This window comes from Ascaphus truei, chromosome 8 (genome assembly GCF_040206685.1).
Source record: "Ascaphus truei isolate aAscTru1 chromosome 8, aAscTru1.hap1, whole genome shotgun sequence".
NCBI lineage: Eukaryota > Metazoa > Chordata > Amphibia > Anura > Ascaphidae > Ascaphus > Ascaphus truei.
In genome coordinates, this window is record NC_134490.1 from 40,513,732 (window position 1) to 40,657,910 (window position 144,179).

The 144,179-nt window shown below is 44.0% G+C and overlaps 3 protein-coding genes across 11 annotated transcripts in view; 1 reads left to right on the forward strand and 2 right to left on the reverse strand.

The window, feature by feature from the left end:
- The first annotated feature begins 18,113 nt into the window (after positions 1-18,113).
- Positions 18,114-94,052, forward strand: RFX2 (regulatory factor X2). Of its 3 annotated transcripts, none has more exons than XM_075611608.1 (18): positions 18,114-18,367; positions 62,019-62,131; positions 65,760-65,849; positions 69,431-69,507; positions 70,492-70,747; positions 71,470-71,544; positions 72,255-72,436; positions 73,224-73,343; positions 73,876-73,991; positions 78,568-78,686; positions 80,255-80,364; positions 81,177-81,328; positions 82,117-82,214; positions 84,080-84,229; positions 85,498-85,706; positions 87,465-87,618; positions 88,414-88,456; positions 89,711-94,052. In XM_075611608.1, the coding sequence occupies exons 2-18, from the start codon at positions 62,027-62,029 to the stop codon at positions 89,818-89,820; spliced, it is 2,166 nt and encodes a 721-aa protein (XP_075467723.1). In that variant the 5' UTR covers positions 18,114-18,367; positions 62,019-62,026; the 3' UTR covers positions 89,821-94,052. The 3 variants fall into 3 exon arrangements, with proteins under 3 accessions (XP_075467723.1, XP_075467724.1, XP_075467725.1); XM_075611609.1 differs by having other exon boundaries at positions 73,882-73,991; XM_075611610.1 differs by lacking the exon at positions 65,760-65,849 and having other exon boundaries at positions 18,115-18,367.
- Positions 94,053-110,916: 16,864 nt separating this feature from the next.
- Positions 110,917-124,863, reverse strand: LOC142500922 (uncharacterized). 3 transcript variants are annotated; one of them, XM_075610197.1, is made up of 6 exons: positions 124,375-124,863; positions 123,324-123,425; positions 122,645-122,962; positions 122,016-122,185; positions 121,767-121,873; positions 110,917-111,606 (listed from the first exon to the last, which is right to left on the reverse strand). In XM_075610197.1, the coding sequence occupies exons 1-6, from the start codon at positions 124,463-124,465 to the stop codon at positions 111,426-111,428; spliced, it is 969 nt and encodes a 322-aa protein (XP_075466312.1). In that variant the 5' UTR covers positions 124,466-124,863; the 3' UTR covers positions 110,917-111,425. The 3 variants fall into 3 exon arrangements, with proteins under 3 accessions (XP_075466312.1, XP_075466313.1, XP_075466311.1); XM_075610198.1 differs by having other exon boundaries at positions 122,016-122,167; positions 123,324-123,437; XM_075610196.1 differs by having other exon boundaries at positions 123,324-123,437.
- Positions 124,864-131,626: 6,763 nt separating this feature from the next.
- The window catches only part of LOC142501570 (excitatory amino acid transporter 1-like), a 68,874-nt gene continuing 56,321 nt past the window's right edge, over positions 131,627-144,179 (reverse strand). For all 5 annotated transcript variants that reach the window (XM_075611614.1, XM_075611611.1, XM_075611612.1 and 2 more), the window contains 5 exons: positions 144,072-144,179; positions 140,973-141,206; positions 138,303-138,497; positions 136,751-136,885; positions 131,627-134,493 (listed from right to left, as the gene is read on the reverse strand). The exon at positions 144,072-144,179 is cut by the window's right edge and continues 227 nt beyond it. In XM_075611614.1, the coding sequence (XP_075467729.1) occupies positions 134,295-134,493; positions 136,751-136,885; positions 138,303-138,497; positions 140,973-141,206; positions 144,072-144,179 (871 nt within the window). In that variant the 3' untranslated portion in view covers positions 131,627-134,294. The remainder of the gene's footprint in view (positions 134,494-136,750; positions 136,886-138,302; positions 138,498-140,972; positions 141,207-144,071) is intronic.

The following is a 144,179-nucleotide window of genomic DNA, read 5'->3' on the forward strand; positions in this document are numbered from 1 at the left end:
CAGTGGACACAGAGCATGCTGTCACTTCCTTTGCTACACCTTACACATCACAAGGGGGTTGAGGGCAAAACTCCATGATGACTTCTGGCAACCTGCCCTATTAACAGGAATTACAGCACAGAATGGGAAAGGCATGTAACCCAATTTTACACAGGGCTACATACATACATATATATATATATATATATATATATATATATTTATATACAGTATATATATATATATATATATATATATATATATATATATTTACATACAGTATATATATATATATTTGTATCAAAAGGAGTGCTACTGGGCGTGGGTAATAATTGTATAAAACAATTTTGTTTCTTGTTTTATACAATAGCCACGCGCAGTAGCACTCCTTTTGACACTTATATACATATATATTTTGTGGTAATTTTGGGGGGTTTCTGAGAGCTTGCTGGGTATCTATATGTTGGGTAAAAGTGACAAAAACCATCCACAGTAAAGCATATATCAAATGGAAATATTATCGTGTGCTCATTTGCATGTCTTAGACAGGTCTGCAATCCCTGCCTTTCACCATTATCACCCAGCATAAGCACCCAGTGCTTCCACTGAAGCAAGGGATTCTGGTGTGTATGTGTATGTATATATATATATATATATATATATATATATATATATATATATATATAAACAGAAAAATGACTGCGCTCGACAGGTACTCAGGATCTAAATGTAGTAGTATTAATAAACAATCTTGATTAGCATATATGATCGACTATACATAAATTGATAGTAATTCAATAGCTGAATTTATATTGGTACTCTCTATACAAGCTATAATAAATGGGTGTGATGGTAATTCTGTAGATAAAATATATTGCTGCCTTCGTTTTGCAAATAGCAATTAATTACAATCATGTGTTGCATTAGAAGCATTTAATTAATTGATTGACTTACATATGTATAAATAGCATGACGCACTTCCGTCATACATCCCCTGATGAAATCACCCTAAGAGTGAAGAAACGCGTAGGGAGGATTTTTTATTGGTATTCAAACCAGATTTCATTCATATACTCGTTCGCAGCCTTTTTTGCCACTTTTTTCCATTGCCTAGACTTTGTCAGGACTTTTGGGACTGTGCCGGGTTAATTATTCCAACAGCGGGGTCACACACATGTTATTCTGTATCCGGTTCGCCCAGAGGAGGCGTTTGTACTTCCGGATCAGAGCCCCAGTTGTGAACCCTACCAGACGATTGCGGGAAAGGCCGAGGCTCCATCTTCAAGGAGAAGCGGTGTACCAGCGGAGGTACAGGTACCGGGCATCCTACATATGTGGACAATTTAGGATATAGTACCTTACCGGTTTATACCGAACCACGGGGGTACATACCCACCATTCTGGCATCCGGTCCGGCCGCGTGACCTGTTGAACTTCCGGGTCAGGGTTCCAGAGGCATTTGCAGTTCCTGCACCCAGTGGAGATTGCCGGAGAAGCTGACACCTCATCTAAGGGAGAGCAGCACACCAAGGGAGCCAGAGCAGCACGTGGAGGCGAATGAGTATACTCATTACATGCTTTTATTTATTGTTTGTTTGTGAGTGCATTTTTGTTGGACCTAATCTTTTTATTAAAAGTGTATTTTTTCATGTTGCACTAGGATCGGGCGCTTTCTTTTCTTGTTGTTCGTATATATATATATATATATATATATATATATATATATATATATATAGCGTGGGACCCTCCTTCTCCTTTCCCCCTACCTCCATTGCTGACAGGGAGGTAGCGGGGGATGCTGCAGAGTGTGCGCGCTGCGGCTGTGGTGGCGGCGACAGGCTCGCCGGAGGTTACCATAGCAGGGTGCCGCCATATTGCGATTGGCCGCGCATGCACAGTATAGTTGCGCATGCGAAGTAGCTCAGGATCAGCGGTGGCCACTGGGGAACGACTCCTGCGGGGACTACAAGTCATGATGCTGAGGGACTACAGGACTACAGGAAGTCATGTGCAGCCACCAGCCAACCGGATTGCAGGATTCCCTTGCACCCAGGATTGATACATTTTGCCCGCTGGCACCACGAGTCAGTCGGTGCTGGGACAGGATAGGGGTAAGAGGTATGTGCAGGGGTCTGTGACTCCTGCACTAGGCCAGACATTACCCTAGGCCCCGACTCCTATACCAAGATTGTGGCTGCTACAGGGGCAGGCCCTAAGGTAGGGACACTGCCCCATTAGCTGCTTGAGTTTAGGGACATAGCTGCAACGCTGCGCAACCCTGAGGATTGTGATCTGGGACCAGATCACTCTGCAAGGAATAAAGACTATCCATACATGGGACACTCCAGCTGGATACCACCCACGCAGAGGCGGATGACATCGCTGGATCCCATTGGTCTCCCAGTCGGTGCGCCCGGGTGCTGGAGCACCCGGAACGTACCAACATCACTAAGTGCACCAACCAAGTAACACACACCATAGTGGCAGCGCAGACCACATATAGGGGTGGGGCTTAGACTCGTGGACACCAGGGTGGTTGGGTGCCCGAGGGCCCCGTCAGGTATTATGGACACGGTGTGGGGTAACACGGTGGTGGGAAAAGGCAGTGCGAGGCTGAATGGTTACCAGTAGTATTGTTATTATCATTGTTTGTGTTTGCATATATGCCCAACAGTAAAGTGCTATTGTTTTATTGCATCAGTGTGTGTTGTACATATATGGTCCTGCACGGGGTTATCCCGCATAGTTGGGATCCCACGCAGGTGGAGGCGCTGTCACATATCGAATCAGGTACACCCCAGGCTCCCTGCGATGGAGGTTCAGGTCTCCTCCGAGCCACAGGTAACACATACACACCGTAGACTCATCTCCCAGGGGGTGGGGGAAAGTGCGCTACATTTGGAGGCGCTGCTGAGATCTCAGACCTGGGGTGCCCAACTTAAAGTAAAAGCAGTCCGATCAGTCTAGGACCATGTCCATACCGTCCCGCAAGACCATCCATGAATGGGCCCTGCGGCACCACACCTCTCCTCGCCACGTGGTCACTGTTAGTCAAGTCCCAGTCTCCCTGCCATTACCAAGATTGCAAACCACCCTAAGACAGATACCAGGGTTCACAAAAGCCCAGGTGGTAGACGCTAAGTGGGATACCGACATCCAGTAGAGTACTCTCCTGGTTCATTGTCGCCGTGACATTATGGTGGACAATGCCCCGCAGTTCTTACAGCTCCCTGATGCCCCGCCCGGTGAGAGTCCACTTATCTACCCTAGACTGAGTACCAGAACAGAGGGCAGCCAAGCGGCCCCTAGCATAGAGGAGTGTCAGACGCCCCTAGCTGGCTCACCACCAGGGAGCGATGCCGGCAGCCACCGGTATGTACTAAGCCGCCACAGTGCCTGCATTTCAGGTGAAGCTCAGTTATTCGTTGAGGCCTTGCAAAAACTTACTGAAAAGATAGGTCAGCTGGCTCCAATCCCAGCATACCGCAAGTTGAAGGCTATCTCTGGGACGCGACCCACACCCGTGGGACAAGAGGCGTTTGAAAAATGGCAGGACCTTGCGATTCAAGTTCTGTCCAAATGGACGTGCACAGATGCAGTCAAGAGACAGAGAATTGTGGAATGTCTGCGACCACCAGCTTCCCATCTCTTATAGCTGTATCGCGATGACCTTGAAAAGGCTGAGGCTAAGGAACTGATACATTCCCTGACCAAGGCCTATGGGCAGAAGGACGACCCAAGCACATTGTTGGTGCAATTCTTTGCCCTCAAACAGAAGGAGGGAGAAGACTTATCTAACTTCCTGCGCCGGCTACAAATGATGCTGTGGACCCTGACCCGCAAGAAGGTCATCCAGAAGGCCGAACTAGACACGTATAGAACCAGACAATTATTGCGAGGAGCATCACTCACACACCCCCTTGTGGCCAGGATCTGCTGCACCATCTCCATCACTAATCCTGTCAACTTTGAGGATATAATGGACCAAATCCACGAACAAGAAATTATCCTGAGGTTCCAGACCCCCAAGGCCTCTTGAGATTCCTCCAAAGGGGAGAACAAGGAAACTCCAAGGAAAATGTACAGGATTAAAGAGAAGACCGAAGACTCTATTCATCAGTGGCAGTACCAACCCAGTTTGCCGCCGCCTAGAAGATTAGCTCTTCCCTCCATAGCTGACGAAGGTCGCTCCGACCGCTGCTACAGCTACGGCCAGAAAGGCCATTTCAAAAAGGAATGTTCAGCTCAAGAAAAAAAAACTTCCTTTGGGTGGACCCGTCCTCAATCCATGACCTGTAGAGTCCAAACCGAAGAACCCACATCCCCCCCCTCTGAAATTCCTCTCGAATCCAGCCCCAATGATACAACTCCACCCTTGGATGCTGACCTCCGGGTAGGCCCAGTCGCTATCATACGCGTCATCATGGACGTGGTCTATTCATCAGCATTGTTGGCACTGAGTCCCAAGGGACCATCATGCACAGAGGGTTCTATGACCAACACCTCAAGCACCGCCCCTAGCAGTCGGCCGAATACATGAAAGTGAGGGGGCTAAGCAATGAAGATGATCCCATTGATGGGATAGTGAAGGTTCGACAAGGGATACTCCAGCTGAACACAGGCAAGTCGCACCCTATGGATGTTGAAGCAATAGTATGCCCTGAACCCCAAGAGCAGCCCAAGTACCCAATTATCCTGGGAACTAACACCGACATAATGCGGACCATAATCAGGGCCTACCTACAAGAGACCGGTGAATTACCTCTGTCTAACCTAAAACTTCATCCTATCCTACGGGAGGAGTGTAGCAAGATATGTGCCCTAGACCGCCATGGAGATCTCAACCGCCAAGGAGGGTTGACAGAGATTCCACCAGGGGGAGTGCAACGCATGGCTGCATGGTGCTGCTACCCTGACCGAGACGAGGCCGATCAAGACAAATTTCCCTAACCAATTCCTGTCTGGGTTTCGTCCCAAACACTCCACCGTAACTACCCTGCTAAAAGTTTGCAATGAAATCCAGTGTGGAATGGAACGGGGACAACTCACTGGTGCAGTATTCCTAGATTTTGCAAAGGCTTTTGACACAGTTGATCATGTTATCCTGCTTAACAAACTCCAGAGCTCTGGAATAGGGAAACATGCTTTAAACTGGTTTCAGTCCTACCTATCAGGAAGATCCCAACATGTGTCCATCTCAGGCTCTAACTCCAACCCCCTGGATATCACCTGTGGTGTCCCGCAAGGCTCTGTTCTGGGGCCCCTACTCTTCTCAGTGTTCATTAATGATCTTCCCACAGCTTGTAAGGAAGCCTCAATACACATGTATGCAGATGACACAATCCTGTATGCACACAGCCATAGCCTCTCTGACCTTCAACACATACAACACATACTTCAGTCTGACTTTTTGAGACTCGAAAACTGGATTTCCCAAAACAAACTGTTTTTAAACACTGACAAGACTGTAACAATGGTATTTGGGACCAAGACTAAATTTGTAAAGCTTCCAGTGACTGAGCTCCTGATTAGAACCAACGCTAAAACCACCCTAACACCTGTCACTAGTTTTAAATACCTGGGCTTATGGTTTGACTCCCACTTAACATTCGGGATGCACATTGATACCCTGACAACCAAGACCTATGCCAAACTAGGGGTACTTTACAGGAACAAATCCTCCCTAAGTCTCCTGGTCAGAAAGCGTATTGCACAGCAGATGCTAATGCCAATTATTGACTATGGAGACATAGTATATGGCTCGGCTCCTCAAACCCACCTTAGCAAACTTGACACCCTCTACAATTCAATTTGTCGTTTTGTTCTCCAATGCAACTACAACACACATCACTGCGAAATGCTCAAAGAACTAGATTGGTCATCACTAAAGTCTAGGCGCAAAGTTTACTTTTCCTGTCTCACCCTCAAATACTTTCTGGGCAAGCTACCCAGCTACCTGAACAAGCTCCTCACCCCTACCACATGCAGTACCTATCACCTGAGATCAGACTCCAAAAGACTATTCATGGTCCCAAGACTCAACAAAGTATCCGGACGTTCCTCCTTCTCCTTCCGTGCACCCCAAAACTGGAACAACCTACCAGAGACTCTCATATCCACCACCAGCTTAAGTTATTTCAAATCTAAGGCTGTCTCACACTTTAATCTGGTCTGTAACTGTTTCATACGCTCATAATATATATTTTCTTTAACTGTGCATGCAATGTCTTGTATATAATGTATACCTTGTTCATTTATGTAACTGTATTTGTAACCATGTATTATTTTGTTTTACTCTGTGCCCAGGACATACTTGAAAACGAGCGGTAACTCTCAATGTATTACTTCCTGGTAAAATATTTTATAAATAAATAAATCTCTTCTCTCTGGAAAGCACAAATGCAAAACGTGATATATCAAAAGTGGCGCTCTATTATAAGCTTTAAACACGTGTTAATCCAATATTAACATATAAACCATAAATTGAATAAATATAAGTGATACAAACAAATCCTTGAATGCTGCTGTGACCCAGTGCAGGACTGCTCTCTCAATCCCAGGTGAATATGGCGACGTGGTGATCAAAGGGAAGCGCAAACATGTGGAGATATAAAAAATAAAACTGATGGTGCAGTATTGTGACAAATAAATACGTATTCTTCTTTAAGTCTGCTGTTATTTATACTCACAAATGTGAGGATGATACTGTGTACGTAAAGGTATCTTTGGGTATATGTCTGCAGTGATGATAAGCTGGCTGGAACCTCGGTGTGGGAATATATTCCTTAAATGGTTAAACACAGAAAAGCCAACATAGCGCGATCTGTTTAAAAACTGTATTCAAGTGGTTAAAAATATAACATTACACTCACATGATGTATGCTATTTAAAAGCATTTAGATACGCAATGCATCTCGCCTCCGGTATCTTGGTGCAGTTTTTCCTTCCCTCTTCTCGGCGTGCGTCTCACTCCTGCGTTCCAGCAGGGCGGATGTGACGTCAGTGAGACTTCGGGAGTTCCGGTTTGGAGGGCTGGCTGTGAATCACCTTCACTCTGGAAAGCACGCCAGAAGAAGATGCTCAGCGAGGATACAAGCTGATACCGGATGTACGGGAATGGCCTTCCGAGATTCCTGAGCAAATTAGTGTATTTGTCCAAAATATCTCTCCGTACCCCATGGCTTTCGATCCAGGGCGAAGATTGGGACGAATATATCCTGTCACCCCCGTGGAGACTGTGCCTCGTGAATACAGCTGCGGTCGCAGAGCACCCAGCAGAACTGCCTTTCAATTTCGGGGACTCAACCCTGTCGGATGAATGGACAGACCGACTGACGTCCAGATTGCAAGAACGCCGGGCTATGTTCACCACAGGTGAGATGGATGTGGGCTGCAGCCAAAGTGCCCAACACACTATTCGGCTCAGGGATGCCACCCCCTTCCGCGAACGATCTCGTCGCATCGCCCCTCGGGATGTGGACGATGTAAGGGACGTCTTACAAGAGATGGAGACAGCGGGGATTGTGACCGAATCCCGGAGTCCCTATGCCTCGCCCATCGTGGTGGTGACGAAGAAGAATGGGTCGGTCAGATTGTGTGTCGACTATCGGACACTGAATAATCGTACGATACCACACCAGTACACCCTCCCTCGCATTGAAGAGATACTCAACGCACTAACGGGAAGTCAGTGGTTCAGTGTCCTGGACTTACGGTCCGGGTACTATCAAGTACCAATGAGTGCTGAAGACCAGGAGAAGACTGCCTTCGTCTGTCCCCTGGGTTTTTATCAATTTACGCGTATGCCCCAAGGCATCTTTGGGGCTCCCGCGACCTTTCAGGACCTAATGGAGAAGACTATCGGTGACATGAATCCCCGGGAATGCTTGGTCTACCTGGACGATATCATCATTTTTGGTAAGACCTTGTAGGAACATGAAGAAAGACTATTGAAAGTACTGGTCCATTTGGGTCGAGAAGGCTTGAAGCTGTCTCTTGACAAGTGCCGGTTCTGTCACACCTCGGTGACCTATGTGGGACAGATTGTGTCTGCATATGGGATCGCCACTGCCCGGCTAAAGTCGAGGCTGTGGTAAATTGGCCGCGACCGAAGAATGTCATAGAGTTACGCTCTTTCCTCGGGTTCTGTGGTTACTATCGTCGCTTTGTAGAGGGGTATTCCAGTAAGGCCAAACCTGTAAATAATCTCCTCAAGATATAGCCCAAAGACACTGGGCGAAAGGCCGCCTGTGCTCAACGGCCGTTCGATGATAAATGGACGACTGAATGCGAACGGGCATTCCAGGATCTGAAGAGAAGCTTAACCAAGGTACCTGTGCTTGCTTATGCCGATCTGGAACAACCCTACGTCGTCCATGTGGACGCGAGTCTTAATGGCTTAGGTGCAGTCTTACACCAGAAGCACCCCGAAGGCCTCCGACCGGTAGCATACATCAGCCGCAGTTTGACCCCCAGTGAGCAGAATTATCTGATACACAAGCTGGAGTTCCTCGCCCTCAAGTGGGCCATCGTGGACAACCTCCATGACTATCTGTTTGGAGTATCTTTCGAAGTACAAACGGATAATAATCCCTCACCTACATACTGACGTCCGCTAAACTAGATGCTACCGGCCACCAATGGTTGGCAGTACTATCCAACTACCAATTCACACTGAAATACAAACCAGGGCCTCTGAATATCGGAGCAGATGCCCTATCCCGAAGACTAGGGCTGAGCCCCACTCCAGACGATGACTGTTGGGAGGAGATACCGGGCCCAGGGATGAGCGAGAAGGAAAAAATAAACTGCACTCAGTGATTGGTGATAGATTATGGAATATTACCAGTGCCTTACAAAAAAGTGAAAGGGTGATCAATCTGTAACAATATATATAAGTGATTAACTTAACCAGTGTATATGTGCTTAAACCAGAACAAAGTATTCACAATAAAACCTGTCCTGTTCGCGTGTGTGAGAATGAGGTAAACTGCAGCTGGTTCAATTATGATGGCTCCGCAACCAAAACAAAAAAACAAAAAGAACTGCGCAAAACCTCATAGTGTAGTAGATAAAATATTATTATCAATCAGCAGATGAGTATTGTACGTACATTAGAATAAAATTAACAGGCATGACATGTTAGGGACATGTTACCACAGCTGCTCGCAGTGAGAATCCACTCTAAACTCTGCTGGGCTATGGGAGTGTCCTCGTCTCTCCATGGGGATGATTGGGTTAAATTTCCCTCCAGAACGTCATCACCTCCTCACATGGGGGACTGTGGAACTCCTTTTGCGTGGTCCGCTGGATATTAGAGCTGGAACATGATTCCTCGGTTCACACTGGTGCTATCCCACAGAGATGTCTCTCGTCTGGTATAATGGGCATTGGTGCCGACGGCAAGTAGTGGATCCTACCACACACCAGTTCTCCATAACAGGCTAGATGGTGTGCACTGCCGCGCGTTACTGGCGTCACTCTGCGACAGACTGTTGGTGTGTACTGTCGCACACCAGTGACGTCACTGTGAACGTCCCGTATCATAAGAATACAATTCCACGATAGGCAATACCATGCGTTAGCAAGGGAAATAAAGGTCCAAGCAATGCTAAAACTCAGGATGTGCAAACTGGAACGCGTCCTATTCCAACGCGTTTCGTAAATGTATTACTTCGTCAGGGAAGTAATTTTGGTATTGCCTATCGCTGGCAAGTATTACTAGGGAAACCTATTCTAGTGACACATTCTGTAATTATAACGATGTAAGCACTCAAAGGAAGTAGCAGTAAGATACTTAGCTAAACACGCCGCCAGTCTGAGCCCTCAGATGTCCGTAGCAGTGACGCTGCTGTATGAGCAGTGGGTGCTTAAGGGAAATCCCTGCTTCTAACCTCACATATGAATGCTGTTAATAATAACAGCCCAGCTCTAACATCGGCGGCAAGCCAGCGATGTTAGAGCTGGGCTGTTATTATTAACAGCATTCATATGTGAGGCTAGAAGTAGGGATTTCCCTTAAGCACTCATTAACTACTTTGATACACTGCAGTTTGCTGCCTGCGTCTGTACACAGCTGCGCTGAATGTCATGGAGGGATAAGGGTTGAGACTGTTGATTTGCCTACTTACGATTGAATATAACTATTGACTTGCTCACTATCTGGAGCATTGCAGCCTATTACTTAACTTCGGTTGATAATTATATATTGCTATCATATGAGTCTCATCTGAGTGGTTAAAACTTCATGTCATTTGGGCTGTCCAATTATCACAGCTGTAAAGTATATCAATGTATCCTCAGTGTGATCAGTCAGTCAACACCACGTGGGATTTTAAAATTGTTGTTGTTTATTTTTATGTCACCTAATCACCTATGATTTTTCACGTTATATCATCACTGTAAAAATATAAACATAATATTAATGTGGTGTGCACCACAAATGTACTATCTGTGGATGATTCTGTAATAAAGATTATGTTTTAACTCATTCATTCATCTCCAGAGCGTGAACCTGAGTTCTATATTGGGTTCTATCTCTCTATTGTCCACTACTGTATCTACACCCAAAGCACCGTTCACATCCCCATCCATTTGTGGCTGTAGCAGGGGCTCCCCTATTACCTCAATTAATTTCACTATAATCAGTCTCCCTTGCATACCTCTGTGAGCGTCCGCCTACAGGCCCCGACAAACGACGCCTCCTAGGGTGGTTCCATTGTGTCAAACCCTGGACCCCAGAAGCTCATGCTTCTCTCCAAGCAGAGACTATTCAGAGGCATTATTACCCGCAATGGGAGAGGCTGAGCCTCAGGAATATACCTATTACTCCCCAGAGGGAGTAGCTGAAGAACAGCTCCGGAGGAGCCAAAGAGTTAGGTACCCTCCAAACTGGGTAACCTATGATATAATTGTGGCACCCCACTATGAGGCTCAGCATTGGTCTCGGAGCAAAATCCAATCTGTGATTGTGATGGTCACAGAATTGTGTAATAATGTTTGAAGCCGATTCAATGTGATAAGTTGAATTTTTATTTATATTGCATTTTCATGATATAAGTTATGTGTTATATAGTTGTGTTATGCTGTTCCCAAGCGGGGCCACTGGGATTTTACCAGGGGGAGAGTGTAGCGTGGTCCCCTGGGCCCCCCCTTCTCCTTTTCGCCTACCTACGTTGCTGACAGAGGTAGCGGGGGATGATGCAGAGTGTGCGTGCAGCGGCAGCAGCTGCGGTGGCGGCGACAGGCTCACCAGAGGTTCCCGGCGGTGCCCATAGCAGGGCGCCGCCATATTGCGATTGGCCACGCATGCGCAGTATAGTTGCGCATGCGCAGTAGTTAAGGAGGAGCGGCGGCCACTGGGGAACGGCTCCTGCGGGGACTACAAGTCTCATGATGCTGAGGGACTACAGGAAGTCATGTGCAGCCACCAGCCAACCGGATTGCAGGATTCCCCTGAACCCAGGATTGATACATTTTGCGCGCTGCCACCATGACTGGTGCTGGGACAGGATAGGGGTAAGAGGTATGTGCAGGGGTCTGTGACTCCTGCACCAGGCCAGACATTCTCCTAGGCCCCAACTCCTATACCAAGATTGTGGCTGCTACAGGGACAGGCCCTTAGGTAGTGACACTGCCCCATTAGCTGCTTGAGTTAAGGGACACAGCTGCAACGCTGCGCAACCCTGGGGATTGTGATCTGGGACCAGATCACTCTGCAAGGGATAAAGACTATCCATACATGGGACACTCCAGCTGGATACCACCCACGCAGAGGCGGATCCCATTGGTTTCCTAGTCAGCGCGTCCGGGTGCTGGAGCACCCGGCAAGTACCAACATCACTAAGTGCACAAACAAAGTAGCACACACCATAGTGGCAGCGCTGACCACATAGAGGGGTGAGGGTTAGACTCGTGAACACCAGGGTGGTTGGGTGGCCGAGGGCCCCGTCAGGTATTGTGGACACAATGTGGGGTAACACGGTGGTGGGAAAAGGCCGTGCGAGGCTGTATGGTTAGCTGTAACCAGTAGTATTATTATCATTGTTTGTTATTGCATATATGCCCAACAGAAAAGTGCTATTGTTTTATTGCATCAGTGTGTATTGTACATATATGATCTTGCACAAGGTTATCCCGCATAGTTGGGATCCCACGCAGGTGGAGGCGCTGTCACATATCGAATCAGGTACACCCCAGGCTCCCCGCAGCAGAGGTTCAGGTCTCCTGCCAGCCACAGGTAACGCATACACACACCGTAGACGCCTTATCTCCCAGGGGGTGGGGGAAAGTGCGCTACACACACATATATATATATATATATATATACACATGTAGAGGTATCAGTAGCGTGTTAGCCGAGCTTCAATAATCAAAAAATAAATAGATGATACCGTTCTGTGGCTAACGAAATGCATTTCGTTAGCCACAGAACGGTATCATCTATTTATTTTTTGATTATATATATATATGTAGCGGTCATGTAAAATGCCTACAGTCATCTCTCCTGCTGGCAGCAAGGCCTGGTAAGTGTGGGCATGCCAGCAGTAATCATGGAGGTTTTCCCTCACACCCTGGTGGGGTGCCCTGTGTATGGATGGGACTGGTCACATGCTCTGACTCCATGGTTAGTGATGTCAGAGGTGTGTCAGCCTCAGAAGTTACATAAGGCACAGCACTGTGTCAAAGAGTTAGTTCTGTCAGCGTTCAAGGCGAGTACAGTTGCTGGAAAGTTCTTGCAAGGTTCAGGAAGGAGTTCAAGTTCTGCAGAGTGTTAGTTATGTTCTAGTAACTCCATGGGAGACTGTGTCCAGGGACCTGGCACAGGGCAGTGATTCCTGCGGGAATAGTGAATACCTCATCTAGGTGACATACCTATCAAAGGGGAGCACGGGCGAGATGATCGGCTAAATACACCCCATTGTGGAGGGCAGCTATGCCCACCGTGACAATAAAGATGGAGCTGATCAGAGAAACCCCTGTGTGTAGAGTCCAATGATTGCACAGGAGGTTGCACCACCGAGGAGTTCCTCACCAGGATCATCCCCATGCGGACGCAGGGACCCTGATGAGGTGGAGGCGCTGCACTGGAACTAGGTGAGACTCAGCACACTACCTCAGCTGCCTGTCTGACGGGTCCTCCCCACACACCATCATGCGGGAGACTCAGGAGTCCTGTAGCCAACAGGTGCACCATCAGGCATATCTACACTGTAATGGGGGCCGGTTAGACCACAGGGGCCAATGTGAGATTGGGTGGGTCAGGCCGGGCCAGAAACACCGTTACATTTGGAGGCGAGCTGCTGAGATCAGATCTGTCATCAGGACAGGCTCTAGCTAGGCACACTGGGAAACAGGGAGAGAGTCTGCTGCCACTCTGTGCTGCGTAGGGACGGACCTAGGGGTGGTCAGGGGGCTGACGGGATATTGTCAGTTCGCAGGGACAACCTAGGGGCCTGAAAGGAGTGAGGGGTTTGGAGCCGGGCTATAGCTGACCGAGTCACCTTGAGGCAGTGCTAGTTGGTAGGATGCCAGAAGGGATAGCCTGTTAACATGGTCAGGAGTCCTGGAGAGGGTCTGCGCTAGGCTGACCAAGACAGGTAGACGCCCCAAGTACTGCATGGCAGAGCCAGAGTACCTAGCCCATTCCAGACACTCACCGTAGGAAGCACAGACTGGGAGGAAGGAGTCACAGCAGACACTGAGAGAGTGAGCCTAGCCTGAGGTAGTGCAACACTGGGTCACACCTAGATCAGGTACACATGTGGTGGTGCATCTGAAGCTAATCTTTATTGTGCCGGTGTGGTGGCTGCCCCGCAGAGTGGAGCCCCATGTATGATAACTGTTACGAGAGAGTGGAGGATCCGCGTGGGGCGGAGAACATGAAATGGCGGACAGAGGCTGATGGGGAGGGCACCCGTGGCGTGCAACCCACTGAAGAGCAGACTGTCGCCGAGTTATCATTGACCAATCTGCTCTGGAGCGGAGCGAAGGCCGTGGCTGCCCCGTTTTTATCCTGTCTGGGACAGCGAGGGGCCACCCTTGAAGAGTGTGAGGAAATTGTAATAATTGGGGGAGAACCCCGCGAGGAGAGCAAACAAATGGACTTTTTGGGCGTAAAAGTCAATCAAAATGGCGGTTCCCGCTTGCTAGGGAAACCGCATGGGCCAGTCGCAGAAAAAATGGCTGATGCAGGACTTGCAAAAAGCTGGCCGGGAATGGCGCGAACAGCAGAGCCCCGCCCTGATGGGGGGCATGGCGCGAAAGCTATGGCTGCGCCGGGATGGACAGTGACTAACTCAGCCCCTGTGCTGAGTCAACCGCTTAGTCTATGGGACCCTCCCCTGATTTCTACCAGGGGGAGTGACTTTCTACTATGGCCTATGGGAATGCACCCACTGGGCCCAGGGACTGATATCCAGACGGCGCCACTACAAAAAGTAGTTCCGGCCGTGGAAGAGCCGTGCAAAAAGGATGGTTATCTTGCACAGAGGGCGGCTGCCAGGAAAAGGCGGGAACTAGCCGCGGGAAAAGACCCCCACCCTTGTGGGGAAATTGGCGCGAAAACGCTAACCGCGCCCACCAGGACTGAGAGAGGTGCGGCCTTAATTAAGGGGCATGATGTTCCCCTGTGGGACCCGCCCATTATTGCAACCCCTGGGGGCGGGTTCCAGCTCTGTCAGAGAAGGGAGGAGCCGAAGCAGGGAGTGGCGGATCCAGCAACTTCCATCAGTCAGTTGCGAGGAACCACTGAGAAGGAGAGACCTGTACAGGAAGTGGCTCCTGTACAAAGAATGGCCTGCTCCTCCACTGTGGGCACGATGGTCTCTACACAGCCCTACTCAGTGCCCGGCGGGGTGCTAGTAGTGAGGGTGGCCAACACCGAGACGGTGGTCGGGCTCTGCCTACAATGCGGGCTGCCCGGAGGAACGGTCAATACGGCGGCACGTTGCCCTCATTGCGGGACTTTATACCTGTGGCCTATGCCCACATTTATTCCTATACAGCCTGCTGACCCCCCGGTGGACGTGACAAGGCGCTCCGTCGAGTCCCCGGGCGCGCTATGGATCAACCGCGCGAGTCCCGGAGACAAGGGACTGGAGCCGGTCAAGTCGGCTGGGTCAGTAGCGATCGAGGCGGCTGAATCAACCCCCGCGTTCGGGGAAAAGAGACTGTCACCCCGCTCGGAGACCCCTAAGTCAGGGAAAGGGGATTACTCAGACGAGGACCTCCGTGAGCTGGCGGTGGTAAAAGCGGAGTTGAAAAGGCAGACTGGGAGAACGACACCCCGTGGGGTGAGTGGCAGGACGTCCCCCGCAGATCGGCGACCCGACCGACGGAGTCCCGCCATCCCAGGACCTGGCGGAGACGGGAGAGAGACGCCTACACCCCTGCGGACGGGTAAGCCAAGCAGCCCTATTACTTACCTGGTTACAGCGGACGGCGAAGCGCTGGAGGGGCCGCGCCAGGCCCAAAGCGCACGTGGAGGGACGGCATCACTTCCGGCAACGACGGCGGAGCAACCGGATGTCGTCATAGAGGAAGAGATCCCGCATGGGGGTCCCACGCAAGATGGTGACGTTTCCGGTTCCGGGGAGGACGTCACTTCCGGTGGCGACGGCGGAACCCATGAAAAAAAAGCAGCGACGCTTCGGCGATCGGGGGAAGGTCCCCGATCACTTACAAGGCCCAGAAATTGGAGAGACGATCTCAGGACTGAGGAGGGTGAGACATCATCCTTGGACCAGTCTACGGACAGCCAGGAGCGGGTCGTAACCCCGTGGGGTCCCGTTCCGTGCCCCTATGCCCAAACCCCCGCCATAGTTAACACCCCTACCCCCATCACACGGTCACCGGGTTCACCGCCTAGCCTGGAGTACGTGGACAATTCACAAGGGAGAGAGGGAAGACGGACTGGGGAAAGGCAGCGCAGTGGCGCTACGGAGGGCGATTCAAGGGGAGGGGGAGAATTGAGAGTGGCAACTACAGCACCCCAACCCGTAGTAAAGGCCTCGGGGTCGTTTAGGTGGTCTGTACCGCGGTCTGAGCGGTCATCAGGGGTATTTTCCATGGACGATGATAGGGACTCAGGAGGGTCAAACAGATTCCGGGAGAACCGGTGGTGGGCCCCATTATTTGAAGGGTACTCGGCCTGGATGGACCGCACTCGGTTCCTCATCCGGCGAGAGGATGTAGTGGACTATTGGTGGGCGGTGGGAGAGTTTACCCCAGAACATATAGACCAGAGAGGGGATTACCCAGGCATTTCTCAGTAACAGTTCTGGATATGGGGGGTAGAGAAGTAAAGAAACCGGACCCCTATCACTATTTTTAGGTGGTACTGTGCATCACGCGGGTCTGTGGCTGCTGGTCGGGGCGGGCTTGGCGGATGACTGTATTCATGTGTACTGCATTATGAGGAAATTTGTGTGATGTTAATTATGTTTTCCGTTACAGTGCTTCCTGGAAAAAGGTATACAAATTTAGGTCCCAGCGAGGACGATGGGATTCACCAGGGGGAGAATGTAGCGGTCATGTAAAATACCTACAGTCATCTCTCCTGCTGGCAGCAAGGCCTGGTAAGTGTGGGCATGCCAGCAGTAATCATGGAGGTTTTCCCTCACACCCTGGTGGGGTGCCCTGTGTATGGATGGGACTGGTCACATGCTCTGACTCCATGGTTAGTGATGTCAGAGGTGTGTCAGCCTCAGAAGTTACATAAGGCACAGCACTGTGTCAAAGAGTTAGTTCTGTCAGCGTTCAAGGCGAGTACAGTTGCTGGAAAGTTCTTGCAAGGTTCAGGAAGGAGTTCAAGTTCTGCAGAGTGTTAGTTATGTTCTAGTAACTCCATGGGAGACTGTGTCCAGGGACCTGGCACAGGGCATTGATTCCTGCGGGAATAGTGAATCCCTCATCTAGGTGACATACCTATCAAAGGGGAGCACGGGCGAGATGATCGGCTAAATACACCCCATTGTGGAGGGCAGCTATGCCCACCGTGACAATAAAGATGGAGCTGATCAGAGAAACCCCTGTGTGTGAGAGTCCAATGATTGCACAGGAGGTTGCACCACCGAGGAGTTCCTCACCAGGATCATCCCCATGCGGACGCAGGGACCCTGATGAGGTGGAGGCGCTGCACTGGAACTAGGTGAGACTCAGCACACTACCTCAGCTGCCTGTCTGACGGGTCCTCCCCACACACCATCATGCGGGAGACTCAGGAGTCCTGTAGCCAACAGGTGCACCATCAGGCATATCTACACTGTAATGGGGGCCGGTTAGACCACAGGGGCCAATGTAAGATTGGGTGGGTCAGGCCGGGCCAGAAACACCGTTACATATATATATATATATATATATATATATATATATATATATATATATATATATATATATATATATAGTGTGTGTGTGTGTGTGTGTGTGTGTGTGTGTGTGTGTGTGTGTGTGTATGTATGTGTACGTGTGCGTAAAAACACAGGGCTTTTTTTTCAGGGGGAACGTGGTTGAACGCAGTTCTTGCACCTTTTTTCAAACATAACATGGTAAATTTTATAGCATTATTCTGATAATGTAAAAAATCTAATTTCTAAATGTTTTATAAAACAATTAGAATGCAATTATTATAATTTACAAAAATGTACACAATTTCGAAATGCCAATGTGTATACAGTACTGTCCAAAAATTATTTTCCAGAAATAGTGTATATATAATTTTAACGTGGTGTTTTTAGGTTTATACTGTTAGATTATATGCAAAACAATAAGTAGAGGAGAGTAAGAAGTCTCACCCTTCCCCCATTCTCCGTCAAGGCTCCACAACAAAAAATGGCACGGCCCCTTTAAAGAAACCCGCGCTCAAATTTACCTGGAGTTTGCCAGTTACCCAGGCAACCACCCATCCCCCACCTCTAGCCAATCACCGCCTCCCGCCATAACCGGCGCCAAATGCGATGCCCCGCCCTTTCCTTTTCCAGCTCATACACCTCCCTCCCTTCGTCCTCCGCCTGCCGGATGCCGGAGTCAAAGAAGTAGGGCGTGGCTTAACCTGTCAGCGAAACCGACCCTGGAGCGAGGTGAATGGGTGAAACTCGTGATGTCATCGAGGGGAAGCCAATGGGAGCCGCGGAGGAGGAGGTGCCAAGAGTGGAGTGGCCGTTGATGACGTATGGGGGAGAGGGTAGCAACAGTTGCCTCGAGACCCCCAGCGCCATAGTGACTGTAGTCGTGGAGACTGTTACTTACCAACGGGAGCAACACGCAGCAACAGGAGCGGCGCCGGCCTGAGGACCAGCCCGGGGACCGCGGCGACAAACAGCGGGAGCCACAGCAACCCGGGGCCGCAGCAACACACCGCCTCCTACATCTCACACAGAGCCGGGCCGAGGTGAAGCACTCAGCCACACAACGCACACACCGGGGTGGGGGGGAGATAGCAGAAGGAGCCGGGGGCAGGGAGAGATTGTACCGAGAGAATATGGTGTAAAAGATGATAGGAGCTGTAGTTAGGAAAAAGCTATAATAATATAAATGTACTATTTTAATTCGTGTGTGTATGTAATGTATGTGTATTTATATATATACATATATATAATATATATATATATATATATATATTCCTATATACATAGACATGGCAGTCTGCTATCTACTTTATTAATATGAAATTGCAATCTTATCAATTTGGGAAAGTTTTTTTTTTTCTTTACACAATGTAGTTTGCCTAATATCTTGCTTACTAGCTGTAAATATAGAACTGGTATTTCTTTAGTCTATAAAAAAATGTTATTGCTGAATATTAAATTTCAGACTTTAATTTTGTCTATTATGGTGTGATATTTATATTATACAAGTCTTATGCAAGTATGGCTATGTAGATGAGGATTTATTATCTTGATATATACACATACTTATTGAGGGAACGTTGGGAGAAAATTAACAAATACATTCCCATGAGAAATGTATAGTATACATATATACAGTAGGTTAATCTTTCAGAAAGTGTATGTCTATCTATATCTATAATATTCTCTCTATCTCACACTTTATCAAAAAAAGTGGGTATGTGTATATATACATGCTTTTATTTATTTATTTTTTTCCTATTTCCTATTGGCAAACTATTCCAGGTGGTAGATTTAAAAAAAAAAAAAAAAAATCGTGCCATAAATATATCTGCTTCCTAATTCTAGCTTTGCACCCAAATAGATTTTGCAACATGTCAAACATCAGTCTATTTTTAAACCCCCCCGATATGTTATTGCCTGACCTTCTTGTTTTTTCTTGTTTTTTTTTTTTTAATAGATTTTCAGTTTGGGAGATAAGATTATCATTGGCAAAGTAACTATTTTTCACCGTTTAATAAATAGAATCTCAACTCCCTACAAATAATAAGACTGTAGAATAATTTCTTTTATTGTGGCAGGCATGTATTTTGGCTTAGGTCTTTACGTGAATGGGCTGTAAAGGTACATTAGTGCGGTTTAATACATGACCCGTGGCTCTTTTTTTTTTCTTCCCCCCTCTGTGTTACCAACCTGTAAATCAAAATGTAGGTTCATACTTTGTGTATATGGGATAGGGAGTGGTTATGTGAGGCATTATTATGGGGAGTGTTTATTTATGTGAAATTATGGCAAAGGGTAATATGGAGTATAGGAGGGGTTAAGTGACCCATGGGTGCATCACATTTTGTGTCTCTGGTTTACAAACTGTTAAAGCAGAAAGCCACATTAATCATCATGTTTTGTGCCTTTTTTTATGTACTTTATGAGATCTCTTTTTGCCCTTTCCAATACTGATTTTGGTTTTTGTTTTACACAATTTGATGCTTTGTTCAGGAGATACAAGCGTTTGAAATATTAAGTGCATGGGAGGTAAAAATGGAGCTCTCTCTATTTTTTAAATATATATTTTTCCCTTTGTACATATTAATCTAAACAATGATCAGTATTTAGCCAAGTTGCTGATCGATCCGTTCTCCTGTGATCGTTGAAGATTTGGCTCGGGGTTCACTAAATGGCTGTCAGTGCAGCAGAAGAGACCAAAGATGCAAAGTTATGTGGAGAAGATCATGTGACCAGACAGCCCATAGATACAATTGGTGCACTGCTAGAGATAGCGGGCAAGGTCAAAGGGGTGTGCGAGAGCCTGTTTACAAAGAGGAAGGGGATGTGACTTTGTAAATGGTTGCTATAGAAACAAAAAATGCTTGTTGCATCATAATACATCAGAAATGTCATTCAGAGTTGTTTGAAAAAATACTTGTAGCATTTTTGATTTTATAGTACAGAACTGATTTTATTTAAAAAAAAACCACACACATGTAGGATATTGCTTGGTCTGCAGCTTTAAGTTACCTGACCCAAGATATTTATATGAGGAGCCACCAGTACTTCCTGGTGTAAAGGCCCGTGTTGTGTCCAATGGTAACCCGTGACTGATGAGGTTGCGTCTTACTATTGAGCCGTGAACCACAGGGCTTTCAACAACCAGGTTGTTGGTCTGGAATGGGTGTCCTCCCAAAGTTCTTACACGTGCTCTAGTACGGAGTTTCTTGGTGAGTAACGCGTTAGAAAAAAATCAGTAACAGGAAGTCCCAACTGCACTTTCCATTGTAAGTGTCTTGGGATTTGGGGGGTCATCAAAGCTAAAATGAGTGCAGTTTAGCTCTGGACACCCCCTGTTTCCAATCTATGTAAAAATAAATAATTGTGGCTTAAAAAAAAAAAAAAAAAAGTGGAACTGCTTATTTGAGCTCATAGGGGGGGGGGGTTGACTACCTAAATGGTGCTGCTTTTGGGGTGGCTTTACAGTTACATTATAAAATAAAAGTACCACTTTCTGTGTACAAACCAGTTTGCTTGTAAAATCCCTTTTAACATTTTGACCTCATGCTTGGTTGTGAAACCTTCAGTAAGTTGCTGCTTTGGAGGAAGTCTCTGCTCAGTGATTATTTCAAACCAGTTGAATATTTTTATTTTCTGGGAATTGTTCATTGTTAATTTGGATAGGATGGTGTCATCAGTCTGGCATACTGTATGATGTGAGCAACAATCACACTCCTTTTTTTTCGTGTGTGTACGTAAATGTAGAATTTTAGGGCAGAAAAGAACCACGTGGTTTACCTAGTCTGCCCATATCTGTTTTAAAACATCTGCTCCCATTTGATACTTGGCTATCTTTTTATATTTGGGATATGTCTACGCCGGGTATTAAAAAATTCCTTTCTGTATTGGCCTTTACCAACTCTGCTGGAGATTATTCCATGGATCCACCAACTTTTCTGTAAAGTACTTTCTCATGTTTTGCGGGGGACTGCCACTCAACTTCTGAGCATGTTCTTGCACCCTTTTCTCTTGTAAATATTCTTCCTTCCTTCACCTTCTTATAACACTCAATGTGTTAGAAAGATTCTATCATAATCCTTCTTTCCTCCAAGCTGTACATGTTGTCCTATTGTCTAGGACTCTAGGTGAGGTCTTACCACTCTATGGTAGATACCATTGGCCTACATGAACTGGTGGAACATAAAACTCCTAATGGTCAGTGACTGGTTTGATACAAAGGAAGAATGTAGTGGAACTTTTCCCACCTATCAAAGCTCCACCCTGGCTATTCCTACTACAAGACACTAGGGGTGGGGGGGAGGGGGAGAGATTCGTTAAAGTACTATGGTGCCAATTGGGGCACTACCACACACTTCAACTGCTGTCGGCCCTATTGCAGTTTAACGAACATTTTACTGTGTATGTTAATGAAAATAATACACTTTAGCCTTTGTCGATCCACTGCTGGATGAAGCCTCCCCAATAATCTTCCAAGTACTGCGGTTGCGTGCCTCTCCATATTGCTGCAACAATTTTTTTTTTAATCTTAATATATAAAATCGAAAGGTTAGTGCTAGCTGTGGTGAATCTGATTGGCCAGAGGCTGAGGACCAATCAGATTGGTGGGTCTGACGTCACCCAACTGCCCCTCTCTTTCCCCTCGGTCTCTCGATCTCTCGCTCTCTCTCTCTCTCTCTCTTTTTCTCTCTTTTTCTCTTTTTCTCTTTCTTCTCCCCCCCATCACACTCACCTCCCTCCCCGGCGCTCACTCACCTCCCTCCCCGGCGGGGGGACAGGCGATGGCGGCGCCCGGAAGGACCCCCTTCCTCCTGCAGCTGCCTCGCGCCTAAGATGGCGACGCCCGGAAGGACCGCTGCGAGGTGGGAGGGAAACGGAGAGTTGTGTGTGTGGGACACTGTTTGTGTGTCAGACACTGTAGGGTGGGGACCGGAGCTGCGCATGGGGGGGGGGGGGGAGGAGCAGAGAAACATACAGGGGGAGTGGAGAGGAGGGACCCGGAAATTTTAAGCAACCCCCCCCTCCTGTCCACTGTCCCACCCCCCTCCTGTCCACTGTCCCCTCTCCCCCCCCCCCGTCCACTGTCCCCTCTCCCCCCCCCTAGCGGGAAATTTAACTCACGGGCAACGCCGGGTCTCTCAGCTAGTTAAAAATAAAAATATTCATCCTAAATCTTTTTGCGTTTACACTAATTTGATCTTCAACAAACCTAATTTCATCCTCATACCTGGTTGTTTTCTTGGTCTTTTAATAACCCTTGGAAACTTGTTGAGTACCATCCACTTCCAACGATAATTTTTTTTCTTGTGATATGTCCAACTCTCTACCACTTTAGTTTCTTCACCCTTGTTCTGACACAGACTTTTGTTTGCTTCCAAACCTATTCAGTCTTTTTCCTGTCTCTTCGGGTAACACCCAACATGCATGTCACGATACTCTGAGTTGTCTGAAGCTTCTGAATGATCTTTGTATTTATGTCCAAGTTTCACATCCATATGTGAGCACAGGCAAAATACACTCAATTTTCTCCTTGAGGAGCCATGGAAAGTTCCCTTGAAAGATTCTTATTTTTTCCAAATGTGCTCCATCCCATCTTCATTCTCCTATTGATTTCATTTGAACGATTCGGATTCATTGAAACTTGTTAGCCAAGGTAGTCATAGTTTTCAACTTTTATTTCTATTCTATACATTTTGTTCTTAGTAGAGTTGACGCATTTATTGAACATCACTTGATTCTTGCAGAGAATTATATGCAGGGCCCACCTTAGGCTGAGGCCCCAGTACCTCCGCTGCACGCGCGCCCGCGAGACTGGCGGCACGTGCAGCCGATTCCCCGGTCTGCAGTGAGCTGCAGGAAGAGAGACCGGGGGGGGGGCGTGGCGGGGGAGTGACAGGGGCGCGGCCGTGACATCACCCGGCAGGTTCGCCCTCATTGGCTGAACCGCCGGGGTGTGTGGCTTAGCGCTCCGTTGCGAGTCCTGCTCTCAATTCTATTGAGAGCAGGAGCAACTCTCGCTACAGAGCTGCGGCCCCCCCTCGCAGCGGGCCTGGCGCCATTGAGGGGAGGGCTCTCGTCCCTGCAGCGTCCACCACAGCAGGCGCTGCAGTAGCCAACGGGGACCAGGCTTTAGGCTACGGTCCTGCTGCACGTCCGTCTGCCAGGCTGGCGGTACGTGCAGCAGAGTCCCCTGGTCTGCAATGATCTACGGGGGGGGGGGGGGCGTGTGACGGGCCGTGGCCGTGACGTCACCCGGCAGGTTCGCCGTCATTTGCTGAACTGCCACGGGGCGTGGTCTAGCGCTCCGTCGAGAGTCCTGATCTCAATTCTCTTTAGAGCAGGAGAACCTGGCGGCGCAGCGGCCACCCCTCGCAGCGGGCCCGGTCCCATCGTGGGGCGGCTCTTGTCCCTGCAGCGTCCGCCACAGCGGGCACTGCAGTAGCCAGCAGCGACCTGGCCTTGGGGGAATTCTCTGATTTGCAGCTGGAGATCTTCTTGTGGCAAAAATAATAATGTCCTCTGCAAATCGTAGGTGACTCGGTATGCACTGTTAATGTTTATTCTTTTTTCCCAATTCAATATTTTTTGACCAATTCTAGTGTTTCTGTGACATACTTTAGTCATCTGGTATCACCCTGTTGAACACCTGCGCTGATCCTTATTTTTCTTGTATCTTCATGTAATCTAATAGTTGATTTGGCATTCTCTTAAATGTTCTTTTTAAATGCATTAAGACTGTGTTGAAGAAAGAATACATTGATTTTTATAGCAGCTGGGGTGTATGCAGAATCAAATGTTCTTTTGTAGTCTACAAAACCTGAAGCGGAGTGGTAGATCGTATGCAATACTTCGTAAAATAACTTCTTGTACAACTTTGATGTGGTCCGTGCATAACCCCGCTTGTTCTTTAGGCTGGACAAAGACCAGGGTCTGTTTTGTAGCCAGTTTAGGAAGTATCTGCTTGAACAATCATGTGATTGAAAGACTGGACTTGAGGTGTTCTGCCTCCTTTCGTATCGAAGAGGATAACTTATGGCAATGCTCCACTGTACTGGAATTTTTCCTGTTCTTCAAGCAACATATACATTTTTTTTTAATGTTTTTTAGCTATATATATATATATATATATATATATTATACCACTTATTAAGGTTATGGTGGGTAAAAAAATTGCTATATATAATATAATTTTTTTTTTAATATCGTGTGTGTGTATATATATATATATATATATATATATATATATATATATATATATATATATATATATATATATATATATATATACATACATACATACATACATACACACACACACACACACACACACACACACACACACACACACACACGATATTAAATTTTTTTTTATATTATATATAATTTATAAATAATTAATATAAATTATATTATATATATATATATACACACCAAGGAAAAAGGCAGCGCCTCTGAATCTGGGTGATATATAAATCTCAAAGAAGTGTTACAAGTGAATATATGTTCATAAAAATAATCAAATCAAAAAAGAACATAAATAAAATTACAATCCTAATAAAAAATCAATTAATATAGTAACACCTAAAAAATCCACTCCAGCGCTCTATGATGACGTAGTGTCAATGCGTCCATCACGTTGAACACTACGTCATCATAGAGCGCTGGTGTTATAGAGGCCTGGCAATTCGGAGCTACCTTCTTAGACTCTCAAACTAACATTTTACATCTACTGGCCCTGGAAATCTGCTGAAGACTTCTGCAGGGACGTTTGCCCATCCTGCATTGAGAGCGGAGTTCACCATAAGGACAGAAACAAATAACCGGATGGTGGTGATTATATCACGCAATGCCTATTTTATTTGTACTTTTGTAAGTGCATTTTTATCCCCCCTCTCCCCCTTCCCCTCATTAAATTTACTATTTTACGCTATGGGGCGTGCGCTCTCTCCTCTCTTTTTCTCATATATATATATACATATACATATACAATATCACTTGTGAGCACATTCACATGTCTTGGACAGGTCTGCAATCCTGCCTTTCACCATTCTCACCTAGCATATAGTGCTTCCATTGCAGCAAGGGATTCTGGGAAATTACATGCAAATGAGCACACAGTGTCACAGTTTGCCTGAAATCCATTTTTACATGGAACCCTTTATAAGCAAATGCTCTGCTGTTCAGACAGCTTTTAAGCCCAGCATGGGATTGTATGCGTTTGTATATATTTGCGGGGGTGAGGATTTTTTTTTGTATGTATTTAGAGAGGTGGGATATTTTGGTACGTATTGTGAGAGGGGGATGTATTGAGTGAGTGGGGTAATTGACGGGGGAGAATGAGAGGAGCAAGGGAGGTAGAGGGGTTCAGGGGAGATAAATACATGTGAGGTGGAGGGCAGGGATTGAGTGAGCGGGGTAATTGATAGAGGGGGAGAGGTGAGATGGAGGGGAGAAAAAAACATGGCAAGAGGGAGGGGAATAGAGGGGGCTCGCGAGGTATGAAATAGGGGGACGGGGACTCGCAAGACCACTCGCAAGTTGGGGCCCCGGTCGTAACTAGTCCTGGGCCCCGGGAAATCTGTCTGCGGCCCTGCATACTGATGCTCCGTCTTTCTGCTGGGCGTCAATCTTTGTATTGAAGTCTTGAGGTGGCAGTTTACTTTAGGTTAGTTGATATCTTGGCCACTTTTATTGCCTGTGTGACTTGATAATTTTGAAACTTGTCTCCTGTCAACTGCTGATTATTGCAGGTCTTTATGATGAGCTGTCATTCACCACTATTTGTTTTTCAATGTATTGTTAATGATGAGCCTACTTCACTGATTTCTTCCATTTTATGTACCTCTGTGATACAATAGGTGTCTACTTCTGAGCTCAAAAGGGCCTTCGTTAAAAAAAAAAAACAAAGGCCAAAAAGATTCCATTAATGAGAATGTGGGTTATCGCTTTTCCGTATCCATTATACTGTACTTGGTTGTTAAGACCTTACTTGCCATGCTGGCCTCAACTGCACATTTCCTACTTTAGCTGGGTATATTGCTCACCTTTTTTAATAGCTTGGTTGAACCTACTAGCACAAGTGCCACTTGAACATCCACTGCCACCTTCCTGTCACGTGTGTGTGTGTCATACATACAAATCTATATATAATAAAAGTGAATGTTGTGAGTCTGGTACTAGATGCGGTGAATCTGATTGGTCCTCAGCCTCTGGCCAATCAGATTGGTGGCTCTATGACGTCACCCAACTGCCGCCTCACCCAACTGCCACACACACACGCGCACACACACCACCTCACACCCCTGCGCCTCCAGCCTCCCCTCCACACAGCACCACATACACCACCTCCCGCCTCCCCTCCCTCACCCCGGTGCCTCCCGCCGCAACCGGCCAAGACCAAGCAGTGGAACGGACGGGAGGGGGCAGCCCACCCCCCTCACCCGTACCACAACACCCCCCTCACCCGTAGGGTGCGGCGCCGCACGGAACTACGGGGGGCGGGGCCTGCGCCCGAGAAAGGCGCCGCATGGAACTGCGGGGGGGCGGGGCCTGCGCCCTAGAAAGGCGCCGCACGGAACTGCGGGGGGCGGGGCCTGCGCCCTAGAAAGGCGCCGCACGGAACTGCGGGGGGCGGGGCCTGCGCCCGAGAAGGGCGCCGCACGGAACTGAGACGTGTGTGTGTCACTGTCCCCCCCCCCTCCTGTCCACTGTCCCCCCTCCTTTCCACTGTCCCCCCTCCTGTCCACTCCCCCCCCCCTCCTCCTGTCCACTGTCCCCCCCCTCCTCCTGTCCACTGTCCCCCCCCCTCCTCCTTTCCACTGTCCCCTGTCCCTCCTCCTTTCCACTGTCCCCTGTCCCTCCTCCTGTCCACTGTCCCCTGTCCCTTCTCCTGTCCACTGTCCCCTGTCCCTCCTCCTGTCCCCTGTCCCCCCCCCTCCTGTCCACTGTCCCGTCCCTCCCCTCTGGGGGGGGGGGGGAGAACGGAGAAAGAGGGGGAGAGAAGGGAGTGTGAAATTTAACTCACGGGCAATGCCGGGTCTCTCAGCTAGTGCGTAAATATAATAAAATGGCTTCCTCTTTCCTGGCCCTCTCTCACCCTACCTTCTAATCTCATTACCAACTGTCCTTGCTTCTGCATATCGTATTTTGCATTAGTTATTTTCTGCATGTACAGTGTCTGACCACAACTCCTCTCCAGGAGGTCAGTGCTCAGCTGCCTTGCTTGCAGTTTACAACACTAACGATGAAACATGGTCATAAATGTTTGTTTTTTATTTTTTACAATTTTATTTATATTAAACTGATGAGAAAAAACAAACCTGTATATATGGGGGAGAGAATGAATAAGTGAAATATTTTACTTTTTACTTGGATTATTGATACATTGCTTAAAAGTGGCACTCAATCTATGGCGAAAGTGGGCAAAGGAAATATTAAATCTATTAAACCTTTTTAAAGTAATCGGCAAGTATAATTTTTATAAAAATTTTAACTTGTAATATCTCCATAGTATACAAAAGATTTTATTTGGGTTTTGATTCTTACTGTAATAAACTCTTATCAGTTCTGAAATCTACATCTAGTTTTTTCTTTGTTTATAAGGAAATTACGATCCAATTGTTAATTAAATGGATAAACATAAGTAGCTGTTATGCTTGATTTTTAGCTGTCCAAAAGAATATACATTCATGATTTCATAAGATACAGAAGTGTAAAGTTACTTGAAGAGGGATTCAATCTTTTTAAGGAAGCCAATTACACTAATAGAGCAATAATAATTTTGACCAGCTACATGGGACGTGCCTGTTACATAGAGATTTTCCCATAATTTCTTTGGTCTCTTTTTTTTTTTTCTCCTTGTTACGCAGTCTGTCTTTGAGTGAAAAGGCAGCTTGAAGACCATCCTTAGTACTGCTATACGTTACATTCTATCAATGTTCAGGGCAGCTCCTGAATGTGCTCACTAAAATGTGGGCGTATCTATTTGTGGCTTGGTAACAAAACACTGTTTAAAACGTCCCCTCTTCAGACGTCATTTATACAGGCATCCCAGGCCTATCGTAACACTACTGCCTACCCTGGCAGGGTATTTTGCTGGAAACAGCTGCGTGTGTGTGTGTCTATATCACACAAGCACAGGACTTCCATACCAAGTGACCCTTTATTAACCCCTTTATCAGTGCGGGGGGAATAAAGGATAGCAGTCTAAAAATATTTTTCTCACTTGGAATTAACTAACGTGCTAATTTCCAAAGTCCTAGGATTTAGGCAAGAAAAAGGTTTGGTATATCTTAAAGCAGCAACCTCCCCCCCCCCCAATTATTTCTACTTTGTTTTAAGAGATTTCTACATGCGTTTGCTAAGACTGCTTTTGTTTGTGTGTTTGTTTTTAATCTGATACTTTGTTCAGGAGACGGGAGTTAGAATTATTTGGTGTCCAGGAAGTAAAAAATGGACAACCGTGAACTTAGAGCAGTGGCATGTTTATCGGGTTAAATGCTGCCTGACCTAGTACTTGCTGAGCAAAAAGTCATACTGTGGTGTTGCATAACACCTTGATTATATCTAAATCACGTGGCGTGTGGCGCGGCCGAAAAACAAAGTGCATAAATACAATGAAAACACAGATACCAATGGCGACGGCAGCGCAGCGCTAAACTGCAAAGCGACGGACTGGAGAGCAGACAGGATATTTTGTGTTCCAGGAGCAACGGCCATGTCACGTGAGCGGTTCAGCCAATGAGGGCGAACCGCTCACGGCCACGCCTCCCTGTCTCCTTCGACTGCCTCCTGCCTGCAGTTTAACTTGCCGCTTTGCCGGATCGCAACGTCACCGCATCGTGCTGCCGCCCAGCTGCTCCTTCTATAATCGTAGTTTAAGGTTGCCAATTACGTCATAAGTGGGTGGGACAACTCTTCAAAAACGTGTTGCAGACCCCTCTAACAGCAAGCGGGTTAAAAACGGCTTTAACACGGCGAGCTGAGCTGTGGGCAGATATTTGTTTTGATAGAGATGCAGGCTATAAACTTCCTTCGCGACACCTGTATCATCATGCCTCCAGGCGCTATTTAAAATACGCCAGCATCACTGTGTTTTCATATTTAACTCTTGTTGCCTTGGTTCCCATCCTAAACAGAAAGGACTTCCCTGATCCTTGCTGAACAGAGACACCTACTGGTTAGTGATACACTGTTGAACCAAGTCTCCCTTTCTAAATCAGACAAATGGTATTTTGTGCCCAGGAAGCCAGTGAGAGAATATTTTAAAATTTGACGCCACATTGTCTGTTTAACCCTTTAAATGCCAGTGGAGCTGCTGCTGGTCATTCTGGCACATTGCAAACACATGACCGTTCCTCCGGTCGATCGCAGCATCACTGTTCTGAACAGAAGAGGAGTCGTCTCCTCTTCCGGTCAGATCGTGTTCATCGCTATACGAGCGCAGAATGCAATCTCTGCTAGAAAACTTGCTGGCAGCCCATGACACAGCCACAACGTCATGGGGGCACGACCCCATGAGTTCGAGGGGACAGCCCCCTAACTCAGGCCAAAATATATATATATATATATATTATATTATCTATCTAATCAACTTGTTTAGACAGTTGCTCTTAGGCTACACTTATAGTGCCGGTGACGCGACGTCGGGCTACAGTCGCTGGAAAAATCAAATTGAAATGTCTTCCATCGATCGCGACCAAGCCGTCGCATCACGCTTACTATAAGCGCACGCGACAATTGTATATATGTGTGTATTTATTTATTTATTATGGACCGTGAGGCAACTTTTGCGTTAAAGTAGAAGAAACAGGTTTTTGGGGGTGCTTAAAGGCAATTACATGGCCCAAATTATTGAGGAACCAAGCAGGAGAGGGGCAGTACTGGATTTGTTCGATATTACCAATGTAGAAGTAATAACAAATATTCAAGTTCAGTAACATTTGGGTAACAGTGATCATAACATGGTCTCACTTTAAATAAATTATCAAACAGATTACTTGGGTTCAACAGAGACCTTAAACTTTAGTCCTCAGTTTATTAAATTCTGCCTTTCTAATCTACAAGGAATACATTGGGATGATGTTTGGGCAGGGAACATTTTAGACGATAAATGGGTAGTCTTTAAAACATTGTTAGAAAAGCACACTTATCACTGTAGTAAATATAAAAGAATTGCGTCTAAACCAATGTGGCTAAATAAACAGGTAGGGGAGGGAATGGAAACAGGCAGGCGTTTAAATTCTTTAAGTCAGAAGGGACAGACGCATCAAATCAGAATTATAACAATGTAACAAAAGTGGCAAAAAAGGCAATCAAATTCGCAAAAATGGATAATTAAAAAAACATTGCAATAGAAAGTAAGATCAATCCTAAAAAGTTCTTTAAGTACCTTTTTAATAACAAAAAAATATAAAAGAAAATATAGGACCCTTTCAGTGTGAAATGGGCAGGCACATTATTGGAGATATGGAAAAAGCAGAGGTATTAAACAAATTCATTGCCTCTGTGTTTACCAGGGAAGAATCAATTTTAATAGTAGTGCTGCAGGAGGAAGCCACAACCTCTATATTAATGAACAATTGGTTAACTGAGGAAGACGTTCATAGGCAGCTTGAAAAAATTAAAGTAAATAAGGCACCTGGCCCCGATGGCATGCATCCAAGGGTTCTTAAGGAGTTAAATTCAGTAATAGCCAAACCATTACATTTAAAATTCAAGGACTCCATTTCCACAGGCTCAGTACCACAAGATTGGCGTAAAGCAGATGTGGTGCCTATATTTAAAAAGGAGCTAGATCACAGCCGGGGAATTGCAGAGCTATAAGCCTTACATCAATAGTGGGGAAGCTACTTGAAGGTTTATTACGGAATAATATTCAGGAATATCTAATGGAAAACAAAATTATTAGTAATAGTCAGCATGGATTTTATGAAGGATAGGTCATGCCAAACTAACCTTATTAGTTTCTTTGAGGAGGTAAGTAGGAATTTAGACCAGGGTAATGCAGTTGATGTGGTCTGCTTAGATTTTGCAAAGGCTTTTTATACGGTTCCACACAAGGCTAGTGTACAAAATAAAGCAAATTGGACTCAGTAAAAATATTTGCACCTGGATTGAAAACTGGTTGAAGGACAGACAACAGCGGGTTGTCATAAATGGAACTTTTGGGGCTAAAGTTGAGTGGAGTACCTCGGGGATCGGTATTGGGAACCCTGCTTTTTAACTTGTTTGCTAATTAACGTGAGGTTGGCATAGATTGTTTTGCTACACGTGCTGACACAGCGTTGCGTCCATCGAGGAGGAGACGGTGCCAAACTGGAGGCAATCTAACCCCACACCCCATTGGATACAGGGTAAGGTCTCATAGCTCGGGTTACTGTGTAGTAATAGAGCAAGTATATCTCAGTACCTGACGATCTGGTATTTAAATGCCTTAAGTGTCCTGGTTTCTCCCTTTCGGACTCATTGGGCTTGCGATTTAGCAATTGGACCTTTTTTTTTTTTAAGTACTCATGCCACTGTTTACCCGATTTTTATATGATTATTACTACAGTGGTTCACCTGGAGCTTTTACTCCGCTTTTGTTTCTTGGTAAAATCAGAGCAGGATGTAATTTCTCTCCAGAAGGACATTGATACACTGGAAACTTGGGCAGGTAAATGGCAGATGAGGTTTAATAGAGATAAATGTAAGGTTATGCATTTGGGAAACAACAATAAACAGGTGACTTACAAATGGGGATACATTAGGGGAATCTTGATGGAGAAGGATTTAGGAGTGCTTGTAGACAGCAGGCTTAGAAATGGTGCCCAAAGTCATGCAGTAGCGGCAAAGGCAAACAAGATCTTGGTTTGCATTAAACGAGCAATGGATGGAAGGGAAATAAACATAATTATGCCCTTTTACAAAGCATTAGTAAGACCACACCTTGAATATGGAGTACAATTTTGGGCACCACTCCTTCGAAACGACATTATGGAACTAGAGAGAGGGCAGAGCAAACAAATTAAAGGGGATGGATAATCTGACTTGTGAGGAAAGGCTAGCTAAATTAGATTTATTTACATTAGAAAAGAGGCGTCTAAGAGGGGATATGATAACTATATACAAAAATATTTGGGGACAGTGCAAGGAGCTTTTCAAAAAAACTATTCATCCTAAGGGCAGTACAAATGACTTTGGCATCCCTTAAGGTTGGAGGAAAGATTTCACTAGCAACAAATGAAAGGGTTCTTTACAGTAAGGGCAGTTAAATGTGGAATTCATTACCAATGTAGACTGTGATGGCAGATACAATAGATTAAAAAAATAAATGTTGGACATTGTGACAGGGTGAAGTCAAACCCTATCAATTATGCCTGGGAAACATATGTCTGAGTGCTTCATCCAGCACTCATAAGGGTTAACTCAGGTGGAAGTTAGGTAGTCAGGAAGTAAGCTGACACCTGAGAGCCAAGAAGGTAGATAAGGATCTTGTTACCAGCAGTAGCTGCCTGTGTCAGAGGAGAGCACATGGATAGATGTGCTGCTAGCCAGAAGGATACAGCACACTACTTACTGCAGCCAAAGTAAGATTTCTTTCATGTGTTTGCATGACTGCTTAAAAAGACTCTTACGGTTTGGGTATGGTTTAGCCAGCCAGCCTGCTAGCTAGGACTGCTGTTAGTCCGTTTTCTCCCAACGTGGAGCAGGATTTATTTGCTTAAAAGGGACAGTGTACCCGCATGTTATGTTGCTGTGGAGAAATAAAGCCACTGAACGTTTTCATTTATCCTGAAACTACACGTGTGGACTGTTCCCTGACCTCGGCTACAGGCCGTCCTGCCACAGGTGGTGTCAGAAGTGGGATATGGACGGGCCCTGTATCTGAAGGGCCACACACACACACACACACAGACGGGGGGGAAAAAAATGGAGACAATTTTTTCTCAGTTCCTTGAGCAACAGCTCCAGCTAGCAGAGAAGCAAGCTGAGCGACAAGCCCTGCAAGATGAGCAACAGGCCCAGCGAGAGGAAAAGCTACTCCAATTGCTGGCCGAAGGCCCAGCCCCAGGCAGACCAGGGATTCCAAATAATCCACCGGTGATGCTGCATAAAATGAAGCCAAACGAAGACCCAGAGGCATTTCTCCTCACTTTTGTAAGGGTAGCCACGGCCCACGGCTGGACAGTTGATCGCTGGGTAACGACTCTGGCTCCACTCCTCATAGGGGAAGCTCAGGCAGCCTACCAGGCTCTTCCAGCAGACGAGGCCATGGACTATCAGCAACTAAAGGCTGCTATTCTGGATCGCCTAGGCCTCACTCCAGAGACCTACTGACAGCGGTTCCGGACAGTCAAATATACAAACAGAGACAGAGGTCGTAGCCCACCGCTTAGTAAACTTATGTACCAGGTGGATACAACCGGAAAAACATGACAAGGCAGAGATCCTTGAACAGTTTGTGCTCGAGCAGTTCATACAGATACTGCCCCCCTCCTCCCGCTCCTGGGTAAAAAGACGCTGCATTTTCCCTGGATTCAGCGGTCCGCTTGGTGGAAAACTTCCTGGGCGACGACACCCAACAGGATAGCTGGGAATGGCCGGTGCAAACACCAGTTGCTTCCGGTGATACTAGAGGCAGGAGAGCAGACAATCGAGGGTTCTACAACCCGCCAGCTCGGGAGATTCAGTCAACCCGATCGGAAGACCCTTTCCCATCTCGGAGGGTTCCTGGTACAAACTCCCGCAGAGACGCCCGTCCTGGGTCCGAGGCCACTGGATCACTCAAGGGAGGCCGCCACCCACAGTATTCCCCGAGAACCTGGACTCCTGTCACCCACCCGGTGGAGAGGATAACCCCACCAAGGGAGGATCCCATCCAACAGCGGATTCAGGAGATGAGATGGACTGTTCATATGGCAGAACCACTGCCACAGCTTGTCTCCGAGGGGACCACAATCCGTCGTTAGTCCCAGCATCTCTGGAGGGGACAAAAGTAAACGCCATGCTGGACTCGGGCTCTGGAAAAACCCTGATCCTAGAGGGCCTAATTCCAAGCAATAGACTATCTTATGACTCTCCTTGGAATATCGAGTGTATCCATGGGGATACAAAGAGATACCCGACGGCGAACGTTCTACTGCGTATCCAGGATCAAGAGGCTAGCCTACTAGTGGGAGTTGCTCCCTGGCTACCTGCTCCTGTTCTACTTGGCCGAGACTGGCCCTACCTCGAAACATTGTTGGCCCCTACTTCTACGGAGCCTACTTCTCTGGTACCGGAGAAGCCCGGAGACTTGTTCCCTTTTTCCCCAGAGATTTTTCCCCGTAGACACCATGTCCCAAAGACACGTAAACAGAGACGTGCGGAAAAAGAGGACTGGTTAAGAAAGGCTGGGACTCTTGGTAACATTAGTCAGCCCAAAGGACTGCAGCTCATGGCCGGGGATGACCAGGGTGGGGAACAGATAGATACGGGAATTTTGCCAGACCTGGATCTTCCTGACTTCCGTCAGAGGCAGAGGGAGGACCCAGCTCTGGCTAGACAATATGAGAAGGTGGTACAGGTCAACAACAAGATAATGGATGAACAGGGTGTAAAAGTGTTTACACATTTTGAACTGTTGAATGACATTCTATATCGTGTGAATAAGGTTACACAAACAGGGGAGGTCATTCGACAGATGCTAGTCCCTAAAGGGTTGATTAAAACGGTGTTCACCCTAGCCCATACTCTCCCATGGGGTGGTCATTTGGGCAGAGATAAAACCACGGACCGCATCTCGTCCCGGTTTTACTGGCCAGGCATACATGGTGACATCATGAAACTATGTGAGACATGTCCTGAATGCCAGTTAACTAGCCAAAAAGGACAGAAGCCGGCTCCCTTGGTACCTCTGCCCTTGGTAGTCGTCCCATTCGAGAGAATTGGGGTAGATCTGGTCGGACCTTTAGAACCCTCTGAGAAGGGACATAAATTTATACTCGTTGTGGTAGATTATGCCACCAGATATCCTGAAGCCTTCCCTCTGAGATCAGCCACTGCTAAACAGGTTGCTCACAGGCTGTTAGAACTGTTCTCTAGGGTAGGACTTCCCCAAGTAATGTTAACTGACCAGGGAACAAATTTCATGGCAAAGTTAATGCAGGATGTCCTAAAGTTATTGGAGGTAAAATCCGTCCGGTCCTCAGTCTACCATCCTCAGACTGATGGATTGGTAGAGAGGTTTAACCGTACTTTAAAAACCATGCTTAGGAAGTTTGTGGACACTGAAAAGCGAGCTTGGGATGAACTTCTCCCTTTCCTGTTGTTTGCGGTACGAGAAGTTCCCCAATCATCTACAGGCTTCTCCCCGTTTGAGCTCCTATATGGACGCCAACCTCGGGGTATTCTCGACCTACTGAAGGAATCCTGGGAGGCGGAGCCCTCCCCCTCCAAGAATACCCTTCAGTATGTCATTGACCTTAGAAATCGCCTAGACATGATAGGTCGGTTTGCTAAGGAAAACCTCAAATCTGCTCAAGAACGTCAAGAAAGGCAGTATAACCAAAATGCTCGCTTGAGGGTCTTCCAACCTGGGGACCAAGTGATGCTACTACTACCGACATCAGAGAGTAAACTCCTTGCAAAGTGGCAGGGTCCTTTCCAAGTTCTCCGCCGCACCGGGGAGGTGAACTATGAGATCTCTCAACCAGGGTCCAGGAAAGGTAAACAAATCTACCACGTGATCCTCCTGAAACCCTGAAAAACGATGAGATCACTGTTCATCCACCCTCGGGAAGGAGAGACGGATTTGGGTCCGCAGCTTCCAAAGGGTAGTACGTACAATGACCATCAGGTTCCCATGGGAGGGCAGTTAACAACGGAACAAAGGTCAGACCTACTAGAATTATGTGACCAGTTCCCAGATGTTTTTTCGGAGCTGCCAGGGCAGACTAATTTAGTGTCCCATAGGATTGAGACAGAACCTGGCGTAAAAGTACGGTCCCGTCCCTATAGATTGCCAGAGGGCCGAAAAGACCTGGTCGAGAGGGAGATAATAGACATGTTGGAATTGGGCGTGATCGAGGAGTCCCACAGCGAATGGTGTAGCCCTATCGTGTTGGTCCCTAAACCAGATGGGAAGGTGAGGTTTTGCGTGGATCTGCGAAAGGTAAATGCTGTATCCAGATTTGATGCATATCCAATGCCTAGGGTGGATGAATTGCTTGACTCGCTTGGGAAAGCAGAGTATATCTCTACCCTATATCTCACGAAAGGATATTGGCAGATACCTCTAGCGGAAGAATCCAAATGCAAAACTACCTTCGCCACCCCTCTCGGGTTATACCAATTCGTCACTATGCCATTTGGGTTACATGGGGCTCCAGCCACGTTCCAAAGGTTAATGGACAAGGTACTACGACCCCATAGGGCATATGCCACGGCCTACTTGGATGACATTGTCATCTATAGCAGACACTGGCAGTCTCATATAAAAAGGTCAAGGGCAGTCCTAACGTCCTTAAGAGAAGCAGGGCTCACTGCAAATCCAAAAAAATGTGCCCTGGGTAAATCCACTACAAAGTACTTGGGCTATGCCGTTGGGGGAGGGATAGTAAGGCCACTAGCTAGCAAGGTGGCCGCCATAAAGGAAGTCCCCACCCCACAGACAAAGACACAGGTCTGCTCCCTTTTGGGGTTAGCAGGGTATTACCGGCGGTTTATCCCCAATTTTTCAGAAATATCTGCACCCCTAACAGATCTGACAAAAAAGAGTGCCCTGACCCAAGTTAAATGGTCTTGGGAGTGCCAAGACGCCTTTGACATGCTAAAAAAGTGCCTGTCAGAGGGCCCCGCTCTTCGGAGCCCAGATTTTAAAGAGCCCTTCATTATCCAGACGGATGCCTCAGAGGTAGGACTGGGAGCAGTGCTGTCTCAGCAATTTGATGGTGTTGAACACCCCATACTGTTCATCAGCCGGAAGCTGTTCCCAAGGGAAGTGAGGTATTCCGTTATTGAGAAGGAGTGCCTCGCTGTAAAATGGGCAATTGAGGCCTTGAGACATTATGTCGCCGGAGTACACTTCACCCTGGTCACTGACCATGCGCCCTTGAAGTGGTTAAACACCATGAAGGACACAAATCCAAGGTTGACCAGGTGGTATATGGCCCTCCAACCCTTCTCTTTTGATATTCAGCATAGACCTGGAAAAGGACCATGGAAATGCTGATTTTTTTTGTCAAGAGAAGGAGTGGAGGGTCGGGCTTCAGCCGTGTGGGACACTAGCCACACACAAACAGGGGAGGTATGTGACAGGGTGAAGTCAACCCCTATCAGTTATGCCTGGGAAACATATGTCTGAGTGCTTCATCCAGTACTCATAAGGGTTAACTCAGGTGGAAGTTAGGTAGTCCGGAAGTAAGCTGACACCTGAGAGCCAGGAAGGTAGATAAGGATCTTGTTACCAGCAGTAGCTGCCTGTGTCAGAGGAGAGCACATGGATAGATGTGCTGCTAGCCAGAAGGATACAGCACACTACTTACTGCAGCCAAAGTAAGATTTCTTTCATTTGTTTGCATGACTGCTTAAAAAGACTCTTACGGTTTGGGTATGGTTTAGCCAGCCAGCCTGCTAGCTAGGACTGCTGTGTTAGTCAGTTTTCTCCCAACGTTTAGCATGATTTATTTGCTTAAAAGGGACAGTGTACCCGCATGTTATGTTGCTGTGGAGAAATAAAGCCACTGAACGTTTTCATTTATCCTGAAACTACACGTGTGGACTGTTCCCTGACCTCGGCTACAGGCCGTCCTGCCACAGACCTCTTTTTAGAAAGGTGTGTGTGTGTGTGTATATAGGGATACACCTAATGATAAGTAAACATGGGAAGGATGTTGATCCAGGAAGTAATCTGATTTGCCAATATTTGGAGTCGGGAAGGAATTTTTGTCCCCTTATGAGATATCATTGGATGATATTTCACTGGTGTTTTTTTGTTTGCCTTTCTCTGGATCTATATATTGCAAGTACGGCTGTAAGATAAAGCCGTGTTATGCAAACTGAGGGGCGTGTGATTTTTGTGGGGTGGCGTGGGTGGTTGCAGAGGACCCGCGCTCTTCCCCGTGGCATTTAAATTAAATGCCAGGGGACAGCGCGAGGCTTCTGCAACATGTACTTATCGGGATTCAGCCGGCTTCTGCTCACGTCGCATGACAACGCGGCATCAAATGATGGTCATGTGACGTGCCGTCATTTGTTGCTGGGTCACTCGGCAGGGGGCACAGGCTAGAGTAGGGACCAAGACACAGGGGGGCTCAGCCAAAAAACTTTGCGCACCCCTGGAATAAAGTATTTGTTGTCTAAATTTAGCATAGGTTGAACTTGATGGACGTATGTCTTTCAACCTCCTCTACTATGTAACTGTGTAAGAAGTAGTCTTACAGCCCATTCAAGTCTCTCCTAGGACCGGAGGAGTTTTATGGCAGACTGCTTAGTATATGTGGACCCAAGTCGCCAAAGCATTTGTATGAAGTAGAATCAAGAGCTGGGTGACAGTGTCCTGGAAACAGCCGCTGCATGGACCACTTGGCACACAAGAGAGATCAGCTGAAAGAAGTTTGGAAGCCAGTATGGAAGCTGGAGGAAGTAAAGGGTCGCTTACCAAAACTAGGTGAGTCTTCAGTTTAGTTGAGAGGAAGAAAATGAAAGAAAGATTTGCTATCATGGGTGTGTTTGCTGAGCGTGCTTCAAAATCAGTTTTCTTTGTCTTCCCAAAAGCCAAGCTTGGGAGAGCGTCCGAACCTGTGCGCTGCGTGACCGTGCAGCTTCACATTCACTGACGTAAGCGCGCTCCGCAGCAGCGTGGACGCAGCCTTCAAAGCCAAGAAGCTTTGTGCAGTCTGCCTTTAAAGCAGCAGCAGCAGGAGAGTCAAATGAACAGATTAATACTTTCCTATCATGGATGAAAGATACGGTAAAGCAGATTGTGGAGTCTGCGGTGCAACAGCAGTGAAACCAGCGCAAAAGAGAGCAAGATCTCAGACCAGCCTGGATATAGTGAGAGACTCCTCATCAGACGAATCAGAGATGTTATATCACCAAGTGTCGGAAGGGGAGTTTGATTCGTTAGAGCAAGAAATGCAGGCTGAAGAATCAGAATTTAATTTAGACATGGTGGATCCTCTTATAAAGTCAATGAGAGAAACATTGGAATTAGAGGATACAGAAGAAGTTACTCATAAATCAGGCAGATTATTTGGGACAAGGCAGAAGAAAAGCAAATGTTTTCCAATTCATCAAGTAATAAAAGATATGATACAAATGGAATTGTCACAGCCGGATAGAAAATAACTAAATATTCCCAGAAAATTTAACAGGATGTATCCTTTCGTACAAGTAAAATAATAAGTCAATACTAAAATTAATGCAGCAATTTCCAGAGTTTCAAGAAAAACGATACCAGTCGAAGATGCAGCATCACTCAGATGTAATGAATGGGAAAATGGATAGTGTTTTGAAGGAAGCATATTTGACAGCAGCTACAGCATGCAAACCGGCGATATCAATGACATCGGTATCAAGAGCAATGCGAATATGGATTGCTAATATAGAAGAAACATTGGAAAAAGTAGTCAAGATAACTTCCATTCTCAAAGCATTGTCAGAAATCAAATGGGCAGCCAACTACGTAGCTGAAGCATCGCTGGATGCGATAAGACTGGCAGCCAGATCAATGGCCTATGCAGTAATGGCAAGAATAGCGCTATGGCTCAGACACTGGATGGCAGACTGTTACGCTGTACTCACCATGGACAAGGAGGGACCCCGAAACTGAGGTGAGATGGGTAACAAACTGCACCCACAGCTACGGGGACACGCCTGGAAAGTGGAAAATAGGCGTCTGGAACCGTCTGAGAGTATAAGATAAAGTAAGATACTCGCCAGACGAGAAGGGAGATTCCAGAAGATAGGTGGTACCGAGAGCCTGGGGTCCAGAGCCGGGAGGTAGGTCGGAATCCGCAAACCGAGGTAAAGGGGTCGGGGTGTCCAGGAGGTCAGGATACAGACCAGGGGTAGAAGACCAGTGCGGATCCACAGCCAGGCCGGTACGGTAGGCAAAGGATCACTAAGGAGACAGAGACGGGAACTGAGGCAGGCACGACCGTGGTTAACACAGGTCATACAAAGCTATGCTCAGCCAAAGAATGAATGGCTGAGCAAGGTATTAGTAGGAGGAAGGACCAATAGGGACAGGGGGAGTAACGAGGGAGCGGCCCCAAGGAAGATAGGGTTTGGTAGGGAGACTTACCACAGCTGTGTTAGATGTGCAGCTTGTGAGTGGTGCACGCGCGCGGCCTCAGCTGGTGGCGGGAACTCCCCCCGAGGGAGGACGCAAAGGTCCCCTGCCATGCGCGCGGTGAGTACAGTCGCGGGGGGAACCCCTTTAGAGGGAGGTTTTCCCCTGGACCTCACACAGACGCAGCATCCAAAAACAGTTTGTGTAAATTTGCCCTTTGAAGGAGAATTTCTTTTTGGGAATAAATTAGATGCAATTATAACCAAAGCAGCAGGAGGTAAAAAAAATTTTTTACCACAAAGTTAAAATAGAAGATATGCCCTCTATACCATCAAACAGACAGAACACAGTAGAGGGAAGTAAGAACATATCATCGTAGAAGGCCGTTCTCAAGACAGAAGTCATGGAGAGGCAGACAAAATAAGCTTTTTCGTGGCTCCTGAGGGAAAGAGTCTTTTTTCCCAGAGGGAATTTCTCATGAAGGTCCAGCGGCTTCCAGTTGGGGGAAGACTGAGCCAATTCGAAGCAGCATGGACTCAATCAATAAAGGACAGGTGGGTACTGCAGATCTTGAATTCCAGCTGGTACCCGAAAAAGGAACATTCCAAGAAGGGATATATTCTTAAAGACAAAATATACACAGACAAAACAGAGAATAAAACAAATTAGTTTTATCTTGAAAGAGTTATTACAGGCTAACGTAATAACAAAGGTTCCAAGAGAATAGGGATCTATTCCAATATCTCTTTGGTGAAAAAAGAATCGGGAGGTTGCAGAGCAGTATTGGATCTAAGAACAGGTAAAGTTCAAAATGATTTCACTGAACATCATCCAAGAATTAAAACCAAACTATTGGATAATATCAATAGATCTAAAAGATGCCTATTTACACATTCATATAGCAAAGAAACATCAAAAATTCCTCTTATTTGCAATAAATCAGGAACACTACCAATATAGGGCGCTGCCGTTTAGACTAGCAAAATCATCCAGAACTGCAAAACTGCTACAAGACAGAAACATGGTGTATTTTCTAGAACATCATGGCTGGATCATAAACATAGACAAAAGCCAATTAGTAACAACAGTCTTTAAAATTCTTGGGAGAAGAATTTGACACGACAGAAGGAGAGGTGCGATTACCATACTCAAGGGTCCAAGACATTGAAGTCCAGACAAGAACACTCAGAACAGCGAACCGCTCTTCAGCAGCAGACTGTATGAGACTCCTGGGAAAATTTACATCAACTTTAAATGTAGTAAAATGGGCAGGTCTACACATGAGACCATTACAACAAAATTTCTTACAGCAGCTCCCGTTGGTCATTTTTTGCAAACAGTCATGAGGTTAAGACCGCAAATCAAGGATGGAGTGCAAGCATGGGATCTATCACTAGTACTGGATGTCCTCACAATGCAGCTTTTTGAACCTATAGATCAAAACCTATAGATCAAATGCCCTTGAACTTATCATGGAAGGTTGCATTCCTAATAGCTATTACATCAACAAGGAGAGGGGGAGAATTACAAGCCTTGTCTTGTAAAGAACTGTTTCTGGTCATCCACCAAGATAAAGCAGTGATGTGACCAATGTACCATTTCTTACCGAAAGTAGTTTCTCAATTTCATATCAAACAAGAAATTGTAATTCCCTCATTTTGCCCAAAACTGGGTAATAAGAAGGAAGAAAGATTGCATAATCTTGACCGTAGTAAGGTGCTTGACAACCTATATTGGATGGATGCAATCCGTAAACGACATTGCTTCATCTTTTATAAGGTAAGGAGCGATGCATTGTGGGGGCCAGCGGCAGGATGTTCAATACGTCTCTAGTGATTCCGCACCATTGATCTTGATTTAGGGTGGCTTTTTGGGCTTCGGCTATTGGGTTGTGTGGTGTTAAGGCACTGGTGATGTCCATACGGCAGACATGGCCAAAATCTATATTGATGGGGTGCAAGACATAAGAAAGACGGATAGGCTGTTTATCATTCCTGAAGGACCAATGACAGGGCAAGCAGCATCCAAAGCGACGATATCCAAATGGATTGTATCAGAAAATTGTACGAAAAGAAAGGTCAAAATCCGCTGTTGAAGCCACACAACGAGAGCAATGGCCACTTCGTAGGCAGTCAAGGCTCAAGCATCACCAGCACAAATCTGTAAATCGGCAGTATTGTCTTCATTTAACACATTTATGAAGTATTATAGATTGGACATTCAGGCTTCAGCTGACGCAAGCTTTGGTCATAAAGTACTACAGTCTGTAATAAAATAAAGTGGAAGACTGTAATAAAGTGGTTGAAACTGATATTGGCATTTAGTTTTTTCTTTCCCTCCCTAAATAATATTGCTGGGGTATGTCCCTACGGTTCCCACTGCCATGGTGAACAGGAAAGGAGAAAATTTAACCAAATTACCGTAATTTTCTTTTCCTGGAACCATGGCAGTGGGCATACAGACAGGGTAACTATGTGTACCTAATATATATCAGTTGTATTTTTCAGCTATGGGAGAATCCAAAGACTGTCTGCAGGTTAGTGGGAGGGGCCTTTTAAGGCCGACCTGCAAGAATTCAATTTCATGTCCTACTCAGCTGGGGATAGACTTAACCCTATGGTGTCTACTGCCATGGTTCCAGGAACAGAAAATGACAGTAAATTAGTTAAATTACCTCATTTTTAGAAGGCTGTTTGTGTGCATACCTCATTCTATAATTTTAATTTTTGTATCTTAAATATTGCACTAGTTTTTTATATAGATGTAGAGGTATCTCTACGATGTTAGCTGGGCTTAATCAAAAACGAATAGACAATACCATTCTGTGGCTAACGAAATGCTTTTATTTGTGCAAACTTTTGAGATAAACTGATCTCCTCTTCCGGTGGTGTTACAATGGATAAAGCAAGAAAGGTTTAACTTAACAGTGCATCTTGGAATGTTGTGTGTGTGTGTGTGTGTGTCTCTCCTCTCTCTCCTCTCTCTCCCCTCTCTCCCCTCTCTCTCCTCTCTCTCCTCTCTCTCCTCTCTCTCCTCTCTCTCTGATCCTTTGAGCAAAGCAAGAGATAAAATAAATTGTAATTTATTTACAGAATTAACATATACAGCTTGATTTACAATTACAACGAAAAATACACTTACTAGTTATGCTGTTAACTCTAGTTACAGGATGGATCTTTCACTGCATTATGAATCTTGTTACATGATGGAACTGCTTCCCCATGGGCTGCAGGGTTTTTATGCACTAAACAGGCCTATACTTAACCCATGCAGCCAATCTACTCCGTGGAAATAATTCATTCCCCCTATCACGGAGTTGCCATGCAAACCTGACAGAGGGGCTTCTCAGTCTGCTCTCGGCATGTGCCAACTTTGCACCTTGACCGCTTAGCATATGAGGCCCGTCCCCTCTACCTGGCACCGCTCAGTCTGGACAGAGCAGCCATTTGCCAGGGTGGCTTTGAAATTCTTTTTCCCCCTCCTTGTTAACAAAAGGTTTAGCACCTCCATAGTCTGGATTGCCTTTGAAGCTCAGAGGGTGGAGTAACCCCTGTTTCCATGCAAATTGATTTTTATCCATACTGAATGACATCCTCTGCACCTTAATTTAATAAAAATATAAACCTTGGGTACTTTTAAAATAATTTTATTTTCCACTTATACAGAGAAACCTTGCCATATGATACACTGAACCCACCCCCCACCCCCTTGGTTCTGTTTTTTTGGGGGGGGCATATACCGGGGATCTTTGCATGTAATTCAATTCCCTGCCCAGTCTTACTGTTCTGGTCTGTGCTGAAGCAGGGAGATTTGGCGGTGAGCTGCAACTGCTTTCTAGGGAGGATTTTATCCGGTGGTCTGTTCCTCATGTCCTCAGCAATCTGGGGGGATTCCTGAGTACATGTTTTGGGGTAAGCCGCAGCACTGGACCCTTCTACCCAAACACGCCCTGACACCATTTTACTGTAAAATCACCCCTGAAACTCACGCCCTGCACCTCTCCGCTGGTTGCCACTCCTGGAACAGTAAAAATACACACACCTTTTATACAGCACTTCACAAAAGGTGTGTGTGTGTCCAAAAAGTTACAAATATGTGGGGTCACCAATAAAAAGTTGCAATGTCTGTGTTGCTGCTTTCTATTGTCTGTCCTGGACCAAACATGAAAGATCATTTTCTTTCCATGAGGAAGTATTCTTTCTCCTAGAAAAAAGGCGTAATAGACCTACACATCTGGAAAATCCAGGTACCAAGGATCAACTCTGGAGACCCCCATGTTCATGCCTTCTTCTCCCTCCCCATCCCAAGTAAAGGCTACCATGAATGCCTGCTTTAAAGTAAACTAATGGTCCTGGCATCTTTAGTAGGTGGTTGGTGCCTTTAAATTCTTTCGTGTGTGTGTTTTTTTTTTTAATGTTTCCATGGTAACCAAATCCCTTGAAAGGTTTTTTTTAATCACTAAAAGAGGATAAATAACTGTTTGTTCACTCTATAATCTACATGTGTAATGTATAAAAAATACATTCTACTACGCTGTTTTTAAAAAAGAAAAAAAAATCTCAGACACATTCTATTGGATCCAGTTAAACAAATTGCTGACATTTAAGTAATGTTGGTCCCATGTGGGGCTAAGACCCATATTTACTATGGTACCGTTATATATGAAACCTCTTGCCACTGGAACACCCCTTACAGCCCATTCAATATTGCCTCATGGAATAGCACTGCTTGGTAAATATGGGTCACACTCTTTTAAGCTCCCCTCTCTGCCTTTTTAATGTGAAACCAGAGCTGTGTGCTGGGATAAGCAGCACTAGTTTCTAATGAGCTTTGGATAAAGAATTTAAAATAAACAATTCTTATTGGATGAAGGTGCGCGTGGCTATATTTGTTTAAAAGAAGTGTTCTCCAGATAACAAATACAGAGCTGGTATTCTAACCATTTACTGCAGCTGCTACTTGTATTCAGTGTACAGGTATATACAGTACCTGCTAAACTAAGCTCCCAATAATGCATCTTTACTTTTTACTCCATTTGCTTTGCTAAAATGCTTTTCTGCAATTATTCAAATCTGTGTATATATAATAGAGGGAAGGTGAAAGCTTTTGATTTGTGGAACAATATTTAATGTATATTGTCTTATAGTGCAGCGGTGCGCAAACTGGGGGTCGCGACCCCCGGGGGGGGGGGGGGCGGGGCTCACAGAGGCCCCGCGCGCTTCCCGAAGGCTCTTAATTTAAGTGCAGGGGGAGCTGCAGGGCCTCCGTAAACCTACTTACCTTGGCTCCGGCGGCTTCCTTCCTGCGTCGCCATGGCAACGCGGCGGCAAAATGACACTGCGAGGTCATGTGACGCCACGTTGCTATGGCAACGTGACATGGCACCGGAGCGCAGGTATGGGGGGGAGGCGCGGGAGTGAGGGACCGCCAGCAGGGGGGCGCAGGGAAAAAAGTTTGCCCCCCCCCCCCCTGTTATAGTGTATACTAGAAATCCATTCTGAACTCCAAAAATTCAACACAACTTTCTCCTATGATCCTGTTTTATTGAGTTTATTTTTTCTGTTTGAATTGAATACTTTCTGCCTGTATGTTATTTATTCATTTTTTTTTTCCTTCTCAGAAAGGTAATAGGCATGGTGGCCTGTTACATACTTTGTAACCATTTTTGACTTTAAAAAAATAAAAGTTTTTTTGTGAGTAGTCTGAGAAACCTAACCGTTTTACAGATGGTGCGTTTCAAGGTGGCCCCTCTCAGCCATCGGGACTATGCGATTAAACGGTACAATGACAATATCCTCATCTTCTCAGACAGGTTCTTGTCCTCCCTCCTTACAGATGACCTACTCTATTTTACCATTCTCCTGGTGAGGATGTTGGATGTCCTTTTGGGAGGTGTGTGCCCCGTATCACTTCCTTCTGACCCTGGAATACTATGGGTTTAGCGCGTACTGCTGAGTCACAAAAATCTCCTGAGGGTAGAATAGAACCATAAATAGAGGACTAGTATCTTGCCCAATTAGTTTAAAGGTTGGACATGCTGTACATTTTGTCTACTATGTTACGGAGTAGAATATTATTGATTATATTTAGTATCTGTGGTTCGTGTGATGGCATTAGAAGTACCACTACGTCTTATATTTACAAATGTTCAATTGTACTTTTTCTCTTCAAACTAAAATGGTATTTAAAGGGGGGAAAAATCTTCATTGCTTTGTGTAAATCTCTAAAATAAGTTATAAAGAGCAATGACACAATGGTTAAATGGAGATTCCGCCCCACCCTTTTTATTTTTATCAACCTAAACAGGTTTTTTTTTTTTAGTGTATTTGAATACGGTTTATGATTTTTAGAAGTTTTTGTAAGGGGCTTTTGCAGATTCCTGTGCAAAGAAGGTTGAAAATCTCCCCTACTCAGAGTCTCTGATGTAACAGATATAACTATGTATTGTTATAACTCTGTACCCAGGACATACTTGAAAACGAGAGGTATCTCTCAATGTGTTACTTCCTAGTAAAACATTTTTTATAAATAAACAGATGGGAAACATGCCCATTTTCTTAATTTGTTTAATATGCCTGTTAAGTGTCAGTCGCCTAATTTTAGCTAGTGTAACCTTTCTCTACAATGAGTTTAGTCCTATATATGACAACTTTTAACCTGTTAAACATGTCTGTCGTTGGGTCACTTGTTCTTATGTATGACTGGCTTTTTAACCCATTAAACGCATCATTGTCACTGGGTTCTACATGGGACTGATCGTTCAACCCATTAAAGACGTCACACTGATCTTACGGTAACTCCTTGACATACACCAACTGTCAACCAACTCCCAATTTGCTGACCGGACAGAATTATTCAGTCTTGCTGACATGTATATTCACTAGTGATTTCAATTACTTGGCAAAGGGTAAAATTTACTTATTCATGCTCTGGAGAAATTTTCAATAGAACCTCAATTGCGTTATTCTGGTGCTATCGGGTTGTGGCTCTAGTTTTGCTTTTAAGTGCCCATATTAATATTTTGGCAGCATTTCACAAATCCCTCAATTTCAGTCACAACTACTACAGTAGGTGCCCGTGGAAAAGAAACAATGTGTTAATGATATTTTTCAAGCCTAGAACATGAACTGCACATTAAAACAAAACGGCATGTTCAGACAGGCACTAATATTCCCTTAACGCCATAAACCATAGTGCACATATAAATAGCTCATGGTTTTTATTTTTTTAAGTAATTGCAGTAGTTTTGAAACGATGCCATGTCTTAACACTTTTTCTGCCATAATGCAAACGGCAATCTGGTTTATTACCTTGTTTTATATACTGTATTTATAGGCATGTTTATACATCTAATAGATTTTCCCATTTGTGCTGAAAGGATGCTGCCCTATATTGTGAAACTAAGCAACCTTTCATTAATACATTTGTCTTTAAAGTTGGATTGTCTTATTCCGCATAAGAATGTTGTAGCAGGGCTGAGGGCCTCGTATTTGTCCAGGCACTATGTATTGTGCCTGTCCGCACATCAAATATTCATTGTAATAGGACCCAGCATCCTGTATTATTTAGGGCTGGCTATATTCCGCCCTTTTGTCTGTTTCAGCCAGCTCTGATCCCGTTCTCATGTTTCATGTGTGCTACACACATCTACTAATTGACCAAAGCATAACCTGTGTTTTGTAGGAATCCTTTTTACTTATTAGCTCCAGTTGATGCAGCATATATTGGGAGGCAGAAAATGGTATATTATTTATAAGAGAACATATCCAAGTTAAACACCAGAGCTTCTATTGTAAGTGTAAGGCCTGGGACATGGTAAAGCAGACCCCGCTGAGCAGATGCACTTACCCCCTGCATCTGCAATCAGCGCAGCTTTAGGAGACGCTTCTGCATGCGTGTGGAGGCTCAGAAAATTTCAGGAGACAGGCAGTTTTAACTTTTCGTGCTGAGGGGAGCAGAGGAGCGGTCACGTGACCGCAAACATCCAATGGGAGCGAGGGACAAGCCACGCCTCCGCCCCCAAAGCGCGCTCACTGCCTCGCCTGCCAGGACACAAAAAAGCACCCGATTGAGCAGGCGAGGCAGAGCAGGAACAAGGCTCAGCGCGGCCCGAGGGACCATGCTCGAGGCCTAAGGCTGGTCAACTTGGACACAATAGAGTGCCTGAGCCACGAGACTATGCATGGAGCAAAATCCTGCCTTCAATTTCTCAAAGAAGCATTTCAGTAGTATGGATTAAACACACATATTTACCCCTTTGACCATGAACTACAATTCAAATACAGTAAATCTTTCCTTGCTGGCTTTTGTTGACGTGGGAACACCTACATTTCATTCCTTCTGGTCCTCTGACAATCTGACAATGAAGCTATAGTTATTGCTTTGAAGTGCAACAATAAGAGTCTCACGATTCCATACTTGTGTATATGTGATGCAGTACTAAAATCGCTAGTTTCAAAGTGGCAATACTACATTTCTCTGCCAACCCGTCTTTATTTTTATTTTTGAAGTGAAACTTCTTTAGTGGCACCTCATTCGTGATGGGGCAAAAATGGATTGTGGAGACAGAAATGAAACGGATGTGACGTCAGTGCTGGCAGTTGAGGCCGGGCTGTGTTCTGGCTCAGCCCGACCCCAACACTGACATCACACCCGCTCTACAAATCAGATGCGGCGGCGGCGGCGGCGGCGATAGCCGCCGGCGCCGCTCCTAATGGCCACCGCACCCCCCACACAGCCGCTGACATGCAGCGGCGGCGGCGATAGCCACTGCCGCCGCATCCCCCACACAGCCGCTGACATGCGGCGGCGCCGCTCTCCCTCACCCGCTCCTCCACACCGGCAGCCGTCCTCCTCAACGCATGCGCAGAGGCTCTGTCCATATCCATGTTGTGGATGGCAGGTTTCGTGTGTGTGTGTGTGGTGTGGTTGGCAGAGGGTGCTGCTGCGAGGCAACCGGTGATTCGCTGTCACGTCCCGTCATTTAAGGGGTCCCTTAATTCCCCTCATCCGGCACGGGCTCTGCGGTGCTGCCCGCCGTGGAGTACGCTGCTCCGTGGTGGGATAGCTGAGGCCGAGGCTCCACCCCCTGCCCTGTCACTCCTGCTTTGGTAACGGGAGGAGGGGGGTAACGGGACCACGTGTCGCCGGGGGGGCTGGGAGTCCGCAGCTCCGTGTCCGCAGCTCCGCCTGGGGTAGTGGGAGTCGGGAGGAGGGGGGTAGTGGGAGTCGGGAGGAGGGGGGTAACGGGACCACGTGTCGCCGGGGGGGGGGCTGGGAGTCCGCAGGCTGGGAGTCCGCAGCTCCGCCTGGGGTAGTGGGAGGAGGAGGGGTGGGGGGCACAACACAGAGAGACATTCACACAACACTGAGAGAGACACACACACACACACTGACTGACACACACACACACTGACTGACACACACTCACACTGACTGACACACTCACACACTGACTGACACACACACACTGACTCACACTCACACACTGACTCACACTCACACACTCACACACTGACTCACACACTGACTCACACACGCGCACACACACACTGACTGACACACGCGCACACACACACTGACTGACTGACACACGCGCACACACACACACACTGACACACGCGCACACACACACTGACTGACTGACACACGCGCACACACACACTGACTGACACACGCGCGCACACACACACTGACTGACACACGCGCACACACACTGACTGACACACGTGCACACACACGCTGGCTGACACACGCGCACACACGCTGACTGACACACGCGCACACACGCTGACTGACACACGCGCACACACACTGACTGACACACATGCACACACTGACTGACACACATGCACACACTGACTGACACACATGCACACACTGACTGACACACATGCACACACTGACTGACACACACGCACATACATACTCACTGACTGACACACATACACACACTGACTGACACACACGCACATACATACTCACTGACTGACACATACACTGACTGACACATGTGTGCCGAGCACGCGCGTTATAAGTCAATTTCTGCGACAAAAGTCAAAGAAGTTTCACTTACTATGCGCGTGCACAGCACACACAGCTTTTTTTTTCAATATGTAAAGCAGGTGACCATGTATGATGCATTGTTACCTAAACTGGCAATCGTTTTGTGCTCCTGCTATAAATCTGTAAAAATCCTGATTGTGTGCCTAACATAATGGCCGCCTTTCAGTTTCAATCAGTCCTTTAGTCAGTGTAACTCGGCAGCTACAATGTATCCTGATTTTACTAAGGTAAACTATCTATTGTTACAGTTTAGATCTCAAACTGCTGAGTACATTGGCAACAAATGATCACAAACAGGAAGGTAATTGGTGCACTCAAGAGCCAGAGCCTGTCTCAGAAGAGGAAGGGGGTGTAACTTTGTAAATGGTTTCTATAGATACAAAAATGCTTGCTACATTAGGATACACTAAAAATGTCTAATTTATTTTTTATTTTTTAAATGCTACTAGTATTCTCATAGTACAGAATTGATTTATTAACAAAACACACATAGGATATTACTTGAACTGCAGCTTCAAAACTCATTAAAAATGTCATTAAGAGTTGAATAACAAATTAAAGTCACTTATCTAATACTACAGTACTGATTTTATTTTAAAAAAAAAATCACATGTTTTGCTGCTATTCAAAGGAATCTGGGCCCTTAACACCTACTGTAAACAGATGAAAATTGGTTATTTGCGGTTATTTTTGAGCTCCTACCATAAGCGCTTTTATTCTGTTGTATCGGACCCCAAAGGTATTGGTATATACTTGTACACCTATACATATTGTGACGGTAACTTTGTGACAGGCTATTAATAATACACACCAAAAATATAACTAGGTTGAACTGAACGAGGCTTAGATATGATAAAATATAATTTATTCCTTGAAAAAGGTGAACACAACAAGATAGTACAAATAACGACAAAATATAGGCACTTACTTCAGATGGAATGATGAAACAGTCATAATTCTGGACTGGCAGTTCATACAGCCATCTTTAAAAATCACCTAAACACGAAAGACAATTGAGTAAGGGCTCATCCTGGTTTAAATACCATTTCAGCTCTTTACTCTCAACCCACTCAACTTCCTTTGTTCCGGCCCTAGTATAAACAATCAGGGTAGTTAACTTTTGATCACTCTTGATCACAGGGCTATGCTAATTCTTCAGGATGTCCTTCCTGCCCTATTTAGCATAGCAGATGGAGTCTGCATTTTCAGAGCAGATCCAAAATCCCATATACACTTTAATATTTTCACATATTAATAAGTTCCGTTCTGATGGGTCCAGTGGGTTGAAATCTGCCAGTTTTTAAAGCCTACAGTGACCCTACATATTGGCCAAATTTCAACTCTCTGCGACCTCCAGAACCGGAGCTACAGAAATGCACTTTAACACATTTTTAAAATACAGGATTCTTCCCTTTAAAAAATTAATCTCTGTTTTTCACTCTTTCCCCATTGAAATCAACGGGGTCCGCCGCCATAGCGTTGAATGGCGGGCTCCGCCGTTGCCGTCAATGGGGTTTCCCGCCATAGGCTTTCAATGGAGAAACCGCAGCCATTGAAGCCTATGGAAAAATCCAACTAACTTTACATTCATCCATACTCCGTTTGTTCATCCATACTCCGGTTGTTCGGAGAGGGCTGGGAAGGGTCATACATTAAAGCCGGAACCTTGGCTACATGCCACCCAAATCCCATCCCTCTGGTCATCCCAGAACCGGAGATATGGACTTACCTTTTTCATCGTTTTACATTTAGTCGTTTTTACGCCACGCGGCTTTTCCCCATTGGAATCAATGGCCGGCGCTGCCATTAGATTCAATGGGACCTCCGCTCCGCCATTGAAGTCAATGGCGCGACTCTCCTTCTCCGCTTGACCCCTTACGGGGGTCTCTCATTCCTGGACCCGGTGTGGATCGTGTGTGGGGGTTCCTAGGAGCTAGGGGCAAAAAGAACTTTATTCCCAGGGGCCCTAGAACCTAAGATTCCCACGCCAATTGTCTTTGAACTTGACCGAAGTGATTAAACTCTTTTCAAAGACATTGTATCCGCTTTTGCGGTCTGCGGTTTTGATGGCTGTCAACCTGTTCCTCGAGGCCGGCGTTGAGGAATCTCCATTGAAGTCAATGAGCCCATTGACTTACAATGGGAAACCGCCACTCCTCCTCTTGGACGCCACCTGCTGGTCGTCGCTGGAAAACAGGTCCAAAACCGCTACTTCTGCCATTAGAATGCATGGAGGCTCAATGGCGACCTATGGACGGCTGCAAAATGGAGCCTGAAAAGGCGGGAAAAGGGAACAAAGGGCTATAATCACTAAATTAACATTAACCCCTTCCCTCTCGCATCAACCCTAGTGTATGTGTGAGTGCAAACACCAGGATGAGACATTACATTTACACAGGGGAATAAACATTTGGATACTGAAGCAAGGTAAAAAACATTACTGGACCTCAGTCCAGTTAACCCCTTGCTTCCCAAGTGAGAGTAGGGGGTGGCCAAATGGGGTGTAACCCCTTTAATCCCGGGCCAAACCCCCCTCTATCATGACACATATATAATACGATGCTTCAGTGTAAGCTTATTTTAAAATGGGGAACTTTATAGAAATTCACTAAGTATTTGATTAGTAATGTTGAGTTTATTTGCACAATATTTTTTTATAGTGTGGTTATGGGCAGTTTAGTATGGGGTGTTTGGTGCCATATCTATTTTACTCCTTTTTATCGTATAAATATTCTATAAACCTTTTTTTAATTTTTTTGTTAAATGAAGCCAAAAGAGCTTTAAGCCAATGTCTTGCATGTGTGTATGTAGTAGTAGTAGTAGTAGCGGCCATTAATGTCCCTATAAAGTCAATGTCTGTTAAAAATTGCCAAAAAAAGACAAACATACCCGGTGCTACATCCAATGTGACAGAAAATACACGGTAAAATACTTAAATTATTGTATTCTCATAAGTAAGGGTCATTTAGTTCAACTCTTTGGCAAGCATTATAAACCAGCAGTCACAGCATGACCACTATGCAGGTCCTGTGAGTATGCTCATTACCTCTACATGAGAATGGTCTCCATAGATCTGTCCTGCACAGGTACATTGAAAAAACGGTTACTTAAAAAGTGGGGAGGAGTTGAACTTAAACTCAGGGAGGAGTGGCCACCAATCTCCAAACAACTGTTGCCAGTTGACAATTAATGAACACACAATCTCGTACCCCTTGGCAAAAGGGTTTAACTAAATAACCCATATGAGAATACAATCATTTAAGTATTTTCTGTCACATTGGATGTAGCATTGGGCATTTTTGTTGCTAGTGTACATTTGGCCACGCCCAGTAGCACTCCTTTTGAGTGTGTGTGTGTTGGGGTTAGAGCTTGCAGGGATTGTGTTCAACAATTGCCAAACATCTTTTGGGTTAATTCATGAACATGTCAGTTTATCTAGCCATTGGGCCTCCATGATTACATAATCTCTACAGTGATAAGAAACAAGTTTGTAGGTCTTAGGTGCCCTATCTTTATGGTGCTTTGTTAAAAGGTTAACCCCTTCAGTGTTGGAGGGGCACGCAATGCAATCTGACTCCAAAGGGGTTAGAATGCATCCTGTTTAATCCCAAACTCCCTGTCTACTTGTTTCAACTTGTCATTTTTGGATGGGTTTTTTTTTTTTTCCCTCCCCTCTTTTGTGAAGGCATTCTTCACATTCCTTCATGCTGCACAACTCCTAATTACATTTCTTAACGACAGCTCCCTGGCAAGGAGAGGAATTACCATCACAATGGCTATTAAAGGGTAGCCATTATTCAGAGGTTGGACACATAGGGTGCCACAGCATTAGAGAAGCTGATCTGCCGCCTTCAGCTCACGATTTGTTATTTCCATATATTGTAGTAAGTTTAAAGATGTTGTAGAGACCAAGTTCCCTTTACTGGGAGCACAGACCCCTGCCACATAAAGCAACATAACTTGGTGTTGCAAGCAAGATCTTCTATGCCATTGACTTGCTAGTAGACACTATCCTAATTGGGGTTTGTTTATATTAAAGAAGATACAACCAAGAAGAGGTTCTAGGAAAGGAGATTTCATCAGCAGCAATGGAAAGAGCTCTGTACAGGAAGAGCAGGGTTACTGTGGACTTTGCTAGCATTGGATTGCAGATACAGTTGATATGTTGAAGAGATCAAACCTCTTCATACCGAGGCAAGATATAGCAGAACAGGTTAAAACCAAGGCAGAGCTTTGATCCAGAGAGAAATTGATTGCCATTAGAAGGCACTGAGTTTGAAGCAGGGGAACCTGGTTCAATTCCCGGTGTCGGCTCCTTGTTACCTTGGGCAAGTCACTTTATCACCCTGTGCCTCAGGCACCAAAAAAAAACCCATAGAGTGTAAGCTTTACGGGGCAGGGACTGTCTGCAAAATGTCTCTGTAAAGTGTATACGCAAAACTAGAAGCGCCATACAAGAACAAACTATTACTGGAGTCTGAAAGGATTCCCCCGCACTTATCTGCTATGCGCTGTATTATAACGATGATACTTATAGGACAAATATTTAACCATGTTTACAAATGTAGCCCCCTTTCCCTGTGTCTAGGGAAACTACCTGAGTGACTCACAGGAGGCCTGATTCTCTGCCGCTGGGAGCCTAGGGTGATTACGTTCATTTAATAAACAACGCTTCCACCTGTGAGCGATCCTAACGTAGTAGAATTATCCCTCACAGGACCCAATAGTTGGTAAACACACACCGAATAGGTAACAACGTATTTACTAACATATAACAACCCAATATAACTTACATAACACAATATTACCCCAGCAAGTATCCCCACAATACTTGGGATGCGGTGGTACCAGTGTCCCAGTGTTCGTCCCACAATGTCAATCCCCACCCAAAGTGTAGGGAGTGGCGCTACCCCTGAGGACTGTTGGTGCACTTGGATGTTATACCTTCCCAGGCACTCCAGTACCTGGGTACCACCAAACACAAAGGATCCGTCTGATCCACTGAAGTATGTGGTCCGGTCTGTTCCACAAAGGCGTCCGCCTCTGTGTGGGGTGAACTCCCGCTGGAAGGTCTCAACGTAAGAGTCTTTGCATAGGCCTGGGTCTGGTCCCAGAAGGCAGGCCTCGTGCACCGCGGAGTGTCTAGTCACAGATGTGCTGACTAACATTAATGTGCTAAGGGGAGCGTCCCTTGGGCCTTCCCTACACACAAGCTTATAGTGATGGGGTTCCAGCTGGAACCTAAGGGGGGTATCTGGCCTAGTCCAGCGGATCACTTCTCCCTGGACCTTACCTCACCCCTTGCTGTCCTGCTCCCAACTGAAGCGGGGTGCCAAGCGCAAATGTATCTATATTGGTCCTCCTTGGGTCCAGGAGTCCTATTGGCTATTGCACACCACATGTCTGCAGCCCCAGTGGCTGATGGGACTTGTAGTCCCTTGTGGAGCCTGCCTAATGGCTGCCGCAACTGAGGCAATGCGCATGCACGATCCTCGCACTGCGCATGCGCAAGTATCAAAATGGCGGCTCCCGCTGTCGGGTGCGGAGCTTTTACGACTGTCGCCCCCTACAGCTCTACCTGGCGGCTTCCAGCATGTGCCCACAGTCTCGGCAACCCAGTAGTAACCTCCCCGTTCCCCTCACCCGCATCAGAGGTAAGGGTGGGGGCGCAAGGGGGACCTGGCTATACAATTTTTAGCAAATGTTGAAATGTGTTTATTTTTGTGTAGCCTAAACTGTTAAGTTACTATATTAACGTTGGCTCCCAGTTGAAGATGTGTTTAACGGCTTTGTCCGTTTTTAGGCCTGAAAGCCAAACTGTAACACCTATATACTTATCTTTTCCAATATGATTTAAGAGTTCAGTCCCAAGTAGTAGGTTAAAAAATAAAAGAACATGGTTTACACTCATTTTTAATCCGTTTCAATTAAAAACAACCTCCCCCTGCCCCCCCCCCATGTAACTTTTTCTTATCTGTAGCTTGTGAAAAATGTGTTGCATTTCTCTGGGAACGCTGAATTCAAGCATATCGGCTCCTTATGTTTGTCTGTGTGACTGTTGATGACAGCAGAAGTTGCTTTACAAACACCAAACAAAACAAGGAACAATTTTATTTGTGGCTTTGAGGACTGACACCAGTCTGACAAAATACATTGGATAAAGGTTAAAATGCCAATTTGTGTACCATGATCATGTTGAAACCATCGAGATTACAAAACAAATGAGATGCAATGCATATTAAGAATAAGTGTTTCAAACATAAGTAAACATTAGTAAAAGCAGTCCTGGGCCCCAAAGGGCTTACAAGCCAAGTGAAGAGGTTTAATTGGTCAATAAACTGCATCAGACGTGTTGCTTGATCAATGCATGTGTACAGCTGGTTTCTAGTGGCTGCCTAGCAGCAAGAATATGGCAAGTTCATGTGGAAGCCCTGGCAAGAAGGGAGCGTGGATCTATTTTAATAGCAGCAGCGCCCTCCACTAATGATTTATTTGCTCATATAGATGGGGTTAAACCTGCAGCACACCCCACCCCTCAGGAAATATTTAAAAGGTGCTGTTCTCTTCTCCCCCACCCTATATATTGCAAATAAGCTCAATGTGATGCCTTTTATGAAGCAGATTACCCAACTTCCTTTTCGTCTGTTACTGGCTTTTTTCAATTTGATTTTTAACTTTAAAAGGGCCCAAAGCCTGCTTGTTTTTTTTTCTTATATTTTTTAATCGCCTTCCAGAGGAGCATGCAACGCTATGCACAGATGTTACCGATAGGGCAAATTATCATAATTATTTGAATCCCCTTTAATGCCAATGGGGTCAGTGACACACTGCACGCTCTCTCGAAAATCTGTATATAACAAATGTTCTCAATTTAATTTTAAACCCCTTTTTGTTAAGGCGCTAATTTCCCTGCAAATACTCTGCAGCGGTTCCTGTTATAGTGCATAGGGTCTCTCCCGGTTCCAGGCAAGAGCTCTTGCTATAATAGATTACACATTGCCTAGTTAATGCTAGAGAGCCGAGCGGATGGGAAGGGGGGGTGGGGGGGAGGGGGTCGAGCAGGCACAGAGCAGCATGCAGGCGAGGGAGGAAAGGGGGAGGACGGTGAGCGAACTGGCGTATTGTTTGGTTTGGGATGTAATCTCTTGGTTGCCCAGCAACTGGCTCGTGGATACGGGAGTGGACTGCGGTTGCTCCTAGCAACCCTTGTTTGCTGAGTAACAATATAGAATAGCGCAAACAGAGCTGAGCATGGCAGCGTTTGCATGGAACATCTGCATCTGTTTTTCCCCTGATTAAACGCCTGTTTCACTCGGGCTTCACCCCCGACTAGAAATCCGCTTCAGTATTTATCTTTTCTTCTTCCTTTTTTTTAAATTTATTTTTTTCACTTGATCTCTCCCTTGCTTTCTAGCTGTGGTAGAGCATTGGTTACTAACGCTGGGTGTGTCCAGTTTTCTGGAGACGGTGGGATTTGGCCGCTGCAGAGTTTAAAATACTCCCTCTGCTGCTTGCTAAATCAAATATATATTATATATTCTTTTAATAGCCCGGATAGTGTATTAAGCACTGTACATAGAATTTTGCAGGCTCAACTGCCCCAAAGAACTTGTGATCTATTTTTTGTATCTGTTATGGAGATGAAGTTGATTGCCCAAGAAGAGCCAACCTTGTGATTTGGAAAATGGGTTCACTTTTTTGGAGGGGGCAAGGTACTTGCTGTAAAACTACTACTTTTTTTTTTTTTATATATATATTCCCTGTTTATTAATGATTTATAGAACGATTATCAATGTATGGTAACTGAATTAACCAAATGAATTAAGAGGATGAAAGTCAATTAAATTCTTGATAAAGGTGTATATTCATATATGGTTTTGGTGAATGTATATACGCAAGTCTGTTTCGCTGTTATGACACCTTGATAAAGGTCCAAGTGGGGAATGAAAGGTTGATCCTGTATTTTGAATGAACACTACTGATTGCTTAAGGTGTGTTTTACATACACCTGCTTTAGAGACATTGTCATTCAACTTTTTTTTTTCTTTTCTTTTTTTTTTTCTCTTTAATCTATAGCTATATCTATATATCGTTACATCTGCCCTTATGACATACCTTCTAAGTCCTGGGCATTTGCTATTCTAGGGGCAGATCGGCAGCCCTTTCCAAGCAGAAGCCCCTTCTGGCATCCAGACTCCAGCCATGTCATGTCTCCTGGAGCAATCACAAGACGTAGAAGTGCCAGTGGTCCTAATGCACTCCCAGCACTGTAATGGTTATATATTTAATAATAATATTTTTTCCACTGAGCTCTCAACTTTAGCATTAAACTCCATTTTGCCCATTCATTTGTGCAGATAGCACTCTAACTTCATGGAGCAGACAATCTCTGCATATTCTATTTCTACAGATTTTGTATTCTTTATTTTATTTATTTTTTATCACCTGCATCCATGCCACGGGCAATTATTTTGCGCCCCTCTGCAGAACCCTACTCGTCTCTCCTCCAGTTACATGTGCCTGTGAACAGTTATCGCTGCATCGCCTGCATACAAAATTACACAAGGAAGTGGAGTGAGGGCGCTCTGATTTCTCTTGCTGTTCTCCCCCCTACTAAGCATTTATCTCGAAAGGTGCTCACCTGCCTTGTCAGGAGAGACAGCTGCTAGGGGCAAGATAAGATGAGCTGGCATCTTGTTAACCCCTTGGGTGGCTGACCCAATTGGTCCTAAGAGGAATTGCCTCTTTAGACCCATGAGTGCCAAAGAGTACTAATGGCAGTGACATGTTTAAGGGGTCACTTCTGGGTGGGTGATGCAATTTCTTTTGAACATTTTCATACATTTATTAAGGTGAATGGGGAAGGATACAAAATAGTCTGATGCCTAAAGTATTTAACATTTTCTAAAGTCTGTTTGTAAACCTGGTGAGATGAGACTTAGGCCGCGCTTATAGTGACGGCGACGCGACGTCGCCCGAAAACAAATACATAGCCGTCGCCGCGTGCGCTTATAGTGCACAAGAGAGCGACGTCGCGGAAACTGGAAGCCGGCAAAATTAGATTTTTCAAGGGCTGTCACGTGACGGCACTTGAACAAATCAAATTGCCGGAATTCCGCAACCCCGCCGCCCGGCGAAACATAACTTTCGCCGATGGCGACGGGTGACGTCGCCATCGACGGCACTATAGGCACGGCCTAAGGCCTCGGCCATGTTACGTGCTTGCTGGCGGAAGCGCGCTGAGGCGCGCTCCCGCTCAGCACTGAGCCCCTACAGCCGCAATTAGAGCGGCTTTAGTAGGGGCTCACCTGCGCTTACGCGCGCTTGCGGAAGCGCAGGTCTTGGGGGAATTTAAAATTCCCCCGCTTGCCGGCGAGACAGGCCGGTCACGTGAGCGGTTCGCCCAATGAGGGCGAACCAGCTCCGTGACGTCACTGGCCCGCCCCCGGCCAGTGACGCGCCCGCCCCCGGACCGCCCCCGGACCGCCCCCTGACGGCTGCTGAGAGCGCTTGCGGTAAGCAACCGCAAGGCCAGGGAAAGCACCCGTTTTCCCTGCGCCTCAGCGCGCCTCAGCACGCCAGCAGGGACCGTGGACTCGGCCTAAGGAGGGGATTGAACTTCCTCTGGCTGCTCCCAACCTGAAGGTATTTAGTCATGCAACACCTTTTCTGTCCTGTTGGCAATTATCTTGGTATAGAACAGGGGTGGCTGAAGCAGGGATAGCCTTAAAACCTGACCTGTTGGTGGCCCTTGAGGACTGGAGTTGGGGCCCCCCCTTGTTTAGAAGATTACCGAACGGCGAAAAGCAGACCATTAACACAATCTATAATGGACAGTGCGGCTGTTAAAGGCAGCTACACTTGAAGAAACAAACTGTAATCGAAGTGCTTTAGCGTATTGGCTTTTATTTGTTTAATATATCAAAGTACTAATCTCGTCCCAAGTAATGACCTTCATGGTTTCCCTCTGTGTGCTGCCATGTTCAATGTTCCGCATCTCTCTACTGTCCCACTGTCACCTCCTGTGATGTAATTTATGGCTCTGCCTGTGACAGGGACCATTTGGTGACAGCAGGGGGGGTGGTATGAAAGGAGCGGGATTTTAATATAAAGTTCTCATTTCAGAGTTAATTTCTTTAGCAGTGATGTTTCCCCAGTGTTAGGCTGAGATTATACTCTATGTGACTGTGCTGGCGCGCATGACAAACACATGGCATAATCCCTACGGGACTGCTCCTAGTGTGCGATGGCGGGACTGCATTTTGAAAAGACAAAAAAATTGTCTTTTCAAGCGCGGTTGCCTGACGTCGGTGGTTCAGCCAATAAAGGTGAACCAGCTTCGTGACACGTCCACCACGCCTCCCCAAACTCCTGCAGCCACATTCACACATCGCTCGGACGAGAGGTGCCCGTGATGCGATGAGTTGACGCGCACCAGCGCGGACTATAATCGTGGCCTTAGCAGTATCTCTGCTGCTAGATCATTTAGTTACATTGTGACATCAACATGGCACTTTATTTTTCTACCTTTTTTTGAAATGTCTATCCCAGGGTTCCTCTGAAGCCTTGGATTCCCCGAGGAACCCTAAAGGATGTTCCCTGCAATGTTCAGGTCACTTGAAAATGGTACCAAATACAGAAGAATTTACAATGCATCTGATCCCAGATATGTTATTAGAGAGGGCTCAGATTCATTACAATGCATCTGATCTCAGAGAGGGTTGGGGTTCCTCTTCATTTCTCAATAGGATTATAGGGTTCCTTGACCCACAAAAAGTTAGAATCCGCTGACCTACACCTTCAATATGCTTTAAAGGTGCTTTGCCGTTTAAATTGCCCTCTCTGTGAAGCAATGGATCTCCCGAGCTGAAACTGCTCTCTGAGATGGGAAGGTCATGCCGGTGTTTCACTTCTGTTTCCAGGTCCCACGGGACAGTAGGAAAGCTGTAAGCGATGATGTCGCACCTTCCTATTGGCCTGTGGGACCTTTTTTAATTAGACATTTTCTGTGCCAGTTGGGACTGCTACCGGCAACCCCATCAGATGTAAGTGTCTCAAAGTTCGGGATCCTCAAAGCTGAAATCAACGCGAATCCGCTCCGGAGACCCCATGCTTCAAACCCAGTTTTTTTTATATATGTCAAGCCATTTTATTTTTGTGTACATCTAAAATGTTGCGTGTTGCTTGCATTTAGGACTCATTTTCCGCATTCCTTACTATAATTTATATATTTCTACGTTGCAGTGAGCTTCATTGGATGAGAAAAAGAGGGTACCAACGCTCAGGGAGGGGTTCTGGCTGCTGTCTTGTATTGTTAAACCCAGGCTTTGTCTAACCCACAATGTTCCCTTCTCTCTGCCCCCTCACAGGAGCCAGCATGCAGAATTCAGACAGCGGTTCAGATTCCGCGACCTCTGTCGCTCTGCGGACATCTGCGTCTGCACAAGCCCCCGTGGTTCAACCCGTGCCAGCGTCCCAGCAGGTAATGTCATCCGTCAGGAACAGAGGGTGCTGCTCTCTGGCACAATTGGATTAAGAGGGCAATCTTCTACATTTCAATCTTGATTCAAAACGGCCACATTTTATTTTGTTTAACAATCTGATATAATCAAATCCTTTCAATTCCTGGAAGAAACTTTTGTGTTAACAAGATGACCGTTTTTAAAGCAGCATGTGCTGCCTATATGACCTACTTTTTAAAGTGCGCTCCATGTGATGCCCTTTAACTCATTGAGGCCCCACGATGTAGTCGCTACCACAGAGCTGTTTTCCATGCAGACTACAAAGAATCCGATCAGAAGAAACTCGGATCTCAATCTCCTCCATACAGCACTTTGAGATCTACTAATGTCACGAAGTGAGAGGAGCCTGGCAGCCATAATAACTTAAGTTCTGTATTTCTTATTGAGGAATATAATACTGTAAAAAAAAAAAAAAAAAAAAAAAAACGGCAAGATAGATTACATAAAATATATCCACAATATCCCAATAAATGATGGAGAGGATGCGGTGAAGTTGGTATGATGTCTCATCTGGTGGTTTTGTCCCACATTTTCCGCACTTGTCCCAGATCTTTGATTTGATCGAAGAACTAACCCATCAAACAATTTCAGGAGCTCCATTACCAGCATTATTTTATAGCAAAAAAAAACACAAAACACACCTAAACCTTTTCAAATATTGACTTCACACACTATCAGCCACCAGATAGATGCCCTATAGCTAACTTTTTGAAAAAGGTAGAGCCTCTCCACCAACGACTATGATTTTATGAAAATAAATTAATTTTATGGAACGTCTCACAAATCTATGAAATGGATCTTTTGATAAATTATGTGAGATTTGGCTCCTTTGGGAATCTTCACAATATGTCAGAATTTGATGTCCATTTTGTTTTATCTGAATTGTAAATTTATGATCAAATAGAAATGTATAGGAATTGTACCTTGTCACAGTCCCCCCTCCCTTTCCTCGTCCCTATTTTTATGTATCGCTCCCCATTCACTTCTATCATTTATGAAAATATTCAAAATAAACTGTTGAATGAATAAATTGGCATGCATGGAAAAAACAAGGTGAAAAGAGGCACCCTATTGTGCAGTATTGTGAAGAAATATTAAAACAAATATGCCAATTGAGCTGCCCCTTTAAATAGCAGCCCTTTCTAATTGGGTCAGCCTTCTCAAAGAATACCCTATCCAGCCACACATGGCATTGTCATACAATTGTAATTTTATCTGGTAATGATCGTCATTCCCTTTCACCTCTTTGGTTAACGATGGCAGCATGATTAGTTTGCACATACCGTAGCAAAAGACAGGATCAATAATTGTTTGTGTAAAAAAAGAAAAGTGTAATGTCCATTGTATTGTAGAGAAAAAGCAGACAATATGTTTCCTCAACCTTAACTGTGCATGCCCCAGTGTATAATAAAATCCAAACTAAAGGAAAAAGGTGCAAGGGTTAGTTTAAGGGACAATATAATATTTTAAAGGAGCGTGGCCTTTAAAAAAAGAAAGGGGGAGAAAAAAAGAATAGGAGGGAAGCCGGAGATCTCGAGCTGAATCGTGTTGATTTCAGCCCTGGAGACACTGCTCCCTGAGATACCTACATTTTTACGCAATGCCAATATCTTAATCCTGTTTTAAAGGCCTGGAACCTTTTTCAATAGACAGTTAAATCAATGCGGTTCAGCTCCCGAGACACCCTGCTTCAAACCTAGTATAAAAAAACAGGAGGTATAGCCACTTTAAGGGGACCGAAACGTTTGTACTTTGTTTTTGTGCACAATATAAATATTTAAACTACCCCTCCTGGCTTTTTGCTTTTTTTGGATCATAGTTACATAGTAGATGAGGTTGAAAAAAAGATATATGTCCAAGTTCAACCTATGCTAAGTTTAGACCACAGATATTTTATCCTATATTTATACTTGCTTATTGATCCAGAGGAAGGCAAACAAAAAAAAAACAGCGCTATATCCAATGATATCTGAAAAGGGGAAAAATAAATTCCTTCCTGACTCCCAAGAATTGGCAATCTGATTACTCCCTGGATCAACATCCTTCCCATGTTTACTTATTAGGTATATCACTGTATACCTTTCCTTTCTAAAAAGATGTCCAATCTTTTTTTTGGGAGCTATCTATTGTATCTGCCATCACAGTCTCCATGGGTAATGAATTCCACATTTTAACTGCCCTCACTGTAAAGAACCCTTTCCTTTGTTGCTAGTGAAATCTCCTTTCCAACCTTAAGGGATTCCCCTGAGTCCTTTGTACTGCCGTTGGGATGAATAGTTCTTTTGAAAGCTCCTTGTACTGTCCCCGGATATATTTCTATATAGTTATCATATCCCCTCCTAGACGCCTCTTTTCTAATTTAAATAAATCTAATTTTAGCTAGCCTCTCCTCACAATTATGTTTACTTCCCATCCATCCATTGCCCATTTAATGCAAGATAAGATCTTGTTTGCCTTTGCAGCTACTGCATGACTTCGGGCACTATTGCCAAGCCTGCTGTCTACAAGCACTCCTAACTCCTTCTCCAGCAAGGATTCCTCCAATTTATCCCCATTTAATTTGTAAGTCGCCTGTTTATTCTTGCTTCCCAAATGCATAGCCTTACATTTATCGTTATTAAACCTCATCTGCCATTTACCTGCCCATGTTTTCAGTCTCTCCAAGTCCTTCTGGAGAGAAATTACATCCTGCTCTGATTCTACTACCTTACACAATTTAGTATCAGCAAAGATGGAGACTTTGCTCTCGATGCCAGCCTCAAGGTCATTAATAAACAAGTTTAAAAAGCAGGGGTCCCAGTACCGATCCCTGAGGTACTCCACTCACGACCGTAGCCCAACCTGAAAAAGCTCAATTTATGACAACCCCCTGTTGTCCATCCTTCAACCAGTTTTCAATCCAGGTGCATATATTTTTACTGAGTTACTTTATTTTGTACACCAACCTCTTGTGTGGAACCGTATCAAAATCTAAGTAGACCACATCAACTACATTACCCTGGTCTAAATTCCTACTTACCTCCTCAAAGAAACAAATAAGGTTAGTTTGACAATCTATCCTTCATAAATCCATGCTGACTATTACTAATAATTTTGTTTTCCATTAGGTATTCCTGAATATTATCCCGTATTAAACCTTCAAGTAGTTTCCCCACGATTGAAGTCAGGCTTACGGGTCCGGTTGTGATATAGGTCCCTTTTTAAATATAGGCACCATATCTGCTTTACGCCAATCAACAGTGTACCTATTTATGCAAGCGTTTACAAACTGCCTTTTTCCAGGAGATTTGGTAAAGATTGTAAAAGCTTTTGGCTACTATGGGGATAGAAGGAAAAAATATCACTATTTGGTTCACTGGTGCTTGAAACAACCAGCCATTTACATAGAGCCAATGACACTGCTAATAAGGTCGGTGGCCCCACATATTGAACTATTAATAGGAAGCCTTAATTGCATGAAAGTAGACCAAAAAAGGGGCTAATGCAAAGCCTCCGTTCAATGATGAAGACACCAACAGCCCAGCACCATGCAGACTGCAGTCTCTGCTCTTTGTGTTCTCCAAGGTCTTATTCTCCTTTTCATTACAGAGGAGTTTGTCTCAGGCGTCTGGCTCTGCTCCAAAAGGAGCACATGGTCAGAATATATCTGTGCCCAGAGCTCACCAGTTACAACAGCAGGTAAAGACCTTCCAAGGTCTGGGCATGAAGTCTGGCTGCTACTAATTCACACACCACGCTGCCTCTCGGGAAGTCACTAAAACATTGCTCTGCATTGTATTTACCACTTTGGGGTCTTATGGGGTCAGACACGCAACTCTGGGTAAAATGTTGCCCTTCCTCCCACTGCGTCCAAGACAGAACTTTAAATATCATTAACCCTTCCTTATTTCTAAATGCATTATGAAATGCTTTGAAGAATCCTGTCATTCATTAACACATTAACATTTTTCTTTGTTTTTTTTTGTTTAAAGCCACAATCGGTGCTGCTCATTTTTGTTATACACACATGATTTGTATGTGTATATATCTATATTTGACTTATTTTAAACATGGGGTCCCCGGGAGCTTAACCTCGCCACTCCAAGCTACTGGGACTCCCTGGTTCCTGAGATATTGAAGCTTGAATTTTACTTATAAAGATTTCTTGTCTGGGAGAAACAATATGGCCACTGAGGTCAGCCTCACTTTGGCAGCCAACAGAAAGCCATAATATTTCAGCTCTCTTGGGTGACCCTGCAGCCATCTTTGCTTTTCCTTGCAAGTACTAGCAAAGTAGCAACTTAAGTATTTTTGAGATTTTGAGGGGGAAAGAACTTGGAGTATGGTGTTTCCGCTCCTGGGCACAATCCTGGATCAAATAAGGTTAAAAAAAAGAAAAACAGTACTTGATTTTGGTGTGTAGGGTGGGGTGTTGCTACTTTAAGAGGAAGGGAGGTAGTTTTTACCTTTTAACAACGTAAAGATTTAAAGTTCTAGTGTTTGACCTTTCTTTTTTTGGGGGGGGGGGGGGGGAGGGGTTGGCCTAAAGGTGTAATTAAGAATAAAAAATAAAAAATAAATCCTATGAAGAACAATAAAGAAACATAAAAGAATAGCTGTTCTATGCAACATCTTGGGCTTTGAATCTCTACAATTAACCCTTTTGCTGGCAGCAAGGGGTTAAAAACTGGGTCTTTCTAATTCTAAGACACATCATATTTTGTTTAAAATAAAATTGGTTTTACACTGGGTTTATTCTTTAAAAATGAAAATCTAGAGCCTCTTTAAAATATTTTGTTCCTTTTTTTTTCATATTGGGTTTCCGAACAAAAGTTCTGGTACGAAATACCAGGGCTATAGGACTTCTAGTTAATAATAACTTTTTCATATGGGGCTTTTCTCCCAATGGGACTCTAAGCGCTTCACAATTACAGTATCGTACATGGTACGCAGCATATCGAAATTATACAGATACAGTTCCTGGCTAGATGAGCTTACAAGCTTGAGGCACATTGAGATGGTTATTTGCCCAAGGTCACATGGTGCTGACACCGGGAATTGAACCAGGTTCACCTCATTCAAACTTGTTGACGTTGTTCAGAGTCAGGATCTTTACTTGCTGAGCCGCTCATTCTAGTTATTACATGATTGATATTGTGGCCCATGTTTATTAAAACAGTATTATTCCATAAGACTCCTTTTATAGTCTGTTCAAATGAAGTGTCTCCCGGGACCTTAAAGTGCCTTATGGGATAGCACTACTTTGGAAATAATGGGCATATATCCATGGCCACAATGAAGAGGGGATAAAGAGATATATAAGGCTATTTAATGTCCTATTTGTCATAATGAACCCTCCAGTGTTTGGAAGACATATTACAGCTTATCCAGGTCAATGTGCTGCCAGGTGTCTTCCAGCATCGCAAGGTGTCTTATGACAAAAGACTGCTTAGCAAGCATGTGGACACGTGCTGCACAGGCCCTGCAAATAAGGTAACATTACCAGTCTGTGTTGGGGTACAAACAAAGTAGGCATGGGAGCTAGAGTTTTAAACCCTTGGACCTATGTGATTGTAGGATAGAAGATAGAGGCACAAGGTTTTATAATCATCATCTCTAATATATCGGAACCCATTCTGATGTCCTTATCAATATGAATCTTAAAGGTGGAATCCCACATAGCCAGTGTCAAACCGTTTTTGTTTCAACATTGGCCCACCCTGTCTTTATCAGGGAGCTAATATAGATGTGCAAACTCTTGACATCACACAAGGTAGCAACAGATTACGTCAATCCCCTCAAGTCCCAGCTCTGGTGTGTTCAAGCTGACGTTAAAATATAATTAAAAAAAGCATAAAGGTGTCAGATTTTGGTAAAAAGGCATCGGTTACATCAGCGGTGCGCAAAGTGAGGGGTGCGCCCCCCAGGGGGAACGCGTTATTTTCTTTGTGGGGCGCAGGGTTTAGAGGCCCTGTGCGTTTCCTAAAGGCATTGAAATTAATGCCGGGGGAGCTGCAAGGCCTCTGTAACCTTTTCCTTACCTTGATTCAGACGGCTCCTGGTGACGCGTTGCCATGGCAACGTGACGTCATGCCGTCAGTCAAGGTAAGCAGGGGGGGGCGCGAGGAGAGGGGGACAGCTGGCAGGGGAAAAAGATTTCACTCCCCTGAGTTACATAGTTGTGACTCCATTAATATGTCACTGCCATTAGTACATTGTGGTAATATGAGAGGCTGACACGCATGTTGAAATCATGACGTGCTTCCAATCTTTCTACAGTCACAAGGTGGAGTACAACTCATTCATGAATGGGGATCCTGGGATGCTGCTTCAGTGTTAATGCTTAACCTCAATCTGTCTAACTTTACACTTAATGCATGACCTGCTCGGAGACTGCGTATGTATGGCACAGAGCGAGGACCACCTAGTTGTGTTAATTAAAAACCAAGGCTAGTAGAACACCTAGATTATAATGATTCCAAGACAGTGTGGTCAAGAGCTGAAAGAATTTTCATAAAGCTACTCTTGTTCTAATGCAGATGGAGTAAAATGATAAAGGAGACCTTAGCCGTTACATACTGTGTTCAATTCCACACTGCTCCATAAATATTCTAATTACATAGTGGACAGATTACATTCATCATTGTAGTTTAGGTAATGGGGAAGGGAAGATACTCATCCCAAATGAAAATGTATTTTGATCCATTAAAAAGAACCCAGTGAAAATCTGCTAATTCGAAGGGGATACAAAGCCTTCCCAACTCAAGTAACACTAATTGGATTCCTGGATCAATGCTCTTTCTATATATTTGTTAATTTAGCAGATCCCCGTATACCCTTTTTTTAATTTGTATGGGCTCTAGTCTTAACCTGTTAAGTGCCAGAGGGGCCTGCAATTTAGCTTTGCAATGGCTGCCATCTTTAATTTGGGCAAAACGGGACGGAAGCTCCAACCCATTACCCGTAGCACTGTGTATCATGATTGAATCAGCTTGGAGTGCATGCAGAGCCCTGCTAATGGTTAGGCGTTTAATTTTGTGCTGATTATAAAGTGAAGCGGATCTCTCGGAACATTAACTGCCAATAACTCCATTTGTATTGGAACACGCAACGCTGGTTTAAGGACATCAGTGTAGTTGTATGTGCAAGGCGATTGCTAGAGATCACATACTCTAACCTATTACAATAAGCATGGGGGCTGTTTCCCTACGTGGGTATGGTGTTTCTTCTACAATGGATTGTAATGGGTATCCAAAGATTGAGAGGTCATGTTGTTGCAGGTGCAGACAGTTCAGCACGTGTACCCAGCCCAAGTGCAGTACGTAGAAGGAGATACCGTATACGCCAATGGAGCCATGTAAGTATTCCCCCCTGCCCCCTCAACTATATTATATTCATGGAATATTCAGTGATACTCTTAACAGGCAACCTGAGATAGTTACAAGCATTGGGGGTGGCGGGGGGAGGGGGGTAAGGAGAATCCTGTTACCCTTTAGAAGCATGAGGGAAACCCCTCTGTTTTAAATGTTTTAAAGGGGTATATTGAAGGGGTCTTATGACTTGGCACAGCTCTTTAAATATGGGCCTGGTTCCTTTTTTATATACATTAAGTACCACTAAAAAAAATCAGATGTCCAGTTATTGTATCAAAAGGTGTCATGGGTGCACTGAACCTTTTCTCCCACACATTTATCCCCAATCATTGTGGAAGCTCAAAGTTACGCATATATTTTATTTGTCTCCCGAAGAGACCCTGATTTATTAGTTTAATAGCATTGATGCAATTTGCAAAAAGTGCCTTATTCTGTATCCGCCAATGTCGCTGTACAGACTGTGTGTTTTTCGGCTGAAAATCCCCACAGACTTCAAAAGATCTAGACGCTCCACTCTTCCACAAATCCCCTAATAAACAACCTGTTGTGATATGAGGACTGCAATCCATGTGGTCTGCCCTGGTATTGACAGGCCAGACGTTCCTGTGTCCGAGTATCTGCGGGACACGTTCAATCTGTACTCTATACATATTCCTTTAGTCTTGCCACTGTTCAAGACAGAGAGCTTTTTACAGAGTACGCTCAGTGGTAATGTCACTGCCTTTTAAAGCAGGTGAACCCGGTTCAAATCCAACTGTCCGCTCCTTGTGACCGTAGGCAGGTCACTTTACCTCCTGTGCTTTAGGCACCAATATTAGATTTTAATATCTTTGCGGTAGATGCTCATTGGGCCTGCAAAATTCTATGCACAGTGCTGTTTAGACTTTCAGGGCTATATAAAGCACTATTTTTATTTGATGGACCATATAGTTTGCTCGGTTCTGATGTTGTCCTCTCCCCTCACACAGCCGCACAGCTTATTCCTACAACGCTGAGGCCCAGATCTACGCCCCAAGCAGTGGAGCTTCCTACTTTGACTCCCAGGGTGGCGCGGTGACCACGGTGGTCTCTACCCCCACATCTATTCCCTCCCATAGCATGGTGGGCATCATGGATGTAGGCGGAAGCCAAATCATCTCCAGCTCTGGAGCGTACCTGATCCATGGGGGGCTGGACAACTCCCGGCACGCACTATCTCACACATCCCGTTCCTCTCCCGCAACGGTGTGTATCTGTCAGGCTGGGGTTCCTTCAAGCCTCTAACTACCAGCCCGTCTGCTGGTATACCATGGTTCCCAATGGTGTGTGTGTGTGTTACAGTCCACTAAAGAGTGTGTGTATATGTTTGTATGAGTCAATGGACTGTATGAGACACTATTCCATTGTAGATTAAAACGGCGCTATTTCTCTAGCAGAATCTTATTTGTATGTATGTTGACACTCTGGCAGATGTATAAAAGTGCCGCATACTAATGTCCTGCATTAACATCTAACCACTGATCTGCACTGCCAGGCCTGTTTGCATGCCTCAGTCTGGCAGTTTGTGTGGCATGGCTGGCCTCTGAGGTCAGTGACCATCAAGGCCGCTTTTGTGCACATAGCTGGCAATGTCCACTGACCAGGAGTGAGAATGGCTGATGAAAATAATTCGGTACTTGGAGATTTGAGAGGTTCTGAAGTTAATGTGCTCTTTAAGAAGTTAGAGCTGTGAAAAGTATATATCTGGTGTTCCCAGGCATTTCTGCTTTAAATGTGATAACACTCGCCTCTCAATTCCAGTATACCAGAGCATGTAGCACAGAGAATCTTCACCACCCCCCCACCCCCCTCAAAGCGCACTCTCACAATTCTTTCTTCCTCCGCATACCCCTTATGAGTTGATGCATCCACGTAACTGCGGCCAGTTGTCTGATGTCTCCTCTGTTTTTTGCATGCTCTCTCTGTAGCTTGAAATGGCGATTGAAAACCTCCAAAAAAATGAAGGCATCACATCACACAAAAGCAGCTTGCTCAACAGCCATGTAAGTTGTTAACCTCTAACTCCAGCATTTGTTATCAGTGAAGCTTTAAACGTGCATACTAACACTTGGCAGAGTGTGTTTTAAGGATGGGGCACATGTCTGCATGTTCTTGCTTTACCCACATGTTCTTGCTTTACCCACATGTTCTATGTGGCACTGTCAGTACTTTATGTAGCCTGGCAATTAAAGTGTAGTAGAAGCATTATGGCCATTTTAAACGTGCGTGACTATGCATTGACACCTTTCAGTGAAATGTTTAAGAATTCCTCTTTATGTAGAGATTGTGTTGTCTGACAATATTAAAGGATGTGCTATTTCCTTTAGTCCATACTCGGTATGTCCGTTCTCCTCCGCTGCTGTGAAGTCCCATTCCCCGGTTAATCTCTGGCTTTTCTCATATATAGGATGCCCTTGGGTCCCAATCATTTTTACATTACTTTTCTATACTAGCCTCTACCACCTCTTCTGGGAGGTATTTCCATGAATCGCATGCTCATGCCTTACGCTCTCCTCGTGCCCTCTTCGCGCTCTCTCTCTCATATCCTTACCTCGCTACTAACTTTCTCTTTCGTGTGTCCTCCCCCCTGCTCCCTCCCCATTCTCCCAAAGTGTACACGTTGAGATTCTCCAATCCTTCCTGATACATTATTTTAGTTTTAATGGTGCAAAGGGCTTAACCATTTTAACCCTGCTATCTGCTCCCTTCCCAGCTCCAGTGGCTGCTGGATAATTACGAGACCGCAGAAGGTGTGAGCCTCCCCCGCAGCTCCCTTTACAACCACTACCTGCGGCACTGTCAGGAGCACAAACTGGACCCGGTTAACGCTGCTTCCTTCGGGAAACTGATTCGCTCTGTATTTATGGGCCTGCGAACACGGCGCCTCGGCACAAGGTCAGCAAGCAGTGAGCGCAAAGCAATGATCATAGAGGGCAAATCCTACAGTAACAAGACCACTCCTCTGGTGCTGGAGGGAGTTAAGTGAGATACTGAAAGCAGAGTTTAATTCCCTCATAACATCTGTTTACCTTCCCTAACTCATCCTGTTGTAGATTTGTGGTTCCCAAGTCCAGTCCTCAAGAACCAGCATCAGGTCTTAAGGATATACTGGCTTCGGCACAGGGGGTTAAGTCAAGATGACGACCACTGATTGAGCCACTTGTGCTGAAGAGTGGATATCCTTAATACCGGACCTGTTGTGGGTTCTTAAGGGCTGGAATGTGGAACCCCCCTGCTCTATATAAAGAATTGTGAATGCTTGTCTATTATACATCTATGGAGATATAATGTTAGTCCATCAAAGGGTGATCCAGCCTACACTGAACCTACATCTTTCCTTGGCCTCTGACTATTAGAACTGGGCACTATAACTTTTTTTATTTTATTTTTTTTAATCAAATCTGAGTAATCAGGAATAAAATAACTGTCAACAAAAAATGTAATCCATATTAGAACAAAGACTTTAATATTTATCTTTTAGTGGCAACATTTTTTTAGTGCTCTTAACCCCCTCGCAACATTGCTTTGCGTCGTGTTTCAGGCCTCCCTAGCCACGAAAGGGTTAAAGATTTTAGGTTGTAGCCTGCCTTTTATATTGCACACCTGCTGATGCCTGAAGCCTTCATATTGTACTTTTTCATGTTGGTAGCTGACACTTCTGTGACACCTGCTCTTTTTACAGAGGTAACTCCAAGTACCATTACTACGGTATCCGCCTGAAGCCAGACTCCCCCCTGAACCGTCTGCAGGAGGATATGCAGTACATGGCAATGAGGCAACAGCCTATACACCAGAAGCAAAGGTAGACGCAGCCTGCACTCAGCCCATCAGTCACCTGTCCCTATTAATAATTAATATATAACATCTGCTGTAGAATTCAGAGGCACAGAGAATCCCTGACTGCACGTTCCCTGGGGCGACAGGCGGGGGGGGGGGGGGGGAGGAAGGGGCCCAAGGAGCTGATTGCCAGCCCTTCTGGTGCTGAAGGGGTTAAGTAAGATCCCGTAAACAGAGTTTTATCACCTCAACGAGTGTGCATCTGTTTAGTTTCCCTAACTCATCCTGTTGCTCCATATAACAACCTATATAAACAAAGCTTGTGAGTTCTTAATTGTTCGGGTACTCCACATTTTCAGAGAGCTAATGTTGGTTCATTAAAGGGTAGCACAGCCCACACTAACCTACATCTTTCCTGCGCCTAGTGTGGCTGCTAGAACTAGGCACTATTATTTTAAAACTAAGCTTGCTTTTTCCCCCTCCCCCCTCGACACCCCCCCCCCCCCTTTTTTCCCCTCCTTTTTTTTCCCCTCTCCCCTCTCCCTATTTCTTGCTAGGTACAGACCTACGCAGAAAATGGATGGCGTGGGAGATAACTCCAGTAACAGCAGTCAGCTAGCCACTGCGGAGCAATCTGTAGCAGCGCAGAGTCAGCATCATCAACAGTTTATAGGTAAGGTTGATGTTGGGTAGATACAGTGCAGTTACCAGCTAGCTCTAATGTCTATAAGGGAAAGAATTGGTACCAGCTCTACCTAATGCTGAGGGCGGTAGCGGCTTCTCCTTATACGAGGAGAAGTAGCACAGGTACTGTCTATCACGTACATAGAGAAGTACCGGGTCTCTAGGACTTGTGGAAGTTCAGGTATCTCCTGTTAAGTCTCCTGCATCTGCCCTGTTTCTTCTCGTAATTAGAAGGTAAGGACAAATGAGACAGGAATGTAAGATTATGGGGTACATTCACTAAGCTCCGATACCAGGTATTGCTCCACAATCCTGCGTTAACGGACATTTGTCAATGGCTGTAAACGCAGGTCTCACTGCAATATGTAGTATCGGAGCTTTGTAAATTCCGGTGTATGAAGGAACATAGGACACACTGACTGTCTGAACAGGAGGCGTGTCTTGCTGTCACTATCCCTAATGTCCATCACTTTGGCTTTGTCTAATCTTATTACATAGTTACATAGAAGATGAGGTTGAAAAAAGACATGCGTCCATCAAGTTCAACCGATGCTAAATTTAGACGACAGATACTTTATCGTATATCCGTACTTACAGTATATTGATCCAGAGGAAGGCAAACAAAAAAACCCAGTGGCATATCATCTAATGATATCTCATAAGGGGAAAAATAAATTCCTTCCTGACTCCAATAATTGGCAATCAGATTACTCCCTGGATCAACATACTTATCATGTTTACTTATTAGGTATATCCCTGTATACCTTTGCTTTCGAAAAAGAACCAACTTTTTTTTTTTACCAAATCTATTGTATCTGCCATCACAGTCTCCATGGGTGAGGAATTCACATTTTAACTGCCCTTACTGTAAATAACACTTTCCTTTGTTGCTGGTGAAATCTCCTTTCCTCCAACCTTAAGGGATGACCCTGTGTCCTTTGTACTGCCCTTGGGATGAATATTTTTTTTTTTTTTTAAAGCTCCTTGTACTGTCCCCGGATATATTTGTATATAGTTATCATATCCCCTCTTAGACGCCACTTTTCTAATGTAAATAAATCTAATTTAGCAACCCTCTCCTCATAAGTTAGATTGCCCATCCCATTTATTAATGTGGTGGCCCTTCTCTGCACTCTCTAGTTCCATAATGTCTTTTCTAAGGAGTGCTGCCCCAAATTGTACTCCATATTCAAGGAGTGGTCTTACTAGTTCTTTGTAAAGGGGCATAATTATGTTTACTTCCCTTCCATCCATTGCCCGTTTAATGCAAGATAAGATCTTGTTTGCCTTTGCAACTACTGCATGACTTTGGGCACTATTGCTAAGCCTGCTGTCTACAAGCACTCCTAAATCCTTCTCCATCAAGGATTCCCCCAATTTATCCCCATTTAATTTGTAAGTCGCCTGTTTATTCTTGCTTCCCAAATGCATAGCCTTACATTTATCTATATTAAACCTCATCTGCCATTTACCTGCCCAAGTTTCCAGTCTCTCCAAGTCCTTCTGTAGAAAAATTACATCCTACTCTGATTCTACTACCTCACACAATTTAGTGTCATCAGCAAAGATGGAGACTTTGCTCTCGATGCCAACCTCAAGGTCATTAATAAACAAGTTTAAAAAGCAGGTGTCCCAGTACCGATCCCTGAGGTACTACACTCACGAACTTAGCCCAACATGAAAAAGTTCAATTTATGACAACCCTCTGTTGTCTATCCTTCAACCAGTTTTCAACCCAGGTGCATATATTTTTTACTGAGTCCAGTTTGCTTTATTTTGTACACCAACCTCGTGTGGAACCGTATCAAAAGCCTTTGCAAAATCTAAGTAGACCACATCAACTGCATTACCCTGGTCTAAATTCCTACTAACCTCTTCAAAGAAATGAATAAGGTTAGTTTGGCATGATCTATCCTTCATAAATCCATGCTGACTATTACTAATAATTTTGTTTTCCATTAGGTATTTCTTAATATTATCCCGTATTAAACCTTCAAGTAGTTTCCCCACTATTGATGTTAGGCTTACAGGTCTGTAATTCTCCAGTTGTGATCTAGCTCCTTTTTTAAATATATGCATCACATCTGCTTTACGCCAATCTTGTGGTACTGAGCCTGTGGAAATGGAGTCCTTGAATATTAAATGTAATGGTTTGGCTATTACTGAACTTAACTCCTTAAGAACCCTTGGATGCATGCCATCGGGGCCAGGTGCCTTATTTACTTTAATTTTTTCAAGCCGCCTATGAACGTCTTCCTCAGTTAACCAATTGTTCATTAATATAGAGGTTGTGGCTTCCTCCTGCAGCACTACTATTTAAATTGATTCTTCCCTGGTAAACACAGAGGCAAAGAATTTGTTTAATATCTCTGCTTTTTCCATATCTCCAATAATGTGCCTGCCCATCTCACACTGAAAGGGTCCTATATTTTCTTTTCTTATTATTGTCCTGCGTTTACCTCCCTATTGTGTCTGTCCCCTTTGTCACAGTTTCCCATGCTCTTTCCCATTGTAATTTTTCCTTATATTAAAATGGTTTCTGTCCCCAGTTCTGTTCCCCTCTAATGGGGGCAGTGACAGCAAAAGAGGCAGTCACTATAAGCAGTTTATTGAACTTCTACAGGGGTTAATGGCAGAAAAAGGTCAGTCACTTTGAGAAGCAACTTAAGGGATAGACAGGTGATGACAGGACATATAGTGATATATGTAGGAGCTTTCGTTAGCCCTTTTAATGCTGGTGGTCATAAATCATGCAGAGAGAGAAGATGGGTAACAATATCACAGGGCTAGCAAATGCGTGTTCATATGTATATCATCCTCTTCAGCGATTATCGATCCATTTTGTGTGTGTGTGTGTGTGTTCCTAATGTAAATTTTATGTCTTGAAGCGCTTATCCCATTATACGTTCTAATATTGTTAAGTTTATGACTGCTGTGAAGAGATCCCTTTGTTTCTCATATCTTGTACAGTATGTCTCACTCGATCTCCATGGCAATGTACACAATTGCAGATTATTGCACCGTTATGTAGACTAACACAATATACTAGAGCAGCGGTGCACAAACTAGGGTGGGGGTCGCGGGGTTTACAGGGGCCCCGCGCGCTTCCCGAAGGCACTTAAATGAAGTGCTGGGGGAGCTGCAGGGCCTCTGTAAGCCTTTACTTACCTTGGCTCCGGCAGCTTCCTTCCCGCGTCGCCATGGCAACGCGGCGCGAATGACGCCACGAGGTCATGTAGCAACATGACGCCGGAGCGGAGGTAAGTGGGGCTGAGGGGGGCGCGGGAGTGAGGAGACCGTCGGCAGGGGGGCGCAGGGAAAAAAGTTTGCGCCCCCCTGTACTAGAACACAATGTATGCCAGGGCCGCTGACCATCTTCTCGGGGACCAGGACTAGAGTTTCTACCAGGGCCCGCTGGAAAGGTACCCTTGGGAGCTCCCCCTGCTTTTCTTAAACACCACCTCACACTCATTCCCCTCTACACCCCCCCCCCCATTCTTACACCCCACCTGCCACGTATTTCTCTTGTCCTGTTCCTCTCACTCAGCCCCACTCCCTTCATGCCCCCATCTCACACAATCCAACCCCCCCCCCGCACACAACACTAACACAATTTCTCCTGCTGCACAATACGCACACACAGACTCTGGTGCTGCGCTAATCCCAAGCATGAATGCAGAAGTTGGGCCTGGCCAGAGGTCGGGCCCAACTTCCAGCACCGGCCGTTCCCCTCCCGCAGCCACCAAGTCCGAAACAATTGTCCCAACTCTCACCCCCAAACCCCTCTGTCGGTGGCCCTGATGTAGATAATCAACTGATGTTAAGTAAATTGATATCCCTATTATGTTAACAAGTACTAGATACACTGCGTTAGGTTCATGTTCCTTAAATGAGAATTTTTTTTCTTCGTAGCTCGTAAATGTGTTAAACTGTAGTAATCTAATCTGAAACACTTAAGATTTCTATAAAGTTTGAGTTAAAAGTATGTTCAAAGTGTCGTTCTGCTGAAACGCGCACCTGTACAAAATGCCACTGTCTGATTGTATAATCGATAACTCGTTGATCCAGCTGCGCGCACTCCTGAACGATACAAATTAGTTTTTTCAGTCCTCTTAGCAACCATTCTTTATCAAGAAATATGTTATGCAAGTGTTTTAGGCCATAATTCTTTGTCTCTCAAGCACTTTATAGTGTGCTAATCTTCGCTAAACACCCTTTTGTAACTATGCATTTAAGGAGATCATGCCGTCACCAATTCCAAAGAATAGTTGTTCGATTATCTAATAATTCTTTAAAGTAATCTACTGTGCCCTACAATTAATCACATTTTCATGAAAAGTTTTTATTTATCTGCAAGATATGACAAAATAAGTTGCCCCGTTTTACTGAAGTGTGTGTGTATACACGTAGATGGATAATTTTGTATTTATTTTATATATAATTGTTTTCTTTGTATCAGTATATATAATAGAAGATGAAAAATGTAAATCTTCCAGAAATGATTTGTATGGAAGGTAAGCTGATTTTAACTTGAAATACAAATGCATTTTGTTATCTTTTTAAAGATATGTCCCACGTGTTCCCGGATTTCCCTGCACCAGATCTGGGCACTATGCTACTGCCAGAGGGCATCACCATGAACGATATCAAGAACCTGCAGCTCATGTACCGGCGACACTGTGAGGTGAGGATCATTAGCCGGTTTGCATCATCAAAATAATCAGTAGTATGTGCAATTTGGAAGAGAGGAGGGATGGAGTTAAGAGACCCTTTCACATTCATCAGTTTGTATCGATAAGGTGCCGCATCAAAGCATTTCCCGTATACAGAGAAAGCTAGAACAAGAGGCTCATGCGTTGAACCGTGTGTAGGATGACCTGGAAAACGTAAGGAATAGTGATGTACCGGGTTTCCTGGAAATTACCCTGTACCTGGCCATATTATTAGTACCTGGAAATTATCCATACCCGGCACAGGGCTCTGGGACCCAGTGCCAGGTACTGGGTACTTACGTCCCACTCTGCTCCCTTAGTCCTCCTCAATCACCCCCCTTTCTTCGGGATGGCGGGAGAAGAGTACAGAGGAGGAGGAGGTCGGCCGGTGGAGGAGGACAGGTGCCAGAGAATGTCAGCCGGTAGAGGGCGAGGCGGAAGATGTCAGCTGGCGGGAGAAGGGGCAGAGGATTGCGGGAGCGGAGCACAGCGACAGAGTAGGACAGCCATGGGAGGAGCGTGCCACAGTGGTCCGACCGGGAAGTCTTCACTGACTTCCGGTGTCTGCCGCTGCTACAGCGCGCTCCTCCCCAGCTTTGTCCTGCTCTGCCGCTGTGCTCCGCTCCCACAATCCTCCGTCCTCTTCTCTCGCCGGCTGGTGTCCTCCTTCTCTACCGCCTGCTGACAAACTCTGCCGCCTGCTGTACTCTACCAGCTGCTGTTGTCCGCACCCTCCACCCCCCGCTGTCTCCCTACCCGTATACCCGGCCGGGTAAATTTTCTTTTTTACCCGCGTACCTGGTATTTTTTAATACCCGGTACATCACTAGTCAGAAATATACTTCACTAAAGTAGTGGATCCATGGTACATTCTCCCAGCAGAGGTCTAGGGACTAATACAGTAAAGATTTAAAAAAAAAAAGTGCTTGGGATAGTCACAGGGACATTTAAAGCAGTGCAAAATGTAGGAAGTCGGGGATTAAAGGAGCAATTCACCCCTTTTTTTAAATGTATTTATAATTTTTAACATAGGCTTGAAGCAGGGGGTCTTTGGAGCTGAACCCCCTTAATTTCAGCTCCGTTGACCCCTTGCTTCCCGAGATAATTACCTCCAAAGAGGTGCTGGTATCTCGGCAAAGTTGAAATCTCCCGCGTCACGTGGGCCAATGGGAAGTCTGAACTGATGACATTGAAACACCACCATTACGTGAACCCTGCTAGCGGAGCTGCTACCAGCACTCCATATGGAGCAGGTGGTCTCTGGAGCTGAAATTATCGGTGTTCAGCCCTGGAGCTGCTTGGTTTGCCTTTTTTAAATGGTGTCTCAGTCTTCATAGCAGGTCATGACAGACTAGGTGGGTTGTGTTCCTTATTAGCTATTTCATTTCAGTGCGCTGCAGACTCTTGTAGAAAGGCAACGGTTAACATGAGCAATGGAACAGTGGGAGATTGTTACCTTTACAAGTGAGGAGGCACCAAGGCTTCTCCCCTTTAGGATCCTAGCCAGTTGGTCATCTGGCTGCTCTCCTTGATGTTTCAGGCTACGCTGGATGTGGTGATGAATCTGCAGTTCCAGTACATTGAGAAGCTGTGGCAAGCGTTCTGGAACTCAAAGACCCCTTCTCTTGATGGCTCCACCCCCATGAGCAGGTTAGGAGGAGCTGTAAATGTCCAGACATCCTGTTGTTTTACTGCTGCTCTGGCAGGGAGGAGTAGGCCTGGGGGCTGAGACCTTCTGCCCAAGGTTGTATACACTGGGGGAATCCCACTTTAGTCACGTTGGGCCATGTTTACCAAGCAGTGTTTAGCCATGAGATTCTCTACAGCCCATTTAAGTGTGGTGTGTTATGGTTTAGCACCACTTGGTAAACACGGTTCCTTTTTAACTCCTTGTGTTCTGATGTACTGATATTCAAAATGTATAATCCTTGGCATTTTATTGGTGTCATTCCTGCCGTCGGTTCAGTGCACAGAAACACAGATCTTTTGGTCAAAAAGAGTGTACATATGATTTTCACATTTGCTAATAAAAGGTAATCAATACTTTTAGTTGTATAGAACATAGGCTATGCATTACTTCAAAAAAAAGTATTTTACTGCTGTAATTCCTATCTGACCCAGAGAGCTGGCTACCAAATTGTAGGCGTCTGAGGCACAGGGGATATAGAGCATGTTTTCTAGGCAGTGCTATTCCATAAGGTACCTTCCGGCGCTGGAAGACACCTTACAGCCGATTAATTTGAATGGAAAGTGTCTAATGAAGTTGCACTGCAGAGTAAATATAGCATAGTGAGTCTCAAACAACTTGGCTATAGGAGCAGTCATGATTTTCAAAGCCAGAGCTTAATACGGTTAAGGACCATTTAGCAAAGCTGTGAAGCACCCTTCAGCATTAGACTGGGGGGAGGGGGGGCAGGGGAAGGAAAGCATGGCCCATTGCTGATTCCTCCTTTCTGTCACAGTGAGGAAGACCAAGAGGCGGTCATTGCAAAGGACACGCTGATGGTGCTGTGTAAATATGAGCCAATCATGAGGTGGATGAGAAGCTGTGATCACATCCTGTACCAAGCTCTAGTAGAGATTCTCATCCCAGATGTCCTGCGGCCTGTCCCCAGTGAGTAGATCTTCAGGAGCCAAGATGGTTACTACGTTGCCGCATTGCTTCTATTATATATTTGTTGCAGGTAGATGCATCAACACGACGGTTCTTGATCAATGTAGTTTCAATACAATACAAGTGTTTTTCGAACGTAACACTGTATAATTTTATTTATATAGTGCCACAGTTTACACAGTGCTCTACACAATTACACTACAAGGTAAAGTACAAACAATGAGGCTAAGTGCTATGACAAAATGACAACAAATGACAGGGGCCCTGCCCTGATTAGAAGAGATCAGTTATGGTCACTTGGAGTCTAATGATCTCCTCGTTATGTTAGACCAGTTAGTAGTGACAGCCTCTGATGACTTTTAGTGCCATGGATTGGCAGCTCCTGACACCTGTGAGGGGTGCAGCCTGGCATTTAGTCACCAGATGGTGCTAGCTGACTGCATGTGCATATAGCATTTCGACCACCAGTACATGTAACGTTTGTCTCTTGCAAACACTTCTTGGAATTTATTTTCCTCACCCCTCTGCATGGTGTACCATATCTTTAAAGGAACATATTGTATTGATTTTATTTTCATACATACAAGTAATCATTCACCAAATCAAAATAGGATTTTAAAAACTAAGTGATTTGTGGAGGGAAGCATAAAATAGGCAGGTGCAAATGTGGACCTAGAAAAGACGTCATTCGGGTTTCTCATTCAAATGTCTCCCGGGCCTCAATCCTAGGAATCTAATGAGCGAGACGTCTTGCTGTATGAATGACAGCTGCCCTGCCTATATTTCAGGTACCCTAACGCAGGCGATTCGAAACTTTGCAAAGAGCCTTGAAGGATGGCTGACCAACGCTATGTGCGACTTTCCCCAGCAGATTGTCCAGGCCAAGGTAAAACAAACTCGCTTGAATAAGTAACTCCTATTGCTCCATATAACTACAAGATGACAGAGTTCTCGCTCTACCTGTTTGTAGGGTGCTTACCTAGGATAATAAACTTCCTTGGAAGCTTACTAAATGCACAATAGTAAAGGGGGAAGGGGAGAGATTAAATATCCTTTTGTACAGTGCACTCCAAATTAACCCCAAATAAGCCGGTATTGTATTGTATTGTATGTCTTTATTTATATAGCGCCATTAGTGTACATAGCGCTTCACAGTAGTAATACGGAAGAGGCGTCCCTGCCCCGAGGAGCTTACAGTCTAATTTAGTCTAATACGGTATGCAGAAAAATGCTGTGCTATTGATCGTGCTGGTTGGTATCTCTCTTGGTACAAATAAATCCTATGTCCTGAAGTATAACAATGGCTAATAGGTTAGTGTGGGAGAGGCATGTTGTGACAGGGCTGCTTGCACTTTTGTAGAACTTAAAATGCATGTTTGCTTTCTGGCATCAAGTGCACCACTATCTTTCTTTCTTTCCGTTTCTGTCTTTTTTTTGCTGGGCCCAGCAATCTTTTTTTTTTTTTTTTTTGTTTCCTTTACCTGAAACTTTACTAACCTTTTTAATGTGGTGTCCTGAGGTCAGTCAGTACAATACAGGTCTGGTTGGTGTTAAACACAGTTTGATGTTACACAGCCATGGGCAGTCTCTGTTAAAAAGGAAAAGGGCGTTTCCTTCCTGCATACCATCCAGGGTGGATTATACCATGGTATGGAGGGGGGGGGATTAAAGTAAGTGATACTGAATGTCATTTATTTTACAGAGTAAAGACATGCATGCGGTGTTTGTAAAAGGTACTGTTTTTTGGGGGGCTTGCTATAGAAAATTGTATGTTGTGTGAAGTGTATTATGTTTGCTAATTGTGTAAGTTTTGGGAGACAACTCCCCTGTGTGGTATACTTAATTTGGTTTGGTCCAAATTAACCAGTAATAAAAGGGAGGGGGTTTCTTTCCCTGGGGGCGGCTGCACTCCTTGTTGTTGCTGTGTGATAGGAGGTTGTTCTTTTTCTGCACTCCTTGTTGCTGTTATGTGATATGAGGATGTCTGTGGAACTTCAGTGAAAGGATGCAAACTTTCTAATGCAGATATTGCTGGCTACTCTCTGTATGGAGACATCACGCTGGGGGAACTGGTTGTTGTACACCTGAATGTGGAATACCTAATAAAAAGAAGGTTCAGAGAACAGCAAAAGCCTCTTCCATTCTTCCCAGGGTCTGATGATGCGGCTTCTTTAAACAAAGGCTGGGACGCAACCTTTCACACATGTATAGGGACAAATACCTTGATGTATAGGGTATTTGTGGAGACGTACGAAATAGTTATAAAATCAACTTTAATACATCATATTATAAATAAATAAACTCAAACTTATAAAAACAATTAAAAAGAGAGGGTACATCATGGTATTTGTTCCTATACATGCTACTCCCACACTAACCTATTAGCGATTGTTATACCTCAGGACATAGGATTTATTTGTACAACGAGAGATACCAACCGGTACGATCAATAGCACAGCATTTTTCTGCATACCGGCTTATTTTGGGTTAATTAGGAGTGCACCTTACAAAAGGATATTTAATCTCTCCCCTTCACTTTACTATTGTCCATATAGCTTCTCTCTATAACTCCTCCCATTGCTCCATACAACCACTCCATACAGCTCCTCCTGTCGCTCTTTTAATATTTGTGGTGCTCCATCACCACCTGGAGACATAGGTTGGCAGCTGCTTTGGTTGAGTACCCGCTAGTCTTCCTTAGCTCAGTCTGGAATTGGTTCTTAACAGGTTATTGCTCTTTGTGCTTTGCAGGTCGGGGTGGTGAGCGCTTTCGCCCAGACGTTACGGCGCTACACATCCTTAAATCACCTGGCACAGGCTGCCCGGGCTGTGCTGCAGAACACGTCCCAGATCAACCAGATGCTTAGCGACCTCAATCGTGTGGACTTTGCCAACGTGCAGGTAACCACTGAACCCTAACATTGAATCACTCTACTGTAGAAACGATCTATCTGGTCCATCCAGTCTGCCCTTTCTCCAATCTGTTGTGAAACTACAGCCCTTATTAGATCCTTGATTCTCTTTCATATTTAGTATCCGCTTGTGTCTGTACTAGCATCTACCACCTCTGCCGGGAGCCTGTTCCATGAAGCCATGCACATTATATTTACTGTCGGTTTTCATCTGTTATTTTGCCATACTCGTTGATTTGATTTTTTGCCCCCTGAGAAGCAGGCTCGAGCTAAGGCTACACTTATAGTGCCGGCGATGGTGACGTCATGCTGCCCTTGCTGGAAAAATAAAATTGACTTAACTTCCAGCGACCGTGATCAGTCAGTCGCGCCGTCGTGTCGCGCTTAAAATAAATGCACGCGACACCTTCAATACATTTGTTTTGAAGCGATGTCGCTGTCGCCCGCACTATAAGTGCAGCCTAACACACCACCTAGGCCCACCTAATTTTGTGATATCCAAGAAGTCTCTCCGGAGTCTGGGTATATCACAAAATTAGGTGAGCTTAGCAGGTGTGTTAGGCTGCGCTTACAGTGCCTGCGACATGACGTCGCTTCAAAACAAATGTATTGAAACCGTCGTGTGCGTTTTATAGAAAGGATGGCGCAACGGATCAGTCGCTGGAAGTCGTCAATTTGATTTTTCCAGCAACCGCAGCGTGACGTCGCTGTCGCCCGCACTGTAAGCGCAGCCTAACACACCTGCTAAGCCCACCTAATTTTGTGATATAACCGGACTCCAGAGAGACTTCTTGGATAAGTCTCTGAAGTTTGCAAGGAAAACGACTGTGCTGCCTGCTGTGGTGGAGTATGCGAGAATAAACAGCAGAGGTTGCCACGTGGATACCTGACCGCAGCCTTATGGCTCAGTTTTTGGAAATCGAATACAGTTTAAAGATCAGCGAGTAGCGAAAAAAATTTGAGGTGGAAACAAACGCTGTCTTGAAGATTATGGTGAATTAATGTTTAACACAGAACGAAAATACAGGGTGACTGTACCTTTTTTGTTTAACACTTTTCATTGCCAGGGAGGCCAGCAACGTCTTGTTAAATGGACTACAAAGGGTTGGGGCGGAGGGTTCCGGCTATTTGGAAATTGCACCTTTTTAAAAAAAAAAAAAAAAAAAAAAAAAAAGCTGGTTTGTATGTTCATAACAGATTCCATTTATCCAGAACATTCTCACTGCTCTGACTGTCTCTCACTGTCCCTTGTCACAGGAGCAAGCTTCTTGGGTATGTCAGTGCGAGGAGGGCATGGTGCAGAAGTTGGAGCAGGACTTCAAGCTGACTCTGCAGCAGCAGAGCTCGCTGGACCAGTGGGCAAGCTGGCTGGATAACGTGGTCACCCAAGTGCTGAAGCCCCACGAAGGAAGCCCCAGCTTCCCCAAGGCGGCCAGGCAGTTCCTGCTGAAATGGTCCTTCTACAGGTCAGTTCCAAACCATAGCCAAACAGACCAGGGCTCAGGGGTCCCGAAACTTGTGAAGCGCTGAAGCCTCCTACATGTACTGAAACATCGTCCCTCTAAATGATGAGTTCATGAACAATTGATAATAATGCCGTGTGCCTGCTGCTTCTCCATTTGTTTATTGTCGATTACCTGATATTTTAAATGCCATAAGTGGTCCTGATCGCTACTATATGAGCATGTGGCCCATGTCCATGAACAGGAGAGGAACTCCTCTTATGTTCAGATCTCTCCTTCAAACTGCAGTGAAACTGCTTCCATGTGCATTCAGCCAAGTGGATCTCTTCTCCAGCACTGGGAAGCAGCTTTCCAGGATATTGAATAGGGGCATAAGCGTGATCAACCATTGGCATTGCAGCAGATCGTTTTCCTAAGCACAGAGCATGGTTTCCCAGAGTCCCTGCTTTTGTGCCACAAAGACACTGTACAAGTTAAATGGTTTGTTCTTGTTGGGTGTGTGTGTAGGAGACGAGTGCAGAGGTATAACCAGGGAGACATAGATTTTTGGGGAAATAAACATTGGCATTTATTTAGCCCATATATTAAAAAAACAAAACTGCTTTAAGGCAGTATACAAAATAAACAAAACAGCCTATCCCTTTGTCTAAGGACTAGTTCACACTTCCCAGTCCCTATCTGCAGGTCTGGGAGTATAGGCCGAAGTCCAAAGAAGGTACCTGTTATCAGGGGTTCGTTCCCCAAGTCCGGGTCTGGGTTGGCGTCTGTGGGGTGCACCCAATGTGTGTTCTAGGGACAGCTGTGTCCTGGAATAGAGGGTCTAGTGCCGTGGGATCTTTGATCAACATCCACCTCCTTAGTGCTAGAGAGATCCCCTGCAGTTTACGCAGGAGACTTTTCTACCTGACTGAGCCAGGTGGAGACTGACTAATTGCTTTAAAACCAAAAATGTATTGAGAAACATTTGTAATATTTTACATAATAAAAAATTGTATTTAGATAACCCCAAAGCAGTGTGCTTTCTGACTCTTCTGGCAGTGAAGATGTTGAAGGAGCAGTTATGATCTGCCTAGGAAGACGGCGAACCTAGCACAGTGGAATGATAGACACCTTTTATATATTATTATTTTTTAATTCATGGTAAATGAGCTTTGGGGGTCAATCTTTATCTGATGTCTTGGTGATGAGTCATTCCTCAAGACAAATAAATTCTTCAAAGTGCAGGTCTCCTCTGGGACACAGATACAAAGTAGAGCTCTAATCACATTTCATAATGCAATATATTATAATCTCCATTTAATGTGACAGACAAGAACAGTGGGGGACAACGTTTCGGGTCCCATATGGACCTTTCGTCATTTCTCAAACCCCCAGATAAGTTTAGTTTGTTTGCAAAGTACTGTATTTGCCCAATTTTTATAGGGCGGCCCTAAATATAAGGTGACCCCCCCTCTATCCCTGCCTCTAACTGTTACTAGGTAATGTCAGCTGCTGTGTTGCTGCCTTTGGTTTTGTGTAAACTATTAACACAGCAGCTGTCTGTGCGTATGCAATCGGCTACTGTGTTAATCGCTTACACAGGAGCAGATGCGCAGACTGTCGGCTGCAGAGCCCGATTTTTATAAGGCGAGTATGAACTTGTCAATATAAATTTATTTGGGAGGGGGGGGGGGGCAAACTTGCCTTCTAATCGGGGCAAAAACGGTATTTATAAAGCAGTCCGCTGCTATAATCCAGCTACTTTCTCACGGTCATTGACAGCTCCATGGTTATCCGGGACCTGACCCTGCGCAGTGCTGCAAGCTTTGGATCCTTCCACCTCATCCGCTTGCTCTATGATGAGTACATGTTCTACCTGGTGGAGCACAGAGTGGCTCAGGCAACAGGGGAGACGCCAATCGCTGTGATGGGAGAGGTAAGGAGCAGACTCAAGCCATAAACAGACCATGCAGTGTCTGCCAGGCTTTCCTACAGTGCATGAATCACAACTATAGCACATGGATTTGGAATGTTCATTAAGGCAGTGATACCATTTAATGGTCCCTCACAAGTTATGACTTTGCTAATCTGTTCCTAAAATACTATAACTTACAGCACATAACCAGAAACCATATAGTGCAGAGTTCTTTGAACTGCGTAAGTTGTAGAGATGCTGCAAGAAGATTTATTGCTGGAACTTCAGAATTAATTTGCGATGTTCTACAATCGCGTTCTAAATCTGTGAAGAATTTTTATGTTGGTCGATTAAAATATATTGCAGCTTGCAACAATCGTGCACCCTTTCTTTTAGGAGCAAATTATCACGTAAAACCAGTGCCTTTCAAATCTAGAGACCATTAATGGTTTTCTGAAGATTAAGCTTCTCTGTAAATTGGGAGAATTTTGGAGGTGGGTTAAAGTTGGACCTAAAGCTTTAAGTGGCCACAATGGTCAAGTACCACGGGTCTTCCAGGATTGCAATCCTATTGCCTTCCAGCCCCATATATGAACAGAAGAGAAATTTCTGGGGAAACTGAAACGAGCAAAAAGCCATTACGTTCTCGGATATAAGTGCTATAAAAGTGCCACGCCTTTATAACACTCAGGGGTTAAGTGTCACAAGGGCTGGCACGCCACTATTGAAAAGGGGTTAAAAAGTATAGATCATAACCCCAAACACTTATTACAATCATTGCATGCACCAAAAATCTTCTTTTTTTTTTTCTTTCAGTTCAGCGACCTGGCTTGTATGTCCCCTGTCTTAATGGACAAAGGTAAGTTCCCTCGCCCCTTTCAAGGGATAAAAATGTGAACTTCCATCCCTCACCAGCACTGGCTCGGTGTAGGTTGGTGTCGCTGACTAGGTGTTTTCCTTGAAGTGACAGTAGCAACTTTCTAAAAACTGCTATATCACTCGGTAGTGATGAGTGATGCTTTGGAATCTACTTTGAGCGTTGACTTCTGTTTCATAATTTAAAGTGGGTTTCAAAGCGTCAACTTAGAAACTCCTGTTAATGTATTAAACGGGAAATCTTGGTGCAAAAGAACATAAAATACCTTAAAGAAACCAAACTAAACTAATGGCTGTGGCATATTCAGTAGGTGTTTTGACACAATTTTTTAACAAATCGTAGAGTTTTCGTATTGCAAAACAAAGTTACACTTTTAATGTCTGCATAGTAGCGAAATGCTTTTTGAGGGTTTTCACCTTTTCCCTCCATTTTCCTAATCTCTTGTGATGAGACAGTAATCTGTTCTATATGCAGAGAGATTGATCATTCAAAGGCTTTCCCTTTGAGACTTTGTAAAGTAAACTGCCATCATTAGCCACACAGATAATGGGGAAGAACAATAATTACTGGGTCACACTCAAATTAAATGGACCTAAAGAAAATAGCTTCTTGTGTAGAAACCAGTTTCTAATAAGTAAAAAGGTAACGTTGATGGTTATTTTAAAAAAAAAAGTAACATTTTTGCCTGTTATGTGGAACTACCACCTTTAATACAGGGGTGCGCAAACTTTTTTTGCTGCCCCCCCCCCCCCCCCCTTACCTCGCGTGGCATCAAATGACACGGCGAAGTCACGACTCGTGTGATGTCACATGACCCCGCAGCGTCATTTGATGCCACGTTGTCATGGACACGAGTGATGCCGGCAGAGTCCAGGTAAGTTTGTAGAGTTGCAGGGGCCTCATGCGATCCCCCAGCAATTTAGTTTAAATGCCTCAGGGAAGAGAGCGAGGCCTCTGCAATCGCCCGGCGCCCCCCCAGACAAATCCAGCGACACCCCCCCACTTTGCGCACCGCTGCCCTAATAATGTATGCGATTGCAAAGTTCTTTATTGTCACAGCTGGGGTTGCTAATATCAAATTCATGTTTCAGGTGTACTAGGCGGCAACGTTTTAACCCCTTCGCTGCTAGCGGTGCCTGCAATTTATTGTAGGCATGACTGGCAGCGAAGGGGTTAAATCGACAGTCAAAAAGGGCCTCGTGATGCTGACATTTGCCTCGCCCTTCCCCTTTGCAGATGACATGAGCGACCTGGGAAGCGACACAGACGGGGACCCTCGCATTTCTGGCGAGCCGCCTGTAAAGAGAGAGCGTGTGGATCTTACCCACTCCTTGCAGGAAATCTAGGAGGAGGGAGCCCTCTCTGCGCCTTAACTCACCCGGAAAATGGGATCTCATTGCCTCTGCAGTTCCCTGAGGCCGTCTGCCTTTATACTAGAACTCCAGAAAATTAGTGCCTCTTACACACCAGCCACTTTTACTGGTTTCTGCCGCTCCCCGTCGTCACCGCCGGAAGAAAGAACGTTCTGTGAACAAAGGAAAGGAGTGGGATGGGGTTTTGGATGAATACATTAGTGGCACTGCCACCCTACACCTGACAATCACTCTCCACCCACATTGTGCCACCTTTTCAATACCCTCCACCCTCCGTTTTAATGCGTGGTATCCCCCAGAACGAACTGTTTGTATATTATTTTTCCTACCCCTTTTCAAAAGATGAATTCTTGTTTCTTGGACATTGAGAGAAATCAGAACTTTTTTTTTGGTTTATAATTTTCAAATACTATTTCAGGGGATGAGGTTAATAATAACTTTTTTTTTAATTATTATTATATAATCTTGAGACAAAAGCGGAAAACAGAGTACTTTTACCAGTTTATGGCTCTGTTACCTCACTTGGGTAGATCATTTCTGTTAAGTGGGCTGCTCTCATTTGCCAAATGACACTGTTGGAGAAAAGAATGTTCTATGGGCTTTAGCATTGTGTGTTCACGTGAGCTAAAAGTCAAGTAAGTTTGACAAAACGAGGCATTTACCTACAACAAAAATGGCAGTTGTGCTGCATTTGAACTTCAGAAGAATACGACTACTAGAAAAGTGTAGTGTAATTCCTATTTTAGTGGATCGGCATGAGAGTTCTTCAGAAAGTAGTTTGCATACGAGCTTCCGAGACACCACATGTTTCCTGAAGAGACTTGCAACTGTCTAGAAAAGCTTTTCTTGGTTTTACAACCATCTCTCGTGTTGGTCCATTAAAAGGTATCAACCTAGTTGATCATGCAAAATACATGTTGTCCCATACTGTGGTAAGATTTAATGTACTCCTATTACGCCACCTTTTCTGTAGTGTTTACCATAGACTGTACTGGCTATGTACGTCTCCTTAGTACCAGTTCTGGCTATCTGATCCATCCTCACACTCCGTAGAGACTGTTCTGTCCTAATTCTAGATACCAAAGCATCTTGTAGGCAAAAGCACAAGAAGGGGTTCACATTTCTTTTTGGAAGTGGCTTTGCTCTGAATTTGTTGATCCCAGGTGTCTTGGCTGTGGTGCCTTCAGAATCCTGTAGCTGATCTCTCAATCTTTTTTTCATTTTTTAGAAGACAACCATATTCTCTTAGATGGACTGTTGCGCTCTTGGCTGAATCTATAACGGAATAGATTTGTCTTTCTGTGGTCAGTCCCACTATGTTGTCTCCAATGTTTCCATTTCAGTTGGCATTATAGAACCACGTGTTTAGCAATGCAGTGCCTTAGTGCAAACGATCCTGCCTCCTCCATTTCTCCCCCCCCCAGCTCCCCTTGTTTGCCTACGGCAACGCCTTTGATATGTCTGTCTTACCAGACTGCGTTCCCTCCATTATGTTGCTGGCCCCTCTGGCAATGAAGGTTAAGATAGCGAGCCGGTTATCCATTAACTAGCTTCATTTTAACTGATCGGTAAGGATGACTAGTGACTCTCACCTCTGACTGGAAACTCCCCAGTGGCCATCTTTTAAATTACGCAGGAACATGCCCGCTTCAACGTCTCCCAAACGTGACGTCTGCCCTGCTTAGCACACCTTAAGAGGTTTCTCTAGTTCAGATAGAGGGGCTCATGGGGGAGGATTGGACAGAACCTTATAATGACCTCATCAGTACTGAATGGCAGTGGGAAGATTCATTATACCAGCTTAAGGGCACAGGTTTCGTAACCTACACTAACCAGTTCTATTCATGCTTTTACAATGTTATTGGCTATTCCCTAAAGCTGGTGTGGGCTTTGGATTTCCTGATCCGGTTCTGTTCATTTTTCAGTCCCCTGTTCTCGTGTGGAAAATGTGACTGTAAATCCCATAATGCTTTAAGAAAACGGAGACTGCCATCCCTATTGGCCAGAAGAGACAGAGTGCAGCCACTGCATCTTAGAAAAATGAACCTTCAGAGACCATGATTTGGCTCCTCCATTAGGACTGTTGAATTTCTGTGCCCTGAATGTGAACGTGTGGCCTTTCTTTCCTCTTTGAACTGTGTAGTTGCCTTCTGGTTAACCCTTCCAGGCCTAGGGATTTAGTGACCAAGGGCGCACTTCAGGAGTTGAGCAACCGCTAGATTAACTTTTAGCTGAATGAAGAACGCATCTTTCAAATTCATATTTATAGTGCATGAAACCTGGACTGTAACTATTTTTGGTTAAAGTGTTGGGACTTTAGACCCATATATCTGATTTAATAGTTTGTATTTTGAATGTCCCATTCTTTAAAGGGTCAGTTCACAGTGAATGTAAATTGTAGTAATGGCAATAATATGTTTAATAGGTTAAAACTAGATGATTGCTTTTTCTAAATCTGGTAAGTATTTGTACCAGTTTCACAGTCCAGAATCTGTGACCAATCTCGAGAGTGAGCCCCAAAAGACAAAACTACTATCTGAGCAGATTCGATGATTATGTACTCCCTCTAGTGTATTAACTGTGTAATGCAGCCGGCTAAGTTTTGGGGAATTAATGTAGGACGTTAAAAGACAGATACAGTTTGCTCATTTACATGTCATTATCCAGAGTTCTTGTATGCAGCTTAAACCACTGTCTGATGTGACAATAGCAAGCAAGCGTGGGCACCTGTGGAGGACTTGCAGATACTCGCAGGTTTTCCATCTTTGCTATAAAAAAAAGTAATTGTTAGCATTAAGTGGGTTTTGATGCTTTTATTTCTGCCTCAACCTCATCTTATCCAATACTCTTACCGAATTACTGCTCAGGGAGGGAGCATGAACAGACTGGAATACTAGCCTGCATGATTGGCATTCATCCCCAATTCAAAGTCCGCGTGCTAAATGAAAATAAAGGAACATTTTCAGATTTGCCAAAATGAAAAAAAAAAAAACTTATACTGGACTGATATTTACAGACCTCAATCATGATTATTTAACCCATTAAACATGTATTTCATAAGGCTAATCTGGTCAATGCAGAACTGACCCATTAAACATGTGATTATTAGGTGCTTTTGGTCCTACATGGGACTGGCTTTTTTGGATAAAATGTAAGAAACTCTTTACAGCTCCTGCAGTGCGTTCTTGATCGGAAGACGACTCAAATGTAATGAATATTCTGGTTTATAGTGGAAACCACAATCTCTTAACGAACATTTTGCACTGTACAATTCTACAGAGTATCTGTCGCCACTTCGAGCCACTTGTTGCAGGCCTTTTTGGCACTGACTGGGTTTAAGTAGAATTTGGATATGTATAAAAATACTCTACATAAAATTATATTGCAAAATGTTCATTTTCGGAAGTTTCATTAAAGCAGCACTCCGTTTCTCTCTCCCCCCTCCCCTTTTATATACTTTTGGGATTCGGAGTGGAGCGTAAACCATACTAATTTGTAGCTTTGGTATCCCTCTGTTCGCCAGATACTGACCAGTGAAGTTACTGGTTATTGCTTCTCCATCCAGGGGCAACAATATGGCTGCCAAATGTCTGACCAATAGGAAGCTGCAACATCATTTTAATGCCCTGCAGAAATACCAGTAAGTGCACCGCTGAGTATCTGGGGAACCAGAGTGTCCCTGGACCTAAAAATAAACCACTTTAGGTCCAATGGACCTATGTGCGTACACATACATGATCGAACATACATACACACATTGTATATATGTGTGTGTATATACATGTATATGTGTATAATATATATAAAAAAAATTTTTGGTGTATGTATGGTATGTGTTGCTGCTTTAACTGAAATACAGTTTCCTTCTTTCATAGAGCGCTTATTACTATCTAGAAGTTGTATCTCCCAGACTTGGAAGGGGTTAATAATATTGTATGTGTGTATGTGTTACCTGGAGCTTTGCAACTACAATTTTATTTTTCTACAATAACATATAGAAGTTGTATTATTTTCATATCTAAATGAAATACACTGTATCCTTTTTGTTTTGTTATAAACAACTGTAAATACACGTGCAAACTTAATAATGTCCTTTTGGAAAAGAAGCCTCTTGTTTTGATCTGTGTTGGTTAGCGAGATTTGTGGCTATTTTTCATTTTATTTTTCTTGTAAAGTGAATATTGAATTATATTGGATTTAATGTTTTTTCATCTGGTTTGTCTTTATTACAATTCCAAGGTGTATTTGAGGGGGTTATTGAAATGTAGTAGTAGTAAGGGGATGGGGAACACTATGACCATGTGAACGTGTACTGTTTGGGTTTCAGTGTAGAGAAAGAGTAGAGAAAGAGGGTGGGTAGCCAGGCTTGTCCTTTTCTCCACATAGTAAAATAAAGGAGGGAGGAGTAGGTAGTTTGATGCCCCATTTTAAAAAAAAAATTGGGGGGGGGAAAGACAAGCAAATAGTTGTTACAAGTTTTCAAACCTCAGGTTTCTTCATCCGGTATATAGCAGATGTGCGGACACAGGAGATTCTACACAATGGGGCGCAAGTTTTTTTTGGGGGGGGGGGTGTCGCGGCGGTTACAGAGGCTCCGCACTCTTTGGTGCGATGCCTCTAACTCGCCTAAATTCAGCCAGCTTTGGGTGATGACGTCACATGACCACACGCTTTCCTTTGATGCCCGTCACCATGGCAACATGACGTCAAATGCCGCCGCGGGGTTACGTGACGTCACATGATCCTGCGTCGTCATTTGAAGTCGGATTAAAGGTAAGGGAGGTTGGGACACTGGGGGAGAGCAGGTGGGGGAGAGGGGGCGCAGCCAGAAAGTTTGCACATCCCTGTTATACACCATATTATAGAGAGATATTAGCTGGTTTGAATGGATATGGACCGAATGTGAGATCTGAGTGTTGATGCTGGCAGGCTAGTGTGAAAATTAGAAGGCTTAAAAGACCATTGCAGCCTTGCAAATGAGGGGGGGAAATTACCCTCTCCCCTCCCCATGTCACCCACTCGGGGTGGGCTGGTGACAGTCTAGCCTACTTATTCACTCATCGGCCACCGCCTCCCTCTTTCACTCTTCACATCCCTATGGTCCAATTCATCTGGGAGGAGGGAGCAGAGAGGATATATTCTTCTGGAATAAATTGTCACTCGGCCCAGGGATCCAGTGTCATGCCATCCCTGTCCAATGATGGTTATTTATTTTGGCGATATTTTTCCGGCCCACTGCCGTTTAAATTTATTCACTCTTGTGATGGCAGAATTTTTTTTGTTTTTGAATCCCATTCATTTTTTTTTTTTTTTTTTAGTCATAACCAGCAAACATCTCTCCATGTTTCTTTGTGTCTTCGCATTTAGGGTTAACGTTTCACACCCATATGTGAGCATAGATAGAGTACACTGGTCAAACAATGTATATCACCATTTTATTCTGGATGAGCTTGGTCTTTGGCAACATGGAGCTCATTAGTTATTTTGGTGAGGGTTGTGCGGTGAAGTAAGCATTGCGGAAGTCAGATTGTACAGGATCTAAGAGAGAATATGAGGTAAGAAAATGGAGCAGGTCAGAGAACAAAAAGCGTTCAAGGAGTTTAGAGACAAAAGGCAGGAGCGAGACACGGCAATCGTTAGAGAGACATGTAGGGTCAAGCTTACTGTTTGAATAAAGGTATAACTGTGGCATACTTGAAGGAGCTGGGAAAGGTACCACAGCAGAGGGAGGAGTTGAAGACTTGTGATGTAAGGATTAGTGAGAGCAAGAAGTTTGAGGAGATTGGGAGGGAATAGAGTTGAGAGCAAAATGGACAAGTGAGAGGAGATCGGCAGTGACTACTTCCTCCTTTCAGAGGAAGAAAGGAAGTGGAGAATGAGGATACAGAGGGAATGCTTTGACGAATGGAATTCACCTTTGTCTTGAAATAGTCAGCAAAGTCTGAGGTGAAATGAAGGAAGAAAAATAGGTAACAGATGGTGGCCTGAGGAGAGAGCCACTGACAGAAGTTGGTGTAATTTAGACTTGTGCGTGATGATTAGTGAAGAAAAGTATGCTTGTTTATCCTGGGATAGGGCAGAGTTGAAACAGGAAATACGTATGTAGTGAAGGAAGTCTGCGAGAGTATGAATTCCACCAGAGGCGTTCAGAGTAGAGTACAAGAAAGGACATGGGTGTTTACACAGTTTAGCCAAAGTTTTAGGTTAGTAGGGCGAGAGGGGCATGTAAATCATGAGGACAACAGGACAGAGTTGTAGTTCATGACCAGGTTGTCTGTCTTTAGCGGAACAGAGAAGAGTGAGGAACGCAAAGTGAAGTCAAGAGCCAGTAGATTAACGGAACGCAATTATCTGTAGAAGTAAGGGGTTGATAGAGGTGATGAGGAGTACTGTGAGAGTGTAAATCAGATGAGGTGATGGTCAGAGAGGGGGAAATGGAGAAATCAGAAGTCTTTTGTGAAAACCAGGTCCAGTTAGTGGCCTTCCTTTTTGGGTACTTGCTGCAGTCCGTTGGTAAAGACCTTTGTAGAGAGAGAGGGAAGCCAAAGGGATGGAGGGGTCATCAATATAGCAGTTGAAGTCCTCCAGGAGAAGGGGATTCAGTGTAGAGCCAGGATTTGAAGTCGGAGAGAAAGCCAGAAGGAGGGATGAGTAGAGAGAGATCGGTGAATTGGAGGACACTTAGTGAAATTTAGAAAATAATGACCTAACGTTCAGATGTTAATAATAAATTACCTCCAGACCTGACTTCTCGAGCGCGTCGCACCTTTTACCATTGTCTAGTATTTTTAGAGAAGCCACCTGGCAACAGTACTCTTGAGAGTTTACAATCTATTGGTAATAAGGAGCAATTTTAGAAACGAAAATGTAAAGTGGCTGCTTGTTGTGGGAAGGAGTATGGTCCAGCTGCACAGCTGAACCATTATTAAGGTTTGGGGGTGAAGATGTGTGGGGGTGTTAGTGTGGTGTTTGGTTAGCTGCACAGCTGGTCCCAATAAAGGGGAGGGGGAGAGAAATGCTGGAGTAGAGTTTGATGGTGTGTTGTGCAGTATGGGTGAAATCTTGTAGGTTGGAGTGAGAGGAGTTAAGGCAGGAGGGAAGGTGGAAGTCCAGGGCAGAACATAGGGGGTGTTTAGGGATGAGGGCTGACATGTTGACGAAGGGAAAGGTAGCATTGTTGGGAGCTTTCCAAGTCAGAACTAGGGTTTTATGTGATTCTAGAGTAAATGGGAAGCCAGTGCAGGGATTTGCATAGTACTGCACCAGAAGTGGAAGGGTAAGTTAGTTAGTCTGGCAGCAGTATTTTGGATGGATTGGAGTTGGACAGGCGCAGAAGGGGAATGCCAGCTAGGTTAAAAACTCTTTAGTTGCATTGGAAGCCCTAATGTGTAATCAATTCTAGATGTCTCCATCCTGAACACTGCTGTGTTGCAAGTGGTTGCGCCTCTCCGTGGCTTTAGCCATCATATAGCTTGCAGGGGAGCTGCTAAAACTGACGAGGCATCATTCCAGGTGCAAGTTGCAGTATAGCTAGGTCTGTCACATATGCATTGGATCACCTTGATCCAATAATGCCACTCTAGGGCCACATGCTGTGAGATCAGGTTAGATTTAGATAAAATCTGCTCTCCAGTCTGTTGCTGGACCCCCATTGCTGTTATCACATGATTGGTTGCACAGGATCAGTACGGGGAGGTCACATCACTATGTCATCTGCTTTATTAGCCGCAGTCACAGCGACCCGGTATGAAATAAAATCCTGCATCGGGGATATATCGGTGCCATGTTCTCCAATGTGGGGCAGCTCATGTAGCTTGCCTAAGTGGCACAGAACTTCACACGGCATAATACAAAGCTTAGAGGAAGTGCTGTGAATAAGTGCAGCCAGTCCATCTCGCCCAACAGCCAGGGCATACATTGCATCTCAGGTGCCTTTCTGGAGGGTAGCTCATTACTTCGATCAGTTTGTTAGCCCTCATAATTACCATCTGAGTCCTCAAGCATTGCACTCAATTCATACTGGTAGTTCACTTAAGTCCGTACCGTCTGCTTTACTGATGACTACAAAGAACATTGGGGTTATAGCCGGTTACAAGGTGTAATGGAAACCTGCTCTGACGTGTAGGCATCTCTTTCGGACTACAATCCTATATAAAAAAGAATACATTGCAACCTGGAGTACTGCTTTAATACCGTTAGCACACTGACATCAAGTGATGGATACGGACTTCAGCTACACAGGACAGTACATAGTACGCAGGGTTTTTTTTTTATAAAAGGAATGATAGAAAAATATATTTTTTTAATCTACATGGGGTAGTTACAGAAAGGGAGGCAGGAAATAGAAAGGCTGTCTCTCTCTCCTCACCCCCCCCCCCCCCAATAAACTGACAAGGGACCAGGCAAAGGGTGACTAAACTATAATCTTTCATCTCCAATTCTGACAACCAGTGAGATGTGTCTCTTTAGCAAAGGCCTGTAATTTCTCCCAACTAATGAACCCAATTCTTCTGACTGGAAGACAAATAAAGCTACAAGACTAACAAAAAAATCTGCTCATTACCGCTATTATTAAATCACCTTTTAGAACTATGAGTACCTTTTTTGACCTGGTATGTATTAAGGCTAATATCACCACCTTTTATGTATCTACTCTCAGATGACGCCGAATCCTGAATGTCCCAATTTAAGTTACCATAACTACGCACAATGAAAAGCGAGCCATTTGAACACTTGATAATAACATACATTATTATTAGGGCCATGCACAAACGAGGAGGTATAGTAGTCATGATTTACAGTGCACACAGACTGCATTCTGAGGCAGTTAAGCGATGTGATGTTCTATGAGATCTTAGACTCTAACCCCACTCTGAGATATAAGGTTGAAATTGACAGGATAATAGACCTGGGCTAAAAAAAAAAATGGTAGGATCTCAGAAGAGGCAAACATTTTTATATCTCATAAGCACATCTCATTTCACCTATTCTATACACATTTCCAAAAGTTCATAAAGGTTTAACTCCACCCATGGATAGATCGACCATTTTGACATGGTGCTATCTCTGCTAATCAATATCACAATGTGTTGACTTATCTTCAGATAAAAGGAAGAAATCGCAGAGCACTGACTGATTTTCTAATTCTGATTTATTAAAGCCAAAAACAAACAACGTTTCGACCTAGTGGTCTTTCTCAAGTGATATTGTGGCATAATGATAATGTCCTGTCCACTCCCTTATATATCCCCACCAATACCCTTCGTGAATAGTCCTAAATGATTGGCAGGTGTGTTACTGCATAAGCAACTCCCTCTCTTTATAATATCCATGATGTCCTGACGTCATCAGTGCTTAATGAAGGGGCGTCACTGGATGTGTCTCTGCTTTTTTTAATTTTTTTTGTGTGGGTATTGGTGGGGATACCTTTTTATATGTTCCTGGGTATGCTGCAAGCTGTCATCTTCTCGCATGGAGCACCGGTAACTGTATCAACCCCTTTTTTATAGAGGTGTGCAGCATGCACCTTTTGGTTTTCATTGTGACTTCTATCTTCAGCCCATGGTTACCAATATGAGCAGTTACATTAAAGACACCACTGACTTCATGAACTACATCAAACCAGTTGACAACATTGATAGACCCCATCCTAGTAACTCTGGACATCACAAGCTTGTAAACTAACATACATGTGCACGTCTGTTCTGACAATTCGTATATTGGTCTGCCCTGCAAATATTTGCCTTTACTGCTTGATTTGATTCTTGATTCTCAAATTTTAAGTAGTTATTGTTATCTCCAACTAGGGGTAATAGTGATGGAATTTAATATGGCCCCATCCTTTGCTAACTTGTTTATGGACCTTTAGCACACAGATGTGGGTGTTCATAATGATGAATTTTCTAAACTCATAACATTTTACAGTTTATCGATGACATTATCTTGTTACAGCAGGGCATAGAATCTACTGTAGTGTTTATTGATCAGCTCAATGGCATTTATTCTACTATTCGATTTTCATGATCATTCAGCAGTTGCTATTGGCCTCTAACCATCATCCTACCCCTTTAAAAAGATAATGAAAATTAAACCGAATATCAGCTCTAGGAATGTAGTAAGAATAATAATTCACAATAAAAAATATAAAAAGCTGGAGCTTGTTCCGGGTTGTGGAAGTAATGTATCCAGTGCTAGGAGATGGAGAGGCATAAGGTGGGGGTAATGATAGCGCAAATGTAGCTGGGTGCTTACACAGAGCGGGTGACCCCACTAATATGTGTACCCCTATAGATTCTATGATAGTCCTCTTACCCCGTCTCTCCTGGCCGGTTGTGGTGTGGAGTCACGCACTCACTAGGGAACACCTCCTCGCCTCTCCTTCCGCGCTGCGAGTCTGAATGAGTCAGAACTCACCTTCCTATACCCCTGGTGGCGTCCGTTGATCAGAGTAGATTCAGCAGAAAAGAAAGATCGATGTGACTGCAGCTCCGAGTGAAAAAATGTTGAAAACTCACCAGCTGATTTAGAAGTTCAAAATCCATTTATTCAGCTACTTAAAACGGACAAAGATAGGACATAACTCCTCCCACGCCCACTGCGGCGCTTTTTCAAGGAGTTTGAAAAGATGATTACCTTACTCTCAATTACTAAGAGTAGTCAGAATGAGCAGTAATCCGATGGAAGTACCAGCTGTAATGCCTTCTATGGGTGATAGATTTCTGGAGAGGGGCTATGATGAAAAATAAGTCACATTGGGCATTTAAGAAAAGTATGATTAAGCATTGGCACTTTTTGACATGTGACACTTGCATAGGTCATCACTTTGTTAACCCACCACTCTTGTGCTACAAGTGTGGTAGAAACCAGAGATATGTACTCATACATACTGGTCCGCAAGCTAAATATTTAAAATGGGCACAGTGGTCACATGCCTGAATAGTATACAAATGCCATGGGTGTATTGATTGCCAATATTTGATCACTGGTAAAACCTATACACAACCTCACAATGGTACCACGATACCAATCGAAGACTTTATGAATCGTGAGACACGTTATGTGGTATACTTTATGAAATTCCCTTGTGGATTTTATTACATAGGCAAAGTATGTATGTACAAGGATCGTATAAATCTGCATTATGTGTGTGTATATACTGGTTTGAAACCCCCTACCGATTTTACATTCTGGGTTCAATCTGTAATATCATCCTCCTCCAATAATACTTCCATATCCCTAAGAGCAGCAACCTCAGAAAGGATATCAAAATCCAAACCAAGGGATTGGCTCGCCTGGGAATCGGAAACTCCCATTTTATCAAAATGTCTCTTCAGGGTAAGCTTTCTTATGTACTTTTGTAAATCAAGATATAATTCAAAATCCCTAGGTGAAGAGAGAAGAAAAAACACACACACACGTCAGCTATAGCAGGGGTTGCTGGGATTTGTAGTTACTGGAGCCTTCCCTTCTGATTGCCTGTGGATGATTGGCATCCACACTCAAACTACAACTCCCAGCAGGCAGCCAACAAACAACAATGACGCCACTTCCATTTATATTTTCGTTAACATTTTCAGTTTTTTTTCCCTATGAGATTTTTGTGGAGGGCACTGCCACGAAAGAAGTTTCACTTAAAAAATACGGCCCAGATAGCCATAGACGCGGAAAAGGCGTTTGACAATATATACTGGAAATACGTTTTCTACACGTTAGATCGATTTGGGTTTTATTGGAACTTTAACAATATGTTGCAAACTCTATATAACAAACTAGTAGCAAAAACGATAGACAGCCTGCTACTATCTAGATCTTTCCCACTACACGGGATCAAGGCAGGACTGTCCACTTTCCCCCCTATTGTTCAATTTGGCAATAGAACCACCCGCACAAACTCTAAGAGACATGAAAGAGTTCGAGGTGGTGACAATAAATCTAAAACCAGCTATGTTTGCCAATGATGTGCTATTATTTACCTCAAATCCCGAAAAGTCAATAGAAAAAATAGAAATAATCCTGAATAAAATAAGTGTTAGGGTCTTTTGCGTGCTTCAAAATTAATGTACCAAAAACTTAATTGATGTATATTCTAAAGCCAGAGAGAACTACTACCAGCCAAAAAATACCACTCAAAATTACCAAGTCCCTGATCAGATACTTGGGAATAAACCTTGGAGGCGGATCTATCTAGATTATATGACAATAATATTAAACCTATAATCAAAAACAATCATAGAGGAATTAAGATCATGGATGTCAATTCTGCTGTCCTCCTTTGGAAGAGGATGAGTGATTAAAATGATTGTTTGCTAGACTGCTCTACCCGTTGCACAACCTTCCCTAATGATCAAACATACAGACATAAATGAACTATACAAAGGGATGTCTAAGTTCCTATAGAATGGAAAGAGAAGCAGAATTGCTTTAAAAAAAAAAAGCTTCAAAATGAATGGATATGGGGGGGAACCAACATACCCAATGTAAGGGATTACAATTTGTCCTGCTTATTAAGACATGCGTGTAACTGGATTCTGGACAAAAAACAGTACTCTTTCCTGGAAATTGAAAAAAAATTCTCTACTCAGATATCACTAGGAGAAATATTACATTTGGAATGGAGAAAGATTCCTCAAGAGATCAAATCTAGTCTAATATTCCGAGACTCTATCATGAAATGGAAAACAACAAGGAAAGAATTTCAACTATCTTATTCCATTTCTAGATATCTGCCAATCCACGGCAATAGCAACCTTCTACCGGGGAAAAGCCAAAATATCTTTCGGACCTGGGAGGCAAAAGGCATGAAATGCCTAGATCATATTAGCGCCAAAAAAAAAATATGAGCTACCAAGAACTATCTGACAAATACGATCTCTCAAAAAAGCAAAATTTTTAATATACATAAATTAGATGACTATTTCACCCAAGACAAAGCAATTCAATACTCCCTGGCAGAAATGTGCAAGCTGATCAGAGATCAAGAAATGAAAAAAACAAATTACAGAAATTTGAGATCATGGCAGCAAGACTTTAAGGAAATAGCCACAAAGGAGGAACTAGTAACGGGGTACGTGAGAACATGTAAATTAATAACTTCTGAAAATTGGAGAGTTATGCAATTTAAAATTATTCATAGAGCATATATTCCTTTCATTAGACAAATAAGGAATATTGAAATAGACACAACCAAGTGTCCAAAGTGCGGTAAACTCAAGGTGGATCTTAAGCAATGTCTATGGTCATGTAACAAAATTTCAGAATCAAGTGCTAAATTACATAACAAAAGTAACTAAAATCTCCTGGATAAAGCACCCACTTACAATGTTGTTTGCAAACACTGAACCATGGACCTAATGATAGATAAAAAAAGACAAGCAATTAGACAAACAGAATTAATTTTGCTAGCTGCTGGGAAAGCAATAATGATCAAATGGATAGACCCAGAAGCGCCCAATGTGGAACTTGTAAGATCATTACTATACAACTAGTCGCTAGGCTGGACCATATCCTGGTCACCAAGAACATCTTAAAAGCCTCATCCCAATCCAACATTGGCCCAATCACATGGTCAGACCATGCCCCGATCGAGCTGACCCTCCTACCCCCCTTCTCCAGAAGCAATGCCTTCCACTGGAGACTAAATGAATCACTGCTAAACCATGAGGACATCACAGACAAAATTAAGACCTCGTTAGACGATTACTTCAATATATACAAAGGCTCTGTAGATGCACCATCGATGCTCTGGGAAGCCCATAAAGCAACAATCAGAGGAGTATTTATATCAGTGGCCTCCCACAGGAAGAAGGCTAAACAAAAAATATACAAAGAACTGACGGACAAAATCACGCAACTAGAACAAAAACATAAATCTAACCCTTCAAAGACAATTTATAAAGCCCTATCGGGAGCCAGACAAGAGTTAAAAAAGATTCAACTAGAGGAGGTAGAGTGAGCACTAAAATGGACTAACCAACTGTACTACGAGAAGGGGAACAGGATCCTGCAAACAAACTAAGGGGAGCAAAAGCTAGAACACAAATCCCTGCCATTAGATGCAAAAATGGTCTGACCACCTACGACGACCAAGAGATAGCCAGAGAGTTTTCCAAGTTTTATGCGGACCTGTACGACCTGAACTCGTCAGAGGGGCTCCCTCACCCATCAAACGCTGACGCCATAGAAAGATATCTGGGCTCTTGTAACCTTCATATAATAGATAAGGAGAGGTCTACCGCTCACCTAATACTTAGATATTTATAATGAAAAGTCACATGGTGCATAAGGGAATATATATTGAATCTATATACACTAAGGAGGTAAGGATTGGAGAAAACCCTTCCACCACAAGAAGCCCTCAAAAACTGCACTCAAGTGTAGTACTCAAATGGAGGATAACATTGATCCAGGATACACATTATCCTATACTGCCAGTCATAGTGAGTGGAAAAAGCAAAAATAATACATCTTTAATAGTTATCTACAAAAACCACAGGGTGTAATATACAAGGAAAGTTTAAAATTACAGCAGTGGAATATGACTAAAAAATGGGGAGTACTCATATATGTGGGAAGATATTCTTAATTCCCACACAGGGTTAATACTCCCTGAGTAAAGAACTTCCACCACAGTTAATCACAGTACAGGGAATTGGAATATAACTGCGTAGCAGATGTGTCCAGGGGATATTACCCTCTAGGTATAGACACTCAAAGATACACTTGCCCACAATGTATGATGCATGAGTCAGATACCAAAAATTTATCCTTATGTATATATTCCTCCAGTGTGTCTTAGGGGAGCAATCCTTGCAAGGTTACACAGCAACAAGCAGGTATAATTTAACCTCTTGCTACATGCCTAGATGTTGCATCCTCCTGTTGGTAAAGACCACTGCCAACCTAGCAATCATTCACAAATCAGGGCAAGACCCCCTCCAATGTGGGAGCTACCGACCCATATCCTTACTGAACACGGACATTAAAATATATAGCAAAATATTGGCCAATAGGCTAAACCCAATCCTGTCAAGGCTTATAAACATAGACCAGGTGGGCTTTATCTCCGGCAGGCAGGCCTCAGATAATACCAGAAAAATAATCGACATTATGGAACATATAAACTCCACCAAAACAAGGGTGATTCTACTAAGTCTCAACGCGGAGAAGGCCTTCGATAGGATCAATTGGCTATTTCTAGACAAAACATTACAGTCTTTTGGCTTCTCGGCCCCTTTCCGGAAGGGATCAGAGCCCTCTCTATCCCTCCCCCAGAGCCTCGGTTAAACTACCAGGCAATAACTTCGAAACTATAAGCATCAAGAATGGCACGAGACAAGGGTGCCCGTTGTCCCCCCTCCTTTTTGCACTCTCGATAGAGACACTAGCGGCAACAATCAGATCTCACCCAGATATCCAGGGAATAGACATCGGAAACAGAGAGTATAAGATCTCGCTATTCGTGGATGATGTTATTTTGACACTGGCCAACCCTCTGATCTCACTACCAAACCTGATGAAATCCTAAGGCGAATTCGGCAGGCTGTCAGGGTACAAGATAAACAAAGATAAGTCAGAGGTCCTGAACCTATCCCTCTCGGAACCGGAAGCTAAGCGTTTACAAAAAAAATTAAAATGTTGGTGGCGAACAGAACATCTCAAATATCTAGGAGTCAACATCTCCAAAACGTACAACACCCTTTATAGGAGCAACTACCACACTCTATTCGACAACATTAAGAAGGACTTACTGGGTTAGAGCAACCACCAGATATCATGGTTCGGATGAATAGCATCAGTAAAAATGAACATACTCCCCAGACTACTATACTACTTCCAGACACTCCCAATTTATGTCCCAAGAGAGGAATTAAGAAACCTACAGAATCATATATTCAAGTTTATCTGGCAGGGAAAGAGGCACAGGATAGCTAGATCTGTGCTATCGTCTAAATCAAGAAGAGGTCTGGGAGTCCCAGACATTAACAGATACTATCAGGCGGCCCAATTACGCCAAATAGTAGTATGGAACGCTGACCCTGCTGGGTGGAAATTGAGTCAAACAACTCAAAGAACAGCCCGCTGCCCGACTCTCTGGCTGCCCGGAGAGAAAAAAAAACAAGACCAAAGAAGCCCAGAATTAGGCCCAAAGAAATTCACCATGAGCATATGGGCTAAGGTTAAGGGAAAATTTAAACTCACAGCAAATGTTTCCCAGTTTATACTCCTCTTTAATAATCCAGACTTCCCACCAGGTGTAGGATCGGGCCACTTCGATCAGTTCAAGGAGAAAAACATTAGAATGATTGGAGACTTCTTTCACAAGGGGAAAATGCTAAGCATACAAGAGCTCAGGTTGAAATACCAAGCCCCAGATCTACCCCTTTTCCAATACATGCAGATAAGGCACTTCCTGCTATCTACCCTAAAGGAGCCGGGGGTGCCAGCACTCTCCAAATTCGAATCTCTCTGCAAAGACAAAGAATATAAGAATGGTTTCATAACAAAGATCTATGCAGGGATTGAAGAGGCAGGGAACACCCCAGACCATAGATATATGATTAAATGGGCAAAAGATCCAGGGATCGAAATTGACAGAGAGGACTGGGAGGATATATGGGACAATGCAGCCAAAACCGCCATCTGCACAGTCACAAAAGAAAATAGATACAAAATAATCTACCAATGGTACCTCACACCATCGAGACTGAAGCAGATCTTCCCAGTAAACTCTGATCAATGCTGGAGGGCCTGCGGACAGATCGGCGATATGGTTCACATACGGTGGAGCTGTCCGTCAATCCAAATATACTGGGGGATGATACAAGAAATGATCAGAGAAACAAAAGGTCTAGCAATCCCACTTGATCCCCTGGTATACGTACTAGCTAAACCGATCGAGGAAGTTGACTTCCCGACCAAACGCCTGATCTCACATATTCTGACTGCCGCCAGGTGTGCGGTAGCGGCAGCCTGGAAGAACCAGTCACCTCCCACCACAGCAATGTTGACAAATAGAATTGGGGAAGTGATGCTGATGGAAAGACTCTCTGCCTTTCTCAGGCATTCAACCTCCAAATTCTACAAGACCTGTGAACCATGGCTAGGAACTTAAACCTTAGGTTTAAACGCAAATCCAAACTGAATTTCTGTAAACTCAGATAGGCTGTAGACTAGGGAGGAAACAGAGACCTAGGAATCAGGAGAAGTCAGGACAGGATCAAAGTGTAGAGAGAGGACAAGAGAACTAGACAAGCTACAAATCAGCAAACAGTCAATCAACCAATGATTAACAAAGAATAAATGACAATCGAAGGTACCAATCCCACCCACCCCCTCACCTGCATCTATATGTATGTGTATTTTAATTTTGTATGTATAAGATCGGCTGAATATTCTGGACACCATGGTGCCCTTATATAAGGTTCTTTAAACATAAATGAGGAAAATTCAATCAAAATTATTTGTACAACAAAAAAAAAAAAAAAAGAATGGATAAAAATGTATTGAATACTAGATCTACACCTGGAAAAAAATCCCCCATGGAGAAAGAAAGCAATTAAATGAATGCCCTAAACAATGGTTCTGGTATAAATGGATTCATTTAACCCATTAGGTGTTAGACTACTCAAATTGAAAATCTATTATGTCTCTCTGCAACTGAGAGATCTGTACCTATCTCCACCTAATAAAGATGATGGTACATGTTCTAATCCCATAACCGATGGTCCCCCTGTATTACCATTGAGGCAGAGAGAGAAATGTTTAGGCACACTATGCAAAGTCACACCGTTAAGGATGTTCCTCCTATGCTCTAAGAACCTAGTAGCTAAAGGGCGAGTAGTACGCCCCACATACTGGAATCCACAATTACAAGTGAGGAGATAAATAACAAACGTTCTTTCCCACATAGGCCCACTGGTGAACTTTATTGGAACTGTATGGATTTTATGATTATCACCCTTTAATAGAGTTGGATGTAGCACATGTACCCCCACCCTCTAGGAGATACATGTTGCGGGTACTAGCTGTTGTGGTGCGGCATACCTGTGAGGGTCAGGAGAGCTGAGATGTCTGCATTGGTAGGGAGACCAGGACAGGCTTTTGGTAGTTCTTCATGGAGTCAGCACCTCCAGTTGTAGTGGCTCCAGAGTCTTCTGGAAACAGTCTCCACTAAAACACACTCCATCCATCCTCCCTGCCCAAAGACTGATATCCAGGCAGGAGTATATAAAAGGGATGGTTTATTGCAGTCACTGCAGTTCTTTCTCATACAGCAAATGCAAGGGCTCAGAGGATCCAGGCCTCTAGATGGTGCTTGCTCATGAGTCTGGAGCTTCAGATCTTACAGGCCCAGTCAACCATGAGGGCTGCCCGGCCTTTCTCACTCCCAGCAGGGAGGAGAAGCTCCCACTCCCTCTCCTAAGGAAGGAGGAGAACAGACTCCCAAAATTTGGCACTGCCTCTTTGAGGAACAAGAAGGGGAGGGCTCAAGGTCTGTACCTATACCTGATAGGCTATACACAGGCCATGAGTCACCACAACACTTCTGTCACTCAGAGAGGAGCATGAGGGGGGGGGGTTAAAAGCCCCCAGGAGGGCCTGTCACAGCCTAGACTGCTAAGGACTCACGTGACAGGGGGAAGAGACAGGCATAGTTGACTAACCATGTTACATAGATATTCATTGCCGCCGATTTGACGTTATATCCAATAATTCAATATTATCACACACATATATATCTTTTTATTCATTTCACTTTATTTCACAATTATATATTGCACTGTTATTGATATTAGCAGAGCTAAGTAAGGACATCTTCCTTGTATTTATGTGTATATATGTATGTATATAACTATATATCTATATCAATGTGAAGGGATTGGGGCACACACTTAAATAGTACAGGCATACCCCGCATTAACGTACGCAATGGGACCAGAGCATGTATGTAAAGCGAAAATGTACTTAAAGTGAAGCACTCCCTTTTTCCCACTTATCGATGCATGTACTGTACTGCAATCTTTATATACGTGCTTAACTGATGTAAATAACGCATTTGTAACAGGCTCTATAGTCTCCCTGCTTGCGCACAGCTTCGGTACAGGTATTGCTGTTCAGGACGTGATGACAGGCGCATGCGTGAGCTGCCGATTGCCTATTGGGCGATATGTACTTACTCGCGAGTGTACTTAAAGTGAGTGTACTTAAAGCGGGTTATGCCTGTATAGACCACACTACTGCAGAGGGTGCTGCCATCAGAGTACCTATAAGGTACTGTACAAAAATTACAAAGGGAGAGGCACACCAAAAATATATCCCGGTACTGACAGGAGGGAGCGGGGGGCTCCCGGACCTGCAGAGAGGTAGGTTGGGGGAGTGGTGTGTGTTTGTGTGTGCGCGCACTCTTATCTACTTCACAGCCTCTTTTGCCACTTCTGTTAATGTTCACACTGACCCACCAGCATCAATCCTGTTATAGTCTTATATCCTCTCCATATCCATTGTAACTAAATACCATCTCTACAGTAATGTGTGTAACCACCCCCCACCCCCTCCCTCCCTATGGGAATACCAAGGCCTTTTTTGGGTTAATGGTGTGGACCAATATAGGTAGAGATACTTTTCTTATTACACTGGATTGGGGGGTGAGTCAGCGATGCTAAGCCCTGCCTTTTGTTGCCGGGAGACAAGGACATCAGAGGGTATATATAAAGGAATAGGAAGGTTCTAGGGGTTAAGTTCATGAAGAGTAAGAGTAGAGGAGCCTCAGTGTATATAGTTAAGAAGTATATTCCTGTGTCTATAGTACAGACCTGTCCCCATTTTATTATGTTCCCCTTCAGGTAGGGTTCCAAAATATGGCCAATGTGAATCCAGTGGTTCACAGAAGAGGAGGCAGGCACGCCACAGAAGTCCCCATAAGGAAAACACCTGGGTGCCATCGGATCACGTCTACAGGCAAATCCCCACATGCCTCAATCCTAGTCTGTCTAAAAGTGGCAGTTCTGAGATAGAATCCCCTATCAATAGTAAGTCGAACAGGGCTCAACAAGGGGCCCATAGTGACAGAGCATAATGAATGTTATGCAAAACAGGGACAGGTTAATTAAGGAGAATCAGGTCAAGTGTTCGCATCTCCCCAGTGTGTTAAGTGAGGGTGCCTGGGGATGCAACTGTAAAGAGTACAGACAAGCAGCGAGGGTTATATGTGTATAACATCTTCTGTTTCAGTATATCTGCCATTCCTGGGGAAGAACCATGGGGGGTTACAAAAGCTTGTAACTCATCAGTTATCTGCGGGTCCCATAAAAGTTATCACACAACCTAATATTTCTCCCTCCTTTGTCATTTTAAATCCTGCATTACTCACAAAATTATCCTCCTTACTTTTAAGGTTATACACTCTTCTGCCCCTCCTTATATCTCAGCTCTGATTTCTCGTTATACACTTGCCCGACTTTTGCATTCTGCTCGAGGATGTCTTCTGTCTACCCCTATTGTATGTAAAGCTGTCTCCAGCATAAAACGTCTCTTACTCACTGCTCCACACCTCTCAATATCCAACTAGCACCATCTCTATCCCCCTTTAAGACCCATCTTAAAACACAATACTTTAACGAGGCATATGGGTAGCTTTGTGGCTGATACTATACACCTCATACATTGATCTTGACTCCTTGCAGGCGCACTTACCAAACTTACACCATCCTACTGTCTTTGTATGTTCACATTCTACTTACCACTTAGATTGTAAGCTCTGCGGAGTAGGGACTCCTTTTTCCTAATGTTACTTTTATGTCTCACTGTAAAAGGGGAGGGGATAAGGCTGCACTCCACAAAAAGAAATGAAATAATGCATACAATTTACCGGTGCTGCTGGTTCAAGGAAGTACCTGCCATAAAATCCAAAGTACACTGCGGAAAAGAAGGGATCCAGCGCTCCACGGATTTCTGAATAAGAAAATTTATTGTGCCACACAACGTTTCGACCTTATGGTCTTTATCAAGTCACTTGATAAAGACCATAAGGTCGAAACGTTGTGTGGCACAATAAATTTTCTTATTCAGAAATCCGTGGAGCGCTGGATCCCTTCTTTTCCTCAGTGTACTTTTATGTCTCAAGCACTTATTCCCATTATCTGTTATTTTATTATGTCACGTGTGTTACTGCTTTGAAGCGCTATGTATATGGATGGCGCTACATAAATAAAGATATATAGTACATACATTTTAATAGATGTCAGTGTGTATATGAGTTTGCACTATCGTGTGTGGCTTTGTAAGTGCAAGCGTGTGTTTGTGTGCATATAGGAATACAAGAGTGTATGGGTTTCTAAGTGCATGTGCGTGGGGCTCTGAGTTCATCCACATACTCATAGACAGTACCAGTAAACTCTATAGTCGTGATGGTGGAGACTGGAGTTGACAAAATGTTTGACCAAACCACCTGTACTCTGAGCTTTCTCACACCGCGTGAATTCACAGGGCCCCATGTGTATGCTGTGTGAGTTGATGACCTTGTCTTCTCCAGTCTCAACTATCATGACTGCAAAGTTCAATAGACCCATTGGGTCACCCGTCTACATTGCAAATGGTTGGGATGTTTTAAACACAATCTGATCTTTGATGCGTTCACAAATATAACGCAGCTGCCATTCACAATGTACATCGTTCCAATTCTGCATGCCTTGGCGCTTTGAGTTTATCGTACCACAGTCCTCATTGTTACTCCAGTTATCCGGTTGTTTTGTTTCCCAAAATCTAAAGAGAAAAATAAATAAATAAAATGGATTTGAATGCTTTGCCATATACAGTATATTTACTATTCCACAAGGGACCTTTCCAAGGGCAGAAGACAACGTGAGGCCTTTTCAAGTCAATGGGACATAAGCCGCCTGAGTTGCCCTTTGTGTATTAAATTGTGTCACATGCTTTATGTAGTCATTTATTTCCTTTGCTAAGGTAAACTTGGCTAAACTGAGTAAAAGAACTACATAAAACAGTGCTATTTTTAATGCAAAAAAAAATTATGGAAATACAGAGGCCCTGCATTACTCATGCTTGGAAGGAATAGATGGATGTCTAAAACATGTTTAAACCACATTTAAATATGGTCTCTGAAACTTCCTCTACAAGTTGAGTTTGGGGCAGTAGAAGCTTTGATTGATGCGTTCTATGTCCAATAACTACACTGTCATTTACATATATTTAAATGTCAGATCCAAAGCGATGATCTTGTTTTTATTTTTTAAAGGGAAATGCATGGCCGGTGCCACCACTAGGCAACTTAGGCGGTCAACTAGGGCGCCACATTGCAGGAGACAGTAGTGGGAGAAGAGGACAGAGGAGGAGTACGGCGGGCGGCATTAGAGGAGGAGTACAGTGGGAGTGGAGCAGGGCTTCAGGAGGAGGTCAGGCGGTGGGAAAAGAAGACGGAGGATGGCGGTAGCAGAGTAGGACGGCACAGGAGGACGCCGGGGAGGAGTGCGCCCCAGCAGTTCCACCTGGAAGTCTTCACTGACTTCCTGTGTCTGCCGCTACTCCTCCCCAGCCGTCGTCCTGTGCTGCCCTGCTCCGCCCTCCTCAGTCCTCTTCTCCCACTGCCACCTGACGTCCTCCTCCTCTGCTGCCCTGCTCCGCTCCTGCCATTCTCCTCTGTCCTCTTCTCCCACAGCCACCCACTGTCTTCCTCATCTGTTACCTTACTCCACCGAAGCCAGGTAGGTGAGAGGAGGAGGAAGACAAGAAGGAGGAGGGGTGAGCGAAGATGAGAAGGAGAAAGAGGGGGAGAGAAGACGAGAAGGAGGAGGGGTGAGAGGAGACGAGAAGGAAGGGGTGCTGCATATTCTTGGTTCGCCTAGTGTGCTGAATATCCTTGCTCCTGCTCTTTGGGGCAGGGGCTCACTATGTCTGCAAAGTTCAACGTACCTCGCTGCATACATTGTTCATGCAATATAACAAACAAGTATTAATATTAACTCTCTCTAGAGCAGTTTATAGCATGTATTATTATTTTTTGACTTGATTTTAATCAAAAGTAATTTTGATGTTTTATACTACTAGCTACTAAAAGTCCGGTGGACAGCCAAAAACATTTTGTAAACAATTTCCCAATCGAGTTGGCTACCTTAAACTAAACCGTGATAAAAGCAAAATTTGACTTCATTTGTTTCTCTGGATATTAAATACCATTTGCATTTCTTCTTGGCCTCTGTATGAGGAGTGTTTGTCAATCACATGTTTCCTTTACCCTCAGCTCACCCTGTCCTTATCAGAGAACAAATAAAGATAAGAGGAAAATGTGGACCTTAGCAAAAATCAAACCCCTCCCAGGTCTCACCTCACCATGTTTTTCAAACTAGCTTTAAATAATGGTTATAAAATGCTTATGGGTGTCAGACTCCTTAAAAGTCACTGCCCTTAGTACACTTTGTTTCTAGGAGGGCCTGTCCCACTAAAAATTTTGCAGCCATTCGTACACTATGGTCCAAAGATGAACTGCCCCTTAAACATGTCACTGTCATTAGTACACTTTGATCGTTGGAGGAATTTATTCCTTAATGTGTCATTGCTATTAGTACATTTTGGTCATAGGAGGGACTTATTCCTTAAAAATTATTGATATAACCGGTATGTCATCAGTGTTTGATCGTTTTCTATTACACAAAAAACAATTGGTGGCACTCAACACTCTTAAGTGAATGTGCAACGTAGTGATAATAAGGTAAATCAATATCTCAAACAATCCAGGGGGAGCATATGGGGAAAAGAAAACAAATGGTACACAAATAAGTGCAGACGTAATGAATTTTACAGAATGTGTCTTGGCTCATATGATTAATCTACTCACAGGACGTCAGCAAATCAAAGGCAGTTGGCAAATTGGGTTGCCACCCATATAGATCGTGGTAGTCAGGACCCCTCTTTAAACACTCCGTCAGCAATACACATGTTATATGCAAGATGAGAGAGAAGACTACATAGTGCGATCAATATGGTAAATAAATCTTTATAAAACGAAGGTTTAAAAATGCGCACTTACAATAAGTCAATTAAAATCATGCATGTATCACACAAATGGTGAAAAATGGAGGTTTGCCGAACTGCTCACCGCCTCCCTTGGGTATTCGGCTGGCTCCCACTGCTCGGTGACTGAAATCAGAACTCCCCTCCTTGCGCCCGTCCGGAAGGATGACGTCACGGCTGCAGGGCTGGTGTGCTACGGATCGCCTCCAAGTCCAAAATTGGTCCACTCAACGCGTTTCGCCCAGCTAGCAAGAGCTGTTCTCGGCTTCGTCAGGAGTATGTGTAATGGTATACAGATGGCTCTTTTATACCCTTTGCATGTACTCAATTAAACATTCAATTAAACAGTCAATTAAACAACCTAATCAACTCTTATTGCACTCGGGATAGGTCTGGATACAAACATAGGACATATTATATCCTTAAAAATTGATTTACATAACTTTACATGAGATATAATCAATATATTTAACATACTGTATGGAGGAACGTAATGTGTTGATTACTGTCCCCGGAAATAAAGAATTATTTCACTAAGCTAAGGTGATGACTTCACTCATCCTTTACCAGATGTAACCGATCAATGATATTTCATAACTGACAATTCCCAATAAGGGGATTGCATTGTATTGGATTTAAATCAGGAGTGATTACCCTCTGTTGGATGTGTTGCCTGAAATAGTAAGGATGAGATAATAACAAATAGATAGTCTCACAAAGATAATTCTATGATAATAAATAAATCTTTGTTTATGGTTTTGAACCCTACAAAACTGTAAGGAATCCGCTCCGCAGTTTACTGGTTGCCTTACCTTGCAGATTTGCAGTCCTGGAGCAGCTCTCCTGATGTTTGCTGCAGCCTGGATTCACTCACCAAAGCAATACACACTCCCTCTGGTATCTATTGCAGCTGTGCAGCCTATCACTGCAACCTAGACTTGCATTCACTCATTGGAGCAGTACCTTCACACCCCCCTACGGGGATTGGCCCGCTGGCCTTTAAGTACTGTCTTCCCATAATGCTCCCTGCCAAGCATAGTCCTTACTGGATGTCACCGTCGTTCTGCCACAAGCCCTCGCTTGTTCTCCTATGCTGATACCAGGTTCCGTCCTGCGTCCTTCAGCTTCCTTCAAGCCGCTTGTTCTCCTATGCTGATACCAGGTTCCGCCCTGCGTCCTTCAGCTCCCTTCAAGCCCGCTTGTTCTCCTATGCTGATACGGAGGTTCCGCCCTGCGTCCTTCAGCTTCCTTCAAGCTCCCGCTTGTTCTTCTGTGCTGAAGCGGAGGTTCCGTCCTGCGTCCTTCAGCTTCCTGTTCTCCTGTGCTGAAGCAGAGGTTTCGTCCCTGCGTCCTTCAGCCTCCTGGATTCCTGCACTGAAGCGGAGGTTTCGCCCCTGCGTCCTTCAGTCTCCTGGATTCCTGCACTGAAGCGGAGGTTTCCCTGTGTATCTACAGCTTCCTGGTTCCTGGGGCCTACTCTTTCCCTAATCTAGAGAGGCCGTGTCCTGGTTCCTGCGCTGCTACAGAGGATTCCCTAGCCCGCTCAGGACTCTTGCGCTGTAGCACTGGTTTAACCGTGCAGCTAGGCGGTGTGTAAATCTGGTCTGTCTTCCACCTCCTGAGACCAGTACCATGGGCCATGGTCGCCGCACGCGCAGAGGTCAACCCCGCGCTCCTAAGCTGAAGCGGGGCTCTCCTGACTACATGTTGCCGAACTATTGCTTGAACAATGTTTATCCTGATGTCTCCTGTCCTGACCCTGGCTTGTACAACGACGACGCTGTCTTCTCCTATCCTGATCCTGCGATATATGACAACGAACTGCGCAATCCGGATCAGTCTGCGCGGTCTAAGGTCGGTGCTTTTACAACCCCACCTCAGCCTCGCGGTCCGACCCAGGTTTGTGGCGAGCACAACCGTGACAAAAACTATATATATATCCGATGCTATTTCATTGGATGTTTTCATATATGAAATTCCCTATTACACTACATATAGGATAAGTCCCTTATATCATTATCATAGTATGTCACGATGATGACACGATTCACCAATTTAAAATATAATTGTATAATTGTATAATTACTTTCCACAATCTATGTCGCCCATCAGGGGGACTGCATTGTATTATATCATACATTATTCCTCTCTTTTGGATGCGTAGCATCAAATACACTGTGTGAATGTTCCTCCATATGTTAAATATATTGATTATATCTCATGTAAAGTTATGTAAATCAATTTTTTAAGGATATAATATGTCCTATGTTTGTATCCAGACCTATCCCGAGTGCAATAAGAGTTGATTAGGTTGTTTAATTGACTGTTTAATTGAATGTTTAAGTGAGTACATGCAAAGGGTATAAAAGAGCCATCTGTATACCATTACACACACTCCTGACGAAGCCGAGAACAGCTCTTGCTAGCTGGGCGAAACGCGTTGAGTGGACCAATTTTGGACTTGGAGGTGATCCGTAGCACACCAGCCCTGCAGCCGTGACGTCATCCTTCCGGACGGGCGCAAGGAGGGAAGTTCTGATTTCAGTCACCGAGCAGTGGGAGCCAGCCGAATACCCAAGGGAGGCGGTGAGCAGTTCGGCAAACCTCCATTTTTCACCATTTGTGTGATACATGCATGATTTTAATTGACTTATTGTAAGTGCGCATTTTTAAACCTTCGTTTTATAAAGATTTATTTACCATATTGATCGCACTATGTAGTCTTCTCTCTCATCTTGCATATAACACGTGTATTGCTGACGGAGTGTTTAAAGAGGGGTCCTGACTACCACGATCTATATGGGTGGCAACCCAATTTGCCAACTGCCTTTGATATGCTGACGTCCTGTGAGTAGATTAATCATATGAGCCAAGACACATTCTGTAAAATTCATTGAATTCATTACGTCTGCACTTATTTGTGTACCATTTGTTTTCTTTTCCCCATATGCTCCCCCTGGATTGTTTGAGATATTGCTTTAACCGTTGGAACCCGTGAAACAGGTCCCACCAGGAGGTTTTTGAGCTGGGTGTAAAAACACTATCTTTTTCATCATCTTAACACTTGTATTTTCATTTTAATTTTATCACATTTTCTTTTAAGTTGTTCACGCCTTTATCACTTTTTTCACAATAATAAGGTAAATCAAAACATAATATGTGATTAAAGTGATATTTGATAAATAATAAATATATGTACGCCTCTACTCGACCCTTCTTTAGATTGTTCCACAAGTCTTCTCCAAACAAAAGCCTCCAAAAAATGAGGGGAGCAGTGGCTGTACCAAATGACAGAAAACAGAAAACAGAAAACTACATAGAGCAGTATAGTTGTGACATAAGTGAAAAAAATTGATAGTGGTGCTCCAAAGTTCCTACTAACACTTTGGACATTAAATTAGACATTTCCGGGGCGCACGCGTGACGTCAGAGCGGATTCACGTGTACTGAGTGATTTCCGTGCATCCCGCTCAGTATACTTCACTATAGCCTCTGATCGGCACCTCTTATTCACCCCCAAGTCAAGGCTGCAGGCAGGGGAGCAGCTTCAGATGTCCATCAAGAAGGACAGGAAGACGTAGACCCCGGATACATCCCAATTCCGCCAAGGACAGCCAGAGAAGGCTGCTAATAATTTTTTTAAAAGATGGCGCACGGGAGCGCATGGCATCGGGATCAGATCGGGAGGAAGAGATAAAAAGCTGAGAGAGAGGGTGACACATCAGACAGAGGCACAGAGGTGAGACTGCGGAGAAGGAGAGATGCACAGCAGAGGGAGACACAGCAATTACTAAGCTGGACCTGCAGAGTATGTTGAAAGAAATGCAATCTGTGTTCCAGTCAGCTCAAGACAGAGCAGTATTGGAATTTAAAGCAGAAATGTCCTCACTTGCTAAAAGAACCACAGAGCTGGAAAACAAGATGGACGTTACCTCACAAAACCAGGTAAATACTGATGATGAGGTCCACGACTCAACGAAGAGATAAGAACCATGAGAGATGGTATGGATGACCTGGAGAACAGGGAACGCAGGCAGAACGTACTAATTCAGCACATTCCAGAGACGGTGTCCGCGGATTCCTTGCAACCGTATCTCAAAAGACTCTTCTTGTCAATTGACCCCCAACTACAAGATAGTGAACTGTTGATGGACAGAGCTCACAGAGCATTGGGTCCGAGATTTAATGAGCCCAGAAGAAGTAGAGATGTGGTGCTGAGGGTGCACCAATACGCAACTAAGGAAAAGATTATAAAGAGGTTCAGAAAAAGAGGTTCAATCGAATTCGAAAATGCCCCCATTCACATCTTCCAGGATGATTATAGAAAGATGAAGAGGACTATGACCGGTGACAGCGATACTCCATGAAAAAGGGATTCACTATCGGTGGGCCTTCCCGTTCCGCCTAATAGCTAGCCATGGAGGAAGGCAGGCTTTGCTCCGCTATCCTGAGGAATCAACATCTTTCCTGTCAACACTAGGACTGAACCCAAAGGACAGATCGGGTCAGCAGCGAGGATCTCAAGGTGACAACACAGAGGATGAGCGACTGGCCGAGGGGGCGATGGACCAAGGAGGAAAGACCCAGGACCGGCTGCGCACTTGAGAGGGCTATGCTAAGTCCCCTTATTGTTCAATAAATTTTGAAAGATTCAATTTTAATCTGCGGTGGACTTTCTGATCGACGAGTCTGCATTCCATGGCGGTCCAAAGAAATCTATGTTGAAACTGTAGTCTTGTTTTATTTTTCTCTGTTTCCCTCTGTGTCCCTTATGTCCCATTGTAGGTACGGCTCTGCCTGTGAGTTGGGGTCAGCTGCCCATTGCGTGGGTGATAGCTCATTTCTGCAGAGGGGAGAAGCCCCCTCGTGGTTTGTTTACAGTTAATACCTGCACGAAGAAGGGGAGAGAATTGACTCAGGGACCAGGCGGTGGGTGAGTGGGCCTTGGCCCAAAGAGTTTGAAGGGATGGATTATTTGGGGGTTTGCGCACCACACTAGGATTCGGGTAACAGAAAGGACATTAAGTTCCACTAAGGACAAGAGCAGCCCACTGCTCGAGAATCAATGTTAACAGTTATTGAATGTTTAAAAGAAAACTACAAAGTGTGACGTATGTTTTTTTTCCCCCAGGGTGTTTACCCCCTTTATTTCTAATTATGTGATATTATGAAACGTTTTATATGCTCATATTTGCAATGTTGGTAAGAATTGATTTCCCTATTAATCTCCGACACCTTAAACAAGTTATGACGAAGGTGCGATCAGGAGGTTGAGAGTAATTAGGGGCGGGGTGGAAGGGAGGCCTGCATGCCCAATGCCAGGATGCCCCCAGTAGTGCCATATGCCCGCCAGGCCAAGCCACGTAGGGACTGGCCACAAAACTGGGATGAGTGACTGGGTACACTCATCTTTCCTTACAATTTAATCTTTGTTTTTCTCCAAGTTCCCAATATGGGAAAGTCCCCCTCCCTATTTTTTCTTCCCTTGTCTACCACCACCATCCACATTTTTAGAGCACAACTTTCGCAAGAGTTAGAGAGGCATGAAATCGGGAATGACTAGTCCAACGCCATTGAAGTTAGTGTCTATGAATGTTAAGGGTCTGAATACTAATGGTAAGCGTAGACTGACCCTAAAAGAATTTAGGAAACTGAAAGCAGATATTGTTTTTCTGCAAAAGACACACTTTGGAACTCAGGAGCCCCCAAACACGTTTAGCGGAACATACCTGTAGCATTCTACTCGTCTTTCTCCAGCAAAAAAAAAGGGAGTCATAATCCTCTTAAAATATGACATAAAGTTCCAGACATTGGAGGTTAAAGAGACCAAGAAGGGAGGTCCCTGGTTCTTTCAGGCCTACGGATCATACTAGTAAATGTCTATGCACCTAACGAGGGGCAATTTAATTTTTTAAGGAAAACATTGGAATCTATGGGAGATAGCCGAGAATATTCATTGATCTTGGGAGGCGTCTTTAATATGGGCCCGGATATTGATAAATCTACACATCCAGGGCAATCACATTCTGCAATGACATATAGTGTTTCAAAGAAATTCAAAACGCTAATTAAAGAATTTGGTTTACTTGATGCCTGGAGTCATTCACATAAAGGGCAGAGATATTATTCTTTTTACTCGCCTCCACACGATTCGTACTCAAGTATCGATAAAGTATTTGTAACCCCCAATATCCTGGAAGTATTGGTTCACTCAGATTTAAGGCCTATTATTACGTGGTCGGATCATGCTCCAGTTGAGATTATGTTTGATCCGCCATTTGCCAGGATTCAATCATTCCTTTGGCAGATGAATTATTCGTTACTAAATCACCCGGAGATTAGCTCAGAAATTGGAGACTCACTTAAAAACGACTTCCAAATTAATAATGGATCAGTAGAATCGACAGCAATATTATGGATTAGAGCAGCGGTGCGCAAAGTGGGGGGCGCAACCCCCAGGGGGGGCGGGAGATTGTGCTGGGGATGGCGCGGGCAGTTGCAGAGGCCCCGCGCTCGTCCCCCAGGCATTTAAATTAAATGCTGGGGGATCGCGTGAGGCCCCTGCAACTGTTTACTTACCGTGATTCAGCCGTCTCTGGAAAAGCAGCTGACAGCAACATCCATTTTGGAGCCAATTCTGACACTCACACACAAAGAAGAGACCGAGGAGTCCTCAGTTGGTGCATGGGCAGGTCCCATAACATGCTTTATTTTATCAGACAAATTGTAAGTGTGCATTTGTCTTGTCCATGAGATATTAAAACTTTGTTTATCTGATTTTATACAAGGATCAGGCGCTTCTTTTCTCTTTTTCTCTAATATATATATATATATATATATATATATATATATATAAATATATATATATATATATATATATATAGTGCTAAGATTACAAAAAAAGAATTACAAGAACATACAGTTACAATAAATGCAGAACAGGTTTTTTTTTAAATAAAAGGATAAAATAATCAGAAATCCCTATACAGAACGTTATCATACAGTATGTCATAGGTTGCCCCCAGACAAGTCACTGGCGTAAAAATATGACAAATTCACATGTTTGATCCCAAACACACCTCTGACTTCTGATTTCATAACTCTCGGGCAAGACATATATATCATTCTTCTCCCATTGAAAACCACATAAGCCCACCCCTATTGTAAATCAGCTGCTAGGTTGGTGGATTTACTCCAGAGGGGAAAATACATTTCTAATAAGACATTTAAAATCTTGACTCAATTTCTAAACACTCATAATTTAATTTCCCCAATACTTAAGACATACGTTATGTCAATAGATTCAGGCGAATTTGTCGAATGTCACAAGACTAATTATGACGACTTGCTCCTAAATTTGAGTGACAAAGGGATATCTGTCCCTGGCTAACTTCTAGACCAAGTGTCCGGCCTTATTGCATGTGCCTACTTGCAATGATTACAGATATCTGTACGTTCTATTTTAGAGTAGAGGTTATCACCGGATGTTCTCATTTTTAATAAACTCACTCTTTTGTGGAATACTTTCTTAGCCACTCCCCCTGAACCTTGCAGAACCCTCCAGAGAATGCTTTGAAAGTACCATTAAACAGTGTCCTGTTTACGTTGGTGAGCCATAATTTAATCTCATCTCTAGCAAAACAGATGCCCATATCTATAGATTCTTTCAGTCCCATACAACACATCTTGTACTTTTAGTCGGCCATAAGTGATAACCCACCAATTAAGCACTCTTTGAAGATTTGCACTGGCCCAGGAAGAGTCTTGACCTTTCATTAACATAATGTATTGTATTTTTAAAACAAACGGTAACCACACTAACCCCTGAAGCACCAGATTGATAAAAAATACTTAATATATCATGATAATATCATGACAGTCTCAAATGTTCTTACTTTGGAATGACTTCTGAACCATCTACCCATTTCCAGGATCCTTCACTATTGGTGTCTGAACATCCGAGCCAATGGGTTTTCTCTAGAATTCGTTCTGTGATAAATTTCTGTTGAGGGAAAAAGTAATTACAGGTTTATTCACAAAGTTGCTGTAGCCACATGCATGCAGGAGCAAAGTGACCTAATAATAGTGATGTGTTTAATGTCTTAGAAGCTGAACTTACTTCCCCCCATCGTAACTTGAATCACCTGTTCATTCGAGTCGTTTATTACTACCAGTTTTGCTCCCATTTCTTCACACTTCACTCTACTTCTCTCCCATGTTTCTTCCACAGTAGAGAAGAAATAACAGCTCCCTCCTTCTGTGCTCCATCCCCGAGGACAGTTCAGGCACCGGATACCTGAAAAAAGTGACATTTCTAATAATAATAAATTATGTGACTATCCATAATATATAAAAACCAAAAGAACATCCACAATATATGCATGCTTTTGGGACCATACTGACCTAATGAAAGTAAAATGTTTATTGGGTTAAAGAATCATTCCCATGGAGGACCAAAGATTTGATGATAGTAGGCTTCCAAAACTAATTTATTTGTTAGCAGAAGGACGTAGAGGGGCAAACAAGCGTTAGCAGATGAAAGTCTTCACAGGGACATGTTCAATGGGTTAAAGGAGCAGTGTCACATAGGACAAAAGTGACTAAATACAGTGACATGTTTAAGGATCAGTCCCACAAAGGACAAACGTGACTTAATGACATTGAAGTGAAGTAAAGATTTTAATCCCATGTAGTAGCAAAGTGACCTAATGACAGTGATATGTTTGGGTTAAAGGTCAGTTCCATGTAGGAAACATTAAACATTTAGTCTCACCTTGGTCTTCCTCCCTTTGGCACTGCGCTTCGTCCAGCTTCAGAATTTCCCCAAGAAAATAGCTGTAGGTCTTAGTAACCTCTTCCAGCTTCTCACGCAGGCCTGAGATCTCTCTTTGCTGCTCTGCCGCTTTCTGCCAACTAAGACTCAGCTCCTTGATTTGGTTATCATTACGGTAAGAGCAAAGGAGGAGGCGGGTGTGAGAGTCATTGGCCTGAGCAGAGAAGTTGGAAAGAACTTGGCCCAGGAAACTGAGGTTGGATGAGCAGAGTTCAGCTTCCAGGGACCTCTGGTGCAGGTGACGGGAGCTCAGCAAGGCTGTGACATAATGAGTGGTATTCAGTGTGACAAGAGTGACAAAAGCTGTTTCTCCCACCGTGAAGCTGACAGACAGAATGCACCTCTTACCAAGTCCTCCCTTCCCACTGCAGAGTGACACAAACTTAAGGGTTCTATGTATCATTAAGTCTGTTCTTCTCTCTACAAGCTGCCACAGTGACGCAGAAGAGACTTATGTATCATTAAATCTGTCCCCACCAACACAGGATGACACAGTGACACAGACAGAAGGGACTTATGATCTTCTGAGTCTGTCTTTCTGATTATAGAGTGATATTGAAGGGACCTATAACCTTCTGTGCCTGTTTCTCTCTCCCTCCCTCCCCGCCCTCCCACTCACCGTGGGCTGTCAAAGCTGTGGTTACGATGATGAGTAGCACACAGGACACCCCCAAGACCCTGAGCAGAGGGATCTGCAGCGACCGAGGTGCAGGTGTAATCCCTGGAGATGAGACTGAAAGCAGAACCAGCATCATCTGCTTACTGTTCCCCCATTAAACACACATTATCCTGTACTAATAAAGGCTTAAATTCTCAATACACATACAGAATCCTGCAGTATACATACCAGCTACATCTGCACACACAGCATCCTATACAAATTTCAACTTCATCTCTGCACACACAAAATGTTATACTAACCCCAGATACCTCTGTACACACAGCATCATATACGAACTCTGCTCTTTCTACACACACAGCATCCTGTTCTTATTCTGCTCTCTGCACACACAGAATTCTATACTAACCCCATCTCTCTCTCTGCACACACAGCATCCAATACTAACCTCATCTCTCTCTGCACACACAGAATTCTATACTAACCCCATCTCTCTCTCTGCACACACAGCATCCAATACTAACCTCATCTCTCTCTGCACACACAGAATTCTATACTAACCCCATCTCTCTCTCTGCACACACAGCATCCAATACTAACCTCATCTCTCTCTGCACACACAGAATTCTATACTAACCCCATCTCTCTCTCTGCACACACAGCATCCAATACTAACCTCATCTCTCTCTACACACACAGAATTCTATACTAACCCCATCTCTCTCTGCACACACAGAATTCTATACTAACCCCATCTCTCTCTCTGCACACACAGCATCCAATACTAACCTCATCTCTCTCTGCACACACAATTCTATACTAACCCCAGCTCTCTCTGCACACACAGCATCCAATACTAACCTCATCTCTCTCTGCACACACAATGCTATACTAACCCCAGCTCTCTCTGCACACCTAGCATCCTATACAAAGCCACCTCTCTCTCTCTCTGCACACAGAGCATTCTATACCAACCCCAACTCTCTCTACACAGACAGCATCCCACAGTATACGAACTCAGGCTCCAATCCCTCATGTGACCCTCAGGTACCTGTTGTTCTGATCGAGGGTCCTTGTCCTGTTTTAAAATTCTTTGGCTTTTGCGGGAACCTTATCTCTGCATACGTGATTTCTGAGTCCATTGCACTGAGACGCACCTAGGGGAAAAGAGCGACAGACAGAAGGGGAACCCACACAAGTACTGGAAACATCATAGACATGCTCCAATGAACACCAACTTCCTCTTTTAAAATTTGAGTGTTTTGCTAGTCATTAATAGTGTGATTAAACTGTTAATCTGTCCCTTGCCTTATAGTGTGCGCTCTCTTTTCCCCTCTATATCTCCCACTCTGGACTGGTTGTCCAATTTGAGAGCTGCCAGAACCTTGTGTCTCTTACCTATTGCTATACAAGTATCCCCATCTATAGGCAATATAATATATGCTATTGTCCTTACACTTTACACACACCCTTCAATCACTATCTGTTTCACTGTGTATACTTACTTGGCACTTTTCCAAGTCTTATTCACTAGTGTGTATGTGTACTGTATATATATATATGTGTGTGTGTGTGTAGCCATGCCATCTGTGGCTACTAGTTTACTTCCCTGCTGGCAGTAAGCCCTGGTATAAGCAGGCATTGCCAGTAGTTGATATGGGGGTTTCCCCCTCCTTGGTGCTGCACTTGAGTAACAGCGGGAAGCGGTGACATCAGGCCTGGGCATTACCAATCATGAGTCACACACACACAATGGAACGGAACAGGGGGTAATGCAGAAACAGACCATCTCCCTCACTCAGTGTGCGGTGTTCGTGATTACTCAAACCGGTCTCCTCTGAAGTGGATAGTATCACCACCTTCTGAGATCTCAGACAACCTCTGTCCTTCGACACGAGTTTTTCTATATGATGGTCAATGCTATAGCTGTATGTCCACCCTGAAAAAACTACTTAAATCCAAGTTCTTATTACCGTTCTTATACCATCATGGAGAAGTGTTCCCAACGTTCTAGTCCAGCCCGCCTCCCTCTGTAGCAGTCTCCTAATCCTATTGCCCCCTGTTGCAGTGAGAACGCAATGATATACGTAGGTTTGTCTTGTGGTAGTGGAAAACCAAAAATACTGATTGGCCAAATCTTAGTAAAGCCCTGCTCAGGGCTTCTGTTTGTTGAATTTGTATATGCTGAAGATAAGCTCTTTGTGTTTGTTCCGCCTTTTCTTTGATGCTGAATAAAAAGGCTTTATGTCCACACTTCCACAGTTTGAATAAAGGCTTTTTATTCAGCATCAAAGAAAAGGCGGAACAAACACAAAGAGCTTATCTTCAGCACATACAAATTCAACAAACAGAAGTCCTGAGCAGGGCTTTGACCTTTTACAGAAAGGGGTACCCCAGCCCACGAGTCACAGAAATACTGTACTGTAGCAACAACAAATGTCCACAGTATCATAGACCTGTGTGAAAGGCTTCTTTCACCTCGGAGACCCAGCATGTATATCTCCCTGTTTCAGACAGGAACAAGTGGAAGTTCAGGGCTCTTAAAGCCCACTAATGGGACAGCTGGGATCTGCTTAATAAGCTAATAAATCCAGGAATGGGAAGAAGGGGAGGGGTACTTTAACTTTAACACCATCTAGCTACGCATTTTATTACTATTTGTATATTCATACACTATTCTATGTGTGGTTATGTATTCACTTTATGTGGTATATTTATTTTTAATTTTTTTTTCTTTTTTGCTGACTTCTGTTCTGGAGTTATTGTATACCCACCCTCTAAGTGGTCTAGTGACATCACACAGATCTATACTATCTGACCAGTCGGCTTTTAGTTAATCACCCCTCCAGATTTAGCATCATTAGCCTGCATCTTCCCAGGTCTATTGATTTATTGATAATAGGATTTCCATAGGCGGGATGGGCCTCCTAGTCTGGAGTTATACATAGGGGATTTTCTAAGCGAGTTAGCCCACATTAAGGTGGAGTATTGTTACTATCTTCCTATAACTGAGGAAGATTCTATTGGTTTGCTAACAGGGGCTGGTCCTGGACTGTTTACACCATGCCCCTCTATACAAATATGTTTCAACTTTCATATGTGATTAAAAGCTTTTTTAATTATATCAACCATATCACCTTACTAGCCGATCTGAGTGCATTCAAGGAGGAATCTTTCGTTTGTTTGTTCACCATCTGCTTAATAAGCCCAGCCTGCTCACCAGCTGGGACTAACCAGATCACAGCTGGGCCCCAGAGCTACACATACGTTTCCCATGCATAATATAGGGCCAGTGAATCTAGCCTGTCACCCCACCCCCTCCCTCCGCAATTTCATTACTTGATCTCTCACTTGAAATTGGAGCTGGCTCACGTTGTGTTCTGCTCTCCCGAAGTGATGGGCCATTGGAGCCTCCACATCCCCCCTGCAAATCGCTGCCTTGTGTTGTCTAATTCTATCTTTTACAAACTGTATGGCCTCCCCCACGTAACCAAGGCCACAAGGGCACTTAATCAGGTACACCACGTACAATTACCATTGTAATGTTGTCTGATATCAACTTTTCTCCCGGTCTTTGGATGAGTAAAATGAACTCCTTCTTGGAGGCTGCCACACGGAGAGCAGCTGCTGTATCTAAAGTTTCCTTCTCTGGGAGTAGTCGGATGGGACTGTTGATGGTTCTGTCCCCCCCATATCTGCTCTGACCAATCCGTCTCTGTTGTAGGGACAATGCAACAACACTTGAGTTTGTCTGAATATAGGCTTTTTATGTAGCCTCAAAAAAATGTGGAACAAAACAGAGGTTATCTTCAGTTTATAAACAGTTAACAAAAACATATCCTTGGTAAGGGATGTTCCCTTTTCCTAGAAAGGGTAGGAAATACAAGAGCAATAGTTCCAATATAAACAGACCTTTGGTACAGTCTTCTCTCCCTCCAGAGCTTCAGCACGGGTCTCTCTGGTTCAGACAGGAACCCAGAGCACTGAGAGATACTGTACATACTTTTTAAGACACTAACGAGCCAGATGAGCAGGCATCAAGTCAAGTCAGCCTGCTCTCAGACTGACAGGCTGACATGTTTCTCAAGGGACCTTGGGAAAGCACCATAAGCACGAACCATGTTGGTCTACATGCCTATGATCTATTAAAGCTATTTTTGTATCCAAGCTACCGTCCTTTATTTTTGATGGTGCGTCGCAACTTCTTCATTTTTGTTCATCCATACCAACGGACAGCACACCGGAGGACATCGACCAGGCCCGGAAGTAAAAAAATCATAAGGTATATTGACTTGGTGCAGTAATAGTCATTTGCCTTGCTGGAGAAGACATATGGGTGTCTAGGGGAGTGTTTAGAAGTCAGAATCTTAAGGATATATGGGAATACTTTATGCCATGCATCTCCCTGGATGCTGCACGCCCTGATATGAGTTGGGCCAGGTAGGTGTTATCCTATTTTGTTACTATACTGGACACCCCCGAATATATATACTATACATACACATTTATGGGCCTGATCTTTTCCAATTCTATAAGAAGTTGTTCTAGTCTCAACGGTCTCTTATTGCTAGGAATATTTTGGAGCCCCAGATTCCACTGAACTTTTGATCAGACTAAGATTTAACCTGCTCAGCACTGTGCTCAACCTTTAAACATAGGTCTCCCATACATAATCAGATACGGAATCCACCCTGTCACAGTCTCTAATATTCCTACCACTCTTATATGAAAAGAGGGGAGGGGCCCTGAAGTGTGCCTGTATTGCACTATCGTGCTGAAGAGGTGGCCAGTGTCTCAGTATAATGTTTCTTATCTTGCCTCTGCAGTTTTTATAAGTAGAAATAAAAGGGACAGAATATTCCCTCTTAGCAACAGTCCTAGGCTATTCCAGACCCAACAGAGAATCCCTAGAGAGAGATTCAACCTTCTTTCTTTGTTCTTGTAACAAGGTAGTGGGATAACCCCAATACCTGAATTTATGCTACATATTATCCAACCCATTCTGAATCTTATCTGGGGAACTAATAAGGAGCTTTGTTCTCTGGAGTTGACTAAAGGGGAGGCCCCTGATGGCCTCTGGGGGGTGATAACTAACTACTGTGATGTTACAAATGATTCCTATCAGTCTCCTTAGTATAAATATCGAATTTCAGTTTACTGTCCTTCTTCCAGATGTTGTTATCGAGGTAATTAATAATTGTGTGGCTGTAAGTCATGGTAAAACCCATGGACTCTAAGGAGTGGTTAAGATCATTACCAAACCCTCCCAGACTGGCCATGCCACCCAACAAGAATAGAAACACATCATCAATGTATCGCACTCACATACTCATGATGTACATACACAAAATCGTGTTCGAATGTATTCATGAATATGTTGGTGTATGTCGATGCAACATTCAATCTCATGGCCGTCACCTCTTTTGTATAAAAAAAAAAACACATCTCCAAAGAGAAAGGAGTTCTCCCTTAATATTATTTCCAACATGTCTATAATGAACATGCTTTCCCTCGATGTAAACATGCCTCTTGCATTCAAAGCCACCTTCACAGCCTCTATCCCCTTACAATTTGAGATAGAGGCTGTTTACATCAAGGATAATAAGCAGGTAATGTTCCTCAATGTCATGGAGCCATCGTAGTCTGTGCAGGAAGTCAAAAGTATCCTCAACATATGAGAGGGAATCTATGACTAATGGTCTTAAAAGCCTATCCAAAACCACTGCCAACGGCTGAAATATGGAATCCGTCCCCGTTACAATGGGGATGAATACGCAGTCCCTTATGTATTTTTGGAAGTACGTAAAAGACAGGAAAGATACTGTAGAATCTTCCCTTTAATTGCTTGGGCCAGGATCACCTCTATTTTACCTGCAATGTTCAAAGTGGGGTATTCCGGAATAATATACAGATTCCCAACAAGCTCTGATAAACCACAACCATTTGCACACAAAATATATATATGCATATAAGTATCAAAAGGAGTGCTAGTGGGCATGGCTAAATCTATACAACAAAAAACAAAAATGCCCAAAGCTACTTCCGATGTGACAAAACTACACAGTGCAATACCTATATATCTCTTGTAAAAAGGGTCATTTAGTTTAACCCTTTGGCCAAAGCGTCTTAAGCCTGCTGCCACTTACAAGGCATGACCGTAGCAGGTCCTAACACTCACCTGGGTTAAAATTCTTATTTACCTGTATAATTACAGGAAGAATGATCACATTGGATCTGTCGTAACCTGGCAAAATGAAACTGACCTGCCAACTTTTGAAAGTGGGGTGGGGCAAGCTTAAACCTTGGGGGGGGGGCGGGGCCACTACCCTCCCATATGCAAATGAGACCAGCTGCACACAGTTAACAATAGCCAAGCCCACTAGCACTCCTTTTGACACTTCTATGCATATATATATATATGAATCTGTGTATTTTGTTAACTGTGTGCAGCTGGTCTCAGTTGCTTATGGGACTTTCTGTCTGAGGAACACGCCCTAGACACCCCGAGAGAGTTGGAGCGAGTCCTCGGACAGGGTAAGCCTCGAGTTACATGCCACAACATTATCAAACTATTATAGATTGAGGAGAATCCCATGGGGGCTTGAGAAGTATGTCGAGACCATCGTTTTTCTCAGCTAAAACGGAGTATTGTTAGAAGTCTATCTCAATGTCTTGTATAGTGCAGACACAGAGTGAACCCTGCTCCCATGTAATTTTTAAAAACTCCAAAAAGGTGGAGCAAAGAATCAATCAGGGTTCAGAAAGGCGATTTCAAAGAGCCAAGTCTTGACCCTTTTACCCCACGATACCCTCCCCCACCCATGCCTATTACCTACTTAAACTCCCTTCACCCCCCCCCATGCTCATTACCCCCTTAAATTCCCTCCAGGCCCATACCTCCATGTACCCCGTCTCCACCCAGGCCCATACCACCTCCTCCCCACAACCCACCATTGTGCGGAGGGGTGGGGGGGGGGGGGGGGGCGAAGGTTGATTTTTTTTTTTTTTGTAACTTAAATTTTATTAGTTTATAATTTTATAATATTATACAATACAATACATTACAAAATACATTATATCATGGTGTTTCTCAGTGTATCTGGAAGTATAATGTTACTAATATCGGGTTGATTTTTTATCAAATAAAAAGGACATTTGACAGATACAAAAACAAATATGTTTTTTTAACACTTATTTATTTCACCGGATCAGCAATAAGATATATTAGCCCCCCTGCATGGGTATACTGTAATATATATATATATATATATATAAAAATATATATATATATATCACACACACACACACACATATATACATACATACATACATATATATATATATATATATATATATATATATATATATATATATATGTATATATATATATACACACACACACACACACACACATATATATACATACATACACATACATACATACACACTAGCAAAAAAGCAGCATTTTAAGTCCAGAAATACCCCATTAAAAATGAATGTGCAATCATATATAATGATGGTGAGTATGACCATTTAGCCATGGTTTATTATGGGAGGGCTCCCTTAATTACACTGACTACCTGCTGAAGCGTCACCTGCCAGTTGATTGTGAGATTTCTTAACATTAACCCCTGCTGCATCACACAGGATTTAGTAGCACCTTTTAGCTGCCACATTCTATTTGAAACCGGAATTTTTCCAGGGACTCCAGTCTGGCTGTGGGGTAAAAAAAAAAAAAGAGCAAGAAGAGACCGTTTCTAAAAATATGTATTTATCATACATATCATTTGTAAGCCTCTATGGGCTTTTAAATACAGTACTTCACATCTGAGTGTTTGGTGTCTGGAGATATACTAGTACCAGTACCACTATACTAGATATACCAGTACCACTATACATGGCAGCACATTTCTTTTTATGATTTGCATCATTCTAATTTACAGTTCAAACACTACAAGACTTTAAATATTTACTAAAAAAACATTCTTCACAAATGGATTTAAACATATACACATATATTTCTCAATTTTCAATCCTGTATTGTTATCTATAGGCTATTTTTCAATGATTTACTGGCCCCTCTGGCAGTGAGAGGCTTAAGAATCGCCTAATTAGACCAAGAAAGAATATTTCATGTTAAATAAGATTGCACAATATTATTTCAAGACAACATACAATGCGGCGGAATCCATAGATTTTGTGCTATTTTCATTAAAAGCTGATTATTTACATTTTTTAGGGTTTAAAAATGCCATCTACTAACTACCAGATGGACCGATGTTAAGTTGAATTATCGGGGACACCTTTTTATATTTGATAAGAATAATGTTTTTTTTTGCTCTTGAATTGAAGCGTTGTCAGGTAATGTTTCTGCCTCAACTTGAATCTTCACCAGAGAATGTACAATGTGAGAAAATTATTTATATTCACAGAAGAATTTTCTTCTTAGGCCAATTTTTCTGGTCTTCAATTGAACCTTCTTCAGGGTGATGTATAAAGATTATAGAATAGAGTGTCATTGTAAGCATTGATGCCCTATAGTGAATCTTTACCAGGGAACTATAAAAAATAATGAATTGGCTAACTTTGTATAAGGAAAATGTTTCGGTCTTCAACTGAATCCTTATTTGGAACAATCTGGAAATATTAGAATAGAATTTATAAATGAAATCTTCATCAGGCAAATATATAGAAAGTTAAACAATGTGTATACTCTACCAGGATAATGTTTCTGCCGTAAATTGAACCATTAACAGGAAAAATGTAGAGTTGGAAGTTTCTCTATATTTTATACTGTCAGCGTCTCCAGCAGAAATTGACCGTTTATCAGAAAAAATGTAAAAAAGTAAAGAACGTAAGCCAACATTTCTGCCTTAAATTGAACCTTCAATAGGGTTATTTGCCAAGTTGTATATTTACTTGTCTTTAAGAGGTGTAAGTTCACGGGCTCTGGCAGTGAAAGGGATAAGGTTTCTCAATTCCCTCCGCTCTAGTGCTACATTTCAAGCAAAGAAATACTAGTTTTGGTTTGTTTATGATGCAGGAGAAGGGTTTGAGGTATATTATATGAGGGAGTTGAGGTATGTACAGTGCCGTTTAATGCAATCATTCCAACCTTTGCTTCAGGTAACACTGAAGGAATTGTACTGGGAGAAAAAAAACCTCTCCACCTTATATGCCAACATTTCGGCCCTACTGTACAAAGGGGCTTCTTCAGGAATTTGCAGGAAATGTACAAACTATTTGCATTTTATGTGGCTAATGTTACTACCCTTAACTAAACACAAGAAGTTGTAAAACGCTTTAAACTAAACCTTCATCAAGGTGGTTTGAAAGTATTTCAAATGTTTGTTTTTGCCTTAAACTGAAGCTTCAACATTTCTTCCTTAAACGGAATAATCATCAGACAGCCTCAGAATGTTGGAAATGTCTGAATTTATTAAGACCAACTTTCTGTATGTAAATTGAGGCTTCATTATCTGCACGTTTAAAGCCCACTGTAGTCTATGACACTCATGTTTTGGTCGTGGGTCAGGACTTAATCAGCTGATTCAAAGTTCTGGACATTTATCTGGGAAATACTGCTCAATATCTTGTATTGTAATTGGCCATCATTGGATCTTCCTCTGGATATGGAAGTTAAAACAAATCACTCACATTTTATTATGCCGACATTTCTGTCCTCCGTCATTTCTGTCCTCCCGTCATTTCTGTCCTCCCGTCATTTCTGTCCTCCCGTCATTTCTGTCCTCCCGTCATTTCTGTCCTCCCGTCATTTCTGTCCTCCCGTCATTTCTGTCCTCCGTCATTTCTGTCCTCCCGTCATTTCTGTCCTACGTCAGCGCTTACGTACAATAAAACTTCTGTCTTTATCAGGGTCTACGTTCAATGTAAAACCTAAACCAAATATAACACAGACATGGATATTAACAGCAGATAAGAGATTGCTCAGCATTAACGGTTGGTCCTTTGGTCCACCTACTCTGCCCATAAAATAGATATTGTTTATAATTTGTATATCCATTGCAATTATTTGAATACTACATGTAAAATCCCAGATAACAATATAAGGCAGGTGAGGTAGAGACGGAATGCAGTGATGTTAGAGTGTTAGAAGTATGTCTGCTGTTGCATCATTTCGTTACATTGTACCTTCCTGTTATGTGGGGAGAGATGAAGGTTCTGGGAAATTACATTGTCTGTGATACCTGGAACCTCATGTAACGTAAGTGGTAACATGGAGACATTCCTGCGTTACCTTTTTTAGACTTTAATATGCTTTAGAAACAAATTTAAAAAAACCAAAACAATGCTGAATCAACAAATATTTTGGTGTAGCACGTCTTTAACCAAACAGCAAAACTAAGTGGTATTGATGATAAAAAACATTTTGATTTGCTGAGGCAGCTGCCATATATATAGTGATGCTCTCCCTTAAAACTGCTATTTGGAATGTTTCATTCTTCCACAATCCACAGAGGGGAAGGTAGGAGAGGAGCGACTTACACTTTTAAAAACACCGAGACCCTGATGCACAATAAATTACCTGAATTAACTGCACAGTCCTCTTCTGTGATAAGAGGGGAATCCCTTATGGGATTTCTGTAACTTTTTTCCCCAAGAGCCACCACTCCCTTCCCATAGGTGCTACTAACCGTTTAACCCATAATTTAACATCTGGCAGCAAAGGGTTAAGGGGGAGGGGTCATTTCCCCACATTAGATGTTTCCGATCTTCAATTATTCAGAAATTATACTTATCCCCTCTTTGCACCAATACCCCACAGGTCTTCCTAGAATGGGTGCGGTGGAGTGTTCCAGGTCAGCCTCCAACAATGGTTTTTTTAAATGGGGCTTTCCCCATAATAATCCAATAAGGTGAACCATTGCGTGGATCCCAATGATGTGGGGTGATGGGGAGTCACTGTCAGGATAAGTGTTTCTCCCTCTGCAGGAGGAGGAGGGTTACTCTTCACATGGAGGTCTCATTATTGAGGTGCTTCTGGATGTCATTTTCGGGGTAGATCAGCTGATAGGTCTTCTCACTCTCCTCTAGAACAGAGTTCCCCATCATGGCATCTTCCTTCTGCAGTTCGTGCCTGGACAGGTGCTCAACGATGCCGGCCCCTAAGGAATCTCCAAGGACATTGGTTGTCGTTCGGAGACGGTCCCTGGGAGACATGGAAGAAACTCCTATTAACCTAAAGGTTCACAGGTTCAATTTGATGAATGGGTAAAAATGAAATATACTTTTTAAACATCTTATTAGTTTAATAAACTCCTTAGAACGGTGCGCAAATTGGGGGGCGGGAGAATTTTGAGGAAGGGCGCAGCGGTTACAGGGGCCCTGCGCTCTTCCCAACGGCATTTAAATTAACTGTGAGGAGAGGCATGAGGCCTCTGTAACTCCCTTACCTGGTGTCAGTCGGGTCTTTGGTGACATGTCGCCATGGCAAAGTGGCATCAAATGACGTTATGCGTCACCATGGCAACGTACGTCAAATGATGCGACGAGGTCTCGTGACGTCACATGACCCACAGCGTCATTTGACGCCGAGTCCTTGTAGAGGCGGGGGGGGGGGGTTTGGGTTTGGCGCAAACGCTGCGGCTCCCCGGTATGGGGGCGCAGCTCAAGAAGTTTGCGCACCCATGCCTTAGGCATCGGACATGGTCAAAAAGACTGTGCTGAGGCGCGCTGATGGGAAACATTATCCCTTTCAGCGCGGCTTTAGACGGCGCTTCCGCAGGCGTGCGGAGGCGTGTGGAATTTCAGCCGACAACCCAATTTTAGATTTCCCGCTGAGGGAAGCGCAGGGCCGGTCACGTTACTGCCAGAAGCCAATGGCAGTCCGTGACGTCGGCGCCGTGACGTGGCGCGCTAGCCCCGGCTCCCGCTCCGCCTCCAGGCCCGCCTCCCGAAAGCCTCCCACCCGGCACACAAGCGCGCTTGCTGACGCTCATGCAGGGACAAGAAAAATTTCCTGCATGAGCGTCAGCGCTGCTCCCTGCACCATGTCCCAGGCCTCAGTATGTCAGTGCTGCCCAGCGCCGCTCCCTGCACCATGTCCCAGGCCTTAGTATGTCAGCACTGCCCAGCGCCGCTCCCTGCACCATGTCCCAGGCCTCAGTATGTCAGTGCTGCCCAGCGCCGCTCCCTGCACCATGTCCCAGGCCTTAGTATGTCAGCACTGCCCAGCGCCGCTCCCTGCACCATGTCCCAGGCCTTAGAAGGAGGAAGTAACCCTTAAAGTAACTGTTTTACATAGTTGCATCATGTGAAAGTATAAATGAAGATGTTTCGCTTTGCTCTGGGAACACTGCATAGCAAAGTTATCTACTTGACTAAAGATTGCTCCACAATTACATTGCAAAGAAAGAACAAAAGAAAATGAACAATTTACCTGGGGCTTTGAAGAAGGACAAACCGCTTCATGACTTTAGATACACAATATAAAATCCCTCCAAAGCTTCTGTTTACCATGGAGATTTTACATGTTTAAAACAATTATTTAAAATTTTTTTTATTAACGGCCCAAGTTAAAAAAAATAAAATAAATAAACTGTACTGAACCCGTTAAACATATCCCGGTCATTAGTTCACTTTGCTTGCACATAGGTCGCTGAATGTGTGCACATACTGTAGGTCGCTCAAAGGCTGCACAGGTGGCTCAATCAGTGGCTCAAACAAAGAGCCTGCTTCAGCACAGGACTTTGACTTAGCCACTGATTGAGTGACCTGTGCTAGGGATATCCTGAAAACCTGACCTGTTTGGGGGGGGGGGAAATCGAAGGCCTGGAGTTGAGCACTCCAGAGTCATTCCCACATACGGCCAAAATGACCTCCTGACTGTGATGTGTTTAATGGGTTAACCTGTTCAGTGCCCTATGGACGTATGCTTTACTTTCACATTAGTGAAACCCTGGAGGTCCTTCTGACGCACCTTCTACATCATGCCTTTTTGGGCCGTATATTGCAAATCATGACCCGCCCATTCAGTTGACATCACGGAAATGATGCAACGATTGTGTGATTGTGTGATTGTGTGAGTGTATTTGCTATGTCATTGAGGAGGTGTGGCCACAGAGGTGGTAAGACTATTAGGTACTGAATGGGTTAAAGGGTCAGTCCCACTAAGGACCACAATGAACTAATGAGTGACTTGTTTAATGGGTTAAAGGGTCAGTCCCACGTGTGTGACTGAATAACAGCGACATGTTTAATGGATTAGATGGTCAATCCCAAGTAGGACCAAAGTTACCCAATGACAGTCACATGTTCAATGGGCTAAAGGGTCAGTCCCATTTAAGACCAATGTGACCCTATAATAGTGACTGTTAATTGGTTAAGGGGTTAGTCACCCAAAGGGATCATTTCAATAACGAGATAACTGCCTATATATAGAGGGGACCCTATTGTGTGACACTCACAGGAACCAATCCACCGCTATAATGAGCGATATGTCCTCCGTGGGGAGTCCCACTGACGTCAGGACGATCATCATAGTAACCAGACCAGCCTGAGGGATACCCGCTGCTCCTATGCTGGCGGCAGTTGCCGTGACACTGCGAAGGAAACAGAGTGGGATTGAGTATTTGGAAAGGTGGGAAAACTCATTATGTAATTAAGTATTTCAGTACAAAGCCTGGGGTGACTGTGCTATGAGAAAAGACGGGAGAAGTAGAATATAACACACACAAATAGCGCTGGCTAAGAAATACCCAATAATAATAATATTATAAAGTGAACAACATATACGTAATATGCGCATGATCTTGCTACACTTGTGAGTGTGCTACTTTCACACCTTTATATGATAATAAACGTCAACACAGATTTTTGCTATGTGGCACACACCTCTTTCCCCCGCCCCCCGATGTAGATATATACAGCTCAACCCGTTATAACGCAGATATATACAGCTCAACCCGTTATAACGCAATCTGTTAGAACGCGAATCCGCTTATAACGCGATGCAAGCGTGGCTCCCAATTTTCGTATTTATGAATACTTTACAACGCGATTATTGGTATCTTAAATACTTTATTGTACAATGCATACAATTGTACATTATTTCTAACGCGCTCCACTTATAACGCGATGTGATTCTTTGGACCCCAAACACAGCGTTATAAGGGGGTTGGGCTGTGTGTGTGTGTATATATATATATATATATATATATATATATATATACACACACATATATATATGTGTCGACAAATCACCAAAAAATCTACTCGTCGAACAAAAAATATCTACTCGCCACCTAGTACCTCACGTGTGCTGCTTGGGCCAATAGGAGCTCGCCACAATGTTAAATCCACTCGCCCGGGGCGTGCAAATGTATAGGTTTGTCGAACACTGTATATATATATATATACACAGTGTTCGACAAATCCATTAAAATACAGGCCCGTGGCGACTGGATTTGACCCCGTGGCGACCTCCTTATGGCCAACACCAAGCAGGGTGGGATTGGGGGCGGGACTAGGTGGCGAGTAGATTTTTTGGTTCGGCGAGTAGATTTTTGGGTGATTTGTCAACCACTGTATATACATATACATACACACACACACACACAAACACACACACATATATTTTACACACATACATACATACATACATACGTAATCCGCACTATTGCAAGACACATGTGCACCCTGGTTGCCATTGGGCACTCGACAAAGGATAATGCATTTTCATAATAAGGATAATGTATATACACACACACGTGTGTGTGTGTGTATATGTATATATATATATATATATATATATAAAATGTGTGTGTGTTTACTATTATTCCTAGTAATTTCATAATCATTATATAAAGTTTCTTGTTGAGCCCTAAAATAAAATGGCGAAGACAAAAGGAAACAGTATTATCCCATGAACTCTGTCTCTTCCATTGCAGGGTGATACAATGACATCCACTGCAGACCCATTCATCACGTGACAAGTGACAGGAAGAGACACCCATTCACCTAATAGTGATGATCTGACCAAAGTTCAGCTCGTAGTTGTTGACTTGTGCGATAAAGATGGCGGCTAGGGCCTCATACAGTGCCGTTCCGTCCATGTTAATGGTGGCTCCCACTGGCAGCACAAATCTGGTGATGCGCTTGTCCACACCGTTGTTCTCCTCTAAACACTTGAAGGTGATGGGGAGAGTAGCAGAGCTGAAAAGGAGGCAAGATAGCGACAGTGAGACTGCCCTCCAATTAATGAGACTGCCCTCCAATTAGTGAGACTGCCCTCCAATTAGTGAGACTGCCCTCCAATTAGTGAGACTGCCCTCCAATAAACCTTTCACTGAGTGAACAGACTCCCCCATGAGTTAGGTAACCATACAATAGAACAAAAACACTGATCTGTTGAGCTGCAACACACCCTGACAATAATAGCGAATCTACGAGGGGCACCATTCATTTCAATACATAAGAATGTTATTGAGACTTCATATAATACAGATGGCTGTGTGCTGCACACCCCAATGCACAAATCCATTCCACAATACCTTCCATTCCACAAATCCACATACAGAATCAAAAACAAGCACATTTCCAATTAATCAAATATATGATATATATATAAGTATTTATTTAGTTCAACAAACAAATATTTGTTTGCCTATAATGTAGGAGGCAAGAGACGGCAACTGTGGGGCGTGGAGGGGAGCGGTTCGCCATCATTGGCTGAACCGCTCACGTGTCCGCTGACATCATGCGACGGTCGCCGAAAAAAAAATCAATTTTCATTGATTTCAGGAATTTCGGTGACGCCATCGTAGTCGCGCCTACCATCGGCGCACGTGACGGATTAAATAAACTAGTTTAGACGAAACGCTCCATCGCCATAGCCAGGACTATAAGTGCGGCCTTAGAGTGCAGTATATAGCGGCCCATCAACAGAACAAGTTCCACGAGCAGGAGAATGTATACTTCACAAGAATTACTTGAACGATCTAAATAAAAGTCTACATAAAGATGGTCCCCTCCTATGCCAACATTTATATGGGTGAATATTAATTATATTAAAAGATTTTGTGTTGTGTGTAGCAAACATTTTTAAGTGATTGCTACCGTATAGAAATATATGCACTAACTATATAGCAAAGAATTTTAAATCCTCCACTTTGCCAACACGATATAAAGTTAAATATTTAGATGCTGGAAAATTAAGATCCCTATTGCTAATATTTCTTATATGCTCCAATTCTTAGTTTAAGTTTCTTAATCTTAATTGTTCCCCTGGCATATTTTCTGAGATGGATATTTAAGTAAATAAATTACAAATTGAGAATTGCAGTTAATAAAACTCTTGATTCCATAATCGCTAATGGTCACTAGAGAAGAAACAAAATACATTTTAACTCATATTTGCAAATATTTCAATTATTACAAGCATTAAACACCCCCCCCCCCCCCCCCTGGCAATTACATCCAATATGTAGATCCTGGCGTCTCTGAATAGGAATTAACCAGGATATTCACCAAATGTTCTCCTCTCTGATATGTTACAAGAGTATAATTTGGCAAACTATCACCTAATTTTGCATCACATTTCAAAATTAACTTCAAAACATCCCAGTAACTTTAAAAAAAAATATGTTATTAACCCCACACAGCTGTATGCAAAAAGTGGTGATAAATCAAAGTCAATATTTGTCATTCTTATCTTTGGTGTTAATTAACAACACTGTATGATCACATAGCCAGCCCACGTATTCTTTACGAATAAAGCTTTCAAATAATAAATTGATCTCGGTTTCACATTTTTATTTATCTCTAGCACAATTGCATCCTGCCCGTAAGAACGGTGCAGAAGGTATTTCTTGGACCAAGCATTTCGAATGCTGACTAGAGGAATTTAAAAAAATCAAAAGATACTACAGTACAGCTTAATAGTAACAGCATTTAGAGTTCAACAATGACAGAAATTCCTCCAAAAGTTCACAAATGCTGTTCCAAATAAAACAAAATTGTCTATGAACCTGTACCAGGGAACATGTTTCTGATACAGGTTTCACGCAGAAGAGCCAAAAACATGTACCAACTCCCACCGTTTTATAAAGAGAGCGGCTTATCTAGAGGGTTTCTTTTTTAATTGTCTATCAAAAAAAGAGAGAGTGGTGGTTTAATGTTTTTTTTTCCATATTGAAACATGATGAAGTGGAATATTTTACAATTTTGTAAAATATTTCTAATGTAGTAGTAACTGTATTTGAATCATTTTTGTATTGGATCTATATTTTAAGATGAATTGGAAATCCACCTGTTTTTATTGATTCTGTATGCGGATTGGTGGAAATGGAGGTAATTATATAGGAGGGTAATTGTAAACTTTAAGCACCTCCCCAGAAAGAGCGGAGGTGTGCAGCCAACACCTGTCAGTTTTACACAATGTCACAATAAAATTACGTTTTTATTTTAATCCATCGCGCTATTTAAATATATGTAAGTGTGCATCGGCCCTTCTTTTGTTGTATTCCAGCGTACAGAGAAGCCTTCCATGGATGAAGTTAGTCACCTAATGAGTTTGACTTGACCAAGTAACACTGCTTCTTTCATCTACTGTACCAGGCAATGAAAAGATCCAACAGCCTCCCCATCTGTCCTTAGTAACCTGCCCCCTCCCCTGTTCCCGCTTCTCACCTTGATGATGTCCCCAGCGCAGTGATGAGGGCTTGGAGTAGGCCGCCAATGAATGGCCATGGGTTCCTGCGGGTGACTATGAAAAAGAGCAGGGGCAGGACCACAATGGCGTGTATGAGGAGTCCCGCGATGACCGTGATTGTGTACATGCCCAGCTGGCCTCCCATCACCATCAGATCATCCATCTCCAGGATCTTTCCAGAGATCAGGAACATGATCCCTATAGGTGCGTACCTGTGGAGACACGTATATAGCTCAAGTGAAACAGTCATAAGGTTTAAGGGATCAGTCTAAGGGATTTATGGACAACCAAGACCCTAACACCCCAGTGTGGAACTGTGATATTGGGACCTATGATCCATTGACTCCTTAGTCCTTTCCCCTGCAGAGTGACAACGTGACACAGCGAAGGACCTATGGTCTATCATATTAATTATTTTTCTTATAGGGTCACTGAGATCTAAGGGGCATAGAACACACTTAGGGCCTCATGCAGTAAGCAGCGGTAAGCCACTTATCACCAAAAAAAGCCTACAGCTATTCAGTAAGCCCCAATAAGTTGGCGATAAGAGAGCTTTTTGGCAATTTTTTTCCCCCCGGCAAAAAAAATAATTCCAAACGCGCGGCGAGAAGTCACTTATCGCCAGCTTGTCAAACGTGCGCTGTTCTAGTAACCCTGATTAGATTATCGAGGCTGATCGCCGCACTAGAATGGAGATTTCCTCTCCAAATCGTCTCGCCAGGAATAGTTGTCAAGAAGCTGCCGATAAGCGGCGAGACGGCACTTAGAAAACAAACTGCATTTTTACTGTATCGGATTCATGCCGGGAAACTCCGGAGCTGATACCCATTAACATCACCACAGGAGACCCCCGGCATAAATCCCATGCATGAAAAATGCATTTACAGGCAACTTCATTACCTTAGCGGCTAACCGCTAAGGCAATGAAGGGGTTAACCACCAGTGCCATGCTTATTGTGTGTAGCGTGGGTGGGTGAAGGTGGTATCTGGCCCTTGGTGTGTGTTTAGGCCTTGCGGTATGTTGCGGGTGGCCTTAACCCCTTCATTACCTTAGCGGATAATACCGCTACAGTAATGAAGGGGTTAACCCCTCCCGCTACCCACCCGGTAGGCCTAAACACCCATCTTTGGGGCTACTCCCTCCTTGACCCACCCTCGCTAACACAATAAACAAAAATACACACAACAGCCCTAATACCCACCTCCTAGGCCTAAATTATGTTTACTGTTTAGATTAAATTGTTTTGAATTGTGATGGCTTGTTTAAAAAAAAAAAAAAAAAATCAGATTGTTTTGCGTTTTTATATAATGATGTATTTTGTTCGCTACTGGTTTTAATTGATGTGTTGCCTAGTGATTGTATTAATTAATTGTTGTGTTGGTTACTGATTTTATGTATTAAATGTATTGTTTGGCTAGTGGTGTGATTTCTTTAATTGAATGCCTAGTGGTTTTATTTAGGTAATTCATTGGTTGGCTAGTGCTTTTAATTTTTGATTTTGGGGGTTGAGGTTCTTGTTGTATATGATTGATTATTGTGTATTTTGGACATTAATGCTTTTGTATTAGGGTGACCATTGAATGCTATAGTATCTTATAATGCCCATATTATATGGGTATGATGTACTACTATGCCAATCAATGGGTACAGGGTGGGTATACTGGGTCAGGGGTGGGTGGTTAGGCCTCCCGGGTGGGTAACGGGGAGGGTGGGTTAACCCCTTAATTACTATAGCGGTTATTAACCGCAAAGGTGATTAAGGGGTTAGGGGCCATTAGATTGTATTTTTTTGTATTCTTTCTGGCAATGGAGAACATGCCCCTGCAGTATGTGGACGAAGACACCCTTCATAATGGCAGGGGTAACTAGAACGGTATTATTTACTCTATTTATGCTGGCTGGCTAATGTTTTGTTTAATAATGGGCAAATGATCTATTATCCATATCTGGATAATAGTTATTTTGCACATTACTGTACTGTATGTGTTGGGGGGGGGGTGCATTTATTGAAATGTAGGCCATCTTTATTTATTTTTACAACACGAATTGTACCACGGGCCAGCGGGACCACCCGAGGGCCCCTAGACAGCTGTGGGGACTACCCGGGGACCCCCGCCGGCTTATGTTATCAATCGTGTGTTAAAATAAATAAATAATGGTTTCATGTGGGGGCAGAGGGGGTGGGTTGTGTATTGGTGCTTACTACATATTTTAATATAAATTTTAAGACTAGGGTAGATGAGCAGGGGGTCTCCGGCACAGAACCGCATTGATTTAATGTCCGGGGACCCCCTGTTTCCCGAGATACAGGCCCGTTATGGGGTGCCGGTATCTCCTATGCATGTAAATGTCACGCGTCAAGTGACCGGGACAATTAAATGCATAAGAGATACCTGCACCCCAAAACGGGGCCTGTATCTCGGAAAGCAGGGGGTCCCCGGACATGAAATCAATGCGGTTCTACTCCGGAGACCCCCTGCACATCTACACTATTATTAAAATTTAAAAACATTATTTTCGGCCGAGATTTGCGCAGGGAGAGGCGTCTCTCCCTCTCTGCAGCATATAGAACTCGCCGGGTGACCCCTTTTCAGAGGGGCGATCTTCACGTCGCTGGCTACTCGCCATTTTTGCAAATGTTGCTATCACTAGTCTTCGGGGCTTTATGCATACCATGATAGCAGCGCTGTCAAAAATGGCGACTTTACTGCATGAGGCCCTTAGTCTGTCAATTTTCCTTGAGCGTAATAGAGAAACTGATAGCTCATCAACCTTTTCCCTACCCTGTGGAGTTTCATCCTGTCACAGATACAAAAGGGGCTCTTAAATTGGTCCCTCCCATGTAGACACAGTGACACAAAAAAAAAGGAAAAACCTATTGAGCACGAAGATAGTGCCTTCTCAGTGAATTATAGACACAGAAAGACCCATGGATCACTGAATTTGTCCCCACACACATGCAGTGACATAGTGACAGATATAGGGGGGACCAATGATCCACGCAGTCCGTACTTCAGACTGAAGTATGACATATTGATAGAAGTAGATTTGACCTCTGAGGCCCACATGTTCTCACCATATGATAATTGCCACCAATCTCATGATGGCCTCGTTGAGGCAGTCAAAGAACTCCCGGAGTGGCCTGCCCTGCTCCTTCATGTTCCCGATCACCAGCCCGAAGCAC

Bases quoted from the DNA above. Each gene is read 5' to 3' on its own strand.
- RFX2 (XM_075611608.1), top strand. From the start codon at position 62,027: ATGCAGAATTCAGACAGCGGTTCAGATTCCGCGACCTCTGTCGCTCTG. The intron at 81,329-82,116 runs GTGAGTAGATCT...CCTATATTTCAG, and splicing joins TGTCCTGCGGCCTGTCCCCA to GTACCCTAACGCAGGCGATT. The intron at 82,215-84,079 runs GTAAAACAAACT...TGTGCTTTGCAG, and splicing joins AGCAGATTGTCCAGGCCAAG to GTCGGGGTGGTGAGCGCTTT.
- LOC142500922 (XM_075610196.1), bottom strand. From the start codon at position 124,465: ATGGACTCAGAAATCACGTATGCAGAGATAAGGTTCCCGCAAAAGCCA. The intron at 123,438-124,374 runs GTACCTGAGGGT...TTCTGCTTTCAG, and splicing joins ACCCTCGATCAGAACAACAG to TCTCATCTCCAGGGATTACA. The intron at 122,186-122,644 runs GTGAGACTAAAT...TATTATTATTAG, and splicing joins CCAAAGGGAGGAAGACCAAG to AAATGTCACTTTTTTCAGGT.